We start from the raw sequence: 144,179 nt of genomic DNA on the forward strand, positions 1-144,179 counted from the left end.
AGTGTCTAGTTTGAGAAACAGACGCCTCACAAGTCCTCAACTGGCAGCTTCATTAAATAGTACCCTTCAACAGTGAAGAGGCACCGAACAACAGACAGGGACATTGGACCATCGAACAGGCGCAAATATGATAAGAACTACATTGATTTGGGGTTCACTTATATTGGGAGTAGTGCCTTTCCTCAGTGCAAAGTACTAGCTTACAACTCGATGAAACCTTTACTCTTGCGCAGACATTTAGATTTTTTTTTGGCCAATTTGAAAAATAAGCCATGGGAATTTTTTGAGCAAGAATTAAGACGACTTTCGATTAGTAAGACGTATAAAAGCAACAGATACCATTAATAAGAACGGTCTAGAAGCATCTTATATGGTGAGCTACCGAGTGGCTAGGACAGGCAAGCCCCATACTATTGTGGAGGACTTCATTCTTCCTGCTGCCGTGGATATGGCTGTGACAATGCTGGGGGAAAAGGCAAAAAAAACATACAGACAATACCTTCATCAAACAACACTGTTTCACGACGCATCAGTGACATGGTAGGAGATGTTTTGAAACAATAACTGCTTCACATACAAGCCAGTGAATTCTAAGTGTTACAGATGGATGAGTCAACAGACGGCGGGCCGGGCACAGCTCCTGGTACGTCTGTTACGTTTATGGGGGTCAATTAAGGAAGACATCCTTTTCTGCAAACCACTGGAAACCAGGACAACAGGAGAGGATATTTTTTAAGTACTGGACAGCTTTCTAACATCAAATGGGCTTTGGCGGTCAAGATGTGTTGGTATCTGTACTGATGGTGCAAAAGCCATGACAGGAAGATATAGTGCAAGCAGTTGCTCCCGACATCACTTGCGTACACTGCAGCATCCACCGAGAGGCTCTTGCTGCCAAAGGAATGCCTGACAGCTTGAAAGACATTTTGGACACTACAGTGAAAATGGTTAACTTTGTTAAAGCAAGGCCCCTGAACTCTCGTGTATTTTCTGCACTATGCAATGATATGGGCAGCGACCATGTAACACTTTTACAACATACAGTAATGTGCTGGTTATCAAGGGGCAAAGTATTAACACGTTTTGTTTTATTATTTAAATTCTTCTTTAATGACCACAATTTTCACTTGTCTGACCGCTTGCATGATGACGAGTTTCTCACACAACTGGCCTATTGTAATGCACTAGTTAGAAGAAGTGTCGGAGTCAGGCGCAGGACACATGGAATGAGTGTAAACAAATACATGTTTACTAAAATTCATAATAAAACTTCTTCCAAATCCAAAAATACAGGATTGGGGAACAACCCCTCCAACAACACAAAACAGGAAACAATCACTGACAAGACAAACAGGAAATGCAGAGGGTTAAATAATGAACATAATTAGGGAAATCAAAAACAGGTGTACACAATAAAGACAAAACCAAACGAACAGTGAAACATTGATCGGTGGCAACTAGTAAGCCGGTGACGTCGACCGCCGAACGCCGCCCGAACAAGGAGAGGGGCCGACTTCGGTGGGAGTCGTGACACCTATCTGGGTGATGTTTTTGTCTCCTGAATGATCTGAATCTAGGATTACAGGGACTCTCCGCAACTATATTCAATGTGCGGGACAAAATTGAGGCTATGATTAAGAAGTTGGAGCTCTTCTCTGTCTGCATTAAGAAGGACAACACACAGGTCTTTCCATCATTGTATGATTTTTTTGTGTGCAAATGAACTCAAGCTTACGGACAATGTCAAATGTGATTTAGCGAAGCACCTGAGTGCTTCGCTAAATGGTGCTCAATTACGCAGGTACTTTCCCAAAATGGATGACACAAACAACTGGATTCATTATCCCTTTCATGCCCTGCCTCCAGTCCACTTACCGATATCTGAACAAGAGAGCCTCATCAAAATTGCAACAAGCGGTTCTGTGAAAATTGAATTGAATCAGAAGCCACTGACAGATTTCTGGATTGGGCTGCGCTCAGAGTATCCTGCCTTGGCAAATCATGCTGTTAAGACACTGATGCCCTTTGCAACCACGTACCTATGTGAGAGTGGATTCTCGGCCCTCACTAGCATGAAAACTAAATACAGGCACAGACTGTCACGACTTCCACCGAAGTCGTTTCCTCTCCTTTTTGGGGCGGTGTTCGGCAGTCGGCGTCACCGGTCTTCTAGTCATCGGCTAGAAGATAGTAGATAGGTAATAGTCATCGGCTATTACCTATTTCTGCTCTCCTGCGTCTGACTTCACTGCCACCAGTTCCGCAACCCTTACAGAATTCCACACCACCCATATGGAGTCAGCAGGAGCAGGTGCCCCTGGTATAGGGGTCGAGGAGCGCATCCTGGAGCAAGAGGCGATGATCCACCATATCGGCGCCGCCATGGACCGCGTTGTCCAAATCATGGACCGCTGGGAGAGACAGGGAGTTCCTCCAGCGCCTCCCCCAGCACAACAGGGGCCTCCACTACTCACTCCCCCTGCACCCGGTTCCAGTGAGATTCGCCTCACCCACCCCGGGGAGTACGATGGGACGGCTGCCCGCTGCCAGGGGTTCCTGCTGCAGTTGGATTTATACCTGACAAGGTTCCATCTTGTGCACCATCTGTGGCCGCAGAGGTCACACTGCCGGTCGGTGCCGGGTTGGTTCCTCTCGGGGTTGAGACAGCAGGCAGGGCACTCTGGCGTCACCCTAGGTGAGAAAGCACCATTCTCACCCAGAGCCCTCTGTTGCACACATGTTTTTGTTCATCACTTTTCCTGAGTTTTCCCCACATTCCCAGCACAAGGCGCTCGTCGATTCAGGCGCGGCTGGGAATTTTATTGACAGATCATTTGCCCATAGTTTAGGGATCCCCATCGTTCCTGTGGCTATGCCCTTCCCAGATCATGCCTTAGATAGTTGACCATTAGGGTCAGGGTTCATTAGGGAGGCTCCTCTGGGCATGCTCCTCTGGGCATGGTGACGCAGGGGGGTCACACGGAGAGAATCAGTCTCTTTCTCATTGACTCTCCTGCGTTTCCCGTGGTGCTAGGCCTACCCTGGTTAGCTTGTCATGACCCCACTGTTTCATGGCTACGGAGGGCTCTCACGGGGTGGTCGCGAGAGTACTCGAGGAGGTGTTTAGGGGTTTCCATAGGTGCTACTATGGTGGAAAGTCCAGACCAGGTCTCCACCATGCGCATTCCCCCTGAATATGCCGATTTGGCTCTTGCCATCTCCAAAAAGAAGGCGACTCAATTACCACCCCATCAACGGGGGGATTGTGCGTGTAACGATTGTTGTATGTAATGGACCAAGGCGCAGCGGGTTGAGTGCTCATTTTAACGTTTATTAGAACACTGAAAAAACTAAACAAGAAAACGAACAAACAGTAATGCAGGCTACACACACAGCTATGCAAAAACAACTTCCCACAAAGGACAGGTGAAAACAGGGCTACATAAGTATGACTCCCATTCAGCAACAACGATGTACAGCTGTTCCTGATTGAGAGCCATACTAGGCCAACACAAGGAAATACACAACATAGACAGAGCATAGAAATAAAAAACATAGAACATAACCAAAATACTCTAAACAAACACCCCTCTACATAAACACATATCCCAACAAACCCCGAACCACATAAAACAAACATCCCCCTGCCACGTCCTGACCAAACTACAATAACAAATATCCCCTTTACTGGTCAGGACGTGATAAATATCCTGGTAGACACAGCACTTCCCAGGAGTCATGTGTATCCTCTGTCACAGGCAGAGACGATGGCTATGGAAACATATACAGTACAAAAAAAAAAAAAACATGCATGAAATGTATGCATTCACTACTGTAAGTTGCTCTAGATAAGAGCGTCTGCTAAATGACTAAAATGTAAAAATGTAAAAATGTATATGTCTCCGAATCCCTGCATCAGGGGTACATTCTGTCGTCCACTTACCCCGCTTCCTCAAGTTTCTTTTTTTGTGAAGAAGGAGGGAGGTCTGCGCCTGTGTATTGATTATCGAGGTCTTAATCAGATAACTGTGAGGTAAAGTTACCCGCTACCTCTTATCGCCACGGCGATTGAGTCAATGCACGGGGCGCGCTTCTTCATCAAACTTGATCTCAGGAGTGCTTACAACCTGGTGCGTATCCGGGAGGGAGACTAGTGGAAGACGGCGTTCAGTATGACCTCAGGGCATTATGAGTACCTCGTCATGCCGTACGGGTTGATGAATGCTCCATCAGTCTTCCAAGCCTTTGTAGACGAGATTTTCAGGGACCTGCACAGGCAGGTTGTAGTGGTGTATATTGATGACATTCTGATATACTTCGCTACACGCGTCGAGCATGTGTCCCTGGTGCGCAAGGTGCTTGATCGACTGTTGGAGCATGGCCTGTACACCAAGGTTGAGAAATGTCTGTTCTTCCAACAGTCCGTCTCCTTCCTAGGGTTCCGCATTTCCACCTCAGGGGTTGAGATGGAGAGTGACCGCATCTCAGCCGTGTGTAATTGGCCGACTCCCACCACGGTAAAGGAGGTGCAGCGGTTTCTAGGGTTTGCCAATTACTACCGAAGGTTTATCCAGGGTTTTGGTCAGGTAGCGGCTCCCATTACCTCACTGCTGAAGGGGGTACTGGTACGTTTGCAGTGGTCGGCTGAGGCGGACAGGGCCTTTGGTCACCTGAGGGCTCTGTTTACCTCGCCTCCTGTGCTGGCCCATCCGGATCCCTCTTTGGCATTCATAGTGGAGGTGGACACGTCCAAGGCTGGGATAGGAGCTGTGCTCGGGTACGCCACCAAAGCTCCACCCCTGTGCCTTCTTCTCGAGGAAGCTCAGCCCAGCGGAGTGAAACCATGACGTGGGGGACCGGGAGCTGTTGGCTGTCATCAAGGCTTTGAAGGCGTGGAGACATTGGCTTGAGGGGCTAAACACCCTTTTCTCATCTGGACTGACCACCGCAATCTGGAGTACATCCGGGTGGCGAGGAGACTGAACCCTCGCCAGGCAAGGTGGGCCATGTTTTCACCTGATTTGTTTTCACTCTTTCTTACAGACCAGGTTCCCAGAACTGTAAGGCAGACGCACTGTCCCGGCTGTATGACACAGAGGAGCGGCCCATGGATCCCACCCCCATACTCCCGGCCTCCTGCCTGGTGGCGGCGGTAGTGTGGGAGCTGGACGCGGACATTGAGCAGGCGTTGTGTGCAGAGCCCGCTCCCCTCCAGTGTCCCGCTGGGCGTCTGTACGTTCCGTCTGCTGTCCGTGACCGGCTGATCTATTGGGCCCACACATCACCCTCCTCTGGTCATCCAGGCATCGGTCGGACGGTGCGCTGTCTGAGTGGGAAGTACTGGTGGCCCACTTTGGCTAAGGACATGAGGGTGTATGTTTCCTCCTGCTCGGTGTGCGCCCAGTGTAAGGCTCCTAGGGGCCTGCCCAGAGGTAAGCTACACCCCTTACCCGTTCCACAGCGGCCATGGTTACACCTGTCGATCGATTTCCTGACCGATCTTCCCCCATCACAGGGAAACACCACGATCCTGGTTGTTGTGGATCATTTCTCTAAGTCCTGCTCTCTTTCTCCCTACGGCCCTACAGACTGTGGTGGCCTTGTTTACACACGTCTTCCGGCACTACGGGGTGCCTGAGGACATAGTGTCTGATCGGGGACCCCAGTTCACTTCGAGGGTCTGGAGGGCGTTCATGGAATGTCTGGGGGTCTCGATCAGCCTTACCTCGGGTTTTCACCCCGAGAGTAATGGGCAGGTGGAGAGAGTAAACCAGGATGTGGATAGGTTTCTGAGGTCTTATTGCCAGGACCGGCCGGGGGAGTGGGCAGCGTTCGCTCCGCCACTCCTCAACTAACCTCTCCCCCTTCCAGTGTGTACTGGGGTACCAGCCAGTTCTGGCACGTTGGCATCAGAGTCAGACCGAGGCTCCTGCGGTGGACGACTGGTTCCGGCGCGCGGAGGAAACATGGGACGGCGCCCATGTTCACCTTCAGTGCACCGTGCTGCGCCAGAAAGCCGGCGCAGACCGTCACCGCAGTGAGGCCCCGGTGTTCGCACCGGGGGACTGGGTCTGGCTCTCGACCCGAAACCTTCCCCGCCGCCTGCCCTGCCGGAAGCTGGGTCTGCGGTTTGTGGGGCCATTTAAAGTCCTGAGGAGACTGAACGAGGTGAGTTACAGGTTACAACTTCCCCCAGATTACCGTATTAACCCCTCGTTCCATGTGTCTCTCCTCAGGCCGGTGGTGGCTGGCTCGCTCCAGGAGTCTGAGGTGCGGGAGATTCCTCCACCCCCTCTGGACATCGAGGGGGCCCCGGTGTACTCCGTTCGATCCATACTGGATTCGAGACGTTGGGCGAGGGGCCTTCAGTACCTTGTGGACTGGGAGGGGTACGGTCCGGAGGAGAGATGCTGGGTTCCGGTGGAGGACGTGTTGGACCCTTCAATGCTGCGGGAGTTCCACAGTCTCCGTCCGGATCGCCCTGCACCTCGCCCTCCGGGTCGTCCCCGTTGTCGGCGCGCGGCTTGTCACGACTTCCACTGAAGTAATTTCCTCTCCTTGTTTGGGCGGTGTTCGGCGGTCAGCGTCACCGGTCTTCTAGCCATCGTCGATCCACTTTTCATTTTCCATTTGTTTTATCTTGTTTTCTTACACACCTGGTTTCCATTTTCCTCAGTTATTGTTGTGTATTTAACCCTCTGTTCCCCCCATGTCCTTGTGTGGAATTGTTTGTTTGTAAGTGCTTGTACTCTATGTTACTGGTGCGCGTCAGGTTTTGTACCCATGTAGGTTGTTTTTGTATTGCCGTGGGTTTTGTAATTAAACTGCTCCGGCTATTTCCTATTTCTGCGCTCTGCATCTGACTTCACTGCCTCCAGTTCCGCAACCCTTACACAGACTGTGTGTGGAAAAAGACTGAGACTCTCTCCAATACAACCCAACATTCCAGAGTTATGTGCATCCTTTCAAGCACACTCTTCTCATTAACCTGTGGTGAGTTATACACAATTTTCGACGAACAAATACAGTTTTATATGTAAGATGGCTAAATAAAGAGCAAATTTATTGATTATTATTATATTACTATTTGTGCCCTGGTCCTATAAGAGCTCTTTGTCACTTCCCACAAGCCGGGTTGTGACAGAAACTCACACTCATTCTTATGCTTAATAAATTTATCGTATAGTGTATCGTATAACAACATTTGAGAGTGCACTGACCCTGGTGCTAGAGGGGGTATGCAGATGGAAGTTGAATGTTTGAAGGGGTACGGGACTATAAAAGTTTGGGAACCAATGCTTTAGTCTATTCCCACACACCAGCCCCTATATTTGGACCACGACATTGCTCGTTTTAATATTTCTATAATTCTCAATTCCTTTCTTTTTCTTTTTTGGATTTGTGTGTATTGTTTTGTATTGTTAGGTATTACTGCACCGTTGGAGCTAAGAACATAAACATGTGTAGACATAAATATGTGTACACAACCAAAAGCAGTACTATTGCTGAGTTGTTCCCTCTGGAAAAATAAAAATAAAAGTGGGTCAGCTTTCTGTCCATGACTCCTTGGCTGGCTAACTCACTCAGTTGGTTGGTCAAACTACCCCTACACAACAAGGGTGTTTTACAAACCAACTACATGGGAAGGATATGGGTGTGGTCAGCTGACTAACAAAACATTTTTTGTACAGTTCACCTTCTTTATGATTGGCTATTTGATAACAAATAGATAAGGTGAGGTGAAATTCCAGGTATTCGGGCCTACATAGAGAATATTGCTTTGTTGCTATGTGCCTCAGCACCTTTATGGAAAAACAAAGACTGTCACATAACTCAGAAAACAAACCACACCTCTGAAGTAATAGTCCCAACATGGCAATATCATGCAAATTCTCAGGGTGCTTGGACTGGATGAATTCTACAAGGATCTGGGACTGGGCTAGAAAGACTTTGCTCTGTTAATCACTTTCTCACAATATGATAGTTTTTTGTTATAGCTAAATACAGTTTCTCTCAGAGAACTAGGCAGACAATGAAAAGTATCATGCTGTTCCACGCATATGGCGATAAACAAAATAAATAGATATCTACTCCTGTTACACCCTGAGTGAGTTAATAAGTAACCAATATGTGTATTTATTCTGTATACTAAGTTTCTTGTGATATGTCTCACACTGGCCTGGACTGCCACAAGAACTGGCTAGTTCAATCACATGCATTAAACGTCAGCTAATATGGCAACCTCTATTTTCTAATAATGTGCGGTGTAGAGGGGGAGGCTTATTTGAAGAACCAATTAACCCTAAACTGACCATTTAAAATCAAAATTGTGCTAAATGGGCTAGTTTTGTTTCTCTTAACTGTCATTAAGATCTCAGACTTGTTTGTTGTAAAATAAGTAACATTCTAAACTGAAGGAACATAATCTAACACAAAAATAAAATGTAACTCTTGCATGCTTTCAATACATAGAGTTCTAACAAATTATCGCACTAGAATCTTCTGATGATGAGCGATGACGATATCAACAATTTCCGATGACTGATACTTTGTAACTTTGATTCATACCGGTAAAAGGGCATCGTGGCGGGAAAATAAGGACTACGTATGCTCACGTCATATGACCAATTATGTCTACCATTAACCGATTCGGAAACTTACTGCTTGCGCAAAATATCACACAAGATAGCAAACGATAGTAGTTAGCGGCATATTGACAAGTTAGTAAGATAGACACGGTCCAAATCATTCTTTGGATCTGTAACACCCATTTTATTCATCCGCGACAACCTACGACTTGCTATGAAGTTCAACCTAACAACGACTGCGCGGAGTGATTTATTTAAGGACTACACCCAGGCACTGCCCGAATGCAGTGGGTCCTCTTCTCAGCCCAAACCCAGAAGAAAGCGGGGTCGTGACGGAACTGGGGAATTGTCGGAGGTCCCAGAATCACCGAAAATATAGTTTACAGAAACCTCAGTGTTGTGCGAGAGTACCCGTTAAATATATATTTTTAAGATTTTTCCATATTTGAACTAATACGCAAGTATGTCCTGGCAAGGCTACGTGGATAACCTGATGGCCGATGGCAGCTGCCAGGACTCCGCCATTGTTGGGTACACGGACGCTAAATATGTCTGGGCATCGTTTCCCGGTGGTACATTTGTTAACATAACGGTAAGGACACAATCAAAAATTACAGACTTACAAACAAAGGGAAATGCCGCCATTTTAGTCTGTTAGTTCATTTAATATGGGAATAAGGCCTTGCCTAATGGGGAAGCCCTAGATTGAATGATAAGGTAATGTTAGGCTCGAGCCAGGCATTGAATGTTGGCTAAGCTAGCACACATGGTATCCGGTGTTTTCTTGTACAGATATACACTTTTGCACTTTTATTTGAAGCGTAAGTGCATAGGCTCAGAACCACAACTACATTCAGAATGTCATGGTGTTATCAATATAGCTAAGGTCTAAAGCTTTCCTTTTGAGTTAAACATTGACTATTCAACATGAAAGTGTAGGAGGTAATCCGCTGGCTAACATGTTTAGTTAGCCTGACTAATGTGTTTAACTATCTGAACTAGAACTTGCAAATGAAACACAACCGTGCTTTCAGCAATTTGATACCCCATATGGGATATGTGAAAGTTAAATGGAGACCGGTTTCCCGTCTTGCAGCGTTTACTGTTATGTCTAGCCGGCAATGCGGGCTTTGGGAGGAGGGGTGTCGGGATCGAAAAATGGCACAAATCAGGCCTGTCACCCAGATTCGAAAGTTATTAAGCAAAATTGTTGGCTCATTACGCTGCATGCATATGTTACATGTACAATTTGCTTTGTACACTCGGCGATATTCACAGATGCATTTGTGAATCAGGCCCTCGCTCTCGCCCCTTTTGATTTCCCAAGATGGCGCCTCCACTCTGCATTTATTATTTTTTTCCCTCCTGTCTACGCAATTTGATCGGATTGCAACCTAAATTGGATGCACCAGCTCGAGGCAAATTGGTTGTACAATAGTATACCGTCCAATTGGCCTGCAGGTTTATTTTACATATTGCATCAGTCCGGTCATTCGTTGGCCCTCCATTTTGTTAGCTAGCAAGCATGCATGTAAATCAACTATTTCGAGTTGCTTGAGTTGTCAAAAACAGTTTAATATGTAAATTCACGCGCGTGCAGAACAATTATTCGATAGTTTGCTACAGGTTAGCGGGTTAACAAACATGCACGTTTTAACTAGCTATCTTTCTAGTGTGGAACTGCGACAGGATATTACCCATAATCTAATGAAATTGCGATTCCTGTATCATAGATTGCCGTGCGGATGTTGGAGGTTATTTTTCAGTCAGATGATTCTTTTGGTTTTGCTAAACTATGGCTAAACATCTAACCATTAGCTGTTTGGTACCCAGGCTGTGACATGAATAAGTTGGCAGTTACTCTGCTAAGTTTATGTTCAAATGTTACAGGTTGTAGGCAAGCTGTCAAATCAGTTGTCCTGCTGTGTTGCCTTGGTGAATTACTCTGGCTTCTGCTAGCTTCTAACGTTAGTGTTCTAGAGACTTCCACGAGGAGGCCAGCTTCTAGCTTTGCCAAGGCGTTATGGCATAGCTGGCTAGCTACTTTGCTTGCTAGATGGCCACATTAAATACGCTGAATTCCCTTCATTTTTTTTCTGGAAGGGTCTGTTGTATTGTGAGGGTGAGGCCTTTATGTGCTGTCATTTATTTAGAACCTGAGAATAAACCAGTCTGTTTTCATTGAGTAAATGTATGGGCAAACTATACTAAATCAGACTAGCTAGGCGTCAGTTGCTGACCATGACAGCCAAGCAATGCCTGATATGTATTGCAAATAAATAAAACTGGATTGTTTAATTTGTTCACTGAATACATGATTTGAAGGTTAAATTCAATGGACACTGGCCAATGAGCGCTGAGATGGTTACACTATCAATCTCTATCACACAGTACCCTAAACTATTTTTCAGCATGTGTTCCTTTCTGCCTGGTAGTACAAATGTGAACTGCAATACTTCTCAAATTGCCAAGTTCTCCAACTGTGATTCCAAAAAATGTCCGATTTATTTCACAAGTCTGACTGCTTTTGACTGCCTTTTTGTTGAAATGTTTTAATTTAACCAAATAATACTCCCTCTGAAGTTTTGCTAATTTTCACCCAACTTTGATTCTTCCTGTTTTAGACATTGTAGAGTATTGGAGAGAATAAACAAGTTGTCACATATGCTCTTATCTTATTGTTTTGTAATGACAAATTTTTTTATACATATGACTTTCTAACTTTATATGCTTGACATTTGTCCAATGCTCATCCGTAGGTTGACGAAATCGACGTCATAGTAGGAAAGGACCGAGAAGCTTTCTTCTGCGGTGGGCTGACCCTAGGCCAAAAGAAGTTCTCTGTCATCAGAGACAGCCTCCACGCCGATGGGGACTGGACAATGGACATCAGGACAAAGAGTCAAGGAGGAGAGCCCACATACAACGTTTCCATAGGCAAAGCCGGCAAAGGTAATGCCTGTCCCATTTCTTCACTGCTCAAACATTTTAAGGCTGTATGTAGTGCATAGGTTTAGTTTGGTTGTAATTAAAGTTTGCTGTGCATGTACAATATACTGGTATTCACCTCCTCAATATATAAAATGTATTTAAGGTACAGATGCAATTAAGTCTGTCACATTAAATCAACAAATGCATTGCACAATCATGCTTTAGCTTACACAAAATTGTAGCATCAGGACCTAGATGGGCTTTAAAATAGTAGAAAGGGATATAATACAATTGGAAAGTTTACTTGTAATCTAATTCATATGTTGATGTAGTTGTTATTTTAAGGAAAATTACACTCAAACGCCTTTTGGTATTTGTTTCATTAGTCCACTGTTCATACGCTCCTGGATGTTTTGAATGTCAGCAATCAAGTGTAAGATGTAGAACTTTCAAAATGCGTAATGACGCTTTCTGGATTTTGAAAGTTCTGTAGCTTAAACTTGATTGCTGACATCCCAAACAGTGGACTAATGAAATGTACCAAAATATGGTTTGAGTGGAATTTCCCTTTTAAGCACAGAGCTATTATGTATGGGAAAGGGGGTTCATGCAGTATAATGGACTTAAGTTCAATTTCAAGTATTTTTCAGATTAAGGAAGCCAATCAAATACCATTTGTTTTAAAGAATATGTTAGTTTTGCATCAGATTGGATTCAGGGACAATATTTGATCAACTGCTAGCTGGTCAAATGAGTCAAGTCTTGATGGGCCACTGAATTGAAGGGGAGATGCCCTGCCATTCGAAAAACAAGATGCCTGTGAGTTGTGCCAATGTTCATTTTGCCTTTATGGTCCCTATTCTCCTATGTCCCTAGCAGCTTTAAGTCCATGACACTCCTACTTGCAATACACAACCTCCCATCTGTGTATGTTTCTGTCACAGGGCAAGCTGGGCAACCTTTTCTGAGTTTATCCTTCTGGTCTTCTTCCTGATCGAATCAACCTTGAATTGCATGCGTATTCCCTATCCCTCTGTAATTGATGCCCTTTTCCCCTCACATCAACGCTTAAGTGTCAAGTTCAGGTTATTCCTATCACATGTTAACCCTAGTCCCTGTCAATTTAGGCATTTCTGCTCTGGTAGTGGCACTCAAGGATTTTGCTGCTGTTCATATGTATTGAGGAGAGGTACTACAAGCATGCTGACTGCATGTGTACTGCATTAGTGTTGGTGGTAGTGAGTAGAAGCATTCACTTTCCTATTCCTCCCTGCTGCTGGCATGCCATGTAGACTCATAGCTAAGTAGTGGATAAAGTAAAGGGTAGTCTTAGGCCAGTGTTTTGTTTCTGATTTACTTGCCATTGCCACCTTTTACACCAGTTTAGAATGGAGCAATTAGTGCTGTTATTGTCACAGCTTCTGACTGGGTAAAAAAGCCATTTATGGACTTTGTTAACATAAGCGGATGATTCAGACATTCCTAAGTTCAGAAGAGTAGGCTAGATGTGTTTCATTATACTGTAGGCTAATGGGCTTGAATGGGCAGCACTATTGCATAATTTTAGTGAGAGCTTTGCATGTTTTCTTCCAGTCCAAGGGCAGCAGCCATAATAAGAAAATGAATGCTTGCATATTGGCCATGGACGGGGCCTCTGGTGAGCTTCCTATGTCTTCCTTCATACTAACCAGCCCTGTCCACCACCGTGTTTCTATTTGACAATTTCTTTAATATTAAATTATCTAACTTCACATTTTCTCAATTTCCCTTCTCTCTTTTCTTTCAGTCTTGGTTCTTGTATTGGGCAAAGAAGGGGTCCATGGAGGCGGATTGAATAAGAAGGCATACTCAATGGCAAAATACTTAAGGGATTCAGGGTTCTAGTTTTGTCTTGACATAGCCCAAGTGTAGTAGTTGAGGAAGAGGAGAGAAGTAAAGAAAAAACACAAAATAAAAATGTTAAAGCAAAGAGATTGCTGTTAATATTTTCCTTTCAAGCAGTCCTATTTAAAATGAGTCCTGGCAGCGTTATTGGCAGTGCAGGGCCACATGTTTAAGACCCTGCAGTCAATGTAGCCCACCTTTAGCGGGGAAAAGTGGTATCTTATCCCCCCCCACCACCATGTCTGTTCATTTCTGTTCTTTTTTTTTTCTTGTGTACTCCAGCATTGGTTTTAGTCATGGGAAAGGAAGGTGTCCATGGAGGGCAGCTCAACAAGAAAGCGTATACAATGGCTGACTACCTGAGGAAGTCTGGATACTAAAGCAGCCTCTGCCCAGCCTCCTAGCAGCTCACCCTTACCACCCTCTTGCGTTTCACAGTACTTCCAGTTCTAGTTGGTAGTTGCTTATTTTTCTCTACTCTGCCCCCTCCCATTTTTTGCTCCCTTTTTTATTTATCCCCTTTTCTCTTGTCCTTTTCCAGTCATCTTTATGCATTCACACTGTGTACTCTATCCCATTCTAGCACTACTGTTGCACCATAGTTAAAGATGAGCATGTTGTTAACAGGACATTGTGACAAATCTGTACTTATAAAGACCTGTACCATTCTAGCCAATGCTCAGTGAAAACCCTAAAGTGAAGGAAACCTAAATTAAAGAGATTTCATATGATGGTGCCCGGTAGTTCAGACCCTTGAGCAGCCGATGCCTTTGGAGCACTTGAGCAGTAATCAAGCTCATATTGTCTTCCTTTTCTGGAGCATGTCTGGGAGGGGAAACTCCATGCATATCTTTGAGCCTACTGAAATACTGTTCCGTCTGCCCCGCATGCCCTGTAACTCCTGCCAAATGTCTGTTCCCCCTCCCTCCCTCTTTCCCATCCTGTTTGTTCATAGTAGGTGACACTCCATCAGTACTCAGGAGGCATATTCCTCCAACCACTACACCTTAAAGTCCTCCATAGCCCCCTTTCCCAGATGGGTTTTTAAGTGGGGGGGGGGGGGGGGGGCCCAATCCATTTTTGGTATTGATTGAATCAAATGGCAAAACAGCGTTGATGCAGGTAGAATCTCCTCCTACGCCCTCTTCATGACCTTTCTGACTACATGAACCCCATGGACATTCCATCGTTGCAATGGCTCAGGCACTTAAAATATTGTTTGCCAGCTCCTGTAATTTTTTTTTTTAAGGCTGCCATTTTGGACAGTAGATATCCCAGCATAACGATCTGGAGTGTGTCCAGTTTGAATTTTTCATAGGACCAACTTTTGTTGCAGCTTGGGTATTTATACAGTTGCTCTAGCTAAATCATTGTGAAGGATGACTGCTAGCCTCATCTTTCTGCTGAAGGCAAAACAACACTAACATAAAACCACACTATCACATGACACCAGATAAAGCTGCGGAGGGGGGGAAGAGTTATTGGAGGAAATCTGTTTCCTCATTTGTCAACCTTTTTGCATTTTTTTTTTTTTTTAAAGAAATGAATTACTGCATTTGAAAACCCATGCTGTGTGAAGAAACTGTGGTATAAATTGCCTTGTTCTCTAGTCATCAACTAAGATGTGGTATCAAACTGTGTTCAGGCTCGGTACTTAATGTAATCTCCAATTGAAAATAACTTACAGTAGAAATGACACTCAATTTAATGGGAGATGGGATAGTTGGAATAAGAACACTTGGTTCTCTCGTGGAAACTTAAAATACAAAACATGGGTATCCTGTGCCATAATGTAGAGATCTGTTGCTATTGTGTGATGGATTTGAACTGCTGCCCAGTAAGGGGTAATTTCATTGGCACTTTTAGGGGTGTTTTAGCATCTGCTCCAATGTTCAGGCCTTGTGGCATGTGTACTAATTAAAATCTTATTTGCTGATTTTTGTTAATTTCTTCCCCCTACACCTTTCTTACACCTGGGATAGTCTCTAACACATTGGATTTCATATGCATAAACCAATAAATGCCATAAATTGATTTATCACCTTGTTTACAGACCGATCAAATAAATTTATTCCAACCAGATTGATTGTATGTACTTTCTTGCTTTTCAAGTTGAAATGTATTCTCTGTTTTTGAGCCAGAGCAGCAGTTTTATTTTTTTAATTATTAAACTGGAATTGGTCTGGAGGTTCCTATTACCCTGGCCTGGAGCTAAATAGTTCAACTGGGATACTCTTGGTTAATCTTTAAAGGTATGTTGCAGGTAAACATGGTGATGTTCCTTTTGTAGAAAGGTACGAGGATGTTGGCTGAGTCATTGTGGCAGAATTAGGCCTGGGAACCCCACAGGGCCTGATGGTAACATACCAAAATGTGCATTGCCTTGACAGTGGGTGTTTATTGGCTTGATCAGTGGTTTTCAAACCTCTCCTGGGGGACACCCAGACGTTTCAAAATGTTGCTGTAGCCTTTAACTAGCTCACCTGATGGACTAATATAGGGCTTCGTAATTAGTTGAATACAGTGTGCTAGCTCTGAAATAGTTCAAATACATGGAACCGCTGGTGGTTTCCAAGGAGAGGTTTGAAAACCACAGGGCTAGGTGGACTGAAACATTGGCTTAGGTCTGACCTTTCGTCTCAGCCTAGAACTGGGGAAGCAACGATTATTAAACGGGTCCGGATTCAATTGTCGACAACGCAGCTTCTGAAGGCAATTTCCGATTCAGGCAGCGTTTACCGTGAATGAGATCTCTGAAACGGGAACATTTTCTTAAAGCCATTTTCACAACCCATGGTCAGATTGCATCCCAGACTAATTTGGGGTATGTGCATCTTCATCCTGTCACCATGTATAGAGGGTCCCAAAAAAATGTACTTTTCTTTCTAGTAGACTATCGAAGACTTGATATTTCAAGATGATGTAACTTGATGGTGAATGCGTCATATCTATTTAATGTCTTGGTTTCTGTAGAAGTAACCAAACTGGGGGAATTAGGAGTATCACTTCAACAACTTGACAAGTGATTTTTATTGGCTTCACAGCGTTCCATTAACCCTTTACACTTTTGGGAATTGGCCTATATGCATAGGTTTTAAATGTTATGTTTCTTAGAGCCCAGCTGATTGAAAACCTGTATCAACCGATATGGGCTTTTTACCGCTATGTTGGTATTGGCTGACAATTCCACCCGGTATTCAGTAAATGGGATGGGGGGGGGTGGAAGGAAACTCATGCTTATCTGAATGCTTGTTGACATTCTCGTGTTGTCACAATGTATGAAATCAACATTTTAAGCATAGTTTATTGGACAATTGCTATTTTGGATGGCAATTTGAGAATTCAGTGTGGGAAAGTCTATTTCCTGACTAAAACAGTATATTGGCAGCTATATCGTTTTTTTTGGGGGGGGGGGAGAAACGTAATCTGACAAACCCATCGGTAGGGCTCTAGTTTTACAGAAGAAATATGAAAAGCATATGCATAAAAATGGTAGCAACTGAAAGGGAACAGTTTGGAAAATACATATAGAAAATATGCACATTTTCCCACCAGTAGTGTTTCCCCCCAAACTAACTTGTTGCAGATAAAAATTAGTGTGATGTAGTGCTGACAATGTACTTTTTCGCATACGTTTTCATTAGAGGTCGACCGATTAATCGGAATGGCTGATTAATTAGGGCCGATTTCAAGTTTTCAAAACAATCGGTAACCGGTATTTTTGGACACCGATTTGCCGAATTTTCTTTTTCTTATTTTTGTTTAAGATATTTTTTATATTTTTTTTATATACACCTTTTATTTAACTAAGCAAGTCGGTTAAGAACACATTCTTATTTTCAATCACAGCCTAGGAACGGTGGGTTAACTGCCTTGTTCAGGGGCAGAACGACAGATATTTACCTTGTCAGCTCGGGGATTCGTTTTTGCAACCTTCCGGGTATTAGTCCAACGCTCTAACCACCTGCCTTGCAGGCTCCTCGTGGAGTGCAATGTGTGGCAGGCTGACTACCTGCTACGCGAGGGCAGTAAGAAGCCAAGGTAAGTTGCTAGCTGGCATTAAACTTATCTAATAAAAAACAATCAATCTTAACATAATCACTAATCACTAGAATGATTCATTCTAAAATGATTATATCTAAAACCTTTTCATTCTTACTGTTATCTGAATACTGGATTTGCGCCATGTGTATCAGTCACAGCATCTATTTTCAAAGATAAGATGAGTGTATTCGTATTCAAAACTGAAAATCAGTCTGGTAATTTCATAATAATGCAAATAAAGTTAGCATAAGGCAGTGGCTTCAAATGAAACATTTGGCTGGCCCAACTCTATGTTGATGGGATGCACTTGAGCTCAATTTCGAGTCTCATAGCAAAGTGTCTGAATACTTATGTTATTAAGGTATCCGTTTTTATTTTTTTATACATTCGGCTGTAATGTAACATGTGGAAAAAGTGAAGGGGTCTGAATACTTTCCCAATACGCTGTATAAGGCTTATGGCCTAATTAGTGTAGTCTACTTGGCAAGTATTACACGGTTCAGGCTGTTTCTCATGTTCGAACCTGCATCAATTGGACACAATACAGCGCTGATTGTCAGACCAAAATGGAAGTAATAATTAATAGTCTCCATTATGTAATGGTGACAGATCCAGGCCACCATGTTACTTGTTACCTGTAAGTCTGATCAAAGAGATGGGGCTTTTGAAACCAATGTCATGGCAGAGCACAGTAACATAGCTGGTTTATGGTTCACTGATCCACTGTCACTACTTGTTCTGATCCATCATAAAAGTTCTTGACGATGAAGAACACACTTCATTAAATCACTGTAGCTTTGTGCCTTGATCACAAACCTCTTGAAATGGATGGAAGGCCTCGGCATTCTATTGACAAATAGTGTCTTTATTGAAGTGAAATTAAATTGAATACAGGCATGTGTGAGCATAACATGTTTACAAGACATCAAATAAAAAGGCAACAGGACTCAACATAGAACAGTTCAAGTCATATTAGAAAAATTATTTTTACTTGTAGAACTTCCTACGTACAATATGACGTGAAATCAAATACATGTTGCAAGACCTATCCACCAATGGCATCATGCATTTCAGAGAAGTGGTCTGTGATGTGTCTAGAGCAGCCAAATGAAGTCTACAGCAGACTGCTTGTAGCAGTGTAGACGGGGGTACTACCTGAACAAAACTGTTTCTCCCCACCCCCTCTGCTTGTATTACACGACTGCTGAGAGGTTACCCATAACATTGGGCAAACACACAGCAAACCTATCTTCCTTTGGCTAAATGCACAACCGGTTTGGCTTAATTTTGTCTGTGCAGGTCAACGTAACAGATCAGTCGCGTCAAAATCATAGTCAGATGAGCGACTGGCTCCAGGATAGAGACCGATTGGCAAAACCCAGTTCCCATGGGCTCTCGTTTTTATATATTCACATGGAAAAGGTCAGATCAACTGATTTTATAAAAGGCTGCTGTATAGTACTTTGATTTAGATATTTCTATGCAGCAGGAATATATACAATATAACAGGCTACAGATATACAGGCCAAAAAATAATCAAATGTTTTAAGATGTTAATTATGGTGATCTATACATTATATATATACTCTCAATGCATTCCTTCACAGTTGGTGTCAAGCATGCTCGTGCACACGAGAGCACTGAGCCCTTTCTCACAGTGAACAGAGTATAACACTAGTCGGAGGATGTCTGCAGAAAACCACCCCATACTGACAAACCAGAGTAAAATACAGTCTAGTGTACGGCACCATTCCTGTGAAATCGACGCCGTTTAGCCCAAAACACATGATGACACTCATCTTGTCATCCAGACACCATCTGCACATTGTCCCACCCTTCAGTAATCAGGTTAAAAATACAACAAAAGGAGAATTATGATGATTTACATTCTAAACTTGGAGGGAGATAAAATAGATTATTAAACAGTAGTAAAAATGAAACAAATCCTCTTGACCACGCCTCCTGCGTGAGTCTCTGCAACCCCATAGGGTGAGTGGGAGAGAGGGGCGGCGGAACGGCCACCTGTCTGTCAACTCAGGCCAGCCAATCAGGCGCGGACCGGGTCGTGGTCGTCAGGACGAGGCTCCTGCAGCTGCACCACTGTCTCCACGGTGACCTCGCTGTCGTTGCTGGTGTCCAGGTGGTCGTCTTCATACTCGGAGGACTCCGGATCGGGCTCGGAACGTGAGGCGCCCGACATGGTGCCAAAGGAGTGGCCGCTGGTGGAGGCCAGAGAGCGCAGCAGCGGGGTGCTCTCTGACACCTCGTTCTCATCGGGCCCGCTGTCGCCCTCCTCCGAGTCGGAGTCGCCCGCAGAGGGGACCACCTTCTGCTTGCACACAGGACACGTCTTCTTGGTCTTGGTCAGCCAGGGGTCCACACACTTGTTGTGGTAAGCTGGAGGGAGGGAGAGGACAGGGAAAAAGGTCATTACACTCACAATCATAGGCAGCATGTAGGTTTTTTCTAGGCTTGTAAATCAAAGGTCCAACACACAAGGTAATCCTAAGGGTGTGCTTGTTATCTACTGAATGAATGTTGTAACATGACTATATAAGGGTGGACAATTTTGATTAGGTTTGGCTACAACACCTGGAGAGGGTAATGGGGAATTTCAAAGGCAAACCTAGCTTGATGTATTACAATACTAGGATTTAAGCTTAATAGGTTTACAAATAGGGGATTGTGGACATTTCAGGAAATAATGCTTTAAAACCAGCCATTTTCACCAAGAAAATGGCATTCTATTTAACTTCTACATTACCAGTACTGTATACAGTATTAGTATAGCTTGACAGTGTCCAGAAGCTACGGCGGTTTTCTAAGAACACTAGCGGTCAGGCCAGCTGCATATTAGATGCAGCAAAGTGCGCTGGAGCCAAATAGATGATTTTCTGCGATGATACAGACAGGCATGGTTCCAGGAACAGCACAGGGTGCAGTAGAGCCTTTCAGACTGTCGCCCACTGAGACATCGCATGACCTAGTGTTTTATACTACATCGACAAAAGTATGTGGACACCTGCTCATTCCAAAATCATGGGCATTAATATGGAGTTAGTCCCCCCTTTGCTGCCTCCACTCTTTCCACTAGATGTTGGAAAACATTGCTGCGGGGACTTGCTTCCATTTACCCACGCGCATTAGTGAGGTCGGGCACTGATGTTGGGCGATTATGCCTGGCTCGCAGTTGACGTTCCAATTCATCCCAAAGGTGTTTGATGGGGTTGAGGTCAGGGCTCTGTGCAGGCAGTCAAGTTCTTCCACACCAATCTCGACAAACCATTTCTGTATGGACCTTGCTTTGTGCACATGGGCATTGTCATGCTGAAACAGGATAGGGCCTTACCCAAACTGTTGCCACAAAGTTGGAAGCACAGTATGCTGTAGCGTTAAGATTTCTCTTCACTGGAACTAATGGGCTTAGCCCAAACCATGAAAAACAGCCCAAGACCATTATTCCTCCTCCACAAAACTTTATAGTTGGCACTATGCATTAGGGCAGGTAGCGTTCTCCTGGCATCCGCCAAACCCAGATTAGTCCGTCGGACTGCCAGATGGTGAAGCGTGATTCCTCACTCCAGAAAACACTGCTCCTCACTCTAGAGAACGCGTTTCCACTGCTCCAGAGTCCAATTGCGGTGAACTTTACACCACTCCAGCCAACGCTTGGCATTGCGCATGGTGATCTTAGGCTTGTGTGTGGCTGCTCGGCCATGGAAACCCGTTTCATGAAGCTCCCGATGAACAGTTATTGTGTAGATGTTGCTTCTAGAGGCAGTTTGGAACTTGGTAGTGAGTGTTGCAACTTAGAACAGACTAATTTTATGTGCTTCAGTACTCGGCGGTCCTGTTCTGTGAGCTTGTGTGGCCTACCATTTGCGGTTGAGCCGTTGTTGCTCCTAGACATTTCCACTTCACAATAACAGCACTTACAGTTGACTGGGGCAGCTCTAGCAAGGCAGAAATTTGAAGAACATACTTGTTGGAAAGGTGGCGTTCTATGACGATGCCCTACTGAATCCACTAATTTGAAGGGGTGTTCACATACTTTTGTGTATCTAGAGCAGTGTTTCCCAACTCTAGTCTTCCAACAGCACACATTTGTTGTAGCCCCGGACAAAAACACCTGATTCAACTCATTGAGGACTTAGTGATTAGTTGACTCATTTAAATCAGGTGTGCTTGTCTGGGGCTACAACAAAAATGTGTGCTGTTGGAAGACTATAGAGTTGGAAAACACTGATCTAGAGGACTGCAGTGGAGGAGCACAGGTTGCTGGATGGGGGTGGGGTAGAGGAAGGTGAGGAGTAGCAGAGAGGGTAGGTGGCAAGTAGATGGGTTTAGGGTAGTAGGTTGTTGTGTGGTTGTGTGTGTGTCGGGAGGGGGTAGAGGGCATGGCAGGCCAAGCCTCACCGTGAGAGCAGGGCAGGACCCGGAGCTTGTCTCCCTCCTCGTACTCATCCAGGCATATGGCACACACATCGTAGGCGTCCCCTAGGTACAAAAGACACACGGTTCAATGGCAAAACAAAATACAGAAAACTCTTAATAAAGACATTTTAATTTTACTCAATTGTGTAGCCTGTATTTATTTAAATGACGGGCTGAGTCAGACTACTGTCAACTGACTCAGAGTGCCTTACAAAAGTATTCACCCCCTTGGCATTTTTCCTATTTTGTTGCATTACAACCTGTCATTTAAATTTAATTTCATGTAATGGACATACACAAAATAGTCCAAATTGGTGAAGTGAAATGAAAAAAATAACTTAAAGTTAAATGTAAAACTGGTGCGCGCATATGTATTCACCCCTTTTGCTATGAAGCCCCTAAATAAGATCTGGTGCAACCAATTATCTTCACAAGTCACATAATTATTTAAATAAATTCCACCTGTGTGCAATCTAAGTGTCACATGATCTCAGTATATATACACCTGTTCTGAAAGGCCCCAGAGTCTGCAACACCATTAAGCAAGGGGCAACACCAAGTGGCACCATGAAGACCAAGGAGCTCTCTAAACAGGTCAGGGACAAAGTTGTGGAGAAGTACAGATGAGAGGGCCGCCCTTAAAAAATAAAGGAGAGCCGCACACTCTAGGAGCTCAGATGCAAAAATATTTATGTCCAACGTTTGGACAGACAAGCTGTTTTCATCAGGGTATAATGATAAACACAGCGGGATGACTCATTTATATAGTGTCAAAGGACACACACAGGTGTCTGTAATCATGGCCGGGTGTGGCCTGATATCATTGGTTAATTCTCATACAAAAAACATAAATGGATAGCGTACGATCTTAGATACAATTTGGCTACATACGCCTACAAACCTTTGCAATAGCAAAATCACAAGAATGGCTTCAGATCAAAGTCTACGATGAGACCGAAGGGAGCAAGGGTCTTTAAATTAAAGATCCAGGCAGCCTCTCGTTTTAACAATAAATTGTCGAGGTCACCCCCTCTCCAAGGGAGGCATGACATGTTTGATGCCAATATAACGTAGAGACGAAATCGAGTGGTTTTCTTCCAAAAAGTGGGCCGCAACTGGGTAAATCGAGTTTTTGCACCTAATGGTGTTACGATGCGCCGAGATACGTTTTAATTTGCGCTTTGTTTTACCCACATCATTTTTACCACAAGGACAAGTTATAAGATAAATAACTGCCTTAGTGGAGCACGTGATAACACCTTTGATTGGGATCTGTTTCCCTGTTTGTGGGTGTTTGAAGGATCTATATTTATAAGTGCCATTGCATTGAGCACAGCCATTACATTTGTAGTTTCCATCCAGCAAATAGATGTTGTGCAGGGATATCTTGGGGTGGTAAATCAGAGTTTACCAATTGATCTCTGAGGTTTCTGCCCCATGAGAATACGACCAAGGGAAGGTCCGAAAACACATTACCGATACTATCATCGGATCTTAGAATGTGCCAATGTTTGTGAACGATTCCCTTAATTTGTTCCGAGCACTTTGAATAGCGGGTAGTTAGAACGCAAGAATGCTTATTTTTGCAAGACTGACCTTGAAAAAGTTCATGTCTCGTTTTGTTTTGAATTTTCTCCATGGCAGTATTAATCTGACCATTTTTGTACCCCCTCTCCTTGAATTTTCTTTGCATCTCAGCCATATTTCTGTTGAAATCTGATTGGGCAAACTGTTTTTCAAGGGAAGTGGATGACAACTATCAGCCCTCAACAAAATGTTACGATCAGTAGATTTCCTGTAAAGATCAGTGTATAGAACATTATCTTCACACAAGATCAGAAGATCAAGAAAACTGATTTGACGTGTATCAGATTGAGAGAGGGCAGCCCACCAAAACTCACGGACCAGGCAAGGAGGGCATTAATCAGAGAGGCAACAAAGAGACCAAAGATAACCCTGAAGGAGCTGCAAAGCTCCACAGCGGAGATTGGAGTATCTGTCCATAGGACCACTTTAAGCCGTACACTCCACAGAGCTGGGCTTTACGGAAGAGTGGCCAGAAAAACATTTGGTGTTCGCCAAAAGGCATGTGGGAGACTCCCCAAACATATGGAAGAAGGTACTCTGGTTAGATGAGACTAAAATTGAGCTTTTTGGCAATCAAGGAAAACACTATGTCTGGCGCAAACCCAACACCTCTCATCACTCCGAGAACACCATCCCCACAGTGAAGCATGGTGGTGGCAGCATCATGCTGTGGGGATGTTTTTCATCGGCAGGGACTGGGGAAACTGATCAGAATTGAAGGAATGATGGATGGCGCTAAATACAGGGAAATTCTTGAGGGAAACCTGTTTCAGTCTTCAAGAAATTTGAGACTGGGACGGAGGTTCACCTTCCAGCAGGACAATGACCCTAAGCATATTTCTAAAGCAACACTCGAGTGGTTTAAGGGGAAACATTTAAATGTCTTGGAATGGCTTAGTCAGAGCCCAGACCTCAATCCAATTGAGAATCTGTGGTATGACTTAAAGTTTGATGTACACCAGCGGAACCCATCCAATTTGAAGGAGCTGGAGCAGTTTTGCCTTGAAGAATGGGCAAAAATCCCAGTGGCTAGATGTGCCAAGCTTATAGAGACATACCCCAAGAGACTTGCAGCTGTAATTGCTGCAAAAGGTGGCTCTACAAAGTATTGACTTTGGGGGGGGTGAATAGTTATGCACGCTCAAGTTGTTTTTTTGTCTTGAATGTTTCACAATAAAAAATATTTTGCATCTTCAAAGTGGTAGGTATGTTGTGTAAATGAAATGATACAAGGCCCAAAAAATCTAATTTAATTCCAGGTTGTCAGGCAACAAAATAGGAAAAGTGCCAAGGGGGTGAATACTTCTGCAAGCCTCTGTACCTCCGCTTTCAAGTCATTTCCCTACATTTGTTTCGGACAAAGTTCTCACTCTTTCCAAAATGGCTGAAATTCCACTCCAAGCACATTCCCGCCATGTATGTGGCTACCAAACCGGGCCAAACCTTAACTGACTTGCCTAGTTAAATAAAGGTTAAAAATAGTCAAATAAAATGCACTCCCTTTCAAATTCCACAGCATTCTTTCTTGCCCCTTCTCCTGTAGGGAGGATGAGGTGGTGTGCTGTGAAGGGAGCCGGATATGTGGGCCAGTGTTTATGTAAGCTTTAAATGAGCATGTTTTGCTGCTCCTCAGTACCCGTGCCAGGATTGCATGTAACCGTATAAGGATGGGGAGTCACGTCCACCCCCCCCCCCTTTCAGTAAAGTCACAGACTCAATCTCTCCCTCTTTTTTCCTTTTCTCTGCCCCTCTCTCTTTCCTCTGTCTCGTGCTCTCTTTTTCTCAGACTGTCTTTGTTGCCTGTCTCCAACTTTCTTTTTTCTCTCTCTGTCATTGTCACTTCTTGTCTTTATTCATTTCTCCCTCTCTCTCTCTGAACTTGAACCCAGTGCTGAAGGGGGGGAGAGTAAGGGAGCATTTATAAAAGCATGGCTCCAGCACAAACTCAGGAAATGCTGAACTGTGGCACTGGGCTATTCTGAGTGAAGTTGAGCACTAAGCAGAAAAATACTTTGACACCACAAACTCAAAGGGTGTGTACACTGCTAAGTAAGACATACATGCAAAGGCACATTCACAAACAGTGACATCTAAGACCTGTTCCTCACTTGTCCCGAGAAGTTCTCCAGCATAACTCAGTTTAACAACCTGATATAGCCAAGTAAGCAAAAACACAAGTATCATACAGTAAATTACCAAAGGTATGTGGACACCTGCTCGTCGAACATCTCATTCCAAAATCATCGCATTAATATGGAGTTGGTCCACCCTTTGCTGCTATAACAGCCTCCACTCTTCTGGGAAGGCTTTCCACTAGATGTCGGAAACATTGCTGCGGGGACTTGCTTCCATTCAACCACAAAAGCATTAGTGAGGTCGGACACTGATTTTGAGCGATTAAGCCTGGCTCGCAGTCGGCTTTCCAATTCATCCCAAAGGTGTTTGATGGAGTTGAGGTCATGACTGTGCGCAGGCTAGTCAGGTTCTTCCACACCAATCTTGACAAACCATTTCTGTATGGAGCTCGCTTTGTGCACTGGGGCATTCCCCAAACTGTTGCCACAAAGTTGGAAGCACAACATTGTCTAGAATGTCATTGTATGCTTTCGCATTAAGATTTCCCTTCACTGGAACAAGGGGGCCTAGCCCGATCATGAAAAACAGCCCCAGACCATTATTCCTTCTCCACCAAACTTTACAGTTGGCACTGCATTGGGGCAGGTATCTGATTTGTTAGTTGGACTGCCAGACGGTGAAGCGCGATTCCTCACTCTAGAGAACACGTTTCCACTGCTCCAGAGTCCAATGGCGGCGAGCTTTACACCACTCCAGCCGAAGCTTGGCATCACGCATGGTGATCTTAGGCTTGTGTGCGGCTGCTCGGCCATGGAAACCCACTTCGTGAAGCTACTGACTAACAGTTCTTGTGCTGATGTTGCTTCCAGAGGCAGTTTGAAACTCGGTAGTGTGTGCTGCAACCGAGGACAGACGATTTTTACGTTCTACGTGCTTCAGCACTGTGAGCTTGAGTGGCCTACCACATCGCAGCTGAGCTGTTGTTGCTCCTAGATGTTTCCACTTCACAATAACAGCACTTACAGTTGGCCGGGGCAGCTCTAGTAGAGCAGAAATGTTATACACCTGTCACAATTTTATACACCTGTCATAATTTTATACACCTGTCAGCAACGGGTGTGGCTGAAATAGCAGAATCCACTACATTTTACATTTTAGGCATTTAGCAGACGCTCTTATCCAGAGCGACTTACAGTAGTGAATACATTTCATACATTTTTTTCCCTTTTTTTTTTTCGTACTGGTCCCCCGTGGGAATCGAACCCACAACCCTGGCGTTGCAAACACCATGCTCTACCAACTGAGCCACACGGGACCACTAATTTGAAGGGGTGTCCACATGCTTTTGCACATATCGTTTTTTTTAACTTGTGTTCTTTACTATTACATTGAGGTTATTAATGAACCTTTTCCGTTCTTAATTTTCTGATTTCTAAATTACATTACGACGAGAGCCTTATCAGATTTTGTAATTTTAAAGTCAAATGCCCATATCAAGCAGTTCAAGTTTTTTTTGTGTTTGTTGGTCAGAGAGAAGCACGGCAGCAGAATTCTCTTTTTGAGCAGAATTCACGGTCTGGTCATCCCTTCTCATGAAAGCATGGGATTAAACTACTCAGGCTGATCAAAGGAGCTGGTGTGGGCACATTACTCACTCAACCTGGGGCAGCAGGGTAGCCTAGTGGTTAGAGCGTTGGGCTAGTAACCGAAAGGTTGCAAGTTCGAATCCCCGAGCTGACAAGGTACAAATCTGTTGTTCTGCCCCTGAACAAGACAGGCCGTCATTGAAAATAAGAATTTGTTCTTAACTAACTTGCCTAGTTAAATAAAGGTAAAAAACCTCAATTCCCTGTAACTTTCTACTGGGTAAAGTTAGTAATGACATGACTATTTATATACATCACGTCAACAAATGTCGGAACAGACCATGCATGACCATGTCGTCCGAGAAGGAAAAAACTGTTCTTACACAGCAGCATAAAAACAAATTATTGAAGAATTTTCATCCAACCTTGTTTAGAAAATAATGTTAATCAGACTCTGTATACGGTTTGATTGGCTGGTTATTATCCCATTATCGCTGATTGCGACAGACTCTTTTCAACACTACCTTATCTGACATCGTGTTGAAGTGGCCCCTAAGGGCCTTTGGGGACCGGTAGTTTAAAAAGAGCCAGAATGTCAATGAAAGTCCTCCATTTTGCTCCAGTCAGCCAGCCAGCATTCCTGGATCTCAGGAGGAATCACGCTCCCTTACTAAACTAATCAGAGCGAGGAGACAAGAGTGTGTGTGATGCGCACAGATCTGCACAGCTACCTACAGCTAGAGCCAACATGGCTGTGGTAAGGCTACTTGCAGTATTCTGTGACGAGAAGGGACTGTATCACAATACTCCTGCCTCACTGTTCACACAGTGTCAGAACCTCCGCAGCTGCTTTCGCTCTGTGTGAGTGTGTACTCAGCCCAGGGCTGGAACAGAGCAGAGGGAGGGGAGGAGCACACACAGTGACTCATCAGTCGGGGAGCCCTGGGGAGAGACGGGAGGGCAGGGGTCAGAGGGAGAGCCCGGTCCCTCTCGTAAACAGGGCGATGGGGTACCATCTTAAGTTCAGTGGTTTTAGAGGGTGAACTGGAGCAAGGTGAAAATGTATCTCCCTGGCTTCCTCTGTTTCTCTCTTTCTCTGGAACAGCTGGTTTTGAAGTTTCTGTGGCTGCTCTCCGTCTGGTGGCGAAACCACACACACAGCTGGGTCCCTCAGTCTTAACCAGAGCCAGAAAGCCAGACAAAAAGCGCACGGTCACATGGTAAGCTTACAGTTCATTCGGAAAGTATTCAAACCCCTTCCACTTTTACACATTTTGTTACGTTACAGCCGTATTCTAAAATGGATTAAATCGTTTTTCTTCCCTCAATCTACACACAATACCCCATGTTGACTAAGCAAAAAGAGTAACAAAATGTGGAAAAAGTCAAGGGGTCTGAATACTTTCCGAATGCACTGTATATGAGGCTAACTTCATATGGATGATGCAAGGGCTAGCAACAAGGCTGCAACAAAGTCAAAAACATAATTCCACTTTGACATTATGGGGTATTGTTTGTAACACAACAAAATGTGGAAAAGGTCAAAGGTTGTGAATACTTTCTGAAGGCACGGTAATACTCCTCAGACTGGTATTGTGTGCTAATTACACTGCTATTGTACATTGCATTGAGATAGGTACTCTAAGCCTATTCAGACTCCCTCCCCCTTCCTGCCAAATTCCTCATTAGCGCTGCAGGCTAGAAGCACCACTCCTCAATGCACAGACAATACGGTAGGCTGGCTAATCAGCTAGCATCTCCCCCCATGTCATCCCCCTGCCCAGAGAAGCCTGCATCGCTCAATTAAGGGAATGAATACATGCTTTATTCACACCACCAGAGATATAATTGCATCAGCGCACACTGCACTCCTCTGGGATTAGCCTAGAGTTGTGACAAGGCCATAAAACCACCCCTGGAATGACAGGGAAAACAACTAAAAGGCCTAGTGCGTTAACACTACAATGTGATACCATTAGATTAGCATCGCTAACACTGCTGATAATAACACAACTAACCTACAGCCAGAGGACATAGAGGCCTGTGTAGAGAGAAGTTGCTTCTAATTGTCTTTGACTTGTAGGCACTTCTGGGAGATGATGCAATTGAACCATTGTGGCGCATGGTTCCCATCTTCGTGTAACATTTTGCAGTGGGCACAGACTGGTTCCAATCCAAAGCCCTCAGTGACAGGCCTTCTCTTTCAATTGTCCACGCACATATGTAGACAAGCACACACAGTGCCAGTGAAGACCAGGCATCTACTTACTGTAGGTTCAGTTAAAAACCAGACTCAGCATCAGGTTTAGCTGAGGATGGTGGCTAAGGGCACCATTCCCACACACACACACTGACCCCTGGTTACTGGCACCCTGCCCAAACACAGCCCGCCGGGAGAATAGACAAGTGGAAGAGAGTGAGGTCATGGAGAAAGGGAAGCAGCAGACAGAAGCACTCAGCTTTGCCTTGCTGCCGCTGCGGTCACACAGTGGTGTTAGAGACAGCTAAAAATACCCTGGGCTGGAGAACGTGAGCTCTGAGTTCTGCATAAAAGGTATAAAAAGAGGTCCGTTCGTGTTGGCACACTGTAAACAATTAGCGCAGAACGAGTCCAACGAGTGATCTAAAAGGTGGCTCCGTGATTCAGGCTTGTCATCGCCCACCCCATGTAGAGAGATGGAACGGCTGCAAGGCTCGGCCTCGGACGAGTGTGTATCTGGGATGCCATTCCATCCCGGAACACAGCACTGTCAGCCTAGCTAACCAGCTACCTCACCTTCCATGTTGAAATGGCGCCAAGCTGGCAAACCCGCTCCAGCCTATTAGGATCCCTCAGGCCTAACAGGCCAATCAAAAAGCAAGGAAACCCTCAGATCATTGCTTTGAATAAAAAACTGTCCAATGTCGGTCATTGACTACACTTCCTCCCCTTACCTACCAGTACTTATACACTCTCCATAAGACAGCGAGGTACAGGCCTTCCGGACTCCCCACAGGCCTATTCCACGCAATGCAAGCAGAGATCCGGTGTGCAGGGCTTAAAGGGTGATTAGGTAGAGATTTGGTGTCCTCGCTTGGAATCGCCAAACACTCTGACAGAGCCATCATCCTGACCAACCTCCCCTCTAAATACACCTCTGCTGTCTTCAACCAGGATCTCAGCGATCACTGCCTCAATGCCTGCGTCCGTATTGGGTCGGTGGTCAAACGACCACCCCTCATAACTGTCAAACGCTCCCTAAAACACTTCAGCGAGCAGGCCTTTCTAATCGACCTGGCCCGGGTATCCTGGATAGCTGATGTTCTGAAAGAGCTGCAAAATCTGTACCCCTACAAATCAGCTGAGCTAGACAATCTGGACCCTTTCTTTCTAAAATGATCCGCCGCAATTGTTGCAACCCCTATTACTAGCCTGTTCAACCTCACTTTTGTATCGACTGAGATCCCTAAAGATTGGAAAGCTGCCGCGGTCATCCCCCTCTTCAAAGGGGGAAACACTGTTTACCCAAATTGCTACAGACCTATATCTATCCTACCCTGCCTTTCTAAGGTCTTCGAAAGACAAGTTAACTATGCAATCTGGTTTCAGAGCTGGTCATGGGTGCACCTCAGCCACCCTCAAGGTCCTAAACGATATCATGACCACCATCGATAAAATACAATACTGTGCAGCTGTCTTCATCAACCTGGCCAAGGCTTTCGACTCTGTCAATCACCGCATTCTTATTGGCAGACTCAACATCCTTGGTTTCTTAAATGACTGCCTCGCCTGGTTCACCAACTACTTCTCAGATAGGGTTCCGTGTGTCAAATCGGAGGGCCTGTTGTCCGGACCTCTGGCAGTCTCTATGGGGGTGCCACAGGGTTCAATTCTCAGGCCGACTCTTTTCTCTGTATACATCAATGATGTCGCTCTTGCTACTGGTGATTCTCTGATCCACCTCTAAGCAGACGACACCATTCTGTATACTTCTGGCCCCAGACGAGCTTCAGTGCCATACAACACTCCTTCCGTGGCCTCCAACTGTTCTTAAATGCAAGTAAAACTAAATGCATGCTCTCCAAAGGGTCTGAATACTTATGTAAATAAGGTATCTGTTTTAAGTTAATACATTTGCAAAATTGTCTAAAATCCTGTTTTCACTTCATCATTATGGGGTATTGTGTGTAAATTGCTGAGGGGAAAAAATGATGTAAACAATTTTAGAATAAGGTTGTGGCAAAAGGGAAGGGGTCTGAATACTTTCCGAATGCACTGTATATCAAACATTTTTCAAATGTACTTAAGATCCACAATTAGCATGTTTTAACCACTCCTATAAAAACGGTATACTATCAGTATCTCAGCAAGAAGGTCTGATTTCACGATAACTGAAACATGATCCATGTGCTAAGTATAAAGATCCAGTACAACTAAAAAACTGGAGGCCCCTTTACACTTCTGTGTTGTGATGCAAAAATCCTAGCAAAATGCATAACACATAGAATTAAAAAGGTGTTGTCGGAGATAATTAATCCTGACCAGACAGGTTTTTTTTTACATGGATGATACATTGGAGATAATATAAGACAAGTATTTGAAGCAATAGCACACCATGAAAAATTTAGAAAACCAGAGCTGTGTTCGAATACACATACTAACATACTGTACACTATATACTATTAGTTTATTATTAGTTTTATTATTAGTTTTATTATTAGTTTATTAGTTTACTGAACCATATCCTTTCAGTTGAGCGTACTAAATCTTTGCCTGTCTACCGAAGTTGATGCTGTTGTTATGCAACGTCGTTAGCTAGTTAGCATAACAAATGACTAGTTAGACATTTTATGACTTCGGGTGTGTTCTTAAATTCATTCTGGAGTGCCAGAGTGCGCTCATAAATTCAGAGCGTTGTCAGATTGTGAATTCAGACCGTTTCGCTCTCGGAGCGCACACTGGACGCTCGGGCCGAGGAGTAGGGTTGATTTGAACGTTCTGGCCTTACAACGGCAGTCAAGTACCGAAGCTAATGTTGGCTAGCTTGCTAGCTACTTCCAGACACAAATGAGACCACTCTGACCATTTTACTCGCCCTAGCGGAGCTGCTTAGGCAGTTTTCATGTTATCCAGAGCGTTAGTAAATGTAACTGTGCTGCTGGAAACAATTTAATTGCGCTTTTTTCCCAACGTTTACTGACACCGGCCATATTCAACGGGTGTTGAGCGTTGGTAAATTCATTATTCTGCGCTCTGGTACACTCAGAGAGAGTGCTTTGAAATCAGAGTAGATAGCCAGAGCGAATTTACAAAAACACCCGAATGTCCATTGAGAACGCACAACGACTATAGAATTTAGCTAAGCTAAGAATGAAGGGAATAATCAAGTCAATAAACATTGGGTAGTTAGTTAGATAGCCTATAGTTAATATACTGGCAAGTTTGATGTATAAGTAGCCAACTAACGTTAGGCAGCTAGCTAACATACCGGTACATACTGTTGTAATGATATACTATGCTGTTATTTAGGACAGCGTAGCTAAAAAATTGTCAGCCAACATAACATGTAAGGTAACTTATTTGAAAAGTCATTATTTTATTACATTGCTCAACATTTTCTTAACATTTGTCATAATTAGTTAAAGCAATGAATTTCTATCCACTCTCGTTGGACTTCGGCTGCATATTTTTCGCCATTTTCTTCAAATCTGAAAACGATGTGAAGCCATGCCCATTTCCTTAAGAATTGCATTATGGGCCCTAAGTTCGGAAATAGTGTCCTCTGCGTGTATACTTCATATTTTGGCTTTTTTAGTTCTGCCCACAAATGTTCTATTGGATTGAGGTCAGGGCTTTGTGATGGCAACTCCAATACGCTGACTTTGTTGTCCATAAGCCATTTTGCCACAACTTTGGAAGTATGCTTGGGGTCATTGTCCATTTGGAAGACCCATTTGCAACCAAGCTTTAACTTCCTGACTGATGTCTTGAGATGTTGCTTCAATATATCCACATAATTGTCCTCCCTCATGATGCCATCTATTTTGTGAAGTGCACCAGTCCCTCCTGCAGCAAAGCACCCCCCCCAACATGATGCTGCCACTCCCGTGCTTCACGGTTGGGATGGTGTTCTTCGGCTTGCAAGCGTCCCCCTATTTCCTCCAAACATAACGATGGTAATTATGGCCAAACAGTTCTATTTTTGTTTTATCAGACCAGAGGACATTTCTCCAAAAAGTACGATATTTGTCCCCATCTGCAGTTGCAAACCGTAGTCTGCCTTTTTTATGGCGGTTTTGGAGCAGTGGCTTCTTCCTTGCTGAGCGGACTTTCAGGTTATGTCGATTATAGGACTCGTTTTATTGTGGATATAGATACTTTTGTACCTGTTTCCTCCAGCATCTTCATAAGGTCCTTTGCTGTTGTTCTGGGATTGATTTGCACTTTTCGCACCAAAGTACGTTCAGCTCTAGGAGACAGAACGTGTCTCCTTCCTGAAGGACCAAAACATTCTGGTGGAAGAACAAAATGTATTTTTTTGTAAATCCAGAGCCTGTCTAGATCATATCTTCTCGGTCTGTATAATTAGAAATAGATTACATGAAGAGAAGCCTACTTTTGCATGTTTCATTGATTTCCAGAAAGCTTTTGATTTTGTAAATAGGGATCTTTTAGCCTATAGTTTTTGTTAAAGATGGGGGTTGATGGGACATTTTATCGAGCGATCCAGTCTCTTTACAAAGTACCAATTGCTTGTGTGCGTGTTAATGAATATCGTACAGATTGGGTTCCCAACACCCTCGGGTGTTAAACAAGGAGGCGCCTTATCACCGACTTTGTTTGCTTTGTTTATAAATTATTTGTCAAAATAAATGAAACCGTTAAATATTGGAGTAAGATATGATGATGAAATGCTAAGTATCCTTTTAAAGGCTGATGATATTATGTTGATGGCAGAAACTGAACAAGACCTGCAGAAAAAGATGGAGACTCATGATTAACCAGACAAAAACAGAATGCATTTTAGAAAAGCAGCTACTAAGAGAAGTGTTTTTCAGTTTTGTTTTGGTGAAGAAATTCTTGAGTTTACTACCATTTATAAATATTTGGGTATTTTTATTGATGAACATATTACCTTTCTACATGCAACATCTGCCCTGTCCGACTCAGCAAGTAAAGCGCTTGGGGGAGTTATAGGAAAAACAAAAACAATCAAAGATATTGGTTATGCTACGTATTCCAAACTGTATCAGACATGCGTGTGTCCTGTTCTGGACTATTCAGCAGGAGTGTGGGGTGCTAAGAGTTTTTTTTTTTTAAATGAACATGTTCATAGCAGAGCAGTAGGTTACTTTTTAGGTGTCCACAAGTTTGCACCTGTACTTGCAATAACTGGGGCCATGGGCTGGGAACCCTGTGAGGTGAGATGGAAGGCGTGTATGGTGAGACTTTGGAATAGACTGTTAGATATGCCAACTTCCAGAATAGATAGTAAAGTTTTTCAATGGGATCTATCCATAGGAGAGCCTGGGCAACTGAAATGTCTGACCTTTTTCAACAGTCTGACTATGAACATCTGTACAAAAACCAAATGAAGGGAGACATAGATATGATTAAAATACAACTGTTGATGCAATATGAGAAAAAAAAATGGGTGGAGGAGATTAATCATGAACCCAAATTGAGAACCTTTTGTTTGATTAAGGGTGAGTTTGTGTGTGAGACATATATTATGTATAACCTACCTAAAAACAATAGATTGCTATGTGCACAGGTAAGATCAGGGATATTGCCTCTGCGTTTTGAAACAGGTCGGTACTGTGGTGAAGTGGAAGAGGAAAGATTATGTAATTATTGTGACCTGGAAGAAATAGAGAATCAAACTCATTTTATCCTATATTGCCCTTTCTACCACGACATACGCTTGCTCTTATTCCAGAAAGCCCACCAGATATACCCTGGCATTATGTGGCTGAGTGATGAGGAGAAACTGAAATGGTTTTTTTTGTCCATTGTGTATTCCCGTTCGCAGAAGATTTCGATAAAGCCTGGAATAAATTGTACAAATATTTAGCGTCGACGTGGTTAATTTTGTTTGTGTATATAGATTGTGTATAGGCTTGTCTACCATATGAATCTTCTATGTGGTTAATGGTGTGTGTATATAGATTGTGTAAAGGCTTGTCTACCATATGAATCTTCTATGTGGTTAATGGTGTGTGTATATAGATTGTGTATAGGCTTGTCTACCATATGAATCTTCTATGTGGTTAATGGTGTGTGTATATAGATGGTGTAAAGGCTTGTCTACCATATGAATCTTCTATGTGGTTAATGGTGTGTGTATATAGATGGTGTAAAGGCTTGTCTACCATATGAATCTTCTATGTGGTTAATGGTGTGTGTATATAGATTGTGTAAAGGCTTGTCTACCATATGAATCTTCTATGTGGTTAATGGTGTGTGTATATAGATGGTGTAAAGGCTTGTCTACCATATGAATCTTCTATGTGGTTAATGGTGTGTGTATATAGATGGTGTATAGGCTTGTCTACCATATGAATCTTCTATGTGGTTAATGGTGTGTGTATATAGATTGTGTAAAGGCTTGTCTACCATATGAATCTTCTATGTGGTTAATGGTGTGTGTATATAGATGGTGTAAAGGCTTGTCTACCATATGAATCTTCTATGTGGTTAATGGTGTGTGTATATAGATTGTGTAAAGGCTTGTCTACCATATGAATCTTCTATGTGGTTAATGGTGTGTGTATATAGATGGTGTAAAGGCTTGTCTACCATATGAATCTTCTATGTGGTTAATGGTGTGTGTATATAGATGGTGTAAAGGCTTGTCTACCATATGAATCTTCTATGTGGTTAATGGTGTGTGTATATAGATGGTGTATAGGCTTGTCTACCATATGAATCTTCTCTTTGTGTCAGACTGGGTTCAAGTGACTTCTGTTTCCGTCCGTCCGTCCGTCCGACCAGCCTCAGAAATTGTAGCCCAAATAAAGGCTTCACAGAGTTCAAGTAACAGACACATCTCAACATCAACTGTTCAGAGGAGACTGCGTGAATCAGGCCTTCGTGGTCAAATTGCTGCAAAGAAACCACTACTAAAGGACACCAATAAGAAAAAGAGACTTGCTTGGGTAAAGAAACACGGTGGAAATCTGTCCTTTAGTCTGATGAGTCCAAATTTGAGATTTTTGGTTCCAACCGCTGTGTCTTTGTGAGACGCAGAGTAGGTGAACGGATGATATCCGCATGTGTGGTTCCCACTGTGAAGCATTGGAGGCGGATATGTGATGGTGTGGGGGTGCTTTGCTGGTGACACTGTCTGTGATTTATTTAGAATTCAAGGCACACTTAACCAGCATGGCTACCACAGCATTCTGCAGCAAGCATCCCATCTGGTTTGCCCTTAGTGGGAGTAACATTTGTTTTTCAACAGGACAATGACCCAACACACCTCCAAGCTGTGTAAGGGCTATTTGACCAAAAAGGAGAGTGATGGAGTGCTGCATCAGATGACCTGGCCTCCACAATCACCCGACCTCAAACAAATTGAGATGGTTTGGGATGAGTTGGACCGCAGAGTGAAGTAAAAACAGCCAACAAGTGCTCAGCATATGTGGGAACTCCTTCAAGACTGTTGGAAAAGCATTCCAGGTGAAGCTGGTTGAGAGAATGCCAAGAGAGTGCAAAGCTGTTATAAAGGCAAAGGGTGGCTTCTTTGAAGAATCTAAAATATAAATCATATTTAGATTTTTAATTTTTTTACTTTTTTGGTTACTTCATGATTCTGTATGTGTTATGTCATAGTTTTGATGTCTTCACAACTATTCTGCAATGTAGAAAATAGTAAAAATAAAGAAAAACCCTTGAATAAGTAGGTGTGTCCCAACTTTTGACTGGTACAGTATGTTTGGATACAGTCTATCTGGATGTGATGCATGTCAAGTAACTATACTCGTGCCATGTAACTACTGTGAAGAAAAGAAAGAGAGAAGTGCCATGTATGTAAAATGTGTGTGTAGAATGTACATGTAACAAAAAAAAGAAAAAAACTGTAAAAACAACATTTATTTTTGTCCTCAGAAGAGGAGGCGGTAGTGGTTGGCCCAATAATACAAAAAAAATATTTTAACTGCAGCTGATGGAACCATTCCCTGGATGTCTGAACTCCCTCTAATGCCTGTGGAAACTGTCAGTCAGACAAGGGTTGTCGCACAGCCACTCACACACACACACAGTCTCACACAACCACACAGGGAGCTACTTAATATGCATCACCTAGACTCTGTCAAAATCTCCTCAGTGTCTCCTGCACAGCCGATTTTGAACAAGGGGCTTCCTACCCCAAACCAAGCCTCTAAACTCCTTCCAAGTGTGAATACAGCCAACATTCTACTCAGGACTGACATTTGACCAGGTGCAGATCTCAGAAAAACAGTATTTGCAATGCAAAAGCAGGGCTATAAATACCTCCTGAGCTGAGCGAGGGGAGAAACACAAAATGGAGAAACCCTCAAGTCCATGACTTCCAATTAAGGAGTTTAAAATCTACCTCCCTCGAGGTAAACAGAATATGTATTTATATAGAGCCTTCTCATATCTGAGATAGCGGCATTCTTAATCTGGGGAGCAGGCTCTGTGGAAAATCAAGCTGTATTAATCTCATTAGCTCATGGCACGAAGCGCTGGAGCAGATTGAGGTGTCATAACTCGTTCATTATGTCACCCGCATTGTGGCCCAGTCGTATGACACAAGGCATAGCGTGGCTAGACCCGGTGGAGATCTAAGGTCAGTTTGGAGTTCTCATCTAGGTCGAAGGTTAGGGTGAGCGTTTAGGGTCAACTGTTCATTGAGGACGAAAGTCGATAGATCTGTGAGTGAGTCATAATACCATTCTAAATAATCTCATACAAGGGTATACGTGTGCCTTCCGATCATAAAGCCAGGTTTCATTCTTTGTGTTGTTGACACACAGGCAGGCAAACAAACTGACACAAAACAATTTTTAGACTCTTGTTCTCCAATGACAAATTCCAATGTACACAGATACTCCCTCAGCTTGAACCCGTGTTGAAGCAACCAGCTTTGACAGTAATCCATACATTCACACAAAGTGAGGAAAAACATAAGGGGATACCTTACATCCCTGAACGACATTACTACAACAATACACAGATCTAAAAAGATCAGTGTTGTCAATGCTTACGAACCCAAACACAAAACTATTGGCCCATCTCACTTCTCAACGTTGAAGTCAAGATAGCTTTGTTGATAGCGATATCCCTCCATACCTTTATTGTACTTGTGAATGGGAAGTTTCTTCAGCTGGTCCTTGCGCAGACGGCTTCTCCGAGCCCTGTGTCTGCCCTGGACAAACTTCGTGATCTGAGCGAGAAGGGAAAAGTCAAGTCAGTTGGGGAGTTATGAGTCACTTAACCTCACTGAAAATCCTGATGAATAACCCAACAGTTTTTTGGAACCAGGCAACACTCTTGTACTTCAACCATGCACCCTCTTTCCAAAAGTCTGACGTCACCATTTCATTGATAGTTATTTCCCGAATTAAGAATTCTCTGCAGTTAAGAAATACCTCAAACAGTACTCCAAGTAATTGTATGGGCATTTAAAATAATGACATTTATCACGCTCTTCTGTCAATTCTTTGGGAAGTGGGATGATTTGGGTAACTGACTCTGCTTTTTAACTCATCAGACAAATCTAATGAGCAAGTTCTCTGTTATTTGTTGCCTAGTTAAATAAAAAAATGAAAACATTTTTTTGTTGTTGTAGCAGGCTTGATGATATCATCTTCATACACGCGGGAAACTGTTGAGCATGAAAAACCCAGCAGCGTTGCAGTTCTTGGCACAAACAAGTGCACCTGGCACCTACTACCATACCCCGTTCAAAGGCACTTACAGTGCATTCGGAAAGTATTCAGACCCCTTGACTTTTTCCACATTTTGTTACGGTACAACCTTATTCTAAAATTGATTAAATAAAACATTTTCCACATCAATCTACACACAATACCCCATAATGACAATGCAAAAACTGGTTTTTTGAAATTTTTGCAAATGTATTAAAAAATAAATAACGGAAATATCACATTTACATAAGTATTCAGACCCTTTACTCAGTACTTTATTGAAGCACCTTTGGCAGCGATTACAACCTCAAGTCTTCTTGGGTATTTACATTTACATTTTAGTCATTTTAGCAGACGCTCTTATCCAGAGCGACTTACAGTAGTGAATACATACATTTCATTTCATACATTTTTTTTTTTTTTTTCTGTGCTGGCCCCCCGTGGGAATCGAACCCACAACCCTGGTGTTGCAAACACCATGCTCTACCAACTGAGCTACAGGGAAGGCCGGTATGACGCTACAAAGCTTGGTACACCTGTATTTGGGAAGTTTCTCCAATTCTTCTCTGCAGATCCTCTCAAGCTCTGTCAGGTTAGATGGGGAGCGTCTCTCCAGAGATGTTCGATCGGGATCAAGTTCAGGCTCTGGTTGGGCAACTCAAGGATATTCAGAGACTATCACCACTCCTGCGTTGGGGCTCCTGAGTGGTGCAGCGGTCTAAGGCACTGCATCTCAGTGCTAGAGGCGTCATTACAGACCCTGGTTCGATTCCAGGATGTATCACAACCAGCCGTGATTGGGAGTCCCATAGAGTAGCGCACAATTGGCCCTGTGTCGTCCGGGTTAGGATTTGGCCGGGGTATTAAATAAGAATTTGTTCTTAACTGACTTGACCAGTTAAATAAAGGTAGAATAAAAAAATAAATAGTCTTGACTGTGTGCTTAGGGTCGTTGTCCTGTTTGAACCTTCACCCCAGTCTGAGTTCCTGAGGACTCTGAAGCAGGTTTTCATCAAGGATCTCTGTACTTTGCTCCGTTCATCCTTCCCTCAATCCTGACTAGTTTCCCAGTCCCTGCCGCTGAAAAACATCCCCACAGCATGATGCTGCCACCACCATGCTTCACCGTAGGGATGGTACAAGGTTTCCTCCAGATGTGACGCTTGGCATTCAGGCCAAAGAGTTCAATCTTGGTTTCATCAGACCAGAGAATCTTGTTTCTCATGGTCTGTGAGTCCTTTAGGTGCATTTTGGCTAAGTCCAAGCGGGCTGTCATGTGCCTTTTACTGAGGAGCGGCTTCCGTCAGTACCATAAAGGCCTGATTGGTGGAATACTGCAGAGATGGCTACTCAGTTTGGCCAGATGGCCAGCTTTAGGAAGAGTCTTGGTGGCTCCAAACTTCTTCCATTTAAGAATGATGGAGACCACTGTGTTCTTGGAGACCTTCAATGCTGCAAAAAAATGTTGGTACCCTTCCCCAGATCTGTACTTTGACACAATCCTGTCTTGGAGCGCTACGGACAATTCCTTCGACCTCATGGCTTGAATTTTGCTCTGACATGCACTGTGAACTGTGAGACCTTATATAGACAGGTGTGTGTCTTTCCAAGTCATGTCCAATCAATTGAATTTACCACAGGTGGACTCCAATCAAGTTATAGAAACATCTCAAGGATGATCAATGGAAACAGGATGCACCTGAGCTGATGTCGAGTGTCATAGCAAAGGGTCTGAATACATATGTAAATAAGGTATTTGTCTTTTAATTTTTTATGCATTTGTAAAAATTTGCAAAAAACCTATTTTTCACTTTGTCATTATGGGGTATTGATGAGATTTTTTTTAGAATAAGGCTGTAACGTAACAAAATGTGGAAAAAGTGAAGGGGTCCGAATACTTTCCGAATGCACTGTAAATCTTTTGTCTTGACCGTTCATCCTCTGAATGGCACTCATGCACAATTCATGTCTCAATTGTCTCAGGGCTTGAAAATCATTCTTTAGTCTGTCTCCTCCCCTTTATCTACACTGATTGAAGTGGACTTAACAAGGGACAATAATAAGGGATCATAGCTTTCACATTGATTTACATGGTCAGTCTATTTCATGAAAAGAGCAGGTGGTCTTAATGTTTTGTATTCTCAGTGTATATGAATGAATGAATGAATAAACTTCATTGACATGTTGAGAAGATAGTGCATTTGTCTACCATGAAAATGACGATGAGGATGAGGCAGATTCCCACGATGATGAGGAAGGGGATCAGGTAGTATTCCAGAGGCAGGCTGAAGTCCGGCATGAGGACCACATGACCCCTGAAAAACAACAACAGCGCCATTATGGAGATTTAATTAAGTGTTTATGACTGACAATTAGATACACTCCAAATAATAGTGACCTACAAGGAGTCCTTACGATTGGAGCGTTTCGACATGGCCCATCATCTATAGCATGTCACACGAGGCGACTCATTTTAATTTTACACCTCATGACGTCCTGTCACATAAACGCCCTCCCATCTGACTAATGTAATTTCACACTGTGAAATAATGGGTAAGACTTCACTCACCCTCATCATTATTTTCCAAATACATATAGGCAAATTCAGTTAACGTTTCTATAATAACATTTTGTGAAGAACATTGCAATATTTCCAGGCAATTGACTGGAAATGTACTATTTTGGTATGTCTGCATGCCAGGACAAAAGAGGTACTAATCCGAATGTATGATTGATATCAGAGCAAAGAAAGAGGTCTATTACTGACAGCATGGTGGGATGAAAAAACAGTCATTCCCTGATTATCCACTGTTCTCTGCATAGCTCTGGGAATGTGATGACAGCATGAGGCAGATCTGCTTTACGATGCCAGCACGTCAATTGAGGCCATTATGACATAGTAATGTAACACAAAGATAAAAAGATCATGTTATGTCGTCTTTCCATTGCATTCATAGAATAAATAAATATATTATTTAAAAAAAATAACGCTGACAGATTTATTTGGACAGGATTCTTAGACAGTATGGATAGAGTACGCCAGTTTGGATGCCTCCGGCTTGAATTAGCCTTGATGTTGATTGACATGGAAATTAGATTTTGGCCCATGACTCACCCCTTGTCATATGTGTAGTCTTTTTTCAGGGAATTGGCAGTCTCTTCGCTCACAAATACTGATGGAATGTCAATCTGCTTCAAAATATCCACTAAAAGGGAAAAGAGAAGGAAAATGTATTTATACATGAGGTGGCCACATATTGATGCCCATCATAAAATAAAATCTAGACCATCATGAAATAATCTGTTCGAAGGAAGAAATTAAGATTCGAGTCAGTTATCGGTGAAAGATCAGGGGCGGAAATCCCGGGGGGGACGGGGGGGACACGACCCCCCCATCCTGGGAAAAATATGATTTGTCCCCCCCAATATATCACTGAAACATAACTATGTAATTTAAATAATATTAATAATACGCAATGAAAGCAATTGTGCTGATTATAGACACTTAATAGCGCGTTTTTAAGTTTCAAAAGATTGCGACCCCCCCACCCTTTTCCTCACAATGGTTTGATCCACTGGCAAGGTAACAGAGGGGTCGTGTCTACTGTCTGAAAGGCACTCAATGAACGTAACTGACGTAAAGTTAATCGCGCACAAACACTAGCTGAATATGCAGAGCTAGCGTGCAAATATTAACTATTAAGCTAGCTAGTACCTATTCCATTTATGTGGCCTCATCAAAGATGGAATCTTTGCTATCGTCAATTTATTCCGAGATCAGCATGCAGATGATGTAAGTTAGTGCTTCAAAGTCCCTGTGATAAGGTTAGCGATAAACTGAAGTCCAAACTGAACAGAACTACACTCTTCTTCTACCATTGTCTTAAATATATTTAATGGTCGCGTTGCAAAAGCTAAATTGTCGCAAGGGAACTTTTATTTATTTATTTTATTTAACCCGGGTAGCAAAGATTATAGCAAACACCACTGAAACGGAATTGGTGCTCGCTTGCTTTGCAAATTCAGCTATTGTTGGAAGCCAGCCAATATGAAACAAACTATTAAAATTACAAAAGGTTGCAGCATATGTTGTGTAAATGGTGAACTCATACAGCTGTCAACTCTTGTCATTTTAATCCGTTTCACATTTGCTAGCTACCTTTTAGATCGAAGCCCAAATAGAATGATAAAAGATAAGATGATAGAAGCCCATCTCCTACTGTAAATAACCTACACACTGTGTGTGTGTGTAGCCAGCCAGCCAGGTAGAAAAATGGCAGAAAAATAAAAGACGGACATCAGAGTATTTTTCAGTACACCAAAACGCAAAGTAGCCTAATATCTCAAAGACTAGTTGATAAAATGTTCATAAGAAAGAAATGAAATTCTAATGGAAATGTTTCACAATGATGTCATTAGGCAGAGCAGGCAACAGATGGCACACAGACAGCAGAGTTGGGGACAGATATGCAGGGACAGACTGGCAGAGATGGAGTCTCAGGTAAGTTTGTTGAGTCTTTGTTTGGCAACATTATGAAAGGTTCTACATTTTTTTGACTTGTAAAATAGGAACATAATTGGAAAATGCCATGGATACCCCCACTCTCAACTTAAACTGCTGACTGAACTAAGATTTGTTAAAGGCAATGGTATTGCTGTTGTGAGTAGTTGTGTAGTTTTGGGTACCGGTAGTTAGGAGTACGGCAAACACCTTATTTCTTTGGTTCCTCAATATACATTTACCATATTACAATGTAGGCTATGTGTTATAACACTACTTTTGGTGTCCCCCTCAGGAATTGCTCTTGAGAAAATTTCATGTAATTGTCCCCCCCAAAGTTGATATCAGATTTTCGCCCCAGTGAAAGATACAAAAATAGAAAGAATGGTAAATTTGTCGAGGCACTCCAGTATAACATCTGGCATTTCTGAAGTCATTTATTTAGACAGACCATAACTATGGCGAACCACAGATCTTTAAAGCTGTTAGATGGGGTAATTTCCAGGGTCTATGGGACCCTTTGAGCCTGAAACAAACTGGCATAGGGAATTTTGAGCAAATGCCTGGTGGTCTGATCCATCTTTAGCCCAATGGGCATTTTTTTAAATAATGAGTCTATTAAGAAATGTTATCATTATTTTTTGCGGCAGAATTACCATTTTGGCTAATGGGCTGCTGTCCCATTCAGACACCAGCCCAAAGTAGTTTAGTAGAACGGACAATTTGCCCCTGGTGCGCTGATTTATGATTCCAGTCTGCCCCTGCGTTGAGGCTGATGCCCACTTGTGCCACCGTCTTATATATGATTCTGCTCATGCACGACTGTGGGCATATTGTGGGTATATTATTAGTTGGTAGGGCCCACAGAACCCCGGTGACATAAATCTCTTGGATGGCTGATAAGTTAACAAATGGCTCGCTGACCAACGTTTGAAAATAACCCATCCGACTGGATGATCCGTCCTAGACAATTACCAGCATGAGGTGCTGTCTTGATTATTCATGATACGTAGTCGTACACCCCAGAGCAAGAGGCGGGAGACAAGCGACAAACTATGTGAAGAATAAGCTGTTGAGAAAAGAGAAACTGCACAGATATCCCTCCTCCAAAAAACTTAATTTGATGGTAGATAGGGCACTGTGAATTTCCCGGGCCGATTGAGCCGTTTGGACAGGGTTGAACTGTTTGGCGACGTACTGAAAACCAGAGCACCACATTCCTCCACAACGACATTAAGAGTGGGAATTGGCGCTATGGCTGCAATATCTCTAAGTCCCAGCGAGTCCGAAAAGTCCTCTAGGCTCAGGTTTTGGGAATCAAAGCTGTATTGACCACGAATGAGGAGACACATGAACAGACGACTGTGTGCAGTGCTGCTGCACGTTTCTGTTTTTGTTTGTGTGTGCATTGCAGAAGAGAAGGATTGGAAGAGGGGGGAAACTTACGATCATTGGATCCCATGCTGATTAAGTCATCAGAGTCCACGTTGTGAACAATCGCCGCCTTGTAGCCGGCCTTCTGGGCGCTAAGGACCTGCAGGAGACAAAACCTTTGTGTTCATTGTGTGTGTGTGGTTCCTATGGATCAGTGTGTGTTCAGCCAGCCCATCCCACCTAAATATCTAAGTATCTTTATACTGTATCCATTCTGTGACAGCTATCTCCGTAACTATTTTGGAACTGACTTCACTTCAGGGCAGGGAGCGTGTGGTTCAGTTGAATATTTGTAAATGTCCATGCATTTGTATACTATGTGCGTATAATGATAATGACATGCTATATGGACACACCAGCACATGGAGAACAAGGCAAGAATTTGCATAGCATGTAATGTAGCTTAACACATAGAATTCTGAAAGAAATCAATGGCTAAAATAACTTATTTGACATAGTAGCTTGTAGAGGGTATGTAATCAGTGGTGACCCATCATTCAGGGCAGGTGGGTCAGAGCAGAGGCCCACCTGTTTTGTTAAATTATAAAATGTTATTCTGGCATTAATTCATGTCACATATCAGTTCAGCATACAATGTAAAAAAAAAAAAGAATCCTTGAGTTAATAAAGCAGCATACAAACTTGGTCTATTTCTTGAGTAAGGCAGCTCCTAAATGCATTGGTTTCAGCCTAGCTCAGTGCTTTCTGTGGTGGAGGAGCAGCCAGCAAAAGCACAGAGCATAGGCGTTGTTAATCTTATCTGGTTGTGCCGTGACTGGCTCAGGGTTCTGTCACTCATGGGGACACTACCTCACCACAGAATCTACAGGAGAGATAGGCAGTTCAACCCCGCTTGTGTGCTGCCATAGATTTACAGTAAACGTGCCCATCCAAGAAGTCTTAAGGTCATTGCCCACATATAAAATTACATCAAATCACATTATATCTCCCGTAGCTTTGATTGGACTGATCATGTCAACATCACACTTTCAAAATCTTAGCTAGCAGTCATCATCATGAATCACGTTGACAATCTACTGGCAAATGCTTTTCAATCCTTGTCATATGACGAGAAATTAGAGATAAAATGTCTCTGTGCCATTGGACATAAATGTTACACAACAAGTCAGAAATCGCAAATTCAACAATGAGAGGTTAAGAAGGAAGCAGTGGCTGACTGAGTGTTGCTTCCCCTGCCTGCTTTTCGGTGGAGAGGGCGTGTGGTCCAAGTCTGGGTTTAAGGATTTAAAACATCTATCTGAAAGTCTCTCAAAACATGAGAATTGTGCATGACATGTAGACAATGCAGCTAACCTGGGATTACTGGGAAAATAAAACATTGTGGCTCAGCTAGACATGTAGACGAGCCATGTCCTTCACAACCAACAAACAGAGGAGAATGCTTGCCAGAATTATAGCATGCATTCAATTGTGTGGTAATTGTGAGACAGCACAAGGGCCATGATGAGTCAGCCCACTCCTTGAACTCAGACATTTTCAGGTGTATTTTTGAGAGCATGCGTGAAAGAGATTACAGGTTACAAAGGCATTATGACGTCCAACCCATTTTTAAGGGTACATAAAGCACCATCCAAAAAAAATGAAGTGTACAGAGAAGCTATAGCTAAGGAGGTGTCCGAGACTCCTTTTGCATCTGTACAAGCAGACGAAACCACTGATGTCTCCTGTAAATCACATATGGTAATAATGCTGCGCTACATGTTATCAGACCACAGTGTGTGTGGGAGCTTTTTGGAGTTTGTAGAGGTGAAGGACAAACAAAACTGGTGTTTGCCTCTCCAACACCATCAAACAAGTCCTAGCGCCACTGAACGTGAAGGAGAAGCTGGTTGCACAAACTTAGGATGGGGCAGCGGTGATGAGTGGTAATGCACGTGGTGTCCAAACGCTACTTAAGGAGACTTACCCAAACGCGCAGTTTGTGCACTGTTACGCACACCCAACAGAATCTAACACTTCACCGACTCTGTGCAGGGCGAGTAAGTGTACTTACAAAGTGTTTTTTTTGCAGACCTATCTTACTTATTCACCTTTTTCTCGCTCTCACCTAAAAGACTCTCCACTCTCGCGGAGTCAGCGAACAGACAGGTCCCCAGGCCACCGGGTACACGATGGAACTTCAAAAGCAGAACCGTCAATGCTGTGTGGGAGGAACGTGAGGCACTGGCCCCCTGGATGGAATGAGATCCCCATCAGTGAGGCATATGACCTGTCCATGAAACTTAAGGATCACACATTTCTGCAACTGCTCAAGTTATTTTCTTTGGTCATGTCAGAGGTGGATGTTTAGTACAACTTAATGCAGAAACGAACCATTGACGCAGCAGGAAATGCCGGAGCAATTGACACCTTTAAGGTGAACATTAAAAACATTGGCGAGCAAACTGATGTACTGGCCAAGAGGACATGTTGATGCCACTGAACCAGGGCAGAGAAACCTTAACACTGCACCTGTGATGGAGGCATGCACTGGCCAAGAGTGCACACAATCGCTGCTCATGTGCAAGAAAGGTTTTCTGAAAGTGACCAATTAATTGTGGCAAAGTTGATAGACAACTCGTTTTTACCCCAATATGAACATTCCTTTCCGAACACAGAGCTCCAGTGTTCTACCAAGCTATGGCCCGTGGGAAACGGAGCGTTCTACCAGCATGAAAACGGTGCTGTCCATCCCTACCGGAATCCTGAGCTGCACACTGGAAAGATGCCACTTTCATTATTGAAATCACTATACGAGAACAACCTGCAAAAGGCTTTGTCTGAGACGGTCTCTTTTCTCAAAATCATTATCACCACTAATCCGATGACAACCGCTGAGTCAGAGAGAAACTTTTACACCCTTAAAATGATAACTTTCACACACAACACCATGGGCCAGAAAAAGTTGAATGTATTGGCCATGCTGTCAATCCAGCATGACTTCATCCAGGGAACACCAGACTTTGATGACATAGTAATTGAGAAGATTGCCCACAACAAGGACCGCCGTGCCACCTTCCTGTTCATGTGAGCACAACACAACAACGGTGAGTCCAAAAATATGTAATGTATGTTTCTGCATAAGTAATATGCCAGGGAGATATGTATACCGTAGCTAAGAAATGAACACTAAGTGTATGTTGTTTAGTAAGCTGTTAGTAGCGTCTCTCTCTCTCTCTCTCCCCCTCTCTCTCCAATCCTAAACTTGAAATTCAATCAAGACCAAATCAAATATTTAATTTACAATTAGACTAAGTGAGCGATGTTAGTGTAGTGTAAAGTGAAAGGATGTTACACTTAGATGTTATAATCATATGCCTAAATCCAACTTCACTTAAAATGCTTTTAAGAAGTTTCCTCATAAATAATTTGGGTAAAGATGTGTTATTCTTGGTGTAAATGTACACCCCCGCCATGGCGGTGAAAGTGAGACAATGATGCAGAGGGAAGAGCATACTATGTAAAGAATAGGGGTGAGGAATCAGTTTGTCTCTGACTCGCTATGAGCCCAGAGAGTCAGAGCAGCTAATGTACCCATCCATTGACTGCACCACAGTGGACTAGCATTAGCCTAGTGCTTGTTAACCTAAGGCTATAGATTAGGCTAGGCTAAGACAGGGCTACACTCCCCACACTATGCCCAGTATAATATTCTGGTATCATTTTCTGTAGCTATGCTAAGCTAACAAAATGTATTGTTCATTCAGACAAAGAGGATGAGAGAAGAGATGGTTGTTTGAGGGAATCGAGATGCTAGCAGACATTAGTGCAGGGCTGCCTTTTGTTTGTCACTGGAATTTTCTGCACTCTGTGTGTGTGAGTTTGTGTTGAGTGCAAAGCTGTATAAGGCCCAGTATTTGCCTGTGAGGGTGTATTGTGTGTGTGTGCATCAATGACTACAGTGTGTCTGCAACCGTGAGTGTCAACCTAGGAATAAATATTTTGTGTGTTCTGAGAGCTACTGCAGGCCACAGTGTGTACACGTCTGTGTGTGCGTTTGTGTGTGAACGTCTGTGTGCGCGCATCTGTCTGTGTGTGCTTCTTTGTTTGTGTCTCCATATGTATGAGGCTGTCTTTGAGAAGAGACAGAGAGCTAGCGAGCCAGCAGATGATTCCTGTCGCAGTCTCTCCCCCATCCCCTTCATTCCCACAGCATTAAAGTCTCCTATGAGAGAGAAAGTCATCCCCCACAGAGGAGACAAATGCAAAACCATTGAGGCCCTGTTAAGAAACTGGAATCTACATAATCCTATCTTTACTGTGACAACAGGAGATTCGTTACAAACATAAAAACCGAGAAAACAGATGATTTGTGTACTCAAAATTGTGACTGTAGGCTGTTTTGGTATGATATCTTGAGCTAAGAATGCTGCTAGTGTTTTGACAACTCTATGATGGCGGCGGAAGTAAGGAGCTTGACTTCGGAGTTGTTTTTTTGTATTCTTATACGTGTTTTTCTTCATGTTCTTTAAGGGTTTTAAGTGTCCTTGTTTTTCAGTGTAATCGTGAGAAGCCCCTCAGGCTGCTTCACCTCTGATGCCAGCATGTGGTCTGCCTGCAATCTGAGAGGAATTCAACCTCTACTGGCTCACAGAATGTTTGCATGGGCAGAGATAAGGACATTCAGTGCATTCCTCTCAGACTGCAGGACGAGAGAGAGGGAGAGAAAGAAAGAAAGAAAGAAAGAAAGAAAGAAAGAAAGAAAGAAAGAAAGAAAGAAAGAAAGAAAGAAAGAAAGAAAGAAAGAAAGAAAGAAAGAAAGAAAGAAAGAAAGAAAGAAAGAAAGAAAGAAAGAGAAAGAAGATGAAAAGAGGGGGGGTGCAAATCAGAGCCTACCAAGACACGAACCTTCACATTGAGAAATCGATAGCATGCATACACACGCATGCTTGGATGGACACACAACCACACACAGCAAATCGCTATTTTCTTTGATCCCAGACTGAAGGCACAACATGTCTGCAAACTAACGACGGAGCAACAACAACAACATCCTCGATCACAATTTAACAGCACTTACTGTGCTTGTTAATTACTGTAATCCCCGGAAGAAAAATCATATCAAATAAAAAAAATATTTGTCACATGCTACGAATATAAGGGGTGTAGACTTTACCGTAAAACGCTTGCTTATGAGCCCTTCCCAACGATGCAGAGTTAAAAAAAAGATTGGAAAAATGTAAATAGTAACACAATCAAAAGCACACTCCATTAATGATGCGCTTCCATTGCAGTTAGCTTGACAGTGTCTTTATTGAAGTCTATACCTCTCAACCGAGGTCCAAGGGCAGAAACAAAATCTTTGAGTCTAAAGGATAACTGCAATACTGAATGGACATAGTGTATGTGTGTATGATGCAATATAGAGTCTGGACCATCTGTGTAGCAGATATAGACTCTAGCGTCCTGATGTGGTGGTGACACAGTGGGGTGCAATGTGAGCTTTCAGGCAAGCATCTGCACATGCTTCCGATAAGTCTCAGCATGTGTGTTTGTGAATGGATGTGTGAATTTATAAATCACAAGTAACTGGGTCATGGAATATTTATTGGTGGTCACTGGTCAGTCACCAAAGAAATTTGTTAGCCTTCTCCCATGCACAAACATTTAAGTGCACTGAGGACTGTTGACGATAAATGACAAATTCACAAAATAAATGTTATTTTCTTCTCTGCTTTTTATCCCATTTCCAGGTTGACTTTCAGTGCAGTACACTCAGCTAAAACTTTTGAATTTAGCAAAAATAATAATTTAAATATGTGTTTTTTAAGCTTCCATGCAGTCTTTTTAATTACACTTTTAAATCATCACTGTATGACTAATTGTCACGCCCTGACCTTAGAGATCCTTTTATGTCTCTATTTTGGTTGGTCAGGGCGTGAGTTGGGGTGGGCATTCTATGTTCTTTTTTCTATGTTTGGTATTTCTTTGTTTCGGCCGGGTATGGCTCTCAATCAGGGACAGCTGTATATCGTTGTTGCTGATTGGGAGCCATACTTAGGCAGCCTGTTTTCCTTTGGGTTTTGTCGGTGGTTATTTTCTGTTTAGTCATTTGTTACCTGACAGAACTGTTTGGCTGTTGTCTTTTGTTTATTTTGTAAAGTGTTCTCTTTTCCCATTAAATTACAAAGATGAGCACTAACCACACTGCGCCTTGGTCTACTCCATTCAACAGCCGTTACACTAATAAACAACTGTGAGTGTTTATTTCATGAAAAATTATTTAACGAGTCCGACGCGAAGAATATACTGCTTTCTAAGGGAACAGGCCCAAATCCCTGTCATTTGCGTGAAGAAAAGATGAGGAAAAATGGGGCGGAGGTCGGGCCTGCGAATTCTGAGAATTCGTAGGCGAGTGAGTAAACCCCCACTGCCATCCGTTTTATTGGCCAATGTGCAATCATTGGAAAATAAAATCGATAACCTACGATCAAGATTATCCTACCAACGGGACATTAAAAACTGTAATATCTAATGTTTCACCGAGTTGTGGCTGAACGACGACACGGATAATACAGAGCTGGTGGGATTTTCCATGCACCGGCAGGACAGAGAAGTTACGTCTGGTAAGACGAGGGGTGGGGGTGTGTGTCTATTTGTCAATAACAGCTGGTGGCGATATCTAATTTAAAGAAGTATTGAGGTATTGCTCGCCTGAGGTAGAGTACCTTATGATAAGCTGTAGATCACACTATCTACCAAGAGAGTTCATATCTATATTATTCGTAGCCGTCTATTTACCATCACAAACCGATGCTGTCACTAAGACCGCACTCAATGAGCTGTATACGGTCATAAGCAAACAAGAAAATGCTCATCCAGAAGTGGCGCTCCTGGTGGCCGGGGACTTCAATGCAGGCAAATTTAAATCCGTTTTACCTAATTTCTACCAGCATGTCACATGTGCAACCAGAGGGAAAAAAACTCTAGACCACCTTTACTCCACACAGAGAGATGCATACAAAGCTCTCCCCCGCCCTCCATTTGGCAAATCTGCCCATAATTCCATCCTCCTGATTCCTGCTTACAAGCAAAAACTAAAGCAGGAAGTACCAGTGACTTGCTCAATATGGAAGTGGTCAGATGACGCGGATGCTATGCTACAGGACTGTTTTGCTAACACAGACTGGAATATGTTCTGGGATTCATCCAATGACATTGAGGTGTATACCACCTCAGTCATCGGCTTCATCAATAAGTGCAACGATGACGTCGTCCCCACAGTGACCGTACGTACATATCCCAACCAGAAGCCATGGATTACAGGCAACATCCGCATCGAGCTAAAGGCTCGACACTAATCCGAACGCTTATAAGAAATCCCGCTATGCCCTCAGACGAACCATCAAACAAGCAAAGCGTCAATACAGGATTAAGATTAAATCCTACTACACCGGCTCTGATGCTAGTCGGATGTGGCAGGGCTTGCAAACTATTACGGACTACAAAGGGAAACCCAGACGCGAGCTGCCCAGTGACGCGAGCCTACCAGATGAACTAAATGCCTTTTATGCTCGCTTTGAGGCAAGCAACACTCAAGCATGCATCAGAGCACCAGCTGTTATGGATGACTGTGTGATAACGCTCTCAGTAGCTGATGTAAATTCTGTAAACAGGGCAACATTCAGAGAGCATCCTGACCAGCTGCACCATCGAGAGCATCCTGACCGGTTGCATCACCGCCTGGTATGGCAACTGCTTGGCATCTGACCGTTAGGTGCTACAGAGGGTAGTGCGTACGGACCAGTACATAACTGGGGCCAAGCTTCCTGCCATCCAGGACCCATATACTAGGCGGTGTCAGAGGAAAGCCCCAAAAATTGTCAGACTCCAGTCACCCAAGTCACCTGTTTTCTCTGCTACCACACGGCAAGCGGTAACGGAGCGCCAAGTCTAGGACCAAAAGGCTCCTTAACAGCTTCTACCCCCAAGCCATAAGACTGCTGAACAATTAATCAAATGGTCACCTGACTATTTACATTGACACTAACCTGTAACCCCGCACATTGACTCGGTACCGGTATCCCCTGTATATAGCCTCATTATTGTTAATTTATTGTGTTACTTTTTATTATTTTTTACTTTAGTTTATTTGATAAATCTTTTCTTAACTCTTTCTTGAATTGCCCTGTTGGTTAAGGGCTTGTAAGTAAGCATTTCACGGTAAGATCTATACTGTATTCGGCACATGTGACGAATGAAGTTTGATTAGATTTTTGGATTTGATTAAAGATAAAAAAATGTATAATGTATTTCTCTGAGTCTCCTTTATCCGTTAAAATGCTCATTCGAATCGTGTGGGCAGATAGGATCATCTAGACTAGTCTACAGCCTAACGTCAAAGCTTCAAAGTGGGAGGATACATATGCAAATAAAAATATGAATGGTCATTGGTCAGAATAATCAGATCGCAGGGTTTTTTCTGGATCAAAAACTTAGGTGGTGGGCGTGCAATGGGTATAGGATTTTAGAGAACATTTTAGAGGCCCCATCTTGGTGGGTTAGACATTTTTATATATTTAAGCCAATTTCCTGCAATTCTACACATTTCTCCATGGAGCTAATCGAAATTGTTTCAATTTTAAAGCAAATTTCCTGTAATTCTACACATTTTGCCATGGAGCTGAAAGAAAATGTTACCGTTTTAAAGCTAATTTCCTGCAATGCTATGCATTTTGCCATGGCTAATGCTTTGTTCTTTTGTTCAAACATAACAAAATCAATACTGTTAAATTCATTGTTATAGGAATTTTCAGTTCTCCCTGACTCTAGCTTTTATTGTGGTGATTGTTAGTTCTCAGATTATATTATAAAAAATATATAGGTCCATTATCTTTTCTACATATTTTAAATCTTGTTTTAGTCAGTTAAGTTTACACTAGTGTTGAGCCTTTAGCTCGATGCAGATGTTGCCTGTAATCCATAGCTTCTGGTTGGGATATGTACGTACGGTCACTGTGGGGACGACGTCGTCGATGCACTTATTGATGAAGCCGATGACTGAGGTGGTATACACCTCAATGTCATTGAATGAATCCCAGAACATATTCCAGTCTGTGTTAGCAAAACAGTCCTGTAGCATAGCGTCCGCGTCATCTGACCACTTCCATATTGAGCAAGTCACTGGTACTTCCTGCTTTAGTTTTTGCTTGTAAGCAGGAATCAGGAGGGATTTTTCTGCCATTGAAATCTTTGGTCGGGCTAGTTTGAGCCTTTAGCTCTTTCCAGCCCGACCAAGGATTTCAATGGCAGATAAATCCCTGGATCAGATTGTGATATTATGTCAAAACTCTATCCCACCTGAACAGGCTGAAATTCCAGGTAAATAAACCTCATAGTGTGGAAATATATATATATTTTTAAACAAGGAAATCATGTTTTTGACTGCACTGCCCCTTTAAGTATTTTGTATATGTGTATTGGATAGAAAGAGAGAGAGATGAAATGTAGGAGAGAGAGAGTGCTGAAAGAGCAGTGGACCGGATTCGAACCCATGCTGACAGCGATACATCGTACATGTGCACCCTTTTAACCTGCAATGCCAATTTGATCGAGATATGGTTTACGAGATAGCCTAATTAACAGAACTTTGCAATTAACACTAATTTCATTAACTGTGCCTTGCTTTTTCTGCCTCAGTGCTCTAAGTGCTCCCTCATATGAGAAAACATATGAGGGAGAACATAGAGTACTGAGCAGAAAAAGCAAGGCAATGGTATGGAATAGTATATTTAAAAAGGTAACACTAGTAATTCATTTCCCAAATGTAGTCATTTACTGTTTAAGTACTGACACTTATTACTTAATTACCATGTGGCTACAAAACAGTATCCTAGGTATTTATCTGGTTATGTTATAGTCCAAAAACATTAACCAGAAAGTGTAACAAATGTAATGTTAAAGTTGAACTTAGGGGAGGGAAAACTGATCTCATATCAGTTTTGAAGGGCGGAGGTAACCGGAGCATTTGCAGTGGTGGTAGTGTGTGTGTGTGTGTGTGTGTGTGTGTGTGTGTGTGTGTGTGTGTGTGTGTGCGTGCATTCATGAGAGACTACAACATGTTGTAGTTTTCCAGTGCAGGAGCAGCTAGGTAGGGCGTGAGGAGTTAAGAGGAAGCTTATCAGACATCTCTCTCATTGGTCATGGATTGATGGAGCTGTATAAACTGTGCCACCTGGAGATGCATGACTCACTAGTGCAGTACAGTTAACTCTTGGAGTGCCACAGTGTATGGGTAGGGCAGAGAGTGCATAAAGTTGTATAATAAAATCAAAGACTACTGCAAAAACTATGAGAATATAAAGGTTCCGAACTTTTGTGAAACATCACATTTGTGAAAAATATATGGCAAATGGTAATCAAACTTGGATGGTGTTCAGAGATCGATGCGAGGGGTTGAGTGGAGCTGAAGGGTGGGACTAAAAATAACTAGATAATTTATGTAAAATATACTGTATCCGTAAAATGTATATAGGTTCAGAACATTTGTGAAACAGCACAGTTGAAAAATAAACTCAGCAAAAAAAGAAACGTCCCTTTTTCAGAACCCTGTCTTTCAAAGATTATTCGTAAAAATACAAGTAACTTCACAGACCTTCATTGTAACAAGTTTAAACACTGTTTCCCATGCTTGTCCGCAATAGGCTGAGAGAGGCTGGACTGAGGGCTTGTTGTATGGGGGATTGGAAATGATGCAGACAATTACATTGATAGAAGCCACACTCTATCTGCAATATTAAAGCTGATCTACCCCCTAAAGAAATATTATTTAAAAAAAAAGAGTATTCTCAGAGTAAGGTAAATGAAGAATATGGAATGTTTAAGTACTGCTCTAATGAGTCAAACACACACCCACACGACCTTACGCGAGACAGTGGGCACAACAGTGGGATCCATAGCCTTGGTGGTGAGACGGAGACAGCTGATGGCGTCAGTAATTACTGCCGCATCAGGGTGTGTGTGTGACTGTGTGTTGCTGAGTTGTAAGCCAGCACTGCTGAATCATGGCTCCTCAAACGGTGGGGCAGACAACAACCAACGTCTCCTGGACTGGAGTTGTCAGCCTCTCCTCTCCTGGCCAACTGAGGCTTTCTCCGTCCCCGTCCCCATCCCCTCCCCCTACTGTTTATACAGCAGCTACACATCAGTTCCTCTTCTCTCTTCACTAGGCTGGATTCACACTCCTTGATCTCTCTCTCTCTCACTCTCTTTCTCTTGCACTTGCTCAGTCTGCCATCTCTCACTTTCTCTCTCTCTCTCCTTCTTTAGTTCTCCCTCCCTTTCCCTGCATCAACGTCTTGTCCTCCATGCCAATTTCTCTACTTTACTCCACCCCTCCCTCTCTCTCTCTCCGTTCTCGCTCTCTCTGCATTAACCCCTTTTGCCTTCCCTGCCAATTCCTCTCTAGACTTTTCTTCATCTCTCTCTTGCCCTCTCGCTCTCTTTCTCATTTGCTTTTAGGAAGAATCTGGTGCAAAGTGGGGCTTGGTTTCAAGGTTCAGACTTCTGACTAGATAAGAGCTATTCAAACTGCAGGAAGGGGCTTTGCAACTGATAATACTGCACAGCAGCACTACAGCACTGAAAAAACCGTGCAAGTGTGTGTGTGTCCGCCACTCTGTGGAGATGACATCACAAGGCCACATGTCATTAAGGTCAGGGGAGCAGAGCAGCAGCGCAGACTGTGTTGATACCAAAACAGCACGGCGACATAACAACAGGGACGCAACAGGAGATAAGCCACATCCTGGCTTGCGCTCCCCTGATCCAGACTAGTCATACACATAGGCTATGTGTACTTTTATATGTTTATGGGAAACTGTCCCAAACTGTCATAAAACACAATAGATGTCAGGCTAGTAGAGTAGGCTAAAGGGGAATCCCGTTGTCATTCTCTCTATAGGTGTAATGAAATGAGAGAGAGGGGGAGACAAAGGGACAAAAGGGCTACTCTGCCATTGTGGATTAGGCAAACACGTGTGTGTGTGTGTGTGTGTGTGTGTGTGTGTGTGTGTGTGTGTGTGTGTGTGACGGTAACCAGAGAGCGCGTGCGAGAGCACGTAATTATATAACACAACCATTGTGTGCCTGCGTGAATGTATATTGAGAGTGTATGAGTGTGTGATGTGTTGTGTGTGTCAAGAGAGTGGCAGGAAAAGGGTTGGTTCGCCAGCTGGAGGGAGGATGGAGGGACTCTTGACACAGGCGGACAGGGGTGAGGGGGGTCGGAGAAAGGGGGGGGTGTAGTGTCAGGTTTCCTTCCCAGTCTCCTTCCCCCACAGCTGGGGTCAGATGGGTCACCAGCGAGCCCCCCCTTCCCTCTCCTATTTCAGAGGCCCAGCAAGCAGGAAGTGTTAACCTTACCCCCTCCTCCTCCTCTCGCTCCTTCACCACTTCCCCTTTAGCTGCGAGCCCTGTCCCTCGGGAAGGCTGGAGTTGTAAAAGGAGCAGCAGTGCTGGGATCCCCTTCGCCTCCCACACGCACACACACATACAGTGCATTCGGAAAGTATTCAGACCCCTTGACTTTTTCCACATTTTGTTACGTTACAACCTTATTCTAAAATTGATTACATAGATTTTTTCCCTCATCAATCTACACACAATACCCCATAATGACAAAGCAAAAACAGGTTATTAGAAATGTTTGCGAATGAAATATGAAATATTTACATAAGTAATCAAACCCTTTACTCAGTACTTTGTTAAAGCACCTTCGGCAGCGATTACAGCCTTGAGTCTTCTTGGGTATGACGCTACAAGCTTGGCACCCTGTATTTGGGGAGTTTCTCCCATTCTTCTCTGGAGATCCTCTCAGGCTCTGTGAGGTTAGATGGGGAGCGTCGCTGCACAGCTATTTTCAGGTCTCTACAGAGATGTTCGATCGGGTTCAAGTCCGGGCTCTGGCTGGGCCACTCAAGGACATTGAGAAACTTGTCCCAAAGCCATTCCTGCGTTGTCTTGGCTGTGTGCTTAGGGTCGTTGCCGTGTTGGAAGGTGAACCTTGGCCCAGTCTGAGGTCCTGAGCGCTCTGGAGCAGGTTTTCATCAATGATCTCTCTATACTTTGCTCCATTCATCTTTCCCTCGATCCTGACTAGTCTCCCAGTCCATGCCGCTGAAAAACATCCCCGCAGCATGATACTTCCACCACCATGCTTCACCGTAGGGATGGTTCCAGGTTTCCTCCAGACGTGACACTTGGCATTCAGACCAGAGAATCTTCTTTCTCATGGTAAGAGTCCTTCAGGTGCCTTTTGGCAAACTCCAAGCGGGCTGTTATGTGCCTTATACTGAGCAGTGTCTTCCGGCTGGCCACTACCATAAAGGGCTGATTGGTGGAGTGCTGTAGAGATGGTTGTCCTTCTGGAAGGTTGTCCCATCTCTACAGAGGAACTCAAGAGCTCTGTTAGAGTGACCATCGAGTTCTTGGTCAACTCCCTGACCAAGGCCCTTCTCCCCTGATTGCTCAGTTTGGCCGGGCTGCTAATTCTAGAAAGAGTTTTGGTGGTTACAAACTTCTTCAATTTAAGAATGATGGAGTCCACTGTGTTCTTGGGGACCTTCAATGCTGCAGACACCTTTTGGTACCCTTCCCCAGATCTGTGCCTCGACACAATCCTGTCTCAGAGCTCTATGGACAAATCTTTCGACCTCATGGCTTGGTTTTTGCTCTGACATGCACTGTCAACTGGGAGACCTTATAAAGACAGGTGTGTGCTCCAAACAATTGCATTTACCACAGGTGGACTCCAAGTTGTAGAAACATCTCAAGGATAATCAATGGAAACAGGATACACCTGAGCTCAATTTCGACTGGCATAGCAAAGGGTCTGAATACTTACAGTTGAAGTCAGAAGTTTACATACACCTTAGCCAAATACATTTAAACTCAGTTTTTCACAATTCCTGACATTTAATCCGAGTAAAGGTTCCCTGTCTTAGGTCAGTTAGGATCACCACTTTATTTTAAGAATGTGAAATGTCAGAATAATAGTAGAGAGAATTATTTACTTCAGCTTTTATTTCTTTCATCACATTCCCAGTGGGTCAGAAGTTTACATACACTCAATTAGTATTCGGTATCATTGCCTTTAAATTGTTTAACTTGGGTCAAACATTTTGGGTAGCCTTCTACAAGCTTCCCACAATAAGTTGGGCGAATTTTGGCCCATTCCTCCTGACAGAGCTGGTGTAACTGAGTCAGGTTTGTAGGCCTCCTTGCTCGCACAAGCTTTTTCAGTTCTGCCCACAAAACTTCTATAGGATTGCGGTCAGGGCTGTGTGATGGCCACTCCAATACCTTGACTTTGTTGTCTTAAGCCATTTTGCCACAACTTTGGAAGTATGCTTGGGGTCATTGTCCATTTGGAAGACTCATTTGCGACCAAGCTTTAACATCCTGACTGTCTTGAGATGTAGCTTCAATATATCCACATAAATTTACTTCCTCATGATGTCATCTATTTTGTGAAGTGCACCAGTCCCTTCTGCAGCAAAGCAGCCCCACAACATGATGCTGCCACCCCCGTGCTTCACGGTTGGGATGGTGTTCTTCGGCTTGCAAGCCTCCCCCTTTATCCTCCAAACATAACGATGGTCATTATGGCCAAACAGTTCTATTTTTGTTTTATCAGACCAGAGGACATTTTTCCAAAAAGTACATTCTGTGTCCCCATGTGCAGTTGCAAACAGTAGTCTGGCTTTTTTATGGAGGTTTTGGAGCAGTGGCTTCTTCCTTGCTGAGCGGCTTTTCAGGTTATGTCGATATAGGTCTCGTTTTACTGTGGGTATAGATACTTTTGTATCTGTTTCCTCCAGCATCTTCACAAGATTCTTTGCTGTTGTTCTGGGATTGATTTGCACTTTTCGCACCAAAGTACATTCATCTCTAGGAGACAGAATGCGTCTCCTTCCTGAGCGGTATGACGGCTGCGTGGTCCCATGGTGTTCATACTTGCGTACTATTGTTTGTACAGATGAACGTGGTACTTTCAGGCGTTTGGAAATTGCTCCCAAGGATGAACCAGACTTGTGGAGGTCCACAATTTCTTTTCTGAGGTCTTGGCTGATTTCTTTTGATTTTCCCATGATGTCAACCAAAGAGGCACTGAATTTGAAGGTAGGCCTTGAAATACATCCACATGTACACCTCCAATTGACTCAAACGATGTCAATTAGCCTATCAGAAGCTTCTAAAGCCATGACATAATTTTCTGGAATTGTCCATGCTGTTTAAAGGCACAGTCAACTTAGTGTATGTAAACTTCTGACCCACTGGAATTGTGATAGAGTGAAATAATCTGTCTGTAAACAATTGTTGGAAAAATGACTTGTGTCATGCACAAAGTAGATGTCCTAACCGACTAGCCAAAACTATAGTTTGTTAACAAGACATTTGTGGAGTGGTTGAAAAACGAGTTTTAATAACTCCAACCTAGGTGTATGTAAACTTCTGACTTCAACTGTATGTAAATAAGGAACGTGTTAAATTTTTTTTACACATTTGCTAACATTTTTAAAAACCTGTTTTCGCTTAGTCATTATGGGGTACTGTGTGTAGATTGATGAGTTAGAATAAGGCTGTAACGTAACAAAATTTGGAAAAAGGGATGGGGTCTGAATACTTTACACACTCCAGTCCACCCATTAATGCTAGAAGCCCCCTCACTAGATCATCTGCTCTCTTGCTCCCCATCCCAGACCACCACACACTCCCACAGAGTGGCATGTCTACCCCGGCACATCAAACCCAACACTCACAAGCTCTCAAACTGCCCCGGACACTCAACAGAGCGTGCATTACTGTATCTCCCATTATATCTGATGGTACTCAGAAACAATCAGTTTTCATTCACATGGTACTGTTTAGCGCAACGCTAAAAAAAACACATATGCTGCGAAACATTTCCAGACATTTTTTACCTCCCTCTGCTCCCCTATTTTGAGCCAAAATAGATTCCTGGATTCCTCCTTTGTTTCTCTGACATTTGAGCTTCTGGTACATTTAAAAGTCTGGGAGCTGTACAGCTTTGGGGGTGGACGGGGGGGGGTGGAGTATTTAAGGATCTCCTTTTTCTGTACCCCCCCCACCTGCTTGATTGGAGATTTATTAATGGTCAATCAAAAGCCTGGAGGCCAACGTAAGACATTAACCCATTCTCTCTCTCACACACACACGCCCCTCCTCCAACCTAAGGTCCGTCCCCCTACATTATGTCCCTGCCCTTTCCTGAACGCAGTCTCGTGCGCATGCCAGTCCCTCCCCAGCTCTTAGGTAACTCAACTTCTGTAGAGAACACATCTGTCTGGCTGATCCTGAGTCAGGATCGGTGGCTCTGTGCTGTTTGACTATAGGCAGGAGTTGAAATTCAAGGACTGATTCTACATCAGATCTTAGAGCCAGACTCTCAGCTAATGCTTTGTAAACCTTTGACATCTGCTGTTCTGTGGTCCAGGGGAAGAGTGGGATAGTAACTGACTGATTTGGGACTGAACTGTCCCGTTAAGTGATCCAATGTCAGGCCGAGTGTGGTATCGGCTGTTCTTAGATCAGTTTGTCTGAAGTGCTGACTGATAAGGGGTTCAGTTTGTATCATGGAACAGGCTGATCTCAGGTCAGGCCTAGTGTGTGTGCTAGTGTGTTTGTCTCTGGCTGACGCACGACAGGCTGGAGAGGGCAGGGGGGGCATCCGGTTTCAGTCCTGCCTCGGGAACACCTCGCTGTGTGGTGTGTGTGTGATGCAGAAAGGCCTTATAAGGCATGGAGCGGGAGAGGGACAAGGGAGAGAAAGCCCCACACACCACAGCCAGACTGCCTGTTCTAGAGATCAAATCAATGAATCTCCCTCTAGCTTTCATTCTCTCCCACTCACTCGCTTCCATCTCTCTTGACATCTATCATAGAATCCATTACTCCTTACATCTCATACCCCCTCCCCCACTTCCACCTCTTCCCTCCATCAATCCATATATACTTCTATCATTAGCCTAGACTCTTCACTCATTTACAGTGCATTCGGAAAGTATTCAGACCCCTTGACTTCTTGTTACATCACAGCCTTATTCTAAAATGGATTAAATCTGTGGTTTTTCTCTCATCAATCTACACACAATATCCCATAATGACAATGCAAAAACAGGTTTTAGAAATTTTTGCAAATGTATTAAAATTAAAAAACAGGAAAACCTTATTTGCATAAATATTCAGACACTCGAAAATAAGCTCAGGTGTTTCCATTGATCATCCTTGAAATGTTTCTACAACTTGATTGGAGTCCACCTGTTGTAAATTCAGCTGATGGACATGATTTGGAAAGGTACACATCTGTCTATATAAAGGTCCCACAGTTGACAGGTCATGTCCGAGCAAAAACCAAGCCATGAGGTCAAAGGAATCGTCCGTAGAGCTCCGAGAAAGGATTGTATCGAGGCACAGATCTGGGGAAGGGTACCAAAAAAAGTCTGCAGCATTGAAGGTCCCCAAGAACACAGTGGCCTCCATCATTCTTAAACTGAAGAAGTTCAGAACCACCAAGACTCTTCCTGAGCAATCGGGGGAGAAGGGCCTTTTGGTCAGGGAGGTGCCCAAGAACTCAATGGTCATTCTGACAAAGCTCCAGAGTTCCTCTGTGGAAATGGGAGAAGCTTCCAGAATGACAACTATCTCTGCAGCACTCCACCAATTAGGCCTTTATAGTGGACCAGACAGAAGGCACTCCTCAGTAAAAAGGCACCACAGCCCACTTGGAGTTTGCCAAAAGGCAATCTAAAGGACTCCCAGACCATGAGAAACAAGATTCTCTGGTCTGATGAAACCAGAGAATCTTGGCTTGAATGCCAAGCATCATGTCTGGAGGAAACCTGGAACCATCGCTACGGTGAAGCACGGTGGTGGCGGCATCATGCTGTGGGGATGGGAGACTAGTCAGGATCGAGGGAAGGATGAACGGAGCAAAGTACAGAGAGCTCCTTGATGAAAACCTGCTCCAGAGTGCTCAGGACCTCAGATTGGAGCGAAGGTTCAGCTTCCAACCGGACAACAGCCCTAAGCACACAGCCAAGACAATGCAGGAGTGGTTTCGGGGTAAGTCTCAATGTCCTTGAGTGGCCCAACCAGAGCCCAGACTTGAACCCGATCGAACATCTCTAGAGAGACCTGAAAATAGCTGTGAAGTGACACTCCCCATTCAACCTGACAGAGCTTGAGAGGATCTCCAGTGAAAAATATGAGAAACTCCCCAAATACAGGTGTGCCAAGCTTGTAGCGTCCTACCCAAGAAGACTCAAGGCTGTAATCGCTGCAAAGGTGCTTCAACAAAGTACAGAGTAAAGGGTATGAATACTTATGTAAATGTGATATTTCAGTAAAAAAAATACTACATTTGAAAAAAATCTAAAAACCTGTTTTTGCTTTGTCATTATGGGCAGGGTTGGGTCGGTTGCTTTCTAAATGTTATCTGTTACAGTTACTAGTTACCTGTCCAAAATTGTAATCAGCAATGTAACTTTTGGATTTCCCAAACTCAGTAACGTAATCCAATTACATTCTGTTACTTTTAGATTACTTTCCCCTTAAGAGGCATTAGAAGAAGACACAAATGTATGTTACCAACTGAACGACATCTATTGCAGGATAAATCAATGTTAAAGTTTACATAGCTGACCATAATATGGATGTTAAATTTTACTTTATGGGTTGGTTATGTAGGCTTCTTCTAACCCATCACTTTCTACTACATATAATAATATGATTCAATTATATCTTTACATTAAAAAAAACAAAGTATATCAGAATTCCAGTCATTCCAATAAATGTTATACCCCTTGATCTTCAAGAATAGGACTTGGAAATATGGAAGTATGTATTAGCCAAATTGTTTCACCTGAGCATAACGCCAAAACTAAGGACTTATTAGCCAGCCCTACTCTGTTGATTAGGATTTTGTTGTCATGGAGGACTGATTGGGATCATTGTTTCAAGTTGAAAAATAAATTCTGCTCTCAAGCAATGGCATTCTTTGAGCACTACTGAAAAGTGTGATTTACATATGAAAAGTGATTGCCATATGCCGCATTTGCTAAAGGCCTATTGTTGACCTTTTTGTTGGTGACACTTTGATATCTTGATAATATGCAGCTGTTTAAAGGGCAAATCCACAGATGAAACAATAACAAAATGGTCGCCCGGCCTCTGTTTTGGTAAAAAGCTGAGGGATGGGCCTGGAGAAATGTAACCACTCTCAGATTAATAGACAGAGCTTTGGATGCAAGGACAGACCATCCATTATATAAAAATAATTGTTTGTTATTACTGTAAAACAAGCTTATATTTTGGGTTCTTATGGAGTGTGACAGTTAAACTAAACTCATGTGGCATTTATAAGTTATATTCTTCAAGAATCAATAGAGATATATATATATATATATAAATAAAGTGTATAAATCCAAAAATTGATGTAGCAACTACAGATTGCCCCTTTATGTCTATCAAAAGTGTACAAGTTTGAGCATGTGTCCATTAAACATATGGATTTATTTATTTTTATCAGAATGAATTAGATTGAGCAATAATTGAGCACTTTTATTCCATAGGCTTGGATTAAAAGTAATCCTCGAAGTAATCATCAAGTTTTTCAAAAGTATCCGTAATCTGTTTACAATATTTTTGCTTGTAACGTAACGGATTACAGTTAACGTTTTTTGTAATCCGTTACTCCCCAACTCTGATTATGGGGTATTGTGTGTAGATTGATGAGGGGGGAAAAAAAACAATTTAATCCATTTTAGAATAAGGCTATAATGTAACAAAATGTGGAAGAAATCAATGGGTCTGAATACTTTCCAAATGCACTGTCCCTCTCCTTGTATCCTTCCACTTCCCCCTCCTTCTCCATTCCTAATTTCTTCGCTCTCTACGCCTCGCTCTACTCCTGTTCGCTGCACACGGCCTCACTTCAAGGTTGGATGGATCGAGTGGTGCTCTCCACAGCTCCTGGGATTTATTAGGAAAACAACTCGTCCTCTCGACTCTGAGCACGCCACACACACACACACACACACACTTTCCGCAGACAGACACATTCGAGTCGAGACGTTTCGGAGTGCCGCGCCGTAAAAACTAAATGGCTCCTTTGTTGCTGAGAAGAAGAAAATATGCCTAATATCCCGCTACACTCAAGTCTTCGTGGATTTGCCATGCATAAAATGTTGTATCTCGGTAATAAGAAATTATGCTTTCCCCCTTCTTAAAGGGATAGAACCATGCCCTCCTCTCTCTTTGGTTGTGATGTTGGCGCGAGGTAAAGGTGTCTTTTCCATACCATGTTAAAACGACAACAATGCTTTTATTTGCATTTCTGCAGAGAGCTGCTGAGGGCACCCAGTTAATGCACCACATCAGTAGATGAACCAGAGAAGCAGGGGATGAGCGGAGAGAGGGAAGGGGGGATTGGAAAGAGGGAGAGATGGTTCAGTGCCAGCACAGGAAGTCCTGACTGGGCAACAGCTATTTCCTGTGTACTGTGCTGCACGTAAGAAGGGCTCGAGGTAGAAGTTGTGCCTAAGTATAGATCTAGGATCAGCTTTCCCAATCCCATCCCTAACCATATCCATCAGGAGGTAAAAAAGGAAACTGACTTTGGATCAGTACTCAGGGCTCCCGAGTGGCACAGCGGTCTAAAGCACTGCATCTCAGTGCAAGAGGCGTGACTACAGTCCCTGGTTAGATTCCAGGCTGCATCACATCCGGCTGTGATAGGGAGTCCCATAGGGCAGCGCACAATTGGCCCAGCGTCGTCCTGGTTTGGCCGGGGTAGGCCGTCATTGTAAATAAGAATTTGTTTTTAACTTACTTGCCTAGTTAAATAAAGGTTCAATAAAATATATATTTTTTTTTCATTACAGGCAACTTCATTATAGACCATAAGGGAGCCTTTAGGTAGGAACTACATTTAACCACAGATCTAGGATCAGATTACCCCTACCCCCAATCGTAACCCTAACCATTAGACGGATGCCAAAATATCTAATCTTGTGTACGTGGTTAGCAACTTCGGGGCAACAAATTATACACCACATGGGGAGGTTTGTGTGATTGCGATGCACCCTACCTTGATGTCAAAGTTGCAGTCGAAGCGCTTGATGAGCACGATGAAGGCACCAGTGAGGTTGTCCCGAATAGGGGGCGGGTCAATGGGTTCGCAGGCATTTTCGGGCCGTGCACCAATCAAAAAGCCCTGTGGGTGTGACATCACAGTACAGTTAGAGCATCAGTTATGTGACTTATCACTCAATTGTACAACACCCACAAAACAGGTCAAGTAAAAAAAGAGTGTGGGAGTAGGAGCAAAAAGTAGAATCATCACCACAAACAGAGGAAATGTGGTGGTGTGCATATTCATAGTTGCTCTCCTCAACAGAAACTGGATCCTAAATAAAAATTCGCTGGAAGGTCAAACATCTAAAATTAAATCCATTGGAATCTAGGGAGAAATGGTGAATCTGCAGGCTGGTGAGACACTGAACAAAGAGAACAGAAATAAGAATTCAGAAATAGGCTAAAGAATTCAAAATGGCTACAACTACAACAATACAGAGCCAGAATTATGTTTAAATTAAGAAACATAATGCTTTATTCAAACCCTCCCTTGCCACGAGATTAGTAAGGTAATGTCCCAAATGGCACCCAATTCCCTATTTAGTCCATTACTTTTGACCAGGGCCCACAGGGTCAAAAGTAGTGCACGAGATAGGGAGCCATTTGGGACTGAGCTAAGACTGATCAAATCCACGGTAAAATCCACAGATGAAAAAAACCCAATCAAGAGATCATATCTTGGCATTGAATTCTTCTGGTCGCCCAAGATGTCCTGTGCTGCAGGACGAGAGAGACAGAGAGGAGAGAGAGAGAGAGAGAGAGAGAGAGAGAGCAAAAGGGAAAGAGAGACAGGGTAGGATCAGCCCAAAAGCCAAAGACAGCTCAGAGTTTGGCTGGTACTGTTTGAGATAGCTAACCATATTGGCACCTAAAGTACTTGTGTTAGAATGCTATTTTCAACAGAATATTGGTGCCAACATGGACTGTGGAGTCCACACAGAGCACTGCATTAATGAAACCTAGCAGGTCCTACAGCTCTGGGAGTCTGGGACCTGCCTCGGGCATGACTCGGCCTATCAGAACACAGCCAAAGTGGCAGGCCCAAGGCCGAAGCCAATCACCTGCAGGCCAGCTGAGAATGACAGAGATACTGTCCAATAACAAGTATACATCCTGAATTTGAGGGCCTGCTGCTGTCCAATGACTGAGGTTCTGTTCAAGTGTTTCCATGTAGGGAGAGGTGTCCCGAGGTGTCTTCAGTGAGTGAAACGTTCATAACATTGCAGACAGAAATGTAATAAATAGAGCTGACATAATTCATTAGATCCACATTAACCGATAACCGTGTTATGTGGGGATATGTTGATTTTATCATATTTGTCCCGTTTCCATGCACTATTAAATCCAGTGTAATGCGTTTTCATATCCTATCAGGTGCAGATGGTAGTCAGATTGTAGTCAGGGGTGGCAGGCTAGTCAGAGATAGAGATGAGGTCTATGTCCCAAATGGCACCATATTCCCTTTATAGTTCACAACTTTTTTTTGGAGCCCTATGGGGCCTGGTCAAAAGTAGTGCACTATGTAGGCAATCGGGTGCCACTCAGGACACAAACAAGGTGTAAATTGCTGCGGGATTTGGTGGGGGTGGACCCATGACTCGGCAGCTACAGTCAGCTGTGAAAGTGATGAGTTCATTTTAGTGAAGGAGCTAGAGTTCGCTCTCTGGAGCACTGCCAGTACAGAGCGCTTCAAAAAGGACCCAGCCTTCCCGGATCGTCAGCCCTTTTTGTTTTTGTGTGAACACAGTGCACGTTGATATGCACACAATGCTGAGACTGGTAGGTGTCCCTCAAGAGGAGGAACATTAGAAAGACTTGTGTGTGTGGGTGTGTGTAAGCGTGTGTCTAAATGGTACCTACACACCTATTGCATGCTGCCATTCTCTCCAAATGACAGGGATGGAAAATGAAACAGTAAAATGTATAAAACATTCCATCACTTTTCAATAGGACGGATAGAAACTCCAAAAGCTTTTGTCGTTACATTCTTGATCTCATACAAAGAGATGGTGAAGAACTGGCACTGGAAGCTGTTGTCTACTTTATCTGGACTCCTGTTTTCAAAAGGAAAACAGACTCGAAATCTCCCTGGATACCTTCCGCAAAGCCTGCTATGACAATGACGCTGTCTCACATTTTCACGGGGTTCAAAACAAGCTACAATAGCTCCCCCTGTTGGCAATGGACCCACAAAGAAACCCAGAGGGAAATCCCTAACCACAACCGTACAGAGCATTGTATAATTGAGGAGGAATTCAATAAAACACCTTCAAGTTCAACAACCAACTGTTAGTTCCAGATTTTGAATCCGGGGCCAATGTTGTTGAATCATTCCCTAAACATATAGACCTAGAAGAAGAACCATTTCAAAAACCCATTTCCGGAGGTGGGTTTTCGCTTTAGCGTAGTGATTCAGTGTTCAGTGACTTTCCACTCTAGAGGAGAGCATGACTAGATCATGCAACCGATTAAGCCTTTACCCCTCTCCTAAACCACCACCAACACCTCCTGCTCCTCCTCCTCCTCCTCCTCCAGGGGTGCTGTAGTATGGCTGCCCTCTGCTGCCCTCTGTTTTCTTCACAGATCTCTACCTAATCCATGTGGGAAATGTCACAAATACAGAGCATAACACAGATTTTCCCTGGTATCGACAGAAGAAAACACAGGAATAATTAATTTGCCTCCAGCTTGTGCTAAGATTAAAACAAATGAATCAAACGTCAGAATAATAGAGCAGGTTTCATAGACACACTGCACACAAAGGTGTAGCAGCTCAACTGTTTCAACTGTACTGAACAATGTCTAGGCCCCTTCAATCCCATGATGTCATATGTTACAATTAAACTACCAAGAACATAACAACTAAGTATGACACACAACAATAATCTCACAAGTAAGGTTCATTTTAGACAGCACAAAAAAATGGTATTTAGGCTAGTAGAGCCAAACATATCTCATCTAGGAAATCAAGTAGTCTTGGCACCCAGAACCAAATCAGATTGCATAAATTGAAACTAGTTCAGTGGAGTTTGCTCTCTCCCTCCCTGCAGAAGGGAGAAAGCTGGAAAAAAACGGCTCATGTGACTTCTGATGTACACTATATGACCAAAAGTATGTGGACACCACCTCGTTGAACATCTCATTCCAAAATCATGGGCATTAATTTGGAGTTTGTACCCCCTTTGCTGCTATAACAGCCTCTTCTCTTCTGGGAAGGCTTTCCACTAAATGTTTAAACATTGCTTCCTTTCAGCCACAAGAGCATTAGTGAGGTCGGACACTGGTGTTGGGAGATTAGGTCTGGCTCGCAGTCGGCGTTCCAATTCATCCCAAAGGTGTTCGATGGGGTTGTCGTCAGGGCTCTGTGTAGGCCAGTCAAGTTCTTCCACACCGATTTCGACAAACCATTTCTGTATGGACCTCGCCTTGTGCTGTACCATTCATATTTCCCTTCAACTGAACTAAGGGGCCTAGCCCAAAATGTGAAAAACAGCCCCAGACCATTATTCCTCCTCCACCAAACTTTACAGTTGGCACTATGCATTGGGGTATAGTTCTCCTGGCATCCACCAAACCCAGATTCGTCCGTCGGACTGCCAGATGTTGAAGAGTGATTAATCACTCCAGAGAACGCGTTTCCACTGCTCCAGAGTCCAATGGCGGCGAGCTTTACACCACTCCAGCCAACGCTTGGCATTGAGCATGGTGATCTTAGGCTTGCTCGGCCATGAAGATCCCGACGAACAGTTCTTGTGCTGACGTTGCTTCCAGAGGCAGTTTGGAACACGGAAGTAAGTGTTGCAACCGGGGACAGATGATTTTTACGCGCTACGCGCTTCAGCACTCAGCGGTCCCGTTCTGTGAGCTTGTGTGGCATACCACTTTGCGTCTGAGCCGTTGTTGCTCCTAGACGTTTCCACTTCACAATAACAGCACTTACAGTTGACCCGTGCAGCTCTAGCAGGGCAGAAATTTGATGAAGTGACTTGTTAATAATAATGGGGCAGGAGGGGATGCCTACTGTGCTAATTTCTTAGTTTTTTCACATTGTTTATAACTTTTTATTTTATACATAAAGTTGCTGCTACCATCTCTTATGACCGAAAAGAGCTTCTGGACATCATAACAGTGATTACTCACCTTGAACTGAACAAAGATTCTTTCTTTAACGAGTCCGACGTGAAGGATGTACTGCTTTCCGGAGAACAGGCCCAATCCCTGTCATTAGCGTGAAGAAAAGGCAGAGATAACAAAGGAGAATGTCGGGGTGCCTTGTTAGAATTTGTAAGCGAGTAAGTAAATCGCCTTTACCATGGCTTCTATTGGCCAAAGTGCAATCACTGGAAAACAAACTCGATGATCTACGGTCGAGACTATCCTAAGTCGTGGCTGAACGACGACACGGATAATATACAGTTGGCTGGGTTTTCTGTGAATCGGCAGGACAGAACAGCTATGTCTGGTAAGATGAGGGATGCTGCTGTCTGTCTTTGTCAATAACAGCTGGTGTGCGATGTCTAATATTAAGGAGGTCTCAAGTTATTGCTCGCCTGAGGTAGAGTACGTCATGATAAGCTGTATCCCACACTATTTACCAAGAGAGTTCTAAACTATATTATTCGTTGCTGTCTATTTACCACCACAAACTGATGCTGTCACTAAGACCGCAGACAACGAGCTATAATGTCATAAGCAAACAAGAAAATGCTCATCCAGAAGCGGCGGTCCTAGTGGCCAGAGACTTTAATGCAGGCAAACTTAAATCAGTTTTACATCATTTCTACCAGCATGTCACATGTGCAACCAGAGGATAAATAAAACCTAGACCACCTTTAATCCACACACAGAGACGCATACAAAGCTCTCCCTCACCCTCCATTTGGCAAATCTGACTATAATTCTATCCTCTTGATTACTGCTCACAAGCAAAAACTAAAGCAGCAAGCACCAGTGACTCGCACAATAAGGAAGTCAGTTGATGCGGATGCTACGCTACAGGACTGTTTTGCTAGCACCTACTGGAATATGTTCCATGATTCATCCAATGGCATTGAGGAGTATACCACCTCAGTCACCGGCTTCATCAACACGTGCATTGACGACGTCGTCCCCACAGTGACCGTACGTACATATCCCAACCAGAAGCCATGGATTACAAGCAATATTCGGACCGAGCTAAAGGCTAGAGCTGCCATTTTCAAGGAGCCGGGACACTAATCTGGACGCTTATATGAAATCCTGCTATGCCCTCAAACAAACCATAAAAACAGGCAAAGCGTCGATACAGGACTAAGATTGAATCCTACTACACTGGCTCTGATGCTCTTTGGATGTGGCAGGGCTTGAAAACTATTACAGACTACAAAGGGAAACCCAGCTGCAAGCTTCCCAGTGACGCGAGCCCACAAGATGAGCTAAATGCCTTTTATGCCTGCTTCGAGGCAAGCAACACTGAAGCATGCATGAGAGCACCAGCTGTTCCGGACGACTGTGTGATCACGCTCTCTATAGCCGATGTGAGCAAGACCTTTAAAGAGGTGCGGACCAACTGGCAACTGTCTTCACTGACATTTTCAACCTCTCCCTGACAGAGTCTGTAATACCCATGTTTCAAGCAGACCACCATAGTCCCTGTGCCCAAGAATGCGAAGGTAATCTGCCTAAATGACTACCGCCCAGTAGCACTCACGTTGGTAACCATGAAGTGATTTGACAGGCTGGTCATGGCTCACATCAACACCATCATCCCGGAAACTCTAGACCCACTCCAATTCGCATACCCCAACAGATCCACAGATGATGCAATCTCAATTGCACTCCACACTGCCCTTTCCCACCTAGATAAAAGGAACACCTATGTGAGAATGCAGTTCAGTGACTACAGCTCAGCGTTCAACACCATAGTGCCCACAAAGCTCATCAATAAGCTAAGGACCCTGGGACTAAACACCTCCCTCTGCAGCTGGATCTTGGACTTCCTTACGGGCCACCCCCAGGTGGTAAGGGTTGGCAACAACACATCTGCCACGCTGATCCTCAACAATGGGGCCCCTCAGGAGTGAGTGCTTAGTCCCCTCCTGTACTCCCTGTTCACCCACAACTGCGTGGCCAAGCACGACTCCAACACCATCATTAGGTTTGTTGACGATACAACAGTGGTAGGCCTGATCACCGACAACAATGAGACAGCCTATAGGGAGGAGGTCAGAGACCTGGCAGTGTGGTGCCAGGTCAACAACCTCTCCCTCAATGTGAGCAAGACAAAGGAGTTGATCGTGGACTACAGGAAAAGGATGGCTGAACAGGCCCCCATTAACATTGACGGAGCTGTAGTGGAGTGGGTTGAGAGTTTCATATTCCTTGGTGTCCACATCACCAACAAACTATCATGGTCCAAACACACCAAGACAGTTGTGAAGAGGACACGATAACACCTTTGCCCCCCAAGGAGACTGAAAAGATTTGGCATGGATCCCCAGATCCTCAAAAAGTTCCACAGCTGCACCATTGAGAGCATCCTGACTGGTTACATCACCACCTGGTATGGCAAATGCTCGGCATCCGACCGTAAGGTGCTGCAGAGGGTAGTGCGTACGGCCCAATACATCACTGGGGCCAAGGTTCCTGCCATCCAGGACCTATATACTAGGCGGTGTCAGAGGAAGGCCCAAAAAATTGTCAAAGACTCCAGTCACACAAGTCATAGAGAGAACAGTCTGCTACCACATGGCAAGCGGTACTGGAGCGCCAAGTCTAGGTCCAAAAGGCTCCTTAACAGCTTCTACCCCCAAACTATAAGACTGCTGAACAATTAATCAAATGGCCACCCGGACTATTAACATTGAACACCCCCCACCTTTGTTTTTACACTGCTGCCACTCGCTGTTTATTATCTATGCATAGTCACTTTACCCCTACCTACATGTACAAATTACCTTGACTAACCTGTATGCCTGCACATTGACTCGATACCGGTACCCACCTGTATATAGCCTCATTATTGTTATGTAATTTTATTTTAACTTTTTTTGTAGATTTTTTTACTTTTGTTTATTTAGTAAATATTTTCTTAACTCTATTTCTTGAACTGCATTGTTGGTTAGGGGCTTGTAAGTAAGCATTTCACGGTAAGGTCTACACCTGTTGTATTTGGTGCATGTGACAAATACAATTTGATTTGATGGAAATGTGGCATCCTATGACGGTGCAATGTTGAAAGTCACTGAGCTCTTCAGTAAGGCCATTCTACTGCCAATCTTTGTCTATGAAATTGCATAGCTTTGTGCTCGATTTTAAACAGCTGTCAGCAACGGGTGTGGCAGAAATGGCCAAATCCTCTAATTTGAAGGTGTGTCCATATACTTTTGTAAATATAGTGTATCTGGATTCAGGCCTCGCTCTGCTCTGCTGTGAGGAAATGGCTGTTTCTCCTATGTAGTGCACTACTTTAGACCAGAGCCTTATGGGCCCTGGTCAAAAGTAGTGCACTACATAGGGAATAGGGTGTCATTTGGGACGTATCCTGGGAGTGCCAGCACCAGGGCTCTAACACAGTTGCATAGATAGCAGCTACTGGACTGTGCTGAAATGTAAGTCATGCTCCAGGCCAGAATCTGAGTGCATGGGGTTCAGTCTCTAAGTAGGCTACCAAAAAATGTCCTTTTGTAAATGCAAGCACTGGCTCGGACAAAAACAACAAGGGATGAAAATACCCACACACTGACTGAAGCACAGGTAATGTTACAGGAATGTATAATTTTTAACCATGGATTGGTTGTCTAGATTTTGGCAGTAGATCTGTGGACAGGAAATTGGTCAGCATGATCTTGCTCAAACCAGCACAGAATTATTCAAAACGACTTTGTTTATAAGTTATTTGACGAGTTTTCAGAAAAGCAGAGACCACCTAAAATAGTCAGGAGCAATGGGCATTAGTTGACCATTAAAGAGATCTGTCAATATGTACTGGATGACTATGAGAACACAGAGATAGTCAGTCAGTCCGTCTAGATCCGGTTTAGCTCCCAGTCTTTGTCAAGACCTCACCCTCAGCTCCCTCCATGTTTCGCACGGGAAAGACGTGTACATAGCCACAGCCCAACTCCAAAGACGCAGGCCGAATCCAGCTACCGCCCTCCACTTTCCCAGGCCACTCCCCTTCCTGCATCCAGAGCATGGACTAGTCACATATCTGACATGACTGGATAGGAGAAATCAGGGGTTCCAACGCATAGCCTACAGCAATCTATTCGTTTAGATCAGTGATTAGGCTACCCCAAAGTAAACAGGGCCTAATCTAACACCAGTTTTGCTTCCTCAGTTTGGCTTGGTTTTGGTTGGCTTGACCAGTTTTGCTAGGTTTGTATGTACATGTGTCGCATCATAAACTTTCCACAAGAAACGCTGGTTTCGATGTTCAGTCTATATTTAAGAAGAGTGGAAGTCAGAGGATGCCACTTGATTAGAATGAAAAACATACTGTTGCCATTCTGTTTACCAAAAAATTATAAAGGGGTGTTTTCAAGGCCAGGGATGTGAAACGCTCCGAAACATTGCAAATAGAAAGAGAATTAGAGCTGACATGACTCCCTATTCTATCTGACAGACAATGGTTTCTGTTCTAAATTATACATTTCATTTGAAACGTTCTGTAATGTTACATCCCGTTTTGGACAGACTAGATTTCGCAGGGGAACCTCTCTGTTAATCTCTGCTAACAATAACAATAGTCGTCAGGATGTTTCCCTCACACAGTGAGGGAAAAAAGTATTTGATCCCCTGCTGATTTTGTACGTTTGCCCACAGACAAAGACATTTTCAGTCTATAATTTTAATGGTAGGTTTATTTGAACAGTGAGAGACAGAATAACAACAAAAAAATCCAGAACAATGCATGTCAAAAATGTTATAAATTGATTTGCATTTTAATGAGGGAAATAAGTATTTGACCCCCTCTCAATCAGAAAGATTTCTGGCTCCCAGGTGTCTTTTATACAGGTAACGAGCTGAGATTAGGAGCACACTCTTAAAGGGAGAGCTCCTAATCTCAGTTTGTTACCTGTATAAAAGACACCTGTCCACAAGAGCAATCAATCAATCAGATTCCAAACTCTCCACCATGGCCAAGAACAAAGAGCTCTCCAAGGATGTCAGGGACAAGATTGTAGACCTACACAAGGCTGGAATGGGCTACAAGACCATCGCCAAGCAGCTTGGTGAGAAGGTGACAACAGTCGTGCGATTATTCGCAAATGGAAGAAACACAAAAGGATTGTCAATCTCCCTCGGCCTGGGGCTCAATGCAAGATCTCACCTCGTGGAGTTGCAATGATCATGAGAACGGTGAAGAATCAGCCCAGAACTACACGGGAGGATCTTGTCATTGATCTCAAGGCAGCTGGGACCATAGTCACCAAGAAAACAATTGGTAACACACTACGCCGTGAAGGACTGAAATAATGCAGCGCCCGCAAGGTCCCCCTGCTCAAGAAAGCACATATACATGCCCGTCTGAAGTTTGCCAATGAACATCTGAATGATTCAGAGGACAACTGGTGACTTGTGGTCAGATGAGACCAAAATGGAGCTCTTTGGCGTCAACTCAACTCGCCGTGTTTGGAGGAGGAGGAATGCTGCCTATGACCCCAAGAACACTATCCCCACCGTCAAACATGGAGGTGGAAACATTATGCTTTGGGGGTGTTTTTCTACTAAGGGGACAGGACAACTTCACCGCATCATTTGACGGGGCCATGTACTGTCAAATCTTGGGTGAGAACCTCCTTCCCTCAGCCAGGGCATTGAAAATGGGTCGTGGATGGGTATTCCAGCATGACAATGACCCAAAACACACGGCCAAGGCAACAAAGGAGTGGCTCAAGAAGAAGCACATTAAAGTCCTGGAGTGGCCTAGCCAGTCTCCAGACCTTAATCCCATAGAAAATCTGTGGAGGGAGCTGAAGGTTCGAGTTGCCAAACATCAGCCTCGAAACCTTAATGACTTGGAGAAGATCTGCAAAGAGGAGTGGGACAAAATCCCTCCTGAGATGTGTGCAAACCTGGTGGCCAACTACAAGAAACGTCTGACCTCTGTGATTGTCAACAAGGGTTTTGCCACCAAGTACTAAGTCATGTTTTGCAGAGGGGTCAAATACTTATTTCCCTCATTAAAATGCAAATCCTTTTATAACATTTTTGACATGCGTTTTTCTGGATTTTTGTTGTTATTCTGTCTCTCACTGTTCAAATAAACCTACCATTAAAATTATAGACTGATCATTTCTTTGTAAGTGGGCAAACGTACAAAATCAGCAGGGGATCAAATACTTTTTCCCCCCACTGTACATGCAGACACAGCATCATTCAAAGAATGGAATTTGATACACCTGGTATTGGATATGAATGAAAAAGAATGTCTCAACGAGATTCATACCTGAACCACACCTTTATTTGCAAAGGAAAAGTACATGATCAGTGAATATATTCAATGTAAGGCTACAATGTGGGGATCTCATGCATGGTAATAACTACAGTACATGTATATAGGACTTGCATCCTTGGCACAATAACGTTATTATATTCTACTCAATCCATAGGCTTCATTAATGCCATTCAGACTTGAAGTTGATACAACAACTATGATAGCTGAAGTTCATAGATTGGTATGAATATTAGTTCAGAACCTAACGTTTTAGGGTCCATACACAGATCGGCAACATACTGTAGCTAGCTACACATCCATTAGGCATACAGTTATTTTTATCCTCCACTACACAATAAGCAAGTAAATAGTTAGCTAGCTATGTTACTTCAGCTGCATTGCACAGCAAGGCAAGCTTACACAATTGTACATTCAATTTGCAGTAAATGCTTTAGCTAGCTAGATTCTTTACATCCACTGTTTCCCAAGACGACAGTCTGGTTTGCTGGTTCTCAGGAGTCCCTAAAACAAACAACACGAATTACAATGTCATACTCATGTCATAACACCAGCTAGCTAGCTTGCTAATGTTAGCTAGTTAGCTAACTTGCTAAATAGCAATTTTTGTAAGTTAATTTTATGACAAAAGAATATGCACAATCGTTTGTCTCTACATTAACTAACATATTCCTCTCAATTGTAGATTTTTAGCTTTACTCGTTATGACGTTATAACTACTTACATTTGCTTCCCCCGTAATGTTTTGTCAGCCATCTTTGCTGAAGAACGTCACCAGGGACGGGTGGCTCGCGTCAAATTCGTCATTGGAACCACTCGATATGATTGGTCATATAAAAACCTTGGGACCCAAATGCATAATGAGTGCTCTAACTCCCCCTTGTGGTGGTCTGGAGCAATGAAGCCGTGACCCTGGGTACCTCCTGCGGTGTAAGCTCACAACTTTTAAAGGAGGAACCACTGTAGCAGTGCAAGCTGTGTTGCTACAGATTCTGGTTCAATACCCGTGCCGGCCTCGACTGGGAGACACATGAGATGACCGTAGGTTTTTGGTTTCTCGCCCTCTAAAAACAGAAATAAATCATTCTAAATAACAAACTTACAAATTAGTAACAATGTCTCACCCCATGTTCAAGAATGGCCTTTTTCCTCGCACATTTTTCATTATTTGAAATCCAAATCATCTCCAAAATATTGTTATTTTTTAAACAAAGCGATTATCATTATTATCATTGTTATTATTATTATTAATAATTTAGAATTATATAAAAGCCACTTAGATATTCTCACAGATATATTATTAACCCTGTTATTAGCAGGACAATATATATTGGTCATATTGGTCATGGCTCCCGAATGGCGCACAATGGGATTGCCTTGCAGTTTTCCAGCTGTATACACTGAAAGCGCGCGAGATTCAAGGTACGAGAGCAGGGGGCACAGGATGGGCCGCAGAGCCGTGCACAGAAGACAGACCTAGCCCATGGGGAAGGGAGGAGGAAGGGGGATGGGGGGTGGACACTCCTAGACCCCACGCTCTTCTCAATTTACATCAACAACATAGCTCAGGCAGTAGGAAGCTCTCTCATCCATTTATACGCAGATGATACAGTCTTATACTCAGCTGGCCCCTCCCCGGATTTTGTGTTAAACGCTCTACAACAAAGCTTTCTTAGTGTCCAACAAGCTTTCTCTACCCTTAACCTTGTTCTGAACACCTCCAAAACAAAGGTCATGTGGTTTGGTAAGAAGAATGCCCCTCTTCCCACAGGTGTTATTACTACCTCTGAGGGTGCTGCTACCATGTTGTTGCCATGTACTGTTTCTACCATGCTGTGTTGCTGCCTTGTTATGTTGTTGTCTCTCTTTATGTAGTGTTGTGTCTCTCTTGTTGTGATGTGTGTTTTGTCCTATATTTATATTGTATTAATTTTTATTTATTTTTTTATCCCAGGCCACCGTCCCCAGAGGAGGCCTTTTGCCTTTTGGTAGGCCGTCATTGTAAATAAGAATGTGTTCTTAACTGACTTGCATAGTTAAATAAAAGGTTAAATAAATAAAAAATAAATAAAACGCAGAGCAACACATTAAGGACCATTGCACTAATAATGGCACTGACTAGGGAAACGTTCCCGCTGTTCTTAATGCCAGTCTGCACGTTCAAACTAAAACAATGTAACTAATAATGGCATCTTTATGCTTTCGTTAATAAAATAATGATACAAATACTCTTTCAAAAAGCCGATGTTTATTTAGTTATGGATCCATAACGAATTACTATGGGAATAAATATCACTGAATTACAGAAATATTGGAACAAAGTTGTCTAATGAAGGTAAACTAATTGTTGCTTACTGGAAAATATTCTTTCAAACACAAATGGTCACGTTGTACAGCGCCATTATGACGATTAGCAGGTAGCTGGACAATAGACTTGCCTAGGAGGGTAGGGGGGGAATTCTATCGCCAAATGTATTTCTTACTTAGGTTGGCCATGGTTGGTTGCCATTTCAGTTTAATCCATCAGAAAAGACAAAACAAATAAAACAACAAAAAGTATTATTATTATTATTATGTATCACATCCGACCTTGATTGGGAGTCCCATAGAGCAACGCACAACTGGCCCAGCGTTTCTCTCCCTCTAAAAACAGAAATAAATGTTTTGGCCTTTAGAAATATTATTTTGGCCTTTATTCAGATTACAATCGCTCACTTAGTTTTTTGGAAAACGAAATAACCTCCAAAATATCGTTATATATTATCAAGTTGATGGCACCGTCATATAGCCCGGCACCTACATTAGGCTGAGTGTCTCACTCATTCATGGCTTTGGATCAAAATAAATAAGTACCAACATTCTTTCTGATAGTCTTTAATAAACACATGTTTTGGTTATCCTGACCTGGACACCATGTACAGTATTATAATAGCCCATTATGGTCTATTAGCAGGACAATATACCTTTACGAACACCTCTCTCTATTTTGATACTTTGTGGATGGGGCCTCCCGAGTAGCGCAGCTGTCTAAGACACTATTGGTAGGCCTACAGTATATCGAAAAATATGACGCGACTCTATAATTACATGTAGAGAATCAGAGGATTCTAAATTAAAACCAATAGCCGCCTTGTGGGTCTCCCGGTGGCGGTAGGCATGGGTATTGATCCTGCATCTGTAAGTTCGATATGTAGCGTTGCTACAGATGCAGGTTCGATACCCGTGCCGGCAGCCATCGGCACAGCACAGGTATCTTGTAATGTGCTGTTAAATGTGGTGTAGGTCTTATTTATTTAAAGAGCGTATTGAAGTTAGAAGCCACAGTATTTGAAGCAATAGCCTACAACCGTTTCACGCTGCTCTGAGACAAGCATGGGGACTGGTCTTGATAAATCAATGAGATAGTTATTTTCACTAAATCTCTGTTTGGGTATTGGTTAGACTACAATTATACAATTAGGGTGCAGAAATGTTATGCTCTTAGTGTAACGTTTATTTAACTTGGCAAGTCAGTTAAGAACAAATTCTTATTTCCCCATTGGGGAATTGAACCCCAGTCTCCCACACGACACAGGGATTCTTTAGCTAAATAGCCCAGTACTGTAGCCTACTCCCGACCATCATATTTTCCGTTCCATCCTAACAGAAACCCAGAGGGTTTTGGTTTTTCTTGGAATAGAAACACCATAATATTAATCAAATAAATTAAGCAACATTTCTTAAAATCAGTCCCACATACTATGTTCTTATAAAAAAAGGATTTAAATTCTCTAGTACAGCCACTATTGAAGGCTATCAAATGCTTCTCAAAGATGCCCTCTGGTGTTCAAACTAGCACTAACTAGCATTAATGGCACCAGTGATTGGCACTTAATTGTAAGCTGAGGATGATTAGGTGACCATGATGGTATGAAAGCCAGATTGGGAATTTAGCCACTTGGGATGCAACCTAAAACTACTGTAATCAGAATCTGAGAGGAAGTCGTACAGCCTAGCCGTACACTGTGCCATTTCGGGGCATTGGAGGTGTGCGGTTCCTCTCAAAGAAAGACCAGACTGAGGACCATGGTGAAATCATAGGAGATAAACAAGCTGGTAAGTGTCTGGTGATTCTGGTAAAAGCTGCAAGCTCCTTTGTGGGAGGAAGTTTATTCTTAGGACCGCAATCCCTTGGACATGCAATTCCTGAACATTCTTCTCTCAGTTCTTCCATTGTTCACTAGCCTTTGCAGATCGTCCAGGAATGGATAGGTGAAGGCAATAAGAAGGAAATAGGGGTGGGAGTGGAGTTCCTTAAGCACATGGACTTTTTGTTTTCTGTTGCAAAACGTTTCACAAAGTATTAATTTGCGTGCCCTAATGAACACGACCAGGGTTTAGCTCCTGCTTGGACCTCCCCAATCGTCTCAGATCTGCGACTGAGACTAGACAAGGTTTAGCGAGGAGGGGACAGCTTTTTTGGAGTTAGACGCAGCCAGACAGAGTCCTGGGTAAGTGCACCCGACGACACAGATAAGCACTCTGCTGGCAGGGTAAGCAGGGGCCTTGACAGTAGACCGGGATACAGTCACCACGGTCGACACGCTACAATCACAAACCAGTTTGTTAACACAGCAGGACAGGCTATGGTCCAAACACTGAAACACTGCCACCGATACGACCACAACCGCAGCAGGGCGACCTGCTGAAGCCAAACGGCATCTGACCGAAGATGTAAAGACCATATTGTTTGGACAAGATGGAATGATAAGTACAATATGGAACAATATGTCAAAGCAACATGATGAGGCCTAGGGTGTTGGTCACCACGATTGCCTTCCTAAAAGCCACAGTGCATCCACACAGAGGCTGGCAGAGAGTTCAAACGGGTGGGTGAAGTGGCTGGGCTTAGCTCCAGTCAGAGGGGGGTGGAGAGGGGGAATGAGAAAGAGCGGTAGAGTAAGACAGTGAGTAAGAGAGAGACAGAGAAAAAGGGGATTGATTGCTTGGAGAGAGATAAACAGAGAGAAAAAAAACAATGAATGCGCAAGAGCGACAAAGAATAAGAGAGGGAGAGGACTGAGCGGGTAAGGAAAACAGAGAGAGAAGGAGAGAGAGCTAGAGAGTAGGCATATGCCCTCATCGCTCAGCCTTTATAATCAGATGCCATACGCAAGTAAGCCTGGCAGGCTGAACACATACAGTGACAGACGTGACCCCTGCCTCTTTACTAGAACTCGGAGGGGAGGGGCTAAACTCATCAGTTGGCACTGCCGTCCCCCGTCCTAGCCCACCCCATACTGGGTTACCTGGAAGAAATACTGTCACAACAGCAGGTGGTTGCATTGCCACCATGGAGCCAGCAGGCCATACTCCAATGGTCTTGAATTATACCCTTTTCGCACTAACGTGCCGAACCGACCTGCACTGTGCTGGTTAAGATATGTTCTCTTCACATGGTCTTTTCCAGCATGGTTCCAGAAACTATGGTGGATGTGTAACCAGGCCAGCACAGTTTGGCTTGGTTTAGCTTGACTTGGCTCAGTAGTGTGAAAAGGGTATTAGAAAGATCGCTTCCTTTCCAAGCCTCTCCTTCATGACGACTGAACTGTGAGGACTTGAAAGGTGCACGCACAATGGTGAAATCCTATACAGACCTTGATTCACTAATCAGTTGTGAAGGAAGGGAGATAGGGAAAGGAAGCTATTTAAGAGTATTGGGACCTATAGATAACTGCCAAAATAAAGGAAACACTTGAGTAAATGAGGGATACAAAGTATATTGAAAGCAGGTAATTCCACACAGCTGTGGTTATTGAGTTAATTAACCAATTAAAATACCATCATGCTTAGGGTCAAGTATAAAAAAATCCCAGTTAACCATTATTTTGGCAACAATGTCTAGAAGAAATCTCAGTGAGTTTCAAAGAGGGGTCTCAAAGGAGTATAGGGGGTTTAAAGTGTTAAATTAAATTAATTAGTTAATTAAAGTTGACTGTGCCTTTAAACAGCTTGGAAAATTCCAGAAAATTATGTCATGGCTTTAGAAGCTTCTGATCGGCTAATTGACAAAATTTGAGTCAACTGGCAGTGTACCTACCTTCAAACTCAGTGCCTCTTTGCTTGACATCATGGGAAAATCAAAAGAAATCAGCCAAGACCTCAGGAAAAAAATTGTAGACCTGCACAAGTCTAGTTCATCCTTGGGAGCAATTTCCAAACGCCTGAAGGTACCACGTTCATCTGAACAAACAATAGTACGCAAGTATAAACACCATGGGACCACGCAGCCGTCATACCGCTCAGGAAGGAGACACGTTCTGTCTCTTAGAGATGAACGTACTTTGGTGCGAAAAGTGCAAATCAATCCCAGAACAGCAGCAAAGGACCTTGCGAAGATGCTGGAGGAAACAGGTACGAAATAATCTATATCCACAGTAAAACGAGTCCTATAACCTGAAAGGCCGCTCAGCAAGGAAGAAGCCACTGCTTCAAAACTGCCATGAAAAAGCCAGACTACGGTTGCAACTGCACATGGGGACAAAGATCGTACTTTTTGGAGAAATGTCCTCTGTTCTGATGAAACAAAAATAGAACTGTTTGGCCATAATGACCATCGCCAAAGAACACCATCCCAACCGTGAAGCACGGGGGTGGCAGCATCATGTTGTGGGGATGCTTTGCTGCAGGAGGGACTGGTGCACTTCACAAAATAGATGGTTTCATGAGAAAGGAAAATTATGTGGATATATTGAAGCAACATCTCAAGACATCAGTCAGGAAGTTAAAGCTTGGTCGTAAATGGGTCTTCCAAATGGACAATGACCCCAAGCATACTTCCAAAGTTGTGGAAAAATGGCCTAAAGACAACAAAGTCAAGGTATTGGAGTGGCCATCACAAAGCCCTAACCTCAATCCGATAGAGAATTTGTTGGCAGAACTGAAAAAGCGTTTGCGAGCAAGGAGGCCTACAAACCTGACTCAGTTACACCAGCTCTGTCAGGAGGAATGGGCCAAAATTCACCCAACTTATTGTGGGAAGCTTGTGGAACGCTACCCGAAATGTTTGACCCAAGTTAAACAAATGAAACGCAATGCTACCAAATACTAATTGAGTGTATGTAAACTTCTGACCCACTGGGAATGTGATGAAAGAAATAAAAGCTGAAATAAATCATGTTCTCTATTATTCTGACATTTCACATTCTTAAAATAAAGTGGTGATCCTAACTGACCTAAGACATGGAATTTTTACTAGGATTAAATGTCAAGAATTGTGAAAAACTGAGTTTAAATGTATTTGGCTAAGGTGTATGTAAACTTCCGACTTCACCTGTAACTTATAAATGCCTCCTGAGCTTAGTTCAACTATCGTACCCCATCAGAACCCAAAATACAAGCCAATTTTACTCCAATGTATGTAAACAAAGTAAATGTAAAAAAACACTATACAGTGAGGGAAAAAAGTATTTGATCGCCTGCTGATTTTGTACGTTTGCCCACTGACAAAGAAATGATCAGTCTATAATTTTAATGGTAGGTTTATTTGAACAGTGAGAGACAGAATAACAACAAAAAAATACAGAAAAACGAATGTCAAAAATGTTATAAATTGATTTGCATTTTAATGAGGGAAATAAGTATTTGACCCCCTCTGCAAAACATGACTTAGTACTTGGTGGTAAAACCCTTGTTGACAATCACAGAGGTCAGACGTTTCTTGTAGTTGGCCACCAGGTTTGCACACATCTCAGGAGGGATTTTGTCCCACTCCTCTTTGCAGATCTTCTCCAAGTCATTAAGGTTTCGAGGCTGACGTTTGGCAACTCGAACCTTCAGCTCCCTCCACAGATTTTCTATGGGATTAAGGTCTGGAGACTGGCTAGGCCACTCCAGGACTTTAATGTGCTTCTTTTTGAGCAACTCCTTTGTTGCCTTGGCCGTGTGTTTTGGGTCATTGTCATGCTGGAATACCCATCCACAACCCATTTTCAATGCCCTGGCTGGGGGAAGAAGGTTCTCACCCAAGATTTGACGGTACATGGCCCCGTCCATCGTCCCTTTGATGAGGTGAAGTTGTCCTGTCCCCTTAGCAGAAAAACACCCCCAAAGGATAATGTTTCCACCTCCATGTTTGACGGTGGGGATAGTGTTCTTGGGGTCATAGGCAGCATTCCTCCTCCTCCAAACACGGCGAGTTGAGTTGATGCCAAAGAGCTCCATTTTGGTCTCATCTGACCACAACACTTTCACCCAGTTATCCTCTGAATCATTCAGATGTTCATTGGCAAACTTCAGACGGGCATGTATATGTGCTTTCTTGAGCAGGGGGACCTTGCGGGCGCTGCAGGATTTCAGTCCTTCACGGCGTAGTGTGTTACCAATTGTTTTCTTGGTGACTATGGTCCCAGCTGCCTTGAGATCATTGACAAGATCCTCCCGTGTAGTTCTGGGCTGATTCTTCACCGTTCTCATGATCATTGCAACTCCACGAGGTGAGATCTTGAATGGAGCCCCAGGCCGAGGGAGATTGACAGTTCTTTTGTGTTTCTTCCATTTGCGAATAATCGCACCAACTGTTGTCACCTTCTCACCAAGCTGCTTGGCGATGGTCTTGTAGCCCATTCCAGCCTTGTGTAGGTCTACAATCTTGTCCCTGACATCCTTGGAGAGCTCTTTGGTCTTGGCCATGGTGGAGAGTTTGGAATCTGATTGATTGATTGCTTCTGTGGACAGGTGCCTTTTATACAGGTAATAAACTGAGATTAGGAGCACTCCCTTCAAGTGTGCTCCAAATCTCAGCTCGTTACCTGTATAAAAGACACCTGGGAGCCAGAAATCTTTCTGATTGAGAGGGGGTCAAATACTTATTTCCTTCATTAAAATGCAAATCAATTTATAACATTTTTGACATGCGTTTTTCTGAATTTTTTTGTTGTTATTCTGTCTCTCACTGTTCAAATAAACCTACCATTAAAATTATAGACTGATCATTTCTTTGTCAGTGGGCAAACGTACAAAATCAGCAGGGGATGAAATACTTTTTTCCCCTCACTGTATAACCTCGAAACGTGGTTACCCTGCAAACAATAATGAGTCATTAGGACGTCCCTGGGACGTCACGGAATGGTGGCCTAAATTCATCAGAATGTTGTGTCATGGTCCCCTGGAAGTTTTGTCTAGTTCCCGGATGGTCCCGGGAACGTTCCTGAGGATGTTTTTAACACTTCTTGGGACATTGTGTCATGGTCCCCTGGAGGTTTTTGTCTAGTTCCCGGTTTTAAATCTCAGCTCTGTTAAAAATACACAGAAGAATAACTATTATATTTATCATATTGATTCAGGAGCAACATTAAAACAGAATAATCTGTCCCACCAACAACTATACTGAAAACCCAAACTCAAATTGCTGAAATAAGTAAATTAAATCAATGAAAGAATAGTCAGATTAAATGATAATTAAAATAGCAGGGCAGATGTAACTCTTTAGCTAAATGCAGAGATGTATTATAGGTAATGAATGTGTAGGGGACAGCATACCTCAAATCCAGAGGTTGTGAGTTCAAATCCCAGGTGGGGTCATATTAAAGAGTCAATACTAATAATAATGGCGCCGGAGGGGATGGCTGCCGTTTTACCGGCTCCTAACCAACTGTGCCATTTTGTATGATTTTTCACATTGTTTGTAACTTATTTTGTACATAATGTTGCTGCTACTGTCTCTTATGACCCAAAAGATATTCTGGATATCAGAACAGCAATTACTCACCTTGAACAGGACAAAGATTTTTTTCTGTAATGAGTCCGACGCGAAGGATATACTGCTTCTCTCAGACCAGGCCCAAAACCCCAACATTCGCGTATAGAAAATACGGAAATAAAGGGGGCAGAGATCAGTCGCCTTGTGAGAATTCGTCAGTGAGTGGGTAAGCCGCCTCTACCATCCGTTCGATTTTAATGCAGGCAAACTTAAATTCGTTTTACCTCATTTATACCAGCATGTCACATGTGCAATCTGAGAAAAAAAACTCTAAATCACCTTTACTCTACACACAGAGACGCATACAAAGCTCACCCTCTCCCTCCATTTGGCAAATCTCACCATAATTATACCCCCCCGATAGCTGCTTACAAGCAAAAACAAAAGCAGGAAGTACCAGTGACTTGCTCAATACGGAAGTGGTCAGATGACGCGGATGCTACGCTTCAGGACTGTTTTGCTAGCACAGACTGAAATATGTTCCGGGATTCATCCAATGGCATTGAGTATACCACCTCAGTCACCGGCTTCATCAATAAGTGCATTGACGACGTCGTCTCCACAGTGACCGTACGTACATATCCCAACCAGAAGCCATGGATTACAGGCAACATCCGCACTGAGCTGAAGAACTGCTGCTTTCCAGGAATGGGACACTAATCCGGACACTTATAAGAAATCCCGCTATGCCCTCAGACGGATCATCAAACAGGCAAAGCGTCAATACAGGACTAAGATTGAATCCTACTACACCGGCTCTGATGCTCGTTGGTTGTGGCAGGGCTTGAAAACTATTACGGACTATAAAGGGAAACCCAGCCGCGAGCGACCCAGTGATGGGAACCTACCAGACGAGCTAAATGCCTTTTATGCTCGATTCGAGTCAAGCAACACTGAAGCATGCATGAGAGCACCAGTTGTTCCGGACGACTGTGTGATCACGCACTCTCTAGCCGATGTGAACAACGAACTTGAAACATTGTACCAACTATTATCTTGGGTCCACCCCAAAACTTGTCATAGCGAACTTGCAACATTGTATAAAATATTCCCTCTCCAGTGAGCTCAGGACAGACACAGCTGTAGGCTAAGAAGCACATAATAAGCAGTGCTTGACTTGGAGCCGAGTAACACCACCTCAAATTTTCTACTGATTTTCTACTGCTTGAGCTCCTGTTCCTCTAGCTCAAAAGTATTGTGGAGCTCCTGGACCTAAATATAAACCGTGCCAGTACACAAAATGAGTACCAGAACCTTTTTCAGTCCAAGTCAAGCACTGACGTTTCCACTGGATCAGAGCATGACATTTTTCCCTTTCACGCTGAGTGGTTATCGAAAGAGAGAGAGCTGGAAAGATTGTTCAAATACATTGAAGAACTATTGTAATTCTCAATGGATGTAAAAACAGACTTTGTTTGCTTGCTGTTTGAGGTGAAGAAAACATTACTTTGAGAAGCTCCACAGGTCATTAGTGGTGGTGAGTGAAGCCAATCAGAAATCCTATCAGATCCCCAAATGGACACATGTATATGCCTACATTTGCACGCAGACCAGGTAGCCTATAGGCCTACTTCTATGCATGCAGGTCCTGACTCAACATTGTCAGGAGAGCTCCAAACAAAAGTCAATGACTAAATTGACAGAACTAGTAAATGGAATTAAATAAACCAAAACTTCTTTCTCACAAATGTAGCATAGGTTGTGAACTCTGCAAACAATATGTCTACTCTGACAATGAGAAAATGAAAACAGGAATACAATATTGAAATGACAATAACCAAAGAAACAAAAATTGTAGATTCGATATTATAGGAATGAATGGTAAAAGTACTACTGGTGATATGTAATGAGGTATTGATATACACTAACAATCAAACAACTCACACAATTAAGTTATTAAACAATGAATGTGCACAAATTGCATTGTTCATCTGGGTGCATGGTCAATCCGACATCTGCATTGGCCATGCAGCACTTACAGTGACATGGCCTCAGCAGAAGTCAGGTCATTCATAATTCTTGCATTTCGCAGAACAGTGCAGAGCTATTGTCAAGGAAGTGAGTTTGTGTTTACACAGGATGTACCGCCCACACCTACCGTCAACCAATCATGTCAATGCGGAACTATACAGAGCCCTCCGCATTTGAAAAAAATTTGGGAGGCACATGGCGATGAGATACAGAGCTGGATTTGTTTTCTGCATGCCTCCACAATTGCGTCACACCCTCCATATCACACCCTCCTCCGACCACATTTTCAAATCAAGCATAAATTGGCTTTTATTGTAGGCCTCGTCAATGGATTAGTTCACTGAGATGGGCACAAATATATACAGTACCAGTCAAAAGTTCGGAAACACCTACTCATTCAAAAGTTTATTTTTTATTTTTACTATTTTCAACATTGTAGAATAATAGTGAAGACATCAAAACTATGAAATAACACATATGGAATCATGTAGTAACCATGTAGCTTTTCCAACAGTCTTGAAGGAGTTCCCACATATGCTGAGCACTTGTTGGTTGCTTTTCCTTCACTCTGCGGTCCAACTCATCCAAGCCATCTCAATTGGGTTGAGGTCGGGTGATTGTGAGAGAGGTCATCTGATACAGCACTCCATCACTCTCCTTCTTGGTCAAATAGCCCTTACACAGCCTGGAGGTGTGTTTTGGGTTATTGTCCTGTTGAAAAACAAATGATAGTCCCACTAAGCGCAAACCAGATGGGATGCTTGCTGCAGAATGCTGTGGTGCCTTGAATTCTAAATCAATCACAGACTGTGTCACCATCAAAGTACCCCCACACATCACACCACCTCCTCCATGCTTCACTGTGGGAACCACACACGCAGAGATCATGCGTTCATCTACTCTGCGTCTCACAAAGACACGGCGGTTGGAACCAAAAATCTCAAACTTGGACTCATCAGACCAAAAGACAGATTTCCACCGGTCTTATGTCCATTGCTCGTGTTTCTTGGCCCAAGCAAGTCTCTTCTTATTATTGGTGTCCTTTAGTAGTGGTTTCTTTGCAGCAATTCGACCATGAAGGCCTGATTCACACAGTCTCCTCTGAACTGGTGATGTTGAGATGTGTCTGTTACTTGAACTCTGAAGCATTTATTTGGGCTGCAATTTCTGAGGATTGTAACTTTAATGAACTTATTCTCTGCAGCAGAGGTAACTCTGGGTCTTCCTTTCCTGTGGCGGTCCTCATAAGAGCCAGTTTCATTGTAGCGCTTGATGGTTTTTACGACTGCACTTAGAGAAACTTGAAAAGTCCTTGAAATGTTCCGCATTGACTGACCTTCATGTCTTAAAGTAATGATGGACTATTTGCTTACCAAATAGGGCTATCTTGTGTATACCACTCCTGCCTTGTCACAACACAACTGATTGGCTCAAATGCATTAAGGAAAGAAATTACACAAATTAACGAGGTTACACCTGCTAATTGAAATGCAATCCAGGTGACTAAATCATAAAGCTGGTTGAGAGAATGCCAAGAGTGTGCAAAGCTGTCAAAGCAAAGTGTGGCTACTTTGAATAATCTAAAATACAAAATATATTTTGATTCGTTTAACACTTTTTTTGTTACTACATGATTCCATGTGTTTTTTCATAGTTTTGATGTCTTCACTATTATTCTACAATGTAGAAAATAGTAAAATAAAGAAAAAGCCTTGAATGAGTAGGTCTGTCCAAACTTTTGACTGGTACTGTATATTAGTAGACTGGACGATTGTTTGGTCGTTTAAGCAGTTGGTCGACCGAGATTGTATTAGTCGATTGCTCGACTAAAACATATATTTGTTATTGTTCGACTAAAACAATCTCGGTCGACCAACAGCCTAATGACCAAACAATGACCAGTCAACTAATTGAGGTCAGGAGTTCCTAATGTTTTGTACACTCAGTGTATATGCATTAGTGATCATTTTTGATAATCAATTCACTCTGTTACACATTTTTAGTTTTACATTCGTTTTTCTGAGATGGGCATTCTATCTCAAGAAGAAATGCCACCCAAAATTGAATTCCATTCTTATCGTTCATATTCTGATGATGGTTATACTTTAACTTGTGTCAATGGCAGTGAAATGACTGGGTATGTAAACAGTCAACGTCTGGACCATTGTTGTACCCACCTTGAGTCCATCGCTGGGCAACCGGTACCCAAACCGTGCAGGCAGGTCATCAAAGTTTCCCGTTTTGTTGTCAAATGTGTACTGAAAGAGAAATAAGAATACAAATCGTATCATGAACTACTTGGTGGTGTTAATAACTAGAAGCTCCAAGCACAGAGCCAAAATATGTTTTCTGTAAGCCAGTCAGTCAGTCTGAATGTCTGTAGACCACGTCTGTCTGTTTGTGTATCTGTCTGTCTATCTGCATGCCTGCCCACCCACGCGCCCGTCCGTCTCGCAGTCTGCGGGACTCACGGCAGAGATGTCAGCCTCGACGGGCAGCAGGTTGAGGAAGGCAAAGAGCTGCACGGTGAAGATGGTGTAGATCTGTGTGGCGGACAGCATCAGCATCCCCAGGGAGAACAGCATCTTGCATTCCGAGCTGTGCCAGTCGACTGACACACACCTGCACAGACTGACACACGGATGGACTGTCCCAGTGCTGGCGGCTCTCACACCTGCAGAGTGTAGACACATGCACAAACACAGGTTTGTCACTGTCTATAGGCCTACATCTGCTCTCCCAGCCTCCCACAGAACAGAAAACATAAACACACCACACCTGGGTTCAAATACCTAGGTCATTTATGGCAATCTATGGTAACTTTGATAATTTATACTTAAAAAAAAAAAAAGTATTCATTTTTATATCTTTTAAAAGACAAATTTACATCGTAAAATAAATAAAAGTGTGTTAAAAAAAAAAGGATATCTCATGTTGAAACCCTCATATGAAACACCAATGGTATTCACTAAGTTGATAGTTTATATTTAGGATGTTTTACAGCTTTGTAATGCTGTATATGTTTTTTGTTCTTTTAAAAAAAATCTTATTTTAATATTTTACATGTGATAAGGCTACACTAAGGGCCAGGGATAAATAGACACCTGTGATAATATTAAATCAAAAAGGCCAATAGATAGATAAATAAATTCCCCCCATAACTTGAAAGTTACCAAAAATCTGGTAGTTTACTGGCAAACTTTGAACGTTCTCAGTAATATACTTTCCCTTTACAACCCTCCGCATGGGCGGAGAAGCACAGTGCAGTTATCTTTCCAAATAATTTAACTTAATATGATTAGGCTATACTTTAGGCCTACTACATTTTCTGGAAATAAATATTGACAACCCATTTATTGTCTCTGCCTGCAAATCGTCCCACTCCTAAAAGGTAGGCAAAATGTAACTGAAGAGAAAGTGCAAGTATCTGCTCTCTCATCATTCTTGCTGGATCAGATTCAGTATCCTATAGACTCTCTCTCCTCTCCTAGGTTGTGTCTACACTTGACACTTACATTCATTATTAAACATACAATGAACTACACGGAGGGAAAAGTACACTGTGCATTCAGCACCACGGACAGAACTCTTGTTAACGGGTATGCACAAAAACACAAGAAAGAGAGAACTCAACATTACATTTAAACTACTCAATCGGTGTGAGGAGTGAAGTCTCTGATGGGCTTTGGCTAGAGCAGTGAAGTCCAGTATAGTTTCTGACGTCGCTATGCGCAGGATTGCTGAGAGGTGAGAGTCAGTAAGAGATGATCTGTGCCTTGACTTGTTATATTTCTTCACTGAAAATGTCTGTTCACATACATAGGTTGCCCAAATAGTACAAACATCTTCTGTGCATGACTCCTAATCTTTGGAAAGTTTTGTTCATCGAGAAATGCATAGAACCTCGTCATTGACATTGTTTTGAATAGTTCTCCAATCACTGCATCAGACTGAAGATCGATAAGCTCAAGTTGCAGGTCAGTGGGAGCGTTATCAACATTGAAGGTGAAAGGAGAGGAAACCAACAGCATGTCATTTTCCAACACTTTGAAATCCTCAAAATGATGAAAAAAACTCACCATTCAAAGCACGCAGCAGCGATGTATACTTCTCCCGCTGGTCATCTGATAGGGAACAGACTAGTAGTGTCGGGAGGTGGGTGAGATTGTTGGCCCCTCCTTGGCGGGTCAGGAGGAGCAATTTTCCCTTGAAGGCTTTGACAAGGCTGTACATCGAATGTGCAAAAAGGCCCTTCCCTTGTAGTTTGGAATTCAGTTCATTCATGAGGGCCATGATGTCCACAGTGAAGGCAAAAAATCTGCCAACCATTCTTTATCTTGCAGTTGAGGGAAATCCACATATTTTCCTTTCATTTGCAATAACTCAGCAACTCCCCGACTTCACGTCCCACACCCTTTTAAGTACCTTTCCCAAACTCAGCCATCTCATGTTTGTGTGGTAGGGGAGATCTGCATGACCCGACTGTCTCTTCCAACAGCGAGACAAACTGCCTGTGGTTTAAAGATTTTGCTCTTATGAAGTTTACCGCTTTAGTGACTGTATCCACAACATGGCTCATTTTCAGAACACATTTACCGAGCACCTCCTGATGAATAATGCAAGGCAGGAAAATAATTTTCTGATCTGGGTTCAGCTCAGCTACTTGATCTTGTATCCTTTTCAAAAGGCCAACATTTCTTCCTGTCAAGTTTGGCACCCATCAGTGGTCACGCTGGATAACTTCTCAAAACTCAGTCCCAGCTTTGCCGCACACTTATTAACCTCCTCCAATAAATCTTTCCCTGTGGTTGTGCTCTTCATTGACTGCACTGAAGCAAGCCCCTCTGTCATTTCAAAGTCTGGGGTTATGCCTTTTAAGAATATCAACAAATGCGCCGTGTCACGTGCATCACTGCTCTCATCCAGGGCCAAGGAAAAATAGGTGAAATCCTTTACCTTGTCTTTCAACTGTTATTCCATATTCTCTAAGATGTCCTCAACAAACCGTGTCACTGTTCGTCTTGACAGGGAAATATTTTCAAAACAGCTCTTTCTTGTCGGGGCAAAGTCTTGCTGCAGAGTCAATTAAACATTCTTTAATCAATTCGCCCTCAGCGAATGGCTTGCTATGTTTAGCAATTTTGTGGGACAGTACATAGCTAGCTATTGCAATTCCGTTGTTTGCTGAATGCAGTTTTGTGAAAAGTCATTGATACTTTTGCAACTGAGAAAGCAACTCTTTGGATGCACTTGCCCTCTGCTCAGAAGACATATTCCTATATTTCTCTGCATGCTTAGTCTGGAAATGTCGGGACAAGTTGTAGTCTTTCAAGACAGCGATACTCACTTTGCACATTAAGCACACAGTTTTCCCTGATACCTCAATAAATATAAATAATAAATGTCCACTCTTGCTGGAACATCCTATATTCATTGTCTACTTTCCTTTGAAAAACTCACTTTTGTACAATTTCTAGCTAGCTACTATTTGTCACACTTGCCAAAACTATAGTTTGTAACAAGAAATTTGGGGAGTGGTTGAAAAACGAGTTTTAATGACTCCAACCTAAGTGTATGTAAACTTCCAACTTCAACTGTACGAATTTTTGCCATATTAGCATTGACATAAAATTTGGCTTTGGCGGTATACTGTATACCGAGGTATTTGGAAAAAGCCACTGGATGATTTTTCAATACCATTGAAACTATTTATTTGAAGTTTTTCCACATACATTTAAATATTTGTAGATACTTAAGTAAATCCATGCAGTCAACTTGTGCAATACATTAGGAGATAAAGCAGATTGCGCTCTTAATTTCACCAGTCACATCATTTTACATTATGAAGCTTATCGTAGTTCCCCAGACCAGTTGAGTCAGTCACCTGTTTGTTTTTAAATAGCACAACCGGAGCAGGTGACCAGCTGTGTATTGACGGGGTCGCGTTTCATATTGAAAGTCAAGTGTTATTTTTTGCTTCAATAAATTGATCAGAGATGTGCATCTACAGTTTCCTTCACAGAAAACACATTCAGCAGAAAATAGCTTTTCATCAGATGACAATAGAACTGTAACGCTATTTGGCTGGCAGCCACACAAATAAATGAGCTTATAATGTGACCGACCGCCTTGATTCGGTGTTATGTAGGAACATTTGAAATAGTGTTTTTTACACTGGATAAAAGCTGAGACACAGAACTACAAACTGGAATATCATACACTGCATTTGAGGAACAATGGGAAAGTAATTCTGCTTTGAAGTTTGATAAACTTGTAACACCACTTTTGAGAAAATGGCCTTTGAATATTTTGGTACCTACTGGAGAGCTCTCCTTTATCTACATCCATTCAGCATTGTTCACACCCTTCACACCCATCTCTTTAAGGATCCACATGTGAGGTCATGCGCTAAACAGAGAGTAGTGTAGTAAAGATTAAGACTAAAAGTGGTTAAAGTAGTAGCCTACAATAAGGAAAAATTCCAGGTAAACAAAGTCTCCAGATAAAATATTTTATAAATATTAGATGACGCTTACCCAGACACACTTGTCTAAATTGATTGGTCATGTGAAAGAAATGCTATACCACCCAGCCACATCTTGCTAAGTGGATGGTCTCTACAGAAGGTGTAAACAGTACAGCCAAATGCTTACTTGCACAGTAGCAATATCAGAAACAGATAGTGTCAATATAAAGAAAATAATATACAGTATGTACAAGAACAATAGCAGTGATAGATGAGGTAGTTATATGCATACAATCAGGGGTAAAGTCCCTGAGCAGCAGGATAATTTTTTTAAATAATAGTAGCAGCAATGTGTGTTAGGAGAATCATGTCGTGGAAATTCAGAATTGAGAGAGACTTATTTCTTGAAAAACAATAATTTTTATTTAATATAAATTAATTACTGCAACAATGAAACTGTCGACCCCACACGCCGAAGTGTGTTGCAGAGGGCTTAACTGATCATGAAAAAAAACTGATGTTATATAGAACCTAAAAATGCTTAGTCAGGCTGGTTCCAACTCCCATAAGCCACCTTGTTCATCTCCTGGTTGTCCACACAGGATATTGTTATACTTCCAACCCGGCTTAGTTTCCCAGATGCCAGGATGATCAGACAATTAGCCTGGAAGAGTTTAGGACAATGCCTATCTCGGCTCACACACACATACCACATCTTGTCTATAGAATGCCAACTTTAGGTAATTAATCACCAAGTCATTGTCTGCCCAAGCCATCTCTAGCAAAACCCATTTAGTTGACCATACGCCCAGACTTGCTACAAATAGTAGGACATTTCTGTTCTGTTTAATTCTGTGTTTTTGTAAAGAGATGGTTTCTCACAGAATTAAACAGAACAGAAATGTCCTACTATTTGTTAAGTATTAATTGCTAACTATTAACATCAAATAAATCCAATGTTATTTGTCACATGCGCCGAATATAACAGGTGTAGACCTTACTGTGAAATTCTTACTTAAAAGGCCTAACCAACAATGCAGCTTAAAAAAATAAATAAAAAATGATTAAGAAATAGAAAAGAAACAACTAAAATAGCAGCAGTAAAATAACAATAACGAGGCTATATACAGGGGGTCAATGTGCGGGGTAATTGAGGTAATATGTACATGTAGGTAGAGTTAAAGTGACTATGCATAGATTATAAACAGAGAGTAGCAGCAGCGTAAAAGAGGAGTCTGGGTAGCCCATTGATTAGCTGTTCAGGAGTCTTATGGCTTGGGGGTAGAAGCTGTTAAGGAGCCTTTTGGTCCTAGACTTGGCGCTCCGGTACCACTTGCCATGCGGTAGCAGAGAGAACAGTCTATGACTAGGGTGGCTGGAGTCTGACAATTTTTAGGGCCTTCCACTGACACCGCCTGGTATAGAGGTCCTGGATGGCAGGAAGCTTGGCCCCAGTGATGTACTGGGGTGTACACACTACTCTCTGTAGTGCCTTGTGGTCGTAGGCCGAGCAGTTGCCAAACCAGCCAGTGATGCAACCAGTCAGGATGCTCTTGATGGAGCAGCTATAGAACCTTTTGAGAATCTGAGGAACCATGCCAAATCTTTTCTGTATCCTGAGGGGGAATAGGTTTTGTCATGCCCTCTTCATGACTGTCTAGGTGTGCTTGGACCATGTTAGTTTGTTTGTGATGTGGACACCAAGGAACTTCACGTTTTCGACCTGCTTCGCTACAGCCCCATCGATGAGAATGGGGCGTGCTCTGTCCTCCTTTTCCTGTAGTCAACAATCATCTCCTTTGTCTTCATCACGTTGAGGGAGAGGTTGTTGTCCTAGCACCACACGGCCAGGTCTCTGACCTCCTCCCCTATAGGCCATCTCGTCGTTGATCAGGCCTACCACTGTTGTGTCATCGGCAAACTTAATGATGGTGTTGGAGATGTGCCTGGCCGTGCAGTCGTGAGTGAACATGGAGTAAAGGAGGGGACTAAGCACGCACCCCTGAGGGGCCCACGTGTTGAGGATCAGCGTGGCAGATTTGTTGTTACTTACCCTTACCACCTGGGGGCGGCCCGTCAGGAAGTCCAGTTGCAGAGAGAGGTGTTAAGTCTCAGGGTCCTTAGCTTAGTGATGAGTTTTGAGAGCACTATGGTGTAGTAGTCAATGAATAGCATTCCCACATAGGTGTTCCTTTTGTCAGGTGGGAAAGGGCAATGTGGAGTGCAATAGAGATCGCACAATCTGTGGACCTGTTGGGGCGGTATGCAAATTGGAGTGGGTCTAGGGTTTCTGGGATAATGGTGTTGATGTGAGCCATGACCAGCCTTTCAAAGCACTTCATGGCTACAGACGTGAGTGCTACGGGTTGGTAGTCATTTAGGCAGGCTACCTTAGTGTTCATGGGCACAGGGACTATGGTGGTCTGCTTGAAACATGTTGGTATTACAGACTTAGGGAGAGGTTGAAGATAGGTTGGAAATGTCAGTGAAGACACTTGCCAGTTGGTCAGCGCATGCTCGGAGTACAAGTCCTGGTAATCCATCTGGCCCTGCGGCCTTGTGAATGTTGACCTGTTCTTACTCACATCAGCTGTGAAGAGCATGATCACACAGTCATCCGGAACAGCTGATGCTCTCATGCATGTTTCAGTGTTACTTGCCTTGAAGCGAGCATAGAAGTAATTTAGCTCGTCTAGTAGGCTCGTGTCACTGGGCAGCTCTCGGCTGTGCTTCCCTTTGTAGTCTGTAATAGTTTGCAATCCCTGCCACATCTGACGAGCGTCGGAGCCAGTGTAGTAGGATTCGATCTCAGTCCTGTATTGACGCTTTGCCTGTTTGATGGTTCGGAGGGCATAGCGGGATTTCTTATAAGCTTCTGGGTTAGAGTCCCACTCCTTGAAAGCGGCAGCTCTACCCTTTAGCTCAGTGAGGATGTTGCCTGTAATCCATTACTTTTGGTTGGGGTATGTACGTACAGTCACTGTGGGGACGACGTCACCGATGCACTTATTGATGAAGCCAGTGGCTGATGTGGTGTACTCCTCAATGCCATTGGAAGAATCCCAGAACATATTCCAGTCTGTACTAGCAAAACAGTCCTGTAGCTTAGCATCTGCTTCATCTGACCACTTTCTTATTGACTGAGTCACTGCTGCTTCCTGCTTTAATTTTTGCTTGTAACCAGGAATCAGGAGGATAAAATTATGGTCAGATGTGCCAAATGGAGGACGAGGGAGAGCTTTGTATGCATCCTTTGTGTGTGGAGTATAGGTGGTCTAGAGTTGTTTTCCTGTGTTTGCACATTTAACATGCTGGTGGAAATTTGGTGAAACGGATTTAAGTTTCCCTGCATTAAAGTCCCCGGCCACTAGAAGTGCTGCCTCTGGCTGAGCGTTTTCCTGTTTGCTTATGGCGGTATACAGCTCATTGAGTGTGGTCTTAGTGCCAGCATTGGTCTGTGGTGGTATGTAGACAGCTACGAAAAATACAGATGAAAACTCTCTTGGTAGATAGTGTGGTCTACAGCTTATCATGAGATACCGTGAATATAGATATTGTGAACCAGCTGTTGTTTACAAATACATAGACCCCCACCCCTTGTCTTACCAGAGGCCGCTGTTCTATCCTGCCGATACAGTCTAAAACCCACCAGCTGCATGTTGTTCATGTCGTCGTTCAGCCACGACTCGGTGAAACATAAGATATTACAGTTTTTAATGTCCCGTTGGTAGTTTAATCTTGCTCGTAGGTCATCGATTTTATTTTCCAATGATTGCACGTTGGGCAATAGAACAGATGGTAGTGGGGGTTTACTCCCTCGCCTACGAATTCTCAGAAGGCAGCCCGACCTCCGCCCCCTTTTTTCCCTTCTCTTCACGCAAATTAAGGGGATTTGGGCCTATTCCCGGGAGAGAAGTATTTCATTCTCGTCGGACTCGTTAAAGGATAAAGCTTCTACCAGTTTGTGGTGAGTAATCGCTGTTTTGATGTCCAGAAGTTATTTTCAGTCATAAGAAATGGTAGCAGAAACATTATGTACAAAATAAGTAAAAGAATAAGTTACAAACAATGCAAAAAGACGAACAAAATAACACAGTTGGTTAGGAGCACGTAAAACATTAACCATCCTCTCCGGCGCCATTCTTCTTATCACAGTCATTTGAATAGAGGCACTGCAAATAGTGCTGATGGCTGGGAATCCGTCCGAACCCCGCATGAACAAGGGAATCTATATTCGGAGAGCCCGATTCTGTCCTGCCCTTGACTTTGGCGCAGGGCATGTGATGTCAATAGCCTCTTTGTCACAAAACTCCCTGATCTTCTCAAAAAGATACGTTTGTCTAGCTGTGTCCAGTCCAGGTGGTGCTTGTGCAGGCAGACCATCTATGGGAGGAAGGACGTCAGCGTTGCGCAGTAGCTGAAACCTGTTCCCGACGGAGTCCGAATGCTCCTTGGTTACAACACAAGGCTCCAGAGCACCGAAGCTGTAAAACGGGAAATAACAAAAAAAAATTATGTGAGATCAATAAAAGTAGTGCCAATCATGTTGGAGGTAAATTAAATAATCAAAATGTGTTGTTTATGCTTTTACATACCAAGTGTTGTCATCGATTCCGTGTAGAGACGCCACGTCGCTGCTTTTGTCACATGGGATGGCGGCAGCTTTCCACCGTTTGTGTCCTGGGTGGCATCCTGGTAATACTATTGCATTATCCTCTGCGTAGTTGTTGATGAAGTTCACCACTCACTGCAAGTCCTCATGCTTCAGGTGTAACCTGTGCTTGCTTGGACCAGCTCTCTTTTTGATGGGAGGCATTAGACCATTCTCCTTGTATGACTGGTGGAGGAGAGTCAGTCGTGTTCTACTGATGCTGAAAGACAAATTCCAGATACAAATATTTTGGCATTATTATACAATAGATAGCCGTAATCACCGTCAGTCACACCTGGCTAACTTGATGGGTCATGTAATCATCTGGCGAAGTGGAGTCTTTTGTTTAGACATGCAAGCTAAACAATGAACCATAATCCTAATCCATAGAGTACTAGCAATACAAACCGATTGTCATAGCTAGCTAAAGGTTAACCAAATAGATTCAATGTTAGCTAGTTAGCTAGCTAAGATTAGGCTATAACTAGTAATGCGAAATGGCATTCTGAGATAACATTACTACACACAGATCATAAACGGAATGTTAGCTAGCGAGCTAGCCATCTAACGTCAGCTAGCTAGCTAACAGTAAGCTTTAACTTGAAATGAAAACAACTTTGACAAAATTAGAAACATATCTGAAACTGTAGCTAGACTCTTACCTGTATATATGGATGAACATCACGGCAGACTGCAACGCCTTTCATTAAATAAGACGTCCTGTGTCGTTTCCGTTTTGTTGGTACAGCTTGCTTTGCCCGCCGTTGTTGTGTCAAGTCACTCTGGTTCACACTGACCGTGTGCAATGCCATGAAAATCATCTTAAGCTTTAGCCCCCACCCAAACTCTGACCATTTTACTCACCCTAGCAGAGCTTGTTAGGCTGTTTTTATGTTATCCAGGGTGTTGGTGACTGTAACTGTGCTCCTGGCAACAATTTAATTATGCTTTTATGCCGACGTTTACTGACACCAGCCATATTCAGCGGGGGTTGAGCATTCGTAAATTAATCAGTTATTCTGCACTCTGGCCCACTCAGACGAGAGTGCTCTGAAACAGGTTTTGCAGTGACATTCTATTGAAATGGACACTTACATAGGAGTCTTTTGTTAAAATGTTTTTTTATTGTGTAGTAAAACTTAAAGTCGCATTAGACAGGATTACCTACACATACTGACCAGCTCAAATAGAATCGTGCTATATGGCAGACAAATCCAAACTCATCTCTTGGCATGTCCATCCCACTCATTATCTCAGCCAATCATGGCTAGCGGGAAGGTTGCCATCTTTTTCTGTGGCTAAATTAACTAGGCTCATAATTTATTCATAATTTATTCATATTTACAGATGGCATTCAAGTTTGTTATTAGGGCATATGAAAGTTCACATGTTCGAGAAGGCATTTCTGGCCCAAAAAACTATTTTGATAAATAAAATTAAGTTTACGTTCAAATGGCTCTCCTGTGAAGGAGTGACCGCAACATACGCCTAGTTTCCTGAAAAGGGTCACAATTGTGCTCGTTGACAAAACAGACCTGGGATGCCTTTTCATACAGAATTATTTGACAAAGATCCACAGTGGGTCTGTCTGTGTATGTAGCTTTATACTGGAGACAGGTTTATAATTGCAGTGAATGTCACTATTAATTTACTGTTAGGCTTTAGCATTTCTGACTAGCAGCCATACTGTAGGTAGCAGTGAGGGAAACAACAACTTGTTCTCACTTCAGGATAAAGCATTGATATTTTTCTGCATGACTCAGGCACTCTTTCAATTGTCTTGTCAACCAAGCAACACTACTTATTTTGCTCAACTAAAGCGTGAAATAAATTGTGTTTATATTAAAAGATTGGCCTGGCTGACATGGAAATTACTTTAAGGGGAAAGGATCCACAGAAAGAGGTTGATTATCTTTCTACGAATCTCTTTATTTGCAATGCTGGCTGCCATGGTTAACACAAACGCAGGACATTGAATGCTACCTGAACTGAGTAACATAAGTACAGTATCACAGCTATGGTAAATGTGTGTGTGTGTGTGTGTGTGTGTGTGTGTGTGTGTGTGTGTGTTGTTAGTGTCCACAACAACACTATTTATAATTCCTACACACCAAGAAAATTCAATTCCATTTCTTACCATGCCGCCTTTAGGAAAAGACATCTGACCGTAGGGTCTTGAAGTGTTCGTACTTTCTATAGTCATTATGGATATTGTCTGAGCTTACTGGTCATTAATACTGCACACTGCCAGAGTACGTCTCACATTAATGTAGTTGGTTTTAGCTTTTCTATCAATGAATGACCATTTGAATAAACATTCTTTATTCTGTTGGTGTGTGTACTTGTATGTGTTTGTGTGATGGAGCAAATCATTTAACGACACCTTTCTTAATTCAGCCTATTGGATCGTTATATTCTGTAGCTTCTGAACAGTCATGTAACAATTGGAAGGATTAGACATTTCTAACATATACTGCCCTATTTTTGTAGGAAAAGTGAAGCTAAAATGGAAAATGTATCTCTCATGTAAAGTTGTACGACTTTACATTTTGTAACTGACAAATAACCTGTCAGTCTGTCGTTGTTTTTTGTTTACATGTTCACTATGCGGGGGAAATCGTAAGTCAAGCGGAACTACGTGACTAAGAACTGTTGTAACGGGGATTATTATCGTAGCAACACACTTTTGGAGTGAAGGCAATCCCACGCTGTCCCAATCCCACGGATGGTAACGTTATAATAATTAAGGATGACGCGTGAATTCATGCCAGGAATAAGTGTGATGTTTTTGATTTCCTCCCTTCTGTAATAAGCAGCCAATGAGGTATTTTCCTTTATTCATGTGTTTAATCTGAGACTGTTATATCTCTGGCTAAACTGTTTTTATGTATGTAAGCACTTCAGAGTTATATCAAGCTAATAAGTTACTCACTTGACAAGAAAGTTGCAAGAGTGTGCTTAACTGTATTTTCATTTACTTCATAGTTCTCACGGAAGGTGACATTTCTGACTAAAACTACAGAATAAAACTGCCAGTTAAAATGGTGCAGAATATAACGATCCAACAGTGGTGCTTATGGTTACTGGAGGGAGCTAGACTTTTAAATTATAAAATATTTCTAAAAAGTCTGGATTTGATTTAATGGGTACCAAATGTAAAATAAAATAGGCCATAGTGGCAAAATAATTACAATATAGCAATTAAACACTGGAGTGATAGATGTGCAGAAGATGAGTGTGCAAGTAGAGATACTGGGGTGAAAAGGAAAATAAATAATAGTATGGGGATGAGGTAGTTGGATGGGCTATTTACAGATGGGCTATGTACAGGTGCAGTAATCTGTGAGCTGCTCTGACAGCTGGTGCTTAAAGTTAGTGGGGGAGATGTGAGTCTCCAGCTTCAGTGATTTTTGCAGTTCGTTCAAGTCATTGGCAGCAGAGAACTGGAAGGAAAGGCGGCCAAAGGAGGAATTGGCTTAGGGGGTGACTAGTGACATATACTGGAGCGAGTGCAACAGGTGGGTGCTGCTATGGTGACCAGTGAGCTGAGATAAGGCAGGGCTTTACCTAGCAAAGACTTATAGATGACCTGGAGCCAGTGGGTTTGGCGACGAATATGAAGCGAGGGCCAGCCAACGAGAGCATACAGGTCGCAGTGGTGGGTAGTATATGGGGCTTTGGTGACAAAACGGATGGCACTGTGATAGCAAATTGGATGCAGTCTGAGTAGAGTGTTGGAGGCTATTTTGTAAATGACATCGCCGAAGTCAAGGATCGGTAGGATAGTGAGTTTTACGAGGGTACAGTATGTTTGGCAGCATGAGTGACTCCTCAAATTATGTTCTCAAAGGATCAGGAATTGTCAGCCAAGTGAAACCAAAAAGATTGTACTGTGCAGATGCATTTTTTAAACAAAAGCTAGCTAGCCTCTCTAGGGGGTGTGGGACGCTACCGTCCCACCTGGCCAACATCCAGTGAAATTGCAGAGCGCCAAATTCAAAAACAGAAATAATCATTATAAAAATTCATAAAATATTCAAGTGTTATACATCGGTTTAAAGATTAACTTCTTGTTAATCCAACCACGGTGTCAGATTTCAAAAAGGCTTTACGGCGAAAGCATTCCATGCGATTATCTGAGAACAGCGCCCAGCAGACAAATCATTACAAACAGTTACCAGCCAAGTAGAGGAGTTACACAAGTCAGAAATAGTGATAAAATGAAATCACTTACCTTTGATGATCTTCATATGGTTGCACTCACAAGACTCCCATTTACTCAATAAATGTTCGTTTTGTTCGATAAAGTCCCTCTTCATGAAAACTACAAACATAAAAAAATCCCACTTCCTGGATGGATTTTTCTCAGGTTTTCACCTGCCATATCAGTTCTGTTATACTCATAGAGATTATTTGAACAGTTTTGGAAATGTTAGTGTTTTCTATCCAAATCTACCAATTATATGCATACCCTAGCTTCTGGGCCTGAGTAACAGGCAGTTTACTTTGGGCACGCTTTTCATCCAGAGGTGAAAATAGTGGCCCCTACCCTAATGAAGCTAGCCAAGCCTCAATGTGTTAACCTGTCAGTTAAAATACATGGCTCAAAAACGCCAGCTAAATGCAATAAAACCTCAATGTTATCAAAAACAAAATAGCTCATTAAAAAACAATTAAAAACACTTAAAATATCTAAATATGTACACATTTACAGGAGCTCTGTGCTTAGGCTGCAACTAGGGCGCCATGGCAACTGTATAACTATTATAGTAGTAGCCTTGTATAACCACCATCGAGCTGTAGGCCTAAGAGCGTGTCCTGTTTAGTCTTAATACCGTAACTTAGGTCTAGATTTCAATATATAGGCTACTGTATCAATCAATCAGTCAATCATTCATTCATGTCATCACACAGCATACAAGTCATTCATGCTTTAAAATGCAATCCAGCATTTTAGTTTTAAAATGAAATAACAAAGAGCTTTGGAAAATTAGCCTAAACAATAACTAGAACGGCAATTCACAAATGCATGGAACTTTTTTAAAGTCTTTGCTGTAATGGATTTATATATTTTCAATATAACAGACTCTCTGGTACACTTATAATTGATTTAGTGTCATTGGCAACTGTTCCAAATGGTCCCCAAAAAATATTGTGTAAACTAACAGCACCTGTTTGGCACACAATAGTCATGCAGCACTTGCCTTCCTTTTTCTTGATCCCCAGTAGTTTCCATAACTACATTAAATGTCTTCCACACATCTGACTTCCCCTTTCCCTCCTGAGCAACTGGTATCATCTTATTAACCATTTATTTAGCCAATCATCAGTCATCTGAGTCAGTGCAGTACAAGTTGAGAGCCCTTCCCTATATGCACGATGAAAGTCAGTAGTTAACTTCTTTGAAAAATAGCATTGCATTTTTTAAAACACAACTTCCTCCATCAATTTACTAAGAACAGGCAGCAAACTGGTTGGTTAGCTGTTAGAGACAGAAAAGGGTGCTTTACTATTTTTAGATAGTGAAATTATTTCAGCTTCCTTCCACGCCTTTAGATGTTAGTTAAATGCATGGCAAATAGGGGTGGCAATAGTCTGCTACCATTCTCAATAGTTTCCCATCTAGGTTGTCTATACCTGGTAGCTTACTGTACATTACTGATGGATAACAATAGTTTTTCCAGCTGTTCCACACAAACTTGCCCAAATTCAACACAATCCCTCTCTTTCATTATTAGATCTTCAATACACAAATATGATGGTTCACAGTTCAATATTGTCATTTCACTTCTCAGTTTGTCTACTTTACCTGTGAAATAATCATTGAGATTTTAGTTATATCAAAAGGTTTTGTTCTAAATGACCCATTAACTTTAATGAACGATGGAGATTAATTGGGTATTCTACCCATAATATCATTTAAGATGCTCCAAAGTCTTTTCACAACATTTCTCAATTGACAGTATTTCAAACAATCAGCTAAGCAACCTGACTTGTTTACCACATTTTTAGCATAATTTCTTTGAACCATACAATTTTTCAATTCATCATCGATCCAGGGGGCTCTAACAGTTCTCACAGTTATGCACCTGTTAACCTGTCTGGGCTAGGGGGCAGTATTTTCACGGCCGGATGAAAAGCGTACCCAATTTAAACAGGTTACTACTCTGGCCCAGAAACTAGAATATGCATATTATTAGTAGATTTGGATAGGAAACACTCTGAAGTTTCTAAAACTGTTTGAATGGTGTCTGTGAGTATAACACAACTCATATGGCAGGCAAAAACCTGAGAAAAAGTCAACCAGGAAGTGGCGGATCTGAGAATTGTAGTTCTTTCTAGTCCCTTTCGAAACTACAGTATCTGTGGGGTTACGTTGCACTTCCTAAGGCTTCCATTGGCTGTCAAAAGCCTTCAAAAAGTTGTTTCAGCCTTATCCTGTTACTGGGCAGATAATAGGAGCTCAGTTACTGAGTGGACTGCCTGTGGACAAAGGGATTGGATATGCGCAGTCACGCGAGCGGGCCGTTCCTTCTTTTTCTCCTTGAATGAATACGCTATTGTCCGGTTGGACTATTATCGCAATTTTACGTTAAAAATACCATAAAGATTGATTTTAAACAGCGTTTGACATGCTTCTAAGTACGGTAATGCAACATTTTGAATTTGAATCTGATACCGCGCTCGCGCGTTATGCCTTTGGATAGTGCTCTGAACGCACAAACAAACAGAGGTATTTGGACATAAATATGTATTATTTCGAACAAAAACAACATTTCTTGTGGAAGTAGCAGTCCTGGGAGTGCATTCTGACGAAGATCAGCAAAGGTAAGAGAATATTTCTAATACTAATTCTGAGTTTCGGTTGCTCCGAACTTGGCGGGTGTCTGTATAGCTCTCTGTGATGGCTGAGCTATGTACTCAGAATATTGAAAAATGTGCTTTCTCCGTAAAGCTATTTTAAAATCTGACAAAGTGGTTGCATCCAGGAGTAGTCTATCTATAATTCTTTAAATAATTGTTATATATTTTGTCAACGTTTATGATGAGTATTTTTTAAAATTAATGTGCACATTCACCCGACGTTATGGTGGGAATACATTTTCTGAACATCACGCGCCAATGTAAAATGCTGTTTTTGGATATAAATATGAACTTTATCGAACAAAACATACATGTATTGTGTAACATAATGTCCTAGGAGTGTCATCTGATGAAAATCGTCAAAGGTTAGTGCTTCATTTAGCTGTGTTTTGGGTTTTATTGACACATGTCCTTGCTTGGAAAATGGCTGTGTGATTATTTTGGTCTATGTACTCTCCTAACATAATCTAATGTTTTGCTTTCGCTGTAAAGCCTTTTTGAAATCGGACAATGTGGTTACATCAAGGAGAAGTGTATCTTTAAAATGGTGTAAAATAGTTGTATGTTTGAGAAAGTTGAAATATGACATTTTGTTGTTTTTGAATTTGCCGCCCTGATATTTCACTGGCTGTGAAATACGCTAGCGTCCCACGTAGCCCATAGAAGTTAACCTCTATGGGCTAGGTGGGACGCTTGTGTCCCACCTACTCAACAGCCAGTGTAATCCCGTGGCGCGATATTCAAATACCTTAGAAATGCTATTACTTCAATTTCTCAAACATATATGACTATTTTACACCATTTTAAAGATAAGACTCTCGTTAATCTAACCACACTGTCCGATTTCAAAAAGGCTTTACAACGAAAGCAAAACATTAGATTATGTCAGCAGAGTACCCAGCCAGAAATAATCAGACACCCATTTTTCAAGCTAGCATATAATGTCACATAAACCCAAACCACAGCTAAATGCTGCACTAACCTTTGATGATCTTCATCAGATGACACACCTAGGACATTATGTTATACAATACATGCATGTTTTGTTCAATCAAGTTCATATTTATATCAAAAACCAGCTTTTTACATTAGCATGTGACTAGCATGTGACTAGCATTCCCACCGAACACTTCAGGTGAATTTACTAAATTACTCACGATAAACATTCACAAAAAGCATAACAATTATTTTAAGAATTATAGATACAGAACTCCTATATGCACTCGCTATGTCCGATTTTAAAATAGCTTTTCGGTGAAAGCACATTTTGCAATATTCTGAGTAGATAGCCCAGCCATCACAGGCTAGCTATTTTGACACCCACAAAGTGTGGTACTCACCAAACTCCGATTTACTATTAGAAAAGTTTGATTACCTTTGGTGTTCTTCGTCAGAATGCACTCCCAGGACTTCTACTTCAATAACAAATGTTGGTTTGGTCCCAAATAATCCATAGTTATATCCAAATAGCGGCATTTTATTCGTGCGTTCAAGACACTATCCGAAGGGTAAATAAGGGTGACGCACCCGACGCGTTTCGTGACAAAAAAATTCTAAATATTCCATTACCGTACTTCGAAGCATGTCAACCGCTGTTTAAAATCTATTTTTATGCCATTTTTTCTCGTAAAAAAGCGATAATATTCCGACCGGGAGTGGTTGTTTTCGTTCAAAGAGAGAGAAAGTAAACATGGTGTCAGCTCGGGCACGTGCGCCCCAGTCTCATTGTTCTCAGATCGACCACTTACAAAATGCGCTAATGTTTTTCAGCCAGGGCCTGCAAAGCCACCATTCAGCTTTCTGGCGCCTTCTGAGAGCCTATGGGAGCGTTAGAAAATGTCACGTCATGCCAGAGATCCACTGTTTTGGTTAGAGATGATCAAGAAGGCCATGAAATGGTCAGAGAGAGCGCTTCCTGTTTGGAATCTTGTCAGGTTTTGGCCTGCCAAATGAGTTCTGTTATACTCACAGACACCATTCAAACAGTTTTAGAAACTTTAGGGTGTTTTCTATCCAAATCAAACAATTATATGCATATTCTAGTTACTGCGCAGGAGTAGTAACCAGATTAAATCGGGTACGTTTTTTATCCGGCCGTGCAAATACTGCCCCCTATCCCCAACAGGTTTTAAGAGACTGTTTGTCAACAATTGGCAAGAATAATTTTAGAAATACTCCATGCATCTGGATTCTGCTCCTTATACACATCAGACCAAGATAAACATTTAACATCTTCAACAAAAGAGTATTGAGAAAAGACTTAGTATGAAGTCTTATAAATAACTTCCGGCCCTGCCTTTCGTACTTTGTCTTTCCTTTTATCCCATGGGTGTTACAAATAAGCCGACCTCTTAAATAATCTATTTAAATTAATTTCCAAAATGTTAAAATGTATAAACTGACATTTATGTAAAATTTGATTTATATTAATCTCCCCTGAAGCTATTCAAATAAACTTATCATTGCTATTCATCGGGCTTATTTGTTTCTAATCTTGGTAAATGGCTAGATGCATAATATAACTGCAGTTCTTGTGTTTTAATCAATTTAAATCTGAACAAAAAAAAACATATTTACGCTCAGGTTCATTGAATATTAGGGATATCAACACACTATCTCCATGTGTTTTAATGCAAACCAGGCTTAATAGGTGCATACTGGGCTTAACTAGAACAACAGTGATTTATGGTGAAAAAAGTCAGAATAACAAAGTTGACTGATAAAATATTTGAAAACCAATGGTTTGAGTTTTAAATACACAGTATAGACTAAAATAGAATGCAAAGTTAGTATTGATCCTATTGAACAATGCTTCTTTATTGACATTTACATTCTGTATAGAGGTAGTGTTTTTGGTACTACTGTACCCTTTAAGCCCACCTGAGATAAATGTAAAATGTACAAAACTGGCATCTATGTATAACAATGACAGGATAATTTAACAGTAAAATAAGACAAAATGCAGAAAACAATGTACGCTCTGAATGCCTGAAATCTATTATCTTGTTGTAGTTTACCAAATTATGCTGCTACTGTACTGCGTGACTGTGACATGCACGACTGCTAGCATGAAAATAGCAGTCGTGCAATAAATAGTAATTAATGGCCATGAAATATGCTCTCATGTACACAAAAAGCGTTATATATTTAAGCAATAAGGCCCGAGGAGGTGTGGTATAGGGCCAATTTACCACAGCTAAGGGCTGTTCTTATGAACGATGCAACGAGGAGTGCCTGGACACAGCCATGAGCTGTGGTATATTGGCAATATATCACAAAGCCCCCCGAGGTGCCTTATTGCTATTATCAACTGGTTACCAACGTAAACAGAACATTAAAAATAAATGTTGTGTCATACCTGTGGTATACGGTCTGATATACCACAGCTGTCAGCCAATCAGCATTCTGGGCTCGAACCACCCTGTTTATAATTCCTATTACTCATTACTTCTTTCAACAATAACGAATTGCTTTACATATTACTCCCTGGGAAAAGTAGTTTGATACACTTCTCGTTATATAACTTTTGCGTTACACTCCAAAACATTGCGTATCCTCAATTTAAACAATGTCAAAATTATCTAGGCATATACACCAACACAAATAGCTTAAATTACCATGGATAAGGGCAGCATTTCCTCTACTACATACCCAGTTACAAGCTTGTTCAGCTCTCCAAGGGTTACAGCCTGTCCTACTGAAAGATTAAAATCAAGCCTTGACTGTTTGGATGAGGTAGACCTACAATCATCTTCAGCAGCAGTGGTCAGATCTCAGGGGTCTTTCCCTATAAGTTATGTGTTGGCGTGTTGCCTTTACAGGTGCTTCAAGAGATTGGAAGTAGCGTTTCAAGGAGTTTCTCACCTGGGCACAGTTTACAATAATATTCTTGTCACTTTGTCCTACCAAATCTAAGTAATGGGCGTACTTCCATGCTGAGAAAGTCAATGTTTTAGATGCTTCTGCCATTTTTCATTTCCCTCACTAGTAGTGCATGCCTGCGTAATCAGGAACTTGGTGAGGACGAAAACAATTAGAATCTGGGGCAAGGGGATTTTTAAATATTGCTCCAACAGAGAGGGAATAATAGTCACAAATATTTATTTGGATCAATAACTGTAATAGGAAGGGAATGATAAAAGTAGCAAACAATTTTTTTGATCAGTGTTATTACTCAAACTGGAACAATAAGTAACTTATATTATTACTGTAACGCTTTAACCCCAACACTGCACATGGCCTTCTTGAATGACAACCTATTTAGTTAGCCAAACTATAATTTGCCTTTGGTGAGCTTCATTTGGCAAGTGAGAACTTCCGAGCTAATGTTATGCTGGTCACAAATCCCCTATCTAGCGAACCTAAACACAGTGGCAAATTGGAAAATCTGGTCCAACCCTGTTTCGCAAGCTATTGCAAGCTTTCTAAACATGCCCAATGAAGCAAGCTGCCATTATTAACACACTAAAATACAATTAGGCATCTGTTCAACTTGAAACCAGAATATATTCTGACCCTACACTTGCTTAAAATTGTACTGGGTTTGGACATACTTCCTTAGTTTAAGACACTGCGGAGATGGCGTGAGATATGGCTCAGAAAACGTACCTCAATCCAGGGATGAGAAATCGCGTTGTGGGTATAATTATCCCATTATCCCAATTTCAAATTGTAATCCAGGGATGAGAAGGCCATTATTTCAAATTACATTTTCCGAGCCATAGCTCGCGCCGACTCCGTGGTGTCTTAATCTAAACAGGAAATCTGTCCGACCCCAATGCAGCTATAAACAAGCGTACGGATGGTAATCTTTACTGGCGACATTATTACATGACTCGAGTCCAGCCACAAGCATAGTTGACGTTGCTAACACCTAGCTAACGTTAGCTAGAAATCAACGCTAGCTACAAATGCTATAACAGTTAGCTAGAGCGTGGATCCTTACCTTTAAATCAGACCGAAGTTTCATCTGGTTTAAAAAAAGATGCGGCTAATATGGATATTACAATAATTTACTATCTATCAATAGAATCGCAATAATTTCCAATAATTTAATTCCGTTAGACATGTCAGTACGACAGAATGTCAACAATAATCCCTAGCTAGCTTCTTCTTCTTGTTCTTCTTCTATGATATAATGGTGATCCGCAAACAAAAGTTAAAGGTGCATACTGTCACCAACTGTGCTGGAGTGTGTGGTCAATCACAGTTTAACTTTGCTGCAGGAGGGACTGGTGCACTTTACAAAATAGATGGCATCATGAGGGAGTAAAATTATGTGGATATATTGAAGCAACATCTCAAGATATCAGTCAGGAAGTTAAAGCTTGGTCACAAATGGGTCTTCCAAATGGACAATGACCCCAGGCATACTTCCAAAGTTGTGGAAAAATGGCCTAAGGATATATAATACTAACACATTCTTATTCTATTGTTCTCAGTAGAACACTGACTGTTCCTATAGCAACCAAACAGGGGCTCATTTCAATTATACAGATGGGATGAATGGACAGTGAATGAGTCAATCACCAAAACTTGGTTCCTTAAATTCCTAATATACCTCTTCCAGTCTGACCATCTCCTGTTGAAGCATACACACTTCATGTGTGTGATGGGACAAGGACATCCCGGCCGGCCAAACCCTCCCATAACCAGGACAATGCTGGGTCAATTGTGCGCCACCTAATGGGACTCCCGGTTGCGGCCGGCAGCAACACTGCCCGGGATCGAACCCGGGTGTGTGGTGAGGGCATAGCAGGATTTCTTATAAGCGTCCGGATTAGTGTCCCGCTCATTGAAAGCAGCAGCTTTTAGCTCGTTGCGGATGTTGACTGTAATCCATGGCTTCTGGTTGGGATATGTACATATGGTCACTGTGGGGACGACAGTTGATGATGAAGCCGGTGACTGAGGTGGTATACTCCACAATACCATTGGATGAATCCCGGAACATATTACAGTCTGTGCTAGCAAAACAGTCCTGTAGCATAGCATCGGCGTCATCTGACCACTTCCGTATTGAGCGAGTCACTGGTACTTCCTGCGTTAGTGTGTGCTTGTAAGAAGGAATCAGAAGGATATAATTATGGTCAGATTTACCAAATGGAGGGTGGGGTAGAGTCTCTGTGTGTGGCGTAAAGGAGGTGTAGAGGTTTTTTTCAGTTGTTTTTTTCAGTTTCCTCTGGTTGCTCATATCAAATTGTCTCTAACCTTACATTTGCCCTCACCTTTACCCAGTAGAACATTAATATCAATTATATCTCGTTTCAAAGCTTTTTTGGCTAACTGGTCTACAATTTCATTCCCTTCAACACCCAAATGTGCTGGGACCCAGCAGAATCTCACTGCTTCACCCAGTCTCTCAATTCTCCATAATAACATTAATACCTCCAATAGTAGATCATTCCTATTAGATTTACCTGATGATAAACATTTCAATACAGACAGAGAATCTGAGCACACTATAATTCTAATAGGTTGTACGTCCTCCACCCACTGGAGGGAAACTACTATCGCCAACAGTTCAACTGAGTATGTTGACAGTTCATCTATTAGTCTTCTACATATTTGTACACCAAATTCAGGAATGTAAACACCTGCTCCTGTGCGCCCACTATCTGGGTACTTGAATCCATCTGTGAAAAGCGTAAAAAAATCATAAAAACATCTACCAATGTAATTGTCAACCAGTTTCCCTAAATCACTGATTTCTGAACAATCTTTGCTATGTCAAATGTAGGCGACAGTCCGCAATGAATAAAACAGTTACACGTTGATAGACATAGTCATATGTAAAACATTTATGAGCCGACATCTATTAAAGAGTAATTCCTCAACTGAATAATGAGGAAATTAGCAAATGGTGGTGTACTGAGTTATTGTTTCATGTTAAAGACATGGCAGCTTATTGTAATGGAGTGAATGTATTGTAATAGGGTGAATTATACGGACTTATTAAGTTATGAATTTATAAGTACAAAACGCTTGTTGAACAATTCTATCATTCTATCATCCTATCCAACCTTGATGGGCTATCAACAGGACAATAGACTCTTACCGAGTCCACCAAATGCATTGTTTTCTAACCGCATCTGGATGGATCCATAACAAATTACTATGTGAATAAATATCACCGAATGACAGAAATATTGGAATAAAGTAGTCTAATGAAGGCAAAAAATTGTTGCTTACTGGGACACCCAAAAGTCATCCAATTGTTATAATAAGGTTTGAAGAAATAGCCTTCTAATGATGTGCGCTGAGAGTCGGGAAGCAAGTTCAGGGAGTGAGTACAAAACAAGAAACACTAACAGCACACAGACCAGAAACAGAAACAGAAACAATAATGCCTGGGGAAGGAACCAAAGGGAGTGACATATATAGGGAAGGTAATCAGAGAAGTGATGGAGTCCAGGTGAGTCTGACGACACGCAGGTGCGCGTAAAGATGGTGGCAGGTTTGCGCCATAACAAGCAGCCTGGTGACCTAGAGGTTGGAGAGGGAGCACAAGTGACAAGCCTACCCGCGTGTGGTCAACTATTTCAGCACTGTTTTGCGCTGCTCTGAGACAAGCATGAGGACTGGTCTTGATAAATCAATGAGATTTTTATTTTCAGTGAATCTCCGTTTGGGTATTGGTTAGCCTACAATTAGGGTGTGGAAATGCTAGGATTGGATGTTAGGATGTTAGCTCTTCACGCAATCACTTAGTAGCCTACTCCCAACCGGTCGCATTGTACAGCGCCAGTTTTTCCTAACGGAAACCCTGAGGGTTTTGTTTTTCTTGGAATAGAAACACCATAATATTATTCAAATGAATTAAGCTACATTTCTTCAAATCAATCCCATATACTATGTTCTTACAAAAAAAGTAAAAAAAATCTCTAGTACAGTCAATATTAAAAACAGTCAAATGCTTCTCAAAGATGCCCTATGGTGGTCAAACTAGCACTAACTAGCATTAATGGCAACAATGGGTGACACTTAAATAACGTGCCATAGAATTCTGCGGCAGCCCGCAAGGTGTGCTGCAGTACGACACAATTTTAAAGGAAGAACCACTGTATATGTACATCCCAAATGACACCTTATTCCCTATGTAGTGCACTATATTTTACCAGGGACCATTTTTGCTTCCCACATGAAAAACAGCTTTCTATAGAATATTAGAGTACTTACTATATTTGGTATTTTATTAGGATCCCCATTAGCTGTTTGGAAAGCAGCAGCTACTCTTCCTGGGGTCCACACAAAACATGACATAATAAAGAACATTAATAGACAAGAACAGCTCAAGGTCAGAACTACATCAATTTAAAAATGGCACACGTAGCCTACATATCAGTACATACACACAAACTATCTAGGTCAAATAAAGGAGAGGCGTTGTGCCATGAGGTCACTATAGAATTCTGTAAGGAACTGTAGCAAAGTAGTGTACTGTATAATACTATACTTCACACTGTAGTATCCCTTGATCATGTGTAGTACTTACTATATAATTGTGTAGTATACTGTAGAATACTATTCTACACACTGTAGTGGCCATTGATCATATCGTGCTTACTATAGAATCTTGTAGTATACTGTAGAATACTATACTCCACAGTGTAGTATCCCTTGAGCATGTTTAGTATTTACTATAGAATTTTGTAGTATACTGTTGAATACTATACTACACACTGTAGTATCCCTCAATCAGGCTGTGCTTACTATAAAATTGTGTAGTTTACTGTAGACTACTATACTACACAACACACTGTAGTATCCCCTCAATTGTGTAGTTCTTACTAAATAATTTGGTAGTATACTGTAATATCCCTCGATCATGTAGTGCTTACTATAGAATCTTGTAGTATACTGTAGAATGTAATACTCAACACTGTAGTATCCCTTGAGCATGTGTAGTGCTTACTATATCATTTTGTAGTATACTGTAGAGTACTATACTACACACTGTAGTATCTCTTGATTATGTAGTGCTTACTTTAGCATGTTGTAGTACTCTTAAGTGATAATGCCCTCAAAGCCGATGTTTGGAGGATATATTGGCAAGTGTGTTGTTAGAAAACCGTGCCAAAGTTATATCCTCCTAACACCGGCTTCGAGGGCATTGTCACTTTTATACAACTGGTTACCAACATAAGAAAAATAAGGATTGACATGTTTTCATTAAAAAACATTATTTTTATGAATTTATTCATACTATTTCATCTTTCCACAAGATATGGTCCCGACACAAATCTAGGGTTGCTACCCAAGCCGGCTGGTCGTTCGTTCTATCGGTTTGGGTTGCCAGTGTGACGATCGTCGTAGAGAGGAGACCAAGGTGCAGCGTGGTAAGTGCTCATGATACATTTTATTATAACTCAGAACACTAAACAAAACAACAAACAAAGGAAAACGAACGTCACCTTCTGCAGGCTTTCACTGAGCTGTACAAAAACAAGATCCCACAACTGAAGGAGGGAAAAAGGGCTGCCTAAGTATGATTCCCAATCAGAGACAACGATAGACAGCTGCCTCTGATTAGGAACCATACTCGGCCAAACACAAAGAAATACAAAAACTAGATTGCCCACCCCACATCACACCCTGACCTAACCAAACAAGAGGAAATAAAACGTCTCTCTAAGGTCAGGGCGTGACAGTACCCCCCCCCCAACGGTGCGGACCCCCGGCCGCAAACCTGAACTTATAGGGGAGGGTCCGGGTGGGCATCTATCCTTGGAGGCGGCTCCGGTTCGGGGCGTAGCCCCCACTCCGCCCGCTGATCCCTCCGCTTTTGTTTAACCAGACCATGGATCATCGCCGGAGGAACTGGACCATGAATCATCGCCGGAGGCTCTGAACATGAAAGCCCCGCTGGAGACTCTGGACTGCGGACCGCCGCTGGAGACTCCGGACTGCGGACCGCCGCTGGAGACTCCGGACTGCGGACCGCCGCTGGAGACTCCGGACTGCGAAACGCCGCTGAAGACTCCGGACAGCGGACCGTCGCTGAAGACTCCGGACAGCGGACCGTCGCTGAAGACTCTGGACTGGGGGACGTCGCTGGAGGCTCAGGCTGTTTCTGATAGAAATTATTTGGTTGTACAAACCCACAGTTTAATCAGCTTTTCGGGTGGCTGGTCTCTGACAATCCCGCAGGTGAAGAAGCCAGATGTGGAGGTCCTGAGTTGGAGTGGTTACACGTAGTCTGCGGTTGTGAGGCCGGTTGGACATACTGCCAAATTCTCTAAAACAACGTTTGAGGCGGCTTATGGTAGAGTAATGAACATAAAACATTTTTGGGGTCAACAGCTCTGGTGGACATTCCTGCAGTCAGCATTCCAATTGCACACTCCCGCAAAACTTGAGACATGTGTGGCGTTGTGTTGTGTGACAAAACTGCACATTTTAGAGTGGCCTTTTATTGTCCCCAGCACAAGGTGCACCTGTGTAATGATCATGCTGTTTTATCAGCTTCTTGAAATGCCATATATCTGTGACATAACAACAGTGCATGGATAATGGGGGTATTTCTATGAATTGTACATATAAATTACACTTGTTTTAGATATATTTTACCTTATAATAGCTGGAGACAAATGTGAAACCAGTCATGTTTATTGTGTTATTGGCTTGTTTATTGTTTACTCCATGTGTAACTCTGTGTTGTTGTCTGTGTCACACTGCTTTGCTTTGTCTTGGCCAGGTCGCAGTTGTAAATGAGAACTTGTTCTCAACTAGCCTACCTGGTTAAATAAAGGTGAAATAAAACAATAAAAAAATATGGCAGCAAACTTTCCCACAGTAAAGTTTATGATTTAAATTGTATGGCATTTTAACTTGTAAGGATGGGCACTCTCAAATGTCTTAATTATAGGCTACCCTGGCTGACTTTCTCCGTTTACTATTTATATCATGTTAAATAGCACTATCAGTACCGAAGTCAGTAGGACTAATAACAACATATTCAACTGCCAATTTACTGTTAGTTCCCTTAATTTGGTAGAACCTACTGTACATTATCATTATATTTCATTAAATGTTTTCGTTTACCTTCATTTGCTTCCTCTGTTAACGCCATCACTGCCATGTGGTTGTTGCTGAGGATCATTTGTAACAGTTAATAATATTTATTTTAAAAAGGCTAATTAAATTGTTATGAAGCAGAGCGCAGACCAAGCCTTAACAGTTTGAACCTGACACATGGCGCAATACTTGGCTGTGTCATCACACAGTTCCATGGTTAGTGCGGGCAATAGATGAGTGTATAGCCTACTATTGTACAATAGTCTCCCTATTATAATTCTATATAAACTAATCTTCCAAAATTACCATGGGTTAACAAACTGAATGTGGCAATTTTCAGAATCACTCAAATCACTGAGCCTTTACGCACAAAATATATTTTCCTAACCCTACAATTTGCCTAAATAATCTACAAGATCAGAGTATTTTTTAAATCTACCAGTTGGTGTTGAAACTGAGAAGAATATGCATATATTTAGATGTTTTTTTTTCATTGATCTCTATTTTCTGAACCCGTTCTTTCGATGTATTCTAGTCTGTCAACAAAATTCAAATGAAAGGTACACCGTATTTAAAGGGATGACTTAAGATAAATGTACTGAAAACCCCATTGAATGAAAACTCCACCAGAAAATCTGTTGGCCAGAAAGTGGAAGGGTTTTCAAAAGTTGAATTACATTTATTCAGTTCACACTTGGGAACCACGTCTGCAAAGCCCGTTACACACCTTCATAAGGTAAGTCTGAATACCAACTACTGAGAAGTACGTATGAAAGGCGTACGTAAGTAAGGCGTAGTTTCCTAAGTCGGAATCGGGCTCTATGTGAGTAGTACTTACAGTAGGAGGCATGGTTATGTGATGGGGATTGAAATGATGATGATCAATGATGTTTATGTTGATTTTGTTGTCTATTTTACTATTGTACACCAGTGGAATCTTTTCCAATTACGGCTCTCTCTGTATGACACACCATCCATTCACCTCTGTCTGAGTGGAACACCCTCCATAATGGCTCTGTATGTGTGGGACACCCTCCATTACTGTTCCATCAGTGTTGAGCCCTCTTTCTCTGACTGTATGGGACACTCCATCTCTTTCTGGCAGGATTACTTCCATGTGCAACTGTCAGATGACAAGCAGGCGAGGCACTTCCTGGAACTGGTGCCATCCTTCAGGACCTCTGAGCCCTGACCGACATGGGCATCACCCCTGGCAGTGCCATCCGTTGCCTACTAAAGGTACCAGCCAGGCATATAACTCTAGCCACATTACAACAAACAGATATACATATAAATCCTTATAAATGGCCACTAATGAATGAAAAAGGTGTATTTGATCAATCATTCACCCAATAATTGATTCAATTTGTTAAGTCACATGAATTGTACACTCTTAGAAAAAAGGGTTCCAAAGAGTTCTTCGGCTTGCCCATGGAAGAACCCTTTGACAAAGCCTTTAGGGTTCCAGGTAGAACCCTCTGTGAAAAGGGTTCTTGCATGCCTACACATACACATGATAAGACACGCACTCTACACACACGTACACATTGATTTTGTATTGTCGATATGTGGTAGTACAGTAGTGGCCTGAGGGAACACACGTAATGTGTTGTGGAAAGTGTTATGAAATGTAATGTCATGGAATATTTAAAATTGCACATAACTGCCTTAATGTTTCTGGACCCCAGGAAGAGTAGCTGCTGTCTTGGCAACAGCTAATGGGGATCCTTAATAAATACAACTACAAATAGTGTACTGGTTATTGCTTTAAACAGTGACCTTACCATACTATCTGCTTCACTTGCTGTCAAAGTCAACCTTGAGACTTGAAGTAACATTGCCCTTGCTCAACCAAGACCATGGTTATGGTAGAGCAATTGGTTAGTAAGAACACTGCTTTGTGAGTATGAAGTATTGTTTTGCAGAGGGTCCCGGGTTCGATACCAGGTCAGGTCGGGAACAGCACTTACTCTGTTACACAAAGATCTGTGAAAGGTTTTCAAACAGATGAGAGTGGTTGCATAACAAAGTGCAAATTTAACCATCCGTTTAATGGGCTTTTGTTTTATATTTTTAGTTCAAACTGTAAATCGTAACAAAACTATAGTTAGCATGTGGCGAATGACACTTAACACCCCTTTTTCATTATTATGCCTCTAAGTTGGACTCCGTGCTCTGTGCTTTACTCCTTACGTTCACATCCCTTCACTGAAAGAGTCAATGCCAGACCTGTCTGTCTCTCTCACTTGCTGGTTGACTAGAGTAGAAGTCTATAGCTCAGTTGGGAGAGCGTTAGACTGAAGATCTAAAGGTCCCTGGTTCAATCCCGGGTTTCGGCATTAGATGTTGTTCCTTCTTCCAATTTGTAAGTCGCTCTGGATAAGAGCGTCTGCTAAATGACTAAAATGTAAAATGTAAATGTATAGTAGGGTATGGTTGCCCAGGGATGGAGCTGGAATGTGGCCCAATGCAGCATTGTCCTTGTACCCAACACCCATATAGTCATAAAACCTTTCCCCATGTAACTGCCTTTACCTCAGTCTGGTGTTCGCTGAACAGTAGTTGTATACGTTATTGGTTCCTTGAAATACATACTCATTTCTTTTCAGTTTTTTACAGTTTTTTACAATTTAGTCTTGGCACCCAGAGTAGTTAGCACCCAGTTCATTTTGATAGAGTAAAGCTCAGTACAGTACAACAGTGATATGAATTTGAAAATGTTGTTACAAGCTTGAGCCACAAGATGGTGGAGATCACAAGCTCATATAGCATGGACCTCTGATTTGTCTCTAGCTCAAGGATCTGACCCTTTTTTTCTATTTTCGCCTAAAATGACATACCCAACGACATCCTGGGGCCGTACCATTTTGCAGATTTTCAATTGCAAACATTATCTCTTCTTTGGTAATAGGGGCACTAGGTATAAATTGCCCTTAGGCACAGATCTAGGATCAGTTTATTCTCGTCAGATCCAAACCTGTAATCCTACAACCAAATACGTTTTTTTTTAAACAACAAAGCTCTTAGTATAGTGATGCAGTTCTTTAGATGTTGTACACATGAAATTGAGTCATTCCAGACTTTATCCATTAATGTTATATTCCTTTTTCACCTATCCAACTGCTCCATTCTCTGTGTAGCCTGCTGCTACAGGTAAGTGCCAAAATAAAGAAAATACCAACATAAAGTGTCTTAATAGGGCATTGGACCACCACAAGCCGCCTTGGCATAGATTCTTCAAGTGTCTGGAACTTCCTGTGTGGAAGCACCCCATGCTTTCAATATACTTTGTATCCCTCATTTACTCAAGTGTTTTCTTTATTTTGGCAGTTACCTGTAGAATGGAAGGAGAGGATTATCATCAGCCCTATGTTCCCTGGGCGCTATAATCCCTCAACCTATGTTCCCTGGGCCCTATATTCCCTAAGACCTACATTTGAAGTCGGAAGTTTACATACACCTTAGCCAAATACATTTAATCTCAGTTTTCACAATTCCTGACATTTAATCCTAGTAAAAATTCCCTGTCTTAGGTCAGTTAAGAATGTGAAATGTCAGAATAATAGTAGAGAGAATGATTTATTTCAGCTTTTATTTCTTTCATCACATTCCCAATGGGTAAGATACATACACTCAATTATCATTTGGTAGCATTGCCTTTAAAATTGTTTAACTTGGATCAAATGTTTCAGGTAGCTTTCCACAAGCTTCCCACAATAAATTGGGTGAATTTTGGCCCATTCCTATTGACAGAGCTGCTGTAACTGAGTCAGGTTTGTAGGCCTCCTTGCTCGCACATGCTTTTTCAGTTCTGCCCACAAATTTTCTATAGGATTTAGGTCAGGGCTTTGTGATGGTCACTTTGTTGTCCTTAAGCCATTTTGCCACAACTTTGGAAGTATGCTTGGGGTCATTGTCCATTTGGAAGACCCATTTGCAACCAAGCTTTAACTTCCTGACTGATGTCTTGAGATGTTGCTTCAATATATCCACATAATTTTACTTCCTCATGATGCCATCTATTTTGTGAAGTGCACCAGTCCCTCCTGCAGCAAAGCACCTCCACAACATGATGCTGCCACCCCCTTGCTTCACAGTTGGGATGGTGTTCTTCAGCTTGCAAGCCTCCCCCTTTTTCCTCCAAACATAATATATGGTCATTATGGCCAAACAGTTCTATTTTTGTTTAATCAGACCAGAGGACATTTCTCCAAAAAGTACGATCTTTGTCCCCATTTGCAGTTGCAAACCGTAGTCTGGCTTTTTTATGGCGGTTTTGGAGCAGTGGCTTCTTCCTTGCTGAGCGGCCTTTCAGGTTATGTCGATATAGGACTGTGGATATAGATACTTTTGTACCTGTTTCTTCCAGCATCTTCACAAGGTCCTTTGCTGTTGTTCTGGGATTGATTTGCACTTTTCACACCAAAGTACGTTCATCTCTAGGAGACAGAACGCGTCTCCTTCCTGAGCGGTATGACGGCTGCGTGGTCCCATGGTGTTTATACTTGCGTACAATTGTTTGTACAGACGAACGTGGTACCTTCAGGCGTTTGGAAATTGCTCCCAAGGATGAACCAGACTTGGAGGTCTACAATTTTTTTTTCTGAGGTATTGGCTGATTTCTTTAGATTTTCCCATGATGTCAAGCAAAGAGGCACTGAGTTTGAATGTAGGCCTTGAAATACATCCACAGGTACACCTCCAATTGACTGAAATGATGTCAATTAGCCTATCAGAAGCTTCTAAAGCCATGACATCATTTTCTGGAATTTTCCATACTGTTTAAAGGCACAGTCAACTTAGTGTATGTAAACTTCTGACCCACTGGAATTGTGATACAGTGAATAATAAGGGCGTCTGAAAGATTAATTTGTCTCCCAGTGTCTGTTGAAAAGCAGACTGAACCAGGTTTTCCTCTAGGATTTTGCCTGTGCTTAGCTCTATTCTGTAAACTTTAATCCTTAACAACTCCCTAGTCTTTGCCGATGACAAGCATACCCATAATATGATGCAGCCATACCATGCTTGAAAATATGAAGAATGGTACTCAGTGAAGTGTTGTGTCAGATTTGCCCCAAACATAACACTTCATATTCAGGACATAAAGTTCATTACTTGCCACATTTTTTACAGTTTTACTTTAGTCCATTATTGCAAACAAGATGCATGTTTTGAAATATTTGTATTCTGGACACGCTTCCATCTTTTCATTTAGGTTAGTATTGTGGAGTAACTATAACGTTGTTGATCCATCCTCAGTTTTCTCCTATCACAGCCATTAAAATCTGTAATTGTTGTAAAGTCATCTTTGGCCTCATGGTGAAATCCCTGATTGATTTCCTTCCTCTCTGGCAACTGAGTTATGAAGGACACCTGTATCTTTGTAGTGACTGGGTGCATTGATACACCATCCAAAGTGTAATTAATAACTTCACCATGCTGAAAGGGATATTCAATGTCTGCTTTTTATATTTTTACCCATCTACCAATAGGTGCCCTTTGCTAGGCATTGAAAAACCTCCTTGGTCTTTGTGGTTGAATCTGTGTTTGAAATTCACTGCTCGACTGAGGTACCTTAGTCATCTTACAGATAATGTGTGGTACAGAGATGAGAACTTATTTAGACGTGCCATAACAAAGGGGTTAAATACTTATTGACTTATTGATTACATTTCAGCTTTTCATTCTTAATTAATTTGTAAAAAGACTCTAAGAACATAATTCCACTTTGACATTATGGGGTATTGTGTGTAGGACACTGACACAAAATTAGGCTGTAACACAACAAAATGTGGAAAAAGTCAAGGGGTGTGAATACTTTCTGAAGGCACTGTATACAATGCATTAGGAAAGTATTCAGGCGCCTTCACTTTTCTACATTTTGTTACGTTACAGCCTTATTCTAAAATGGATTACATAGTTTTTTTCCCCCTCATCAATCTACACACAATACCCCATAATGACAAAGCAAAAACAGGTTTTTAGAATTTTTGCAAATTTATTAAAAATAAAAAACTGAAATGTATGTTAATGTAAATCCAGAGTTCCCCATGGGTTCCCCAAATACACTGAAGCAGTCTATAATGTATAACTTGTTACAGTTTACCCCTACCTTATTATTTTCTTCCATCTGGCAATATCATGTTAAGAGCAAATACACACACATGCATTTGTAGGCCATTTAAAATTTATAATAAAGTCTTCTTCAAAGTATGCATGTCATTCTTTATGACATCATAAAGGTGTGAGTATCACATTCAAAACAAAGTCCAAAACAAAACAAAGCTATTTTCAATAAACATGTTTCCATATTATTTTTCTATGCATGTTAGATCACAGCCACACTTCACCTCAAATCAGAAGCCGGCAATAGGGCTGTAGGCCTATGTGTTCAGTTTTGTTCTCTGTTTTATGTACATAGCCTATGTGACCTAAATTCAGAAGATGTCTGCCTACCACATTTGACCATTCGCACATATCCCACCTTTAAACAAGCATGGTCATGTTTTCTGTCATGAAATACAATTAATTAAGCTAAATTCTCCCTTGCCCGATCTCCTTCAAGACATGATCATATATGTGTGATAACTTTGACAGCTTTTATTCAGTGGGGCAAGTAGTAGTGTTCAAATCCCATCTTGTGGCGAGAAGCAGGACACGGGGGTTCGCGATTCCCTACCGGTCACATTGGTGCCGTGACTTAAATGGGTTTCTGCTAGGAGGAGGTCAATTGGGGGTGAAGAAGTGGAGGTTGCTCGGAATGCTCATCACATGGCGTCGTTCACGTTAGACTACCAGATTTCCACTATTAGGACTGTTTTAAAAGGGACTATGTCTGTAGTATACGGAGCTATACAACTTTAATGTTAGTCCATAACTCCCTTATGTTTAACAGCTGATCAGTATCACTCGAGGTTGAAGATCAATTAGATATGCAAATGAGCAACATGGCAGCTGTCTTGTAGTGTGCCTGCATGCACCCTGTTATTTTACCATGCTTCGGTATTGATATAAAGAGTTAATGTGTGCAACTATGGGGCAAAACAGATAAATAGGCTATGTCTAAATACAGTTAAAAGGCACCATAATTGCTTCCCGTGGGCATATAATATTAAGGTAGACTATGGAGGCTTTTACGCACATCCAAAATATTAACGGGTGCTGGCTAAAATAATGATAAAAAGGGCATGTCCACTCACTATTTTTCTGCTCCCAAACATGATCTTTCAGTAATGCTTTAGTAATTAATATTTATTTCAAAGCAGTCTCACAAACCAAACCCTTTATTAAATAGGCTGTTATTTGGCAAATGCATAAATGCAACTATGGGGCAAAACAGATGGGGTTGGCTTAGATTGTTGACAACATGTAAACTACATTTCCTCTCCAATGTTTATTGAAAACATACATTTGCACAATGAGCACTTGTTGTCTCTTAAATACATCATTACAGTTGTTGGTTAGCTAGCTAGCAAATTTTAGGCATATTAACATAGACGTGACATCAGTCAAAACAACTCAAAACAAGATATGCTATCAAGAACAAGATGAAAGTAGCTGAAACGACCCACCTACGATTCCCAACATGGCAGCTTCATGTCATTGTTGCTAGCTATCTGGGCATCCAGAATCACAGCAACACACATACTTCTGCCCCGTTGAAGCATGCACATTGTTTTCGTGACGTTTTCAGCTAACCCGTCTATATCACTTCAGTCTCTATTGGCAAATATATTTGCTTTTAAGAGCACAACATGGTGTCAGAAGTGGAAGAAGAGTGGCTGTAATCAGACATTATCTTCTATCAAAGAACAAAGAGAGACAATTCCAATGCTAAGGTTAGCTGCATGAGGACGTTGACCTTGCCAGCAGACTACTACGACAAGTGACTAGTTAGCATACTAAGTGCTAACGTTTTTTGGACATGAGTGAATGAAAATACGTTCATGTCATTAGCTATTGTAACGGTTGTCTTCTGTAGAAATGGACCAAGGCACAGCAGGTACGTGAATACTCATCTTTAATTAAAATAAAGGAGTAAAGCATCCACTTAACAATTCAAACAAAGTAACAACAGCTACAGTTCTGCAGGCTAGAAACGCAGTGCAAAAAACAACCACCCACAACCCCAAAGAAAAACACACACACCTATATAGGACTTCCAATCAAAGGCAACTATACACACCTGCCTTCAATTGGAAGTCCCAATCATCCACCCAACATTTAACCAATACAAACATGCCACGTCCTGACCCCAAAACTAAAACACTAGCTCCATCTGCTGGTCAGGACGTGACAGTACCCCCCCTCAAGGTGCAGACCCCGGAATGCACCTACCAACAAAAAAACCAACACAAAACCCATAAACAATAACCCTAAAACAATAAGGGAGGGAAGGGAGGGTGGCTGCCGTCACCGACGGCACTGTGCTACACCCTCCCTCCCCAACCCACCTATCCTGGAGGTGGCTCAGGTGCAGGGCGTGGACCTTGCTCCACCGTCGGCGTAGCCCACTTCGGTGGCGCTGCTAACTGCGCCGGGCAGATGGGCCACTTGGGCTGACCCTGGCAGACGGACAACTCGTGCTGGGCCGGAGGACAGGAGGACCCCTCGGGCTGGACCGGGGGACAGGAGGGCCCCTCGGGCTGGGCCGGGGGACAGGAGGGCCACTCGGGCTGGGCCGGGGACAGGAGGGCCACTCGGGCTGGGCCGGGGGACAGGAGGGCCACTCGGGCTGGGCCGGGGGACAGGAGGGCCACTCGGGCTGGGCCGGGGGACAGGAGGGCCACTCGGGCTGGACCGGAGGGCAGGAGGGCCACTCGGGCTGGACCGGAGGGCAGGAGGGCCACTCGGGCTGGACCGGAGGGCAGGAGGGCCACTCGGGCTGGGCCGGAGGGCAGGAGGGCCCCTCGGGCTGGGCCGGAGAGCAGGAGGGCCCCTCGGGCTGGGCCGGAGAGCAGGAGGGCCCCTCGGGCTGGGCCGGAGAGCAGGAGGGCCCCTCGGGCTGGGCCGGAGAGCAGGAGGGCCCCTCGGGCTGGGCCGGAGGGCAGGAGGGCCCCTCGGGCTAAGCCGGAGGACAGGAGGGCCACTCGGGCCGATCCTGACAGGCAGGGCACCCTGGCAGATCCGGCAGGCGGGCACCTCTGGCAGAACCGGGCAGTCTGGCCACTCTGGCAGAACCGGGCAGTCTGGCCACTCTGGCAGTTCAGGGCAGTCTGGCCACCCTGGCAGTTCAGGGCAGTCTGGCCACCCTGGCAGTTCAGGGCAGTCTGGCCACCCTGGCAGTTCAGGGCAGTCTGGCCACCCTGGCAGTTCAGGGCAGTCTGGCCACTCTGGCAGTTCAGGGCAGTCTGGCCACTCTGGCAGTTCAGGGCAGTCTGGCCACTCTGGCAGTTCAGGGCAGTCTGGCCACTCTGGCAGTTCAGGGCAGTCTGGCCACTCTGGCAGTTCAGGGCAGTCTGGCCACTCTGGCAGTTCAGGGCAGTCTGGCCACTCTGGCAGTTCAGGGCAGTCTGGCCACTCCGGCAGTTCAGGGCAGTCTGGCCACTCCGGCAGTTCAGGGCAGTCTGACCTCTCTGGCGACTGTTGACTGGCGGGCAGCTCTGACGACTGTTGACTGGCGGGCAGCTCTGACGACTGTTGACTGGCGGGCAGCTCTGACGACTGTTGACTGGCGGGCAGCTCTGACGACTGTTGCCTGGCGGGCAGCTCTGACGACTGTTGACTGGCGGGCAGCTCTGACGACTGTTGACTGGCGGGCAGCTCTGACGACTGTTGACTGGCGAGGCTGGGTTGACACACTAGACTCCTGATGCGTGGGGCTGGTATAGGACGTGCCAGCCTGGAGACACGCACCTCCATGCTAGTGCGTCTGGCGGGAAACACCGGACCGAAAGGGCGCACTGGCGGTCTTGAGTGCAGGGTTGGCATCACCCCTTCTGGCTCGATGCTCCCCTTGCCCTGGCACCTGCGGGGCGCTGGTACTGGGCGAACTGGGCTGTGCGTCCGTATAGGCGAGATGGTGCGCACCTCAGCGTAACATGGCGCCCTCCACCTCGCACGCACCTCCCTGTAGTCACGGGTAGCTGGCTTACGGCTCTTCCCTGGCCTGGCCAAACTACCCGTGTGCCCCCCAAAAAATCTTGGGGCTGCCTCTCGGGTTTCCTAGCCAACCGTGTTCCAGCGTAACGTTCCCGATGGTTCCTCTGTCCAGCTGCCTCCACTCTCCTGAGTGCCTCCACCTGTTCCCATGGGAGGCGATCCCTTCCGGCCAGGATCTCTTCCCAGGTGTAGGCTCCCTTGCCGTCCAGGACGTCCTCCCATGTCCATTGTTCCCTTTTTTCTCTCATGTGGCTTCCTCCTCTTCTGCTGCTTGGTCCTTTGGTGGGTGGTTCTGTAACGGTTGTCTTCTGTAGAAATGGACCAAGGCGCAGCAGGTACGTGAATACTCATCTTTAATTAAAATAAAGGAGTAAAGCATCCACTTAACAATTCAAACAAAGTAACAACAGCTACAGTTCTGCAGGCTAGAAACGCAGTGCAAAAAACAACCACCCACAACCCCAAAGAAAAACACACACACCTATATAGGACTTCCAATCAAAGGCAACTATACACACCTGCCTTCAATTGGAAGTCCCAATCATCCACCCAACATTTAACCAATACAAACATGCCACGTCCTGACCCCAAAACTAAAACACTAGCTCCATCTGCTGGTCAGGACGTGACAGCTATCGAGTTTGGGATTAGCAGCAGTGCAGTCATTTACACCACCATCACCGTTGTTATTGAATGGAAACCGTTCAGAAAATTGGCAGAAATGGGACAAAGACTGAACCTGTACTACTTAGTCAGTGGGCTAAATTACAAGTCGGAACATAGGAAAATAGCAGTTTTGCTACACTGCATTGGCAAGGACGCGCTGGAGATCTACAACATGATAGAGATTTCATATGCCGATCCGGAAAACAAGAAACTGGCAGAGGCGATGAAAGCGTTTGAAAACTACTGCGCACCACAGCGGAATACTGTGTTTGAGAGACATCAGTTTTGGGCAATGCAGACATAGAAGCACAGTGGCTAGGAAAAACTCCCTAGAAAGGCTGGAACCTAGGAAGAAACCTAGAAAGGAACCAGGCTCTGAGGGGTGGCCAGTCTTCTTCTGTCTGTGCCGGGTGGAGATGATAAGAATAGGCCAGAACGTTCTTCAAGATGTTCAAACGTTCATAGATAACCAGCAGGGTCTAATAACAACAACAGTGGTTATAGATGGTGCAAAAGGTCAGCACCTCAGGAGTAAATGTATGACTGGTGAACAGGTCAGGGTTCCATTTTGCCGCAGGCAGAACAGCAGAAACTGGATCAGCAGCACGACCAGGTGGACTGGAGACAGGGACAGCCAGGAGTTGTCAGGCCAAGTAATCCTGAGGCATGGTCCTAGGGCTCAGGTCCTCCGGAAGGGGAGAGAGAGAGAGAGAAGAAAGAGAGAGAGAGATGGGAGAATTAAAGGGAGCTTACCTAAGATCACACAGGATACCATATAAGACAGGAGAATTACAACAGATATGACAGACTGACCTTAGCCCGACAACACAGACTATTGCAGCATAGATAATGGAGACAGATGGGGGGAGTTGTGGGTCAGTGGCCACTGTTGCCCCTTCCAAAGTTACCCACGGACAGGGTAAACCAGGCAGGATATAACCACACCCACCTTTCCAAAGCACAGCCCCTACACCACCAAAGGGATATCAACAGACCACTGACTTACTTGAGACAAGGCAGAGTATAGCCCACAGAGACCCCGCACCCCTGATTTCTCAGAGGACAAACTATCCACAGAGACGAACTGATATCTTTCCGACAGATAAAATCTAAACCAGGCAAGAACTTGTCCACGTAGACCAATTACGGTTTCCAATCCTTCCAAAATAATGTTTCATTCAATTTTTTATTTCACCTTTATTTAACCAGGTAGGCCAGTTGAGAACAAGTTCTAATTTACAACTGCGACCTGGCCAAGATAAAGCAAAGCAGTGCGACAAAAACAACAACACAGAGTTACACATAAACAAACGTACAGTCAATAACACAATAGAACATAAAAATGGAAAAATCTATGTACAGTGTGTGCAAATGTAGAAGACTAGGGAGGTAGGCAATAAACTGGCCATAGAGGCGAAATAATTACAATTTAGCATTAATACTGGAGTGATAGATGTGCAGATGATGATGTGCAAGGAGAGTATACTGGGGTGCAAAAGAGCAAGAGGTTAAGTAATAATATGGGGATGAGGTAGTAGGGTGTGCTATTTACAGATTGGCTGTGTACGGGTACAGTGTACGATGATCGATGGTGTCTATTTCGGTTTAGGAACACAAGACAGACACAGAGCATTGGTCTGATGTTATTCAAAGTTAATTTACCACCTTCACGAGTGCAATGATGGGGTTTCATATACATTATTTGTCTTCAGGAAGGCAGGGAGTTGCTGATCAAGAGCATTTTTTTTTATTGATTACTGCCACTTTTAGTGAGGGTAGGGAGCCATTTATAATGTTCAACATAGGAGAGCCAAGCACAGGAAGTAGTACTTTCAGTAGTTTAATTGGAATAGGGTCCAGTAGACAGCCGGAAGGTTTAGAGGCCATTACTATTTTTGTGAATGTGTTGAGAGTGTCAGGATTCAAAAACTTGAGTGTCGCCATAGATCTAATGTCCTGGCAGTTGTGTGCAAACTCAGGATAAGAGAGGTTTGGAGAAATATGAGGATCTAATGCTGAGGGACAAAATTGTGATTAGCATCACATTTCAGATAACCCTAGCTAAGGCCATAGATGTTAGCAGTATAAGTTACGTCCACTCAGGCTAAGGCTATATCAGCTACCAGTAGCACAGAACAGTTTGTGCATGCTATGGAAAAAAAAGGTTGCCATGTTACGCAATCAGTGTGCAGCATACAAAGACTTGTGGAAAAACACACAAACACAATGTTCTAAAAAATGTGGCATTAGAAATCACTTTGCAGCTGTGCGTAGGTCAGGGACAGATGTTGCACCTGTTGAAGCAGAGGTCAGGGAAGCGGACACGTTGTTCATAGGTGCAGTGACACTAGCACGCAAAAGAAATGCCGGCTGGCACACAAACTTGCGCATAGGGGAACAGACAGTCAACTTTAAGTTCGATTCAGGAGCTGAAGCTAATGTGCTCCCACAAGCAATAGCAGACAAATTTCCCAAGCAATTCAAAGTGAAAGAGACAGACTGTACTCATAGCGTATGGAGGCACCCGCGTCAAACCAAAGGGCATAATGACATTGCAAGTGCACACAGTGCACAGACAAGCACATCTACAGTTCTATGTTACAGATACATTTGACAAACCACTACTAGGCAGAGAGGCCTGTGTGCAGCTTCACCTCAGAAAAGTTGAAACAGTTGCAAGCCATGCTACGCGGGGGGTCATATTGCACTTCCTAAGGCTTCCACTAGATGTCAACAGTCTTTAATACTTTGTTTCAGGCTTCTACTGTGAATGGGAAGAGAATGAGAGCTGTTGTAATCAGGTGCCTGGCAGTAAGCACGAGCTCCCTTCTCTTTCCTTTATGAAGACAAAGGAATTGTCCGGTTGGAATATTATTTAAGATTTATGATAAAAACATCCTAAATATTGATTCTATACATCGTTTGACATGTTTCTACGAACTGTAATGTAACTATTTTGACTTTTCGGCTTGACTGAACGCGCGCTCTTGTGAATTTGGAATGCTGGACTAAACGCGCGAACAAAAAGGAGGTATTTGGACATAAATATGGACCTTATCGAAACAAACTAACACTTATGGTGGAACTGGGATTCCTGTGAGTGCATTCCGATGAAGATCATCAAAGGTAAGTGAATATTTATAATGCTATTTCTGAGTTTTGTTGACTCCACAACATGGCGGGTATCTGTATGGCTTGTTTTGGTGACTGAGCGCTGTACTCAGATTATTGCAAAGTGTGCTTTCGCCGTAAAGCTTTTTTGAAATCTGACACAGTGGTTGCATTAAGGAGAAGTTTATCTTTAAATTCTATGCATAACAGTTGTATATTTTTTCAACGTTTATGATGAGTATTTCTGTAAATTGATGTGCTCATTCACCGGAGGTTTGGAGGCAAAACATTTCTGAACATTACACGGCAATGTAAAATGGGGTTTTTGGATATAAATATGAACTTTATCGAGCAAAACATACATGTATTGTGTAACATGAAGTCCTATGAGTGCCATCTGATGAAGATCATCAAAGGTTAGTGATTAATTTTAGCTGTATTTCTGGTTTTTGTGATGCCTTTCCTTGCTTGGAAAATGGCTGTGTGCTTTTTCTTGTCTAGGTGCTGTCCTAACATAATCTAATGGTATGCTTTCGCTGTAAAGCCTTTTTGAAATCGGACAATGTGGTTGGATTAACGAGAAGTTTATCTTTAAATGGTGTATAATACTTGTATGTGTGAGAAATTTGAATCATGGGATTTTTGTTGTTTTGAATTTGGCGCTCTGCTATTTCACTGGCGCTAGCGTCCAACATTTCCCAGAGAGGCGAACTGACTGTGTATATTGGTTCCTGACTTCCCTGAAAAGTTGCATGTCGCGGGGAATATTCGAAGCTAGTGCAGTGCGCCACAGGATGTTTTTGTGCTGGTCAAGAGCAGTCAAATCTGGAGTGAACTAAGGGCTATATCTGTTCTTAGTTCTACATCTTTTGAAAGGGGCATGCTTATTTATGATGGTGAGGAAGGCACTTTTGAAGAACAACCAGGCATCCTCTACTGACGGGATGACGTCAATATCCTTCCAGGATACCCGGTCCAGGTCGATTAGAAGTGTTTTAGGGAGCGTTTGACAGTGATGAGGGTTGGTCGTTTGACCGTGGACCCATAACACAAGTAGGCATTGAGGCAGTGATCGCTGAGATCCTGGTTGAAAACAGCAGAGGTGTATTTAGAGGGCAAGTTGGTCAGGATGATATATATGAGGGTGCCAATGTTTACAGATTTGGGGTAGTACCTGGTAAATTCCTTGATAATTTGTGTGAGATTGAGGGCATCTAGCTTAGATTGTAGGACGGCCGGGGTGTTAAGCATATCCCAGTTTATGTCACCTAACAGTACGAACTCTGATGATAGATGCGGGGCAATCAATTCACATATGGTGTCCAGGGCACAGCTGGGAGCTGAGGGAGTGGCAACAGTGAGAAATATGATGACCCTCAGGCTGCTGTCCTTACTAATGGGCTAAGGGCATAGCTTCTCCAAACACAGAGGTACCAGATAGGGCTGTCCTCTGTCCCCTTTCCTATTTGCGCTCCCTACAGAACCACTGGCCGAGGCCATCAGAGTAACGCCTATTATACAGGGTCTGCTCATTGGTGACGTTCATCATCAAATAAGCTTGTATGTGGATGATGTTTTGATATTCATCTCTAGCCCAAAGACTTAAATTACATCTCTTGTCGGGGTGACAGGTAGCATAGTGGTTAGAGCGTTGAGCCAGTAACCAAATTTTTTCTGGATCGAATCCCCGAGCTGACAAGGTAAAAATCTGTCGTTCTGGCCCTGAACAAGGCAGTTAACCCACTGTTCCCCGGTAGGCCGTCATTGGAAATAAGAATTTGTTCTTAACTGACATGCATAGTTAGGTTTAAATAAAAAAAAATAGATTATTCAGTGAATTCTCAGGCTACAAGATTAATTTAACTAAATCAGAGGCTATGCCACTTGGTAGTCCTCACTCTGTACCTACTAACTCAACCCCCTTTCCTTTTAAATGGTCTCACTCACAGTTTAATGTATCTGGGTATATTTGTAACTCATAAATTCCAGCAAATGTACAAAGCTAATTTTTCCCCCCTTATTTGATACAATAAGACAGGATCTGAAGCGCTGCAACTCTTCCGATTTCATAGTTGGGTAGAATATCCCTCTTGAAAATGAACATTTTATCTAGACTACTTTACCCAATGCAAATTATCCCAATCTTACTTTCCAATAAGGTAATCAAATATTTAAATAGCTGGTTAAGCAATATTGCAGCTGCCAGGTTCGATGGGGGTCTTGGATCTGCCCAATATTTGGTTTTATCACTTATGTTATATTTCTGACTGGATCACAAATGATGACTCCTCTATTTGGTTAGCCATTGAGACTTATTTTTCTAAATACCCCTTGCAGGATCTTTTATTTTTCAAAAGCTTCAAATCTGTAAAAAATTACTGCAATAATCCCATTCCACTTAACACACTCAAAGCATGGAGGTCAGTTCAATGTTTTTTGGGAAGGTCCAAACTAACCTCTGCTCTTACCCCGACTCTTAACAACCCAGATTTTGTACCAGGATTGCTGGATGCTGGCTTTAACATTTGGCTTAATAAGGGCATAGGCAGACTAAATGATTTATTCGCTGATAAGATTTTATTGTCATTTGACCAGATGGTTGAGAAATATCAACTCCCAAAGGAGGACTTTTCCCACTTTCTACAAGACATTATATTTTGAAGAACACGACCTTGTTTGGCAACCCTGATGTGTCTGTCATTGAAAGAATGCATTTTTTCTCAAAGGAAAATATCAACGTTTTTTTTTATGATGCTTTAAGGTCCTTTTCTACTGTTGACACACAGAGGGTCAAGCGAGTGTGGGAGAAAGAATTGTCTGTTACTATTGACGAGGAGATGGGAGAGGACATTTGGAGATATGCAAAAACAATAGCTCTGTAATCGTACAAGAGCAATCCAATTAAGAATAATACAAAGATTGCATGTATCCCCAAATCGCAGACATGCTTTAAGCCCCTCCTCCTTCTCTCCTCAGTGTCTTAAATGTAAAACGGATACAGGCACCCAAACACATTGTTTATGGTCATTTTCCAAACTACAAAGATACTGATCTAATGTTCTTCAAGAAATTAAAAAAATCCTAGGGGGTCGACCTAGAATTCGACCCAGTTTCTTTGCTGTTAGGTCTCCCTAGTAGGCATATTACTTATATGCGTAAGAGGAGGCTTTACAACATCCTTACCATCGCAGCAAGGAAAAACATCCTCTTACACTGGATTAATGACATGGTCTTTTCTATTAAGGATTGGCATAAGATACTATTTGAATGGGTGCCATTGGAAGATCTGACATGTACATTACATTCTAAAACAGATCAGTTCTACAAAGTGTGGGAACCTTATTTAAATGACCTAGAACCTGATTTATCAGCTATTATGCTGTAAGGATTTTCTTAGAATGGTGGTTGTTTACTTGTCTCGGGTACATTGTACCTTCCATGTGTTGGACCTAATTCCTTTATTTAAATTGAGCTTTTGTTTTTAATTTCTGTCTGTATGTTGGTTATTTTGTTAGGTTTTTTGTTATTCTTATTTTATCTTTGTTACTGTATCTCTTAATACGGGAGAAAATTGTGAAATTCCAATAAAAATATAGGGCAGACCCCTTAACTATTGACTATTAACAAAGAGGAAGAGGCGAAGCGAGAGGTTTCACTCTCGCCAAAATCTCTCCAAAATAAGCCCAATGTGTTGCTCTGTGCTTATTTTGGACCTAAGCTTGTCATCTGCCTTTCCACCTTTGTGACAATGACTCTCATTGTTTGGGCGGAGACATGAGCATCTCGTCATTATATACAGATCTCTGCTATTAATATACACATCAAGATTGTCCCCAGTATGGTGATTATTTCTAGTACCCAATAAGTATGGCTACTTTTACAGGACACTGTGGAGAGCTTTGTTATAGCAACCTTATATTACAGAGTTTCTAAACCCAGAGGCGCAACATCGTCGGACTTCGAGAATGTTTTCTAAACAGACCTAGCACACCGGGCTGGGGTTTGGGGATTTGGAAAGTCAATGGGAGAAGTGAAACGTTTTCTCGAAATCATTAGGGAAAACCTAGATTCGAGCCAATATCTTAAGTACACTGTAAAAGAATTCCCTGTAAGTGTACAGCATTATACTGGCACCACAGTGGCCAGCTTAATACTGTGATTTTGCTTTACAGAAGAAATGCTGTAATGTGTTTTACAGTACTATTTTCCTTACTGTAAAGACATATTACATCATCCTTGCTGTAAATTTACACGGATGCTTAATGTTTTACAGTAAGGAAAATAGTACTGTAAAGAAAAATTACAGTATTAAGCTGTCAACTCTGGCGCCAGGATAATGCTGTACATTTAGTAAAATCTAAATGTAAGAAAAAATCTAAATGTAAGAAAAACAATTCATTTCTACATAAAATACATGTATTCAAATTGGTAACGACATTAAAAACGAATTAACAAATGTTTGTGAAATACTGGTAAAGTGAACAGGTTTAGCTAATACTGTAACATTATGGAACAATGTTTTTTAAATTAAACAAATGGTTAGTGGGAGAGGCAATATGGACAATCCTGACCTACAAAACGATGATTTATGTCGCGCAGATGGGAGCCAAGTGAACTGAATCACACCGGGTTGTAACAGCTAAGGAGGACACTGTCCCGGTGTTTGACATTTATGCTCTCCCCATTGAGTAAAATATATCACAGTGACATCTGCTATCCTACTTTAAATACTGTATAATCCTTGGAGGGGAAAATTTGCCAAGTTATAGTTTATACCGCCGACACTGTGTTAGGCTACAGCTGACCAGTGGCACTGCATCTTAGGTTGGCAGGCATCTCAATACAATATAGTGCACTGGTCATTCGCATCAGCTTTAGCGGCTCGAGAGTACGGCCCACAACGCGATTTATGTGTAAAATGCGCCCGTCAAGCCGAACAAATATGGGTCATCTTTTGAACTGCTAGAAACAAGCCATTTTGTTTGTATTATTGGTGGAAACATAACGGTCACGAATCTGCACTCAGTGTATTCTCGATGGCACTTAGGCTGTATTGCAGCCTCTATGATCACAATATTCTCTCTGTGATGTTTTTCTAGGTCGCACAGCTAGGTATCGCGGAGCAATTTAGAGCAGACCAAAATGGCTTTTGTCAACATCAACTAGCTAGCTAGCTAGCAAACATTATCCAGCTATCTAGCTAAGTTAGCTAAGGAAACATGCAGTAATTCAACATTGTCTAGCAATAAATATGCTTATAAACAAGGCAAGGTCCCTACCCAGTAGCTGCTGAAAGTATTCTTCCACTTCACAGCCGCTTCAAGAAGATATTTACTAAAATAGTCTGAGCTTCATGTGTCTCACCTGACAGCATGAGGTTGGCTCCTGAAACGGATCATTTGAATCTACAGTAATTTTAACAGGATGCTTCCGAATTACAGTTAATAAAAGTATTTTTCAGCATTTTACCCATAATGCAGTGCAATCTACAGGATAAACGCTGTAAAACACATTTATGTTATTACACTGTGAATCATACAGTGCTTTACTGTTGAAATTACAGAAAAGTCTTACAGTGTAGTTGAACATGTTATTAATCCAACCTTGTGAAAGTGGCAAACTGACAAGTTTTCATTTTTGTCAAATAAAAAAACTTTATATGGAAGGAGTGCCTTTGATTTGACGGCCTGCAGCTCCATGAGACGGCTAAGGGGAGCTTAGCCCCGTCAGATCAAACTTGTGCCCCCTCAGTTTTATGTCCCTGTTTGAGTGACAGGTTGGTAGCAAAATACAATCTTTCTACGCTGCGCTGTGTCAGCACAATGGACAGCGCGTTCTGGTGTGTGTAGGGGGGCTATGGAAAGCCACTGGGGCAGTTAGGATTGACTCCTTTGGGTTTCCATAAAAAGCGTGGGAAAATACTTCTCATCTCTGTGGTAGGCTAAGTGAATAACGTGATATGCCTCCCCCTGTAATATTTGATTTTGATTTATAAGGGTAAGGTCAAGATTACCAGTCGAGCCCTGGTGAAGACGCCATGTTGGAGGCTGAACTGTCACTTTCCTGCTCTTTTGCTGTTCCTAAAGGGGGGCGCTCTGCAGGGGTGTCTGCCCTATGATGGTGTGTGTGTGGTTTCATCCCGAACATTTACTGATACTGAATTTATTATGACCAAGCTCTCTCAAGAGCCTGGAGAGGAGAGGGTGTGCTCTGTCCATTTCCCCGGGCTTGGAGAGAAAATGACTGCACTGCAAAATGTTCCTGGGTGTGGCACGGAGGTTGTGTCACTGCTGGGTGACCAGGAGCAGGGTCGTTTCTAGGATTTGAAGACATTAGTGACTTAGCCCAAAGCCAGTAGGTGGATCCGGGGGCATTCTCCCCCAGCAAAAAATTGTAAATAAAAAAATTGTCATTTCAAAAAAGCTTAATGCATGAGTTTGGTTCACTTTGAGATGAACATTGAGAGATTAAAACATTGACAGATTAGATATTTTTCAGGTAACTTGCAACTTCTCATCTGACACACTAGACGCTGCCAGTACACTGTGAGTCTCTCTACTCTGAAACACGCTCTACTCTCGAACACATACATCTACAGTTCATTGCCAAAAACGATTCAACAACTTCAAACTCTGACCTGTCCAATTAGCCAAACTTAAAGAATCCCACAGTACACTCTCTCTCTCTCTCTCTCTCACACACACACACACACACACACACACACACACACACACACACACACACACACACACACACACACACACACACACACAGTAATTAGAATCCATTGAACAGCTTTAAGTGAAACGGTCTACTGTGTGCTCACCCTTCCTCTGTCTCTTTCTATAGCTTTCTCTGGGTCGTCTGTTGCTGTCTCTCGTCTGCCCTGATCTGTTGCTGTCTCTTAGTATTCTATGTTGCTGTCTCTTGTTTACTTTCCTCTCTCGTCCCCCCCGGTTGTAAAATGTGTAAAAGTAAACAATTGTTTTAATAGTAATTTCACAGGCTTTTTCACCTCACCAGCAAATTCTTTGTAAACCATGTTTTACTTTTTCACGGTCTGTATTTCACCTCTTATAATTTGTGCAAATAAATCCAACTCATTAGAATCTATAGAGCAGCTTGAAGTGATACAGACTACTGTGTGCTTAACCCACCTCTGTTCTCTCTCCATCTGCATTCTTCTGTCACTTTCTCTGTGTTTTGCCTGTTGCTGTCTCAGTGTCTTGTTTGTTACTGTCTCCTTTGTCTATCCTCTTCTGTTATGGCCTGTTCTGTTCTTCTGGTGTCTCTCTCCATCATATCATATTCTTCTGTTGCTGTCTCTATGTCTCTTCTGGTTTCTCTCTCAATCGCCTATTCTTCAGTTGCTGTCTCTGTGTCTTGTCTGGTGTGTCTCTATGCTTCTCTTCTGTTGCTGCCTCTGTGTCTCGTCTGGTGTCTCTCTCCATCATCTATTTTTCTGTTGTTGTCTCTGTGTCTTGTCTCACGTGTCTCTTTAGCTGTGCAATCCAAAACGGTCAAGGAGATACTGGGGTAGCTTAACTTGTTTCGGGCCTGTGTTTTGGTGACCTAAATCATCCTCTTCCCTACCTCTGGCTGCTCCTGTTCTAAGTGCTCCAGTGGCCTGCTGTTCTCATTTATCCTCCTTTGCTCATCTGAAAGGTAGCAAGGTAGAATTTTAAAGGGTGACTGCACTTCCTGATTTGGCCTCGTTTTAGATGTGGTTCATTAAGTGTGTGGTTTGATGTGGGTTCTTGTGTGTGTGTTCACAGGTGAGAATAGTTAGCTAAAGTATTTTTACTTAAGTACTTTATATCACTGGATAAATATTGTCCAACTGCATGAACTTTACAACAACCATGTGATCAAAGGTCATGAAGTTTAGACTGCAGTCAACTTACATTGGCTGTGGTTCAAACTCATAAAAGACACACCCTCGTCTTATGCCCTTGGAGAAATCCTTTTCACCATCTTGGAGGGTGGTCCAAATGATTAGCCAAGCAAGGGAAGTTTGCGAGTGAACAATTATGTTCACTCCGGGGCCTGAAACTCCCCATAATTCAATTTGTGACGATTGTACATCCACTAAGAAAAGTCAGCCAAAACTTAAAACCTCAACGTCAATATGGAGTCAACATACAAGTGTAAGTAAAAACGAATGTAAATAATTTCATAATTGTGCTACTAATGCACAAACATATCTCGTAAAAGCTATATTTTTGTTTGATTAGCTTTTGGAAATTGTAGAAGAAAGAAATCCTTCTTCAGAAGTAGCTAGGCAGGCTAATGTTAGTTAGCTGATTAATTTGCTAGCTATCATACAGTAGGCGTATACTAATAATTATATAGTTAATATAACTAGACGTGCAATCATAATTGACTGTAGCACATATAAAGCATCCACAAGCTACCGATGGCCGGATGAACAAGTGACGAATTTCCGGGCAAGAGCGGTCTATTTAAAAATCATTCCTTCCTCCCTCACCTCTTGCCCTGCAAGTGTATACTCGTCAGACGTCATGATACGTCATCATAAATGTCCACTTAATTTGAGGGCTGAGGGGATAGGGTGTGTCTTTTAAGTGTTTGGAATGCTGCCAGTTTCTGCAGTTGCTCCTCACCAGCTGCCACTTTCAGCCATCACTTGCATTGTGGGAGGAACTATTCGTCAACCAAACATTCGAGTGTTTTTGTTTGATCCACGAGAACTGGGCCAAAGAGGTGACTGAAACAGGAAGCAACTTTGCCACGATTCAGATGTATACAGTGGATATGTATTATGTACAAATGAATGTGAAATTTGAGTCTTTCTCTCCAAAATTGATAGTAATGTACATACATATCTACAGTTTGTGAGTGTGTGATATGGGGGTTGGAGACATGTTTATTTCGAAATTACAAAGAAAAACGTTTATAAACAATGGCAACACTGACATGTTGCACTGTGCCTTGCTGTTTAAAATAGTCACCTGTGTCCAACTTTCGGCTGTAACCTAGTGTAACAGTCTAGGTTCCGTCCCTCTCCTCGCCCCTACCTGTGCTCGAACCAGGGACCCTCTGCACACATCGACAACAGCCACCCTCGAGTATCGTTACCCATCGCTCCACAAAAGCCACGGCCCTTGCAGAGCAAGGGGAACAACTACTTCAGGTCTCAGAGCGAGTGACGTCACCAGATTGAAACGCTATTAGCGCGCACCACCGCTAACTAACTAGCCATTTCACATCGGTTACACTAGTAGATGGACCTCCCTGACTTTACTCCTCGACTTTCAGCCTTACCACTCAAACAAGCCCGCAGTTTCTACCTATCTTCATACTGCAAGACAGGAAGAAAGAGGCAGGCAGAAAATCGGACTGCAGTCCAAACAGGTTATTTGTACTCCCTCAGCCCTTGTGCTTGCCACTTTCCCTCGGGGATTCAGGGGAATCCCCATCCCGAAACCGGATGCAGTTTGATTGCCATCTTAAGGGGCGGTCCAATTCACAAACATTGCCCCCTCGACCCTTGATTTAGCTTGAGAGGGCGAGTGAACTATACATATATATATATATGACATTGATTTTAGCATTTGCAAATTGTCTTAGTCTCATAGTGAGGAGCCTATAAAACATAGCTAGCCAGCTATGGGTAACTAGCTAGGGCACGTGACATCCCGACAATTTTGAAAAAAAAACCCACTTTATATCGGAGTTGTCTATTACATGACGTAGGAGGTGAGGAGGTTGACGTCAACAACCCTAATCAAATATTCAAAAAGGTATTACAATAATGAGATGTATCCACCAATCCAAAGAAAGGATAGGCGGGAGCTAGACAGCCCGCGGTGCCGCTTGGTGGACAACGACTCCCATTGTTATTGCGGAGTCGAGACATGTATCTTGTCAGAATATCAATTAACTTTGATACTGTAGGGTATTTGCCTATATTCTCGCGATGATTCCAAAATAAGAAGTTTCGGCGACAGATGCTTTTTACCGCCAGTCGCCACACACAGACAAAACAGCGCACAGGCGGCGTCTGGGACATGCCAGTAGTTTCAATAGTTTCAGCTATCACAGCTATAGCGTGTGTTTACAAGGCAACCAGGAGTTTGAAGTGCAGGCAGAGTTACAGCTTGATATGGTTCTGCTTTTAGAATCATAAAAGCAAAGTTTACTAAATAGAGGTGCAGCGCGTACCAGCTAGTTTTGAACATTGACAACCACGCCAGTGACCTAGCGCATGTGGAATGGCAGCTTCCCGGCCAATAAAAGGTATTCTGAAGAACAAGAACAGCGGGACAGGCATCAAGGTGGGCCCGGCCGAAGAAATACCAGTAGAGACTCCAGAACAAGTGGCACTTGGACTTCTGGAGGATGACCCACAGTGAGTAGATGGTCAGTTAGCTAGCTTAGAGTCTTGACACGGACACTCAGGCTAGGTATCTATGGCTAGCTAAGTTAGCTATTCCAGTTTGTTAGGCGTGGGTGCTGCCCTGACTAAAAACGTTATGGACTTGTTAACGTCGTCAGCAATGTTCCAGGGGTTGCACATAATTAGCTAGTTAGCCAGTAAGTTGTCATGCTTGCTTTTCTGATTTCCTCATCTCGTTCTTTCTATGGCTGTTAACGTTAGTTGGCTAACGTGCCAGTTAATATTTGCTAACCAATTTACTAGTTATTTTGCCCAAGACGTTAGAATCAGTTAGAATCAATCACAATGTCTGCTTATCAGCTGAGAAATACTAAAGTATCTAAAATCTTATCCGGCTTCTGACCTGTAAACAAGTGTAAATGTGGCTGTGTCATCAGGCAACTTGTTAAAGGTTGGTCAATGGGCTGGTTGCCTGGCAGTTGGCATTTGGCACAGCCATTTTTACCAGCAAAAAAACAACTTCCATATTTAGAATAGGGGAATCGAATGAATGGGCTGCTGCAGGAGCTCTTTCTAGAGCGCCCGGTTAAACTGTTTTTTTCACATGGCTTCTGTCCAGGGTGGAATATTCTATATATTTTTAGTCACAGGTCAGCTGTATTCAGGATTCTTTTAAAGTTGAATAGATGGGTTAGCTGACAATGTCACAAACGATGCGCACACTTCAATGTGGCAGAAGCCTATGTGTTGTTGTGATTCTTGTTGGCTAGATAGCTAGCAACAACGACAAGAAGCTGCCATGTGGAGAATCGTTGGTGGTTTGGCTCAGCTAGTTTTATCTTGTTCTTGATTTTGATTTTTTTAAATCTCTAACAACTGTAACTATGTATTTGAGACAAGTGCTCATTTTGTGCAAATGTTTGTTTTCAATAAACATTGGAGATGAAATATAGTTTACATGTCAACAATCTAAGCCAACCCTGTCTGTTTTGCCCCATAGTTGTTCATGGGTTGGTTTTATTGGTAAACAACCAACCGGTCTATACACACTTAAAACTCGACGACTTGGTTTGCGGTTACTATTTGGGCATGACATTTAGAGTATGCTATATGGGGGACATTGAATTACATCGTTTTTTTGGTTAGAATATGCTAATATCAACGGTTGGTGACAGTGGCTAACCATAGGATGAATTAGTCACTCCTTGTTCATAAGAAACCAACATGTAAATATGTAATTAATTTGGGTGAACTATCCCTACAAAATAGGACTGTAGAAAATTCTGCCTAGAGGCGGTCCTTCAAGAGGTTTGGCCGCCAACCCCTGATCTGTTTTTCTTAACTACTGGTGGTTTGAATATGTTAATGTGGCAAATTACCCCACATTCAAGAAAAATCTAATGAATATCAATCTAAAGGTGGTTGAGGCTGATTTGCGAAATGTGTCTATCATCTTACTCTACATAGACAAGGCATTTATGCGTAGCAGCTTGTGCACAATACTAAAATGACATAACAGGATATTTGAGGTAAGATGCATTAGTCAAAAAAAAAAAAATCTCCCATTGTAGGAGATGGGAATTGTTCTAATGACTAGGCCTATCAGCTATTGTGAAAGACCCAATTTTTAAAATAGTCTCCTGAAGACAAGATGACAGTCTAAATCTGACCCGCCCTACACCCAACCAAAATTATTTTTCAATGTGTTATCCCCCCACTACAATCAGTTACATATTTGGGTTCACAATCTGTTTCGGCAAAATGGTCACACCACGAAAATTCATGCTGAATGCTGTTTTTTCGTTGTTACAGCCTAATGAACCTTGTGCTAAATTGACAATGACTAAACGAGGTGATATTTGATAGAGCAGTATGACTGAGCGGTGGGAGGCAACAGCATGCTCGTAAGCATTCATTCAAACAGCACATTCCTGCATTTGCCAGCAGCTCTTCACTGTGCTTCAAGCATTGCACTGTTTATGACTTCAAGCCTATCAACTCCCGAGATTAGGCTGGCAATACTATAGTGCCTACAAGAACATCCAATAGTCAAATGTATATGAAATACAAATGGTATAGAGAGTCCTATAATATCTACAACCTAAAACTTCTTACCTGGGAATATTGAAGACTCATGTAAAAAGGAACCACCAGCTTTCATATGTTCTCATGTTCTGAGCAAGAAACTTAAACGTTAGCTTTTTTACATGGCAAATATTGCACTTTTACTTTCTTCTCCAACACTTTGTTTTTGCATTATTTAAACCAAATTGTACAGGTTTCATTATTTATTTGAGACTAAATAGTTTTTATTGATGTATTATATTAAGTTAAAATAAGTGTTCATTCAGTATTGTTGTAATTGTCATTATGTATGTCAGTCAGTCAGTCAGTCAGTATAAACTTCCAGCAATTTAATGGGTATTTACCAATGTTTCGGCATCACTGTACCTTCCTCAGGGTAATGTCAAGAATACTTGAACCAGGTTATGTAGAGAAACAGTGCAATTAGTGCAACCAATGACAATAGTGAGGGGTGTGTCAATGATTAAGTTAATTAAAATGAATGTGTGAAACTTAAAAAAACAATGGTTTATGGCATATTAAATATATTACGTTATTGTTATCATATAGAAACATAATTTAATATTGTACATCATATTAGCACCAACATACATGATTGTTTAATTCAATTTCACAA

At 42.6% G+C, this 144,179-nt stretch overlaps 3 protein-coding genes and 1 non-coding gene across 6 annotated transcripts in view; 3 read left to right on the top strand and 1 right to left on the bottom strand.

Moving 5' to 3' along the window:
- The first annotated feature begins 8,713 nt into the window (after positions 1-8,713).
- LOC106613487 (profilin-2) lies at positions 8,714-15,485 on the top strand. Of its 2 annotated transcripts, none has more exons than XM_014215769.2 (3): positions 8,714-9,180; positions 11,348-11,540; positions 13,306-13,730. In XM_014215769.2, exons 1-3 carry the CDS (start codon positions 9,052-9,054, stop codon positions 13,401-13,403), a joined length of 420 nt encoding a protein of 139 aa, XP_014071244.1. In that variant the 5' UTR covers positions 8,714-9,051; the 3' UTR covers positions 13,404-13,730. The 2 variants fall into 2 exon arrangements, with proteins under 2 accessions (XP_014071244.1, XP_014071243.1); XM_014215768.2 differs by having other exon boundaries at positions 8,827-9,180; positions 13,686-15,485.
- A 2,806-nt stretch (positions 15,486-18,291) lies between these two features.
- Positions 18,292-111,468, bottom strand: LOC106613488 (E3 ubiquitin-protein ligase RNF13). 2 transcript variants are annotated; one of them, XM_014215770.2, is made up of 10 exons: positions 111,170-111,468; positions 90,715-90,917; positions 90,421-90,501; positions 66,049-66,174; positions 44,952-45,039; positions 42,120-42,210; positions 41,214-41,319; positions 38,427-38,520; positions 21,864-21,944; positions 18,292-19,844 (listed from the first exon to the last, which is right to left on the bottom strand). In XM_014215770.2, the coding sequence occupies exons 2-10, from the start codon at positions 90,826-90,828 to the stop codon at positions 19,495-19,497; spliced, it is 1,131 nt and encodes a 376-aa protein (XP_014071245.1). In that variant the 5' UTR covers positions 90,829-90,917; positions 111,170-111,468; the 3' UTR covers positions 18,292-19,494. The 2 variants fall into 2 exon arrangements, with proteins under 2 accessions (XP_014071245.1, XP_014071246.1); XM_014215771.2 differs by lacking the exon at positions 111,170-111,468 and adding an exon at positions 110,833-111,021.
- Positions 111,469-119,508: 8,040 nt separating this feature from the next.
- trnaf-gaa (transfer RNA phenylalanine (anticodon GAA)) lies at positions 119,509-119,579 on the top strand. Its single transcript has one exon. It is a non-coding gene; the product is annotated as a tRNA-Phe (tRNA).
- A 21,340-nt stretch (positions 119,580-140,919) lies between these two features.
- Positions 140,920-144,179, top strand: part of LOC106613489 (protein phosphatase inhibitor 2) — a 20,717-nt gene continuing 17,457 nt past the window's right edge. The window contains exon 1 of the mRNA XM_014215773.2: positions 140,920-141,490. Coding sequence (XP_014071248.1) covers positions 141,354-141,490 — 137 coding nt within the window. The 5' untranslated portion in view covers positions 140,920-141,353. The remainder of the gene's footprint in view (positions 141,491-144,179) is intronic.

This window comes from Salmo salar, chromosome ssa10 (genome assembly GCF_905237065.1).
Source record: "Salmo salar chromosome ssa10, Ssal_v3.1, whole genome shotgun sequence".
NCBI classification, from domain to species: Eukaryota; Metazoa; Chordata; class Actinopteri; order Salmoniformes; family Salmonidae; genus Salmo; species Salmo salar.

What these genes read in the sequence shown, in the direction of transcription:
- LOC106613487 (XM_014215769.2), top strand. Translation starts at nt 9,052, where the DNA reads ATGTCCTGGCAAGGCTACGTGGATAACCTGATGGCCGATGGCAGCTGC. An exon ending in GTACATTTGTTAACATAACG is followed by an intron (nt 9,181 to 11,347) that starts GTAAGGACACAA and finishes GCTCATCCGTAG; the next exon opens with GTTGACGAAATCGACGTCAT. An exon ending in CATAGGCAAAGCCGGCAAAG is followed by an intron (nt 11,541 to 13,305) that starts GTAATGCCTGTC and finishes CTTTTCTTTCAG; the next exon opens with TCTTGGTTCTTGTATTGGGC.
- LOC106613488 (XM_014215770.2), bottom strand. Translation starts at nt 90,828, where the DNA reads ATGCTGTTCTCCCTGGGGATGCTGATGCTGTCCGCCACACAGATCTAC. An exon ending in GACTACACATATGACAAGGG is followed by an intron (nt 41,320 to 42,119) that starts GTGAGTCATGGG and finishes GTTGTTTTTCAG; the next exon opens with GGGTCATGTGGTCCTCATGC. An exon ending in CATTCACAAGTACAATAAAG is followed by an intron (nt 21,945 to 38,426) that starts GTATGGAGGGAT and finishes TTTTGTACCTAG; the next exon opens with GGGACGCCTACGATGTGTGT.